The sequence below is a fragment of the Pholis gunnellus genome, assembly GCF_910591455.1.
Source record: "Pholis gunnellus genome assembly, chromosome: 14".
Lineage (NCBI taxonomy): Eukaryota > Metazoa > Chordata > Actinopteri > Perciformes > Pholidae > Pholis > Pholis gunnellus.
Genome location: NC_136541.1, coordinates 3460952 through 3605130, shown reverse-complemented (window position 1 = coordinate 3605130; position 144179 = coordinate 3460952). Strand labels below are relative to the sequence as shown.

General features: G+C 40.8%; 8 protein-coding genes across 11 annotated transcripts; 4 read left to right on the top strand and 4 right to left on the bottom strand.

The window, feature by feature from the left end:
* The first annotated feature begins 25487 nt into the window (after positions 1-25487).
* On the top strand, positions 25488-27937 carry LOC306706216 (tripartite motif-containing protein 16-like). The gene has a single exon (XM_079173195.1). It carries the CDS (start codon positions 25577-25579, stop codon positions 27257-27259), a length of 1683 nt encoding a protein of 560 aa, XP_079029321.1. The 5' UTR covers positions 25488-25576; the 3' UTR covers positions 27260-27937.
* Positions 27938-34713: 6776 nt separating this feature from the next.
* On the top strand, positions 34714-45776 carry LOC306706014 (uncharacterized protein). Its single transcript, XM_079172926.1, has 3 exons — positions 34714-36401; positions 43292-43310; positions 43463-45776. The coding sequence occupies exons 1-3, from the start codon at positions 34720-34722 to the stop codon at positions 45149-45151; spliced, it is 3390 nt and encodes a 1129-aa protein (XP_079029052.1). The 5' UTR covers positions 34714-34719; the 3' UTR covers positions 45152-45776.
* A 6401-nt stretch (positions 45777-52177) lies between these two features.
* On the top strand, positions 52178-54581 carry LOC306706215 (tripartite motif-containing protein 16-like). The gene has a single exon (XM_079173194.1). The coding sequence runs from the start codon at positions 52274-52276 to the stop codon at positions 53954-53956; it is 1683 nt and encodes a 560-aa protein (XP_079029320.1). The 5' UTR covers positions 52178-52273; the 3' UTR covers positions 53957-54581.
* A 1044-nt stretch (positions 54582-55625) lies between these two features.
* On the bottom strand, positions 55626-69354 carry LOC306706013 (uncharacterized protein; the record flags this gene model as incomplete). Its single annotated transcript, XM_079172925.1, has 15 exons — positions 55626-57121; positions 57459-57521; positions 57790-57851; positions 58168-58526; positions 58983-59145; positions 59399-60016; positions 60446-60512; positions 60649-60698; positions 63656-63701; positions 64026-64109; positions 64676-64879; positions 66200-66363; positions 66458-66627; positions 67784-67839; positions 69250-69354. 14 exons carry the CDS (start codon positions 69352-69354, stop codon positions 57465-57467), a joined length of 2205 nt encoding a protein of 734 aa, XP_079029051.1. The 3' UTR covers positions 55626-57121; positions 57459-57464.
* Positions 69355-71491: 2137 nt separating this feature from the next.
* Positions 71492-81183, top strand: LOC306706214 (arylsulfatase I-like). Of its 2 annotated transcripts, XM_079173193.1 has the most exons (11): positions 71492-71554; positions 73381-73644; positions 74219-74358; positions 74535-74684; positions 74970-75044; positions 75370-75544; positions 76227-76463; positions 77185-77331; positions 78020-78167; positions 78317-78879; positions 78961-81183. In XM_079173193.1, the coding sequence occupies exons 2-11, from the start codon at positions 73402-73404 to the stop codon at positions 79384-79386; spliced, it is 2304 nt and encodes a 767-aa protein (XP_079029319.1). In that variant the 5' UTR covers positions 71492-71554; positions 73381-73401; the 3' UTR covers positions 79387-81183. The 2 variants fall into 2 exon arrangements, with proteins under 2 accessions (XP_079029319.1, XP_079029318.1); XM_079173192.1 differs by lacking the exon at positions 71492-71554 and having other exon boundaries at positions 72586-73644.
* Positions 81184-83870: 2687 nt separating this feature from the next.
* Positions 83871-88240, bottom strand: LOC306706012 (uncharacterized protein; the record flags this gene model as incomplete). Its single annotated transcript, XM_079172924.1, has 9 exons — positions 88166-88240; positions 87230-87271; positions 86753-86842; positions 86547-86582; positions 86289-86470; positions 86104-86168; positions 85849-85949; positions 85655-85739; positions 83871-83916 (listed from the first exon to the last, which is right to left on the bottom strand). Exons 4-9 carry the CDS (start codon positions 86557-86559, stop codon positions 83871-83873), a joined length of 492 nt encoding a protein of 163 aa, XP_079029050.1. The 5' UTR covers positions 86560-86582; positions 86753-86842; positions 87230-87271; positions 88166-88240.
* A 2383-nt stretch (positions 88241-90623) lies between these two features.
* On the bottom strand, positions 90624-115112 carry LOC306706211 (enhancer of polycomb homolog 1-like). 3 transcript variants are annotated; one of them, XM_079173188.1, is made up of 15 exons: positions 114879-115112; positions 112286-112366; positions 102562-102721; positions 100198-100343; positions 99846-100052; positions 98226-98374; positions 97992-98139; positions 97524-97688; positions 97285-97374; positions 96825-96973; positions 96292-96719; positions 94143-94279; positions 93929-94067; positions 92689-93040; positions 90624-92202 (listed from the first exon to the last, which is right to left on the bottom strand). In XM_079173188.1, exons 3-15 carry the CDS (start codon positions 102659-102661, stop codon positions 92130-92132), a joined length of 2283 nt encoding a protein of 760 aa, XP_079029314.1. In that variant the 5' UTR covers positions 102662-102721; positions 112286-112366; positions 114879-115112; the 3' UTR covers positions 90624-92129. The 3 variants fall into 3 exon arrangements, with proteins under 3 accessions (XP_079029314.1, XP_079029312.1, XP_079029313.1); XM_079173186.1 differs by lacking the exons at positions 112286-112366; positions 114879-115112 and adding an exon at positions 110347-110758; XM_079173187.1 differs by lacking the exons at positions 112286-112366; positions 114879-115112 and adding an exon at positions 110347-110758 and having other exon boundaries at positions 94158-94279.
* Positions 115113-117293: 2181 nt separating this feature from the next.
* Positions 117294-137156, bottom strand: LOC306706212 (integrin beta-1-like). The gene is made up of 16 exons (XM_079173189.1): positions 136845-137156; positions 127254-127320; positions 126726-126811; positions 124635-124857; positions 124137-124307; positions 123810-124048; positions 123544-123699; positions 123249-123344; positions 123042-123131; positions 122588-122728; positions 122002-122204; positions 121476-121714; positions 121166-121388; positions 120526-120758; positions 119685-119851; positions 117294-117412 (listed from the first exon to the last, which is right to left on the bottom strand). The coding sequence occupies exons 2-16, from the start codon at positions 127318-127320 to the stop codon at positions 117347-117349; spliced, it is 2400 nt and encodes a 799-aa protein (XP_079029315.1). The 5' UTR covers positions 136845-137156; the 3' UTR covers positions 117294-117346.
* Between the last annotated feature and the right edge of the window lie 7023 nt (positions 137157-144179).

Sequence of the window (144179 nt, the reverse complement as noted above, 5' to 3'; positions counted from 1 at the left end):
ACTTCAAAAGGACTTACTACTTTACAGTCTTAATTGTTTTTTGGCAAATGTCCACATTAACACCTCCAATTGACTATTTTATGTAAAGATGTTTGCTCATTATATCAAATTTGATACAATCAACAAATCCTGAAATTAAATTTAAAAAATACGTTTTTGTCCCCCCTTTATCTGCTGGTTTTATGACTGTGTTTGTTGTTACTTAGTGTTTTAAAGATGCGTTTGTGTTCCTGGCTAATGTTGCGTGTGTGTGTAAGCGCCATTGTGTGTGTTTGTATGAATTAATTGTGTGATTACTGGTGAGATGGTGTCTGTGTGGTTCCCAGTAGGACGGTCCAGTGAAGGGCACAGGCTCTCGCCTCTGTGCTCCCCAGAAGTGGTCGATCAGTTTAAGCCTCCTGTGGAAGGTGTGGATCCCCCCCTGAGCTCAGGTCCGGTGGGGGGTTTTGGTGTTTATGACCGGGATGTAGATGGTGGCGTTAGGAAACGTGATTTGGCTGGTGCGCCACAGTTGTTGACGTTGTTTCTGGATAGTGGTGAGATGGTGTTCTGACAGACAGTTATTCAGACCTATTGGAAGGATAATGTGTAGCGGTTCTAATTTTTTCTTAAATATTGCCGTGATACGGTAAAAGGTGGCTCCGGGGTAGCCGTCTATCTGTATGTGTGGATGTCTGAATGTTGGGATGCGTGAGAGGTTCGAGTCCCCAACGATCAGGGTCGTTTTCCACACGTGCAACGAAAAGGAGCTAATAAAGGAAGCATTGACGCACCTTTCCTTAGCATTTTGAGAGTTCGAACAGCTCTTATCGTGGCGGCAATTAGATACTTCCGGGTCATTTCACTCAGTTAGGAACCTTCCTAAGCAGAAAGCACTATTCAACCGCAGCCTCAGTCGTTGTACAAAGACTACTTGTCGTCCAGCGAATTTAAGACTATGAACGAGGATTTTCTCCATCACCTGGAATGTATAAATACATTTTCAGTTAATCCTATGTACTTCAGCTATTCTTCTCAACCTGGAGGATCTGTGCCAACCTGATTTTGTGAGGTAATGAAATGATTTATGGAATATATAAACAACTTCTTACATCCACATATAAATTATACTTATCTTGCTGTGAAATTCATTTTGTATGTAGAAGTGATAAGGAGTCAGAAGCTGCCTGCCTCTGAGCCCTCATGCTTATGAGGCATACAAGGATAATATATTGTTGTTGTTTTTTGCTATCCCTGCACTATTGGTTGCTCGCTGCCATGGCACTTTTTTTAGGATCACTGTTGTACTGTTCCACTTGAGCAAGTTGTTTTGCATAAGAGCATCGATTTTAGACACCTAGAGTTAAATGTGGAGAATGTGTCTGCAGCAGAGAGAGATTTATAACAACATAGACAAAGGCAGGCGGAGGGCGAGCCGGGGGAAAGTTGAACTCAGTCACGGAGAGGCTCCTGACAGACTGTTTCTCTCTGCTTGGCTGCTTTAATGACGGGCAGCAAACTCATTCAGCAGGACAAACAAATCACGGGGACTAACCTCAGTAGGCATCTGCAATCCCGTGCACACACACACGCGTTAACAATGCTGTAAGATCTAGAACTGCTGGGGTCTTTAAATAGGATTAGAACTGCGCACATATAAAAACTGAAAGGTCCATCTATGCAGAGACTAACAAAAATGCTTCTCTGAGGAGTGAATGATAAAAACATATAAAGAAAAGGTATCGGACACACAGTGGAATGTATAAGATAATGTTTTTTCCCCTCTAATGTCCATCTAGTCAATACACCTTTCAGGTCTCAGTCAGGAATGAAATTCCGTTTCTTCTTTTTTTGTAAATAATAAAACAATTGTCCCTGCGTAAAACACCCATTTGAAAATCAACCATCTGCAATTCAGAGACGTGACACTGTATGTGAGAAGTGGATGTAATCACTGTGACATCACCCATTGGTTGGTGGACGACCTCATTGAAGCCTTATGTTTGGCATTTTGGCGATTGACATCTTGCATTTTTGCAACCAGAAGTGACACGAGAGGGTGGAGCAAAGTGAAGTAAATGAACATCATGCTGTATTGAAAGACTTGAAACTAGCGATTAAGACCATAAACTCATGTTTACAATGTTTACTCAAGTAATAAGTCAAGTGAGAAGTAGAGTCATTTTCTCATAGATCTATTTGCAACCACAGGAGTCGCCCCCTGATGGCCATTAGAAGGAATGCAAGTTTAAGGTACTTTCCCATTGGCTTCACTTTTCATACCCGGAGGTTGCCGCCTGTGTAGATGTCAGAAGTGCCAGAGCTCTACCTATTTACTGCGTTTGGTATGTAGGCAGTGTATTTAAGCATGTGAACCAAGGATGTAGTGGAGGTTAGAGCTCCCCAGCTCAGTATTTCTGCATTTCCAGTCCACAGGCCATCCTCGCTGAGCGTCTGCGTTACTCCATCCACAACTGCCCCTCCATCGACAACTACATGCTGACCCACAACACCGACGCAGCAGACAGCTCCGACACAGAGGAGTGAAGCGGCCAGCTGTGGTCAACCTGGTGATGAATGTATCTTCTCCCATGCCATGCACATTATGCACTGAACACAGACTTCTATTCGCCAAACCTGTAAGGTAGTGTACTGTACTGTTTATATGTTGGTTGAAATTAAAGATATATGTAGTTTTGGTTTTCCAAATGTGCAAGGTGTTGTAATTAATGCAGTGCTTACTCTGAATCAACACTGCAGGGATACGGAATAAGAGTTTTTCAAATAAAAATAAAGTAACTAAAAAAGTAACTTTAAAAGTAAAGTAACTTTAAAAGTAAAGTAACTAAAAAAGTAACTTTAAAAGTAAAGTAACTAAAAAAGTAACTAAAAAAGTAAAGTAACTAAAAAAGTAACTTTAAAAGTAAAGTAACTAAAAAAGTAACTTTAAAAGTAAAGTAACTTTAAAAGTAACTAAAAAAGTAAAGTAACTAAAAAAGTAACTTTAAAAGTAAAGTAACTAAAAAAGTAACTTTAAAAGTAAAGTAACTTTAAAAGTAAAGTAACTAAAAAAGTAACTTTAAAAGTAAAGTAACTAAAAAAGTAACTTTAAAAGTAAAGTAACTAAAAAAGTAAAGTAACTAAAAAAGTAACTTTAAAAGTAAAGTAACTAAAAAAGTAACTTTAAAAGTAAAGTAACTAAAAAAGTAACTAAAAAAGTAAAGTAACTAAAAAAGTAATTTTAAAAGTAAAGTAACTAAAAAAGTAACTTTAAAAGTAAAGTAACTTTAAAAGTAACTAAAAAATTAAAGTAACTAAAAAAGTAACTTTAAAAGTAAAGTAACTAAAAAAGTAACTTTAAAAGTAAAGTAACTAAAAAAGTAACTTTAAAAGTTAAGTAACTTTAAAAGTAACTAAAAAAGTAAAGTAGCTAAAAAAGTAACTTTAAAAGTAAAGTAACTAAAAAAGCAACTTTAAAAATAAAGTAACTTAAGTAAAGTTATGACTTTTCGACATGGTACACTGACTTTTTCATGACTTTTTTCGACATCCTATACTATGCTGTTTATAACTCCGCAGCAACTCCCTTCATCAACATCGATTGTCTTCCTTCAGGATGGAGTCCAATCGCCAAAGACATTGCACTATTCACATTTGTACAATGTGTAATAAATTATTGTGAAATTCTAATGAAGTCTCTCCTGATTGAATGACTTTTTTGACTGTTTTTCGACTTTAACCCCAGTAGAACAAACTGAAAAAACACAATTGGGTTTCATCATTAAATTCTTTTCTTTACTGCATTTGCACATAATTCACTGAACACACAGAAGTCCAGAAGCATCCAATACATAAACTGACCGATGAAAACAAGGTAAAAACAATACGTCTGTAATAAAATACACTTTCATGTTCTTATATGCATAATATAAAAACAATAAAGGAAAGTATTTAAATTGCAGTAATTACTATTTACAAAATGCATTTTCTTTTAAAAGGAACTTTTACAACTTCAGTACCTAAAATAAATCAAACTATATGCAGGTCAGGTGCAGTAGTACAAAAAGGCTTTGATATCAGGAGAGTAAGGTGACAGTTTTACAGCAGGACAGAAAGGCGGGATAAGGCCTGATGAACATTAGGTAGCCTGGAGGAGTTCACCAATGAGGAGCGAGTGCTTTTCCTCCGTTTCGTCTCTGGCCGGTCCAGGTTGCCTTCCAACCCAGCTGATATCACGCAGAAGTTCCAAATCATCAAGGTTGATAGGGTGAGGTCATCGCTAACGGAAATAACGAGCCTGTTGACGAGGGCAAACATATCAATAGTACAAACTACTAAACTTTTTCCCCCTATCATGTCCTACAGCCCGTCAACGGCCTCCCTACTGCACAGACCTGCTTCTTCCTGTTTCGCCTGCCCCCTTACACGAGCCAGGTCATCCTCGCTGAGCGTCTGCGTTACTCCATCCACAACTGCCCCTCCATCGACAACTACATGCTGACCCACAACACCGACGCAGCAGACAGCTCCGACACAGAGGAGTGAAGCGGCCAGCTGTGGTCAACCTGGTGATGAATGTATCTTCTCCCATGCCATGCACATTATGCACTGAACACAGACTTCTATTCGCCAAACCTGTAAGGTAGTGTACTGTACTGTTTATATGTTGGTTGAAATTAAAGATATATGTAGTTTTGGTTTTCCAAATGTGCAAGGTGTTGTAATTAATGCAGTGCTTACTCTGAATCAACACTGCAGGGATTCGGAATAAGAGTTTTTCAAATAAAAATAAAGTAACTAAAAAAGTAACTTTAAAAGTAAAGTAACTTTAAAAGTAAAGTAACTAAAAAAGTAACTTTAAAAGTAAAGTAACTAAAAAAGTAACTTTAAAAGTAAAGTAACTAAAAAAGTAACTTTAAAAGTAAAGTAACTAAAAAAGTAACTTTAAAAGTAAAGTAACTTTAAAAGTAACTAAAAAAGTAAAGTAACTAAAAAAGTAACTTTAAAAGTAAAGTAACTAAAAAAGTAACTTTAAAAGTAAAGTAACTAAAAAAGTAAAGTAACTAAAAAAGTAACTTTAAAAGTAAAGTAACTAAAAAAGTAACTTTAAAAGTAAAGTAACTAAAAAAGTAACTTTAAAAGTAAAGTAACTAAAAAAGTAACTAAAAAAGTAAAGTAACTAAAAAAGTAATTTTAAAAGTAAAGTAACTAAAAAAGTAACTTTAAAAGTAAAGTAACTTTAAAAGTAACTAAAAAATTAAAGTAACTAAAAAAGTAACTTTAAAAGTAAAGTAACTAAAAAAGTAACTTTAAAAGTTAAGTAACTTTAAAAGTAACTAAAAAAGTAAAGTAGCTAAAAAAGTAACTTTAAAAGTAAAGTAACTAAAAAAGCAACTTTAAAAATAAAGTAACTTAAGTAAAGTTATGACTTTTCGACATGGTACACTGACTTTTTCATGACTTTTTTCGACATCCTATACTATGCTGTTTATAACTCCGCAGCAACTCCCTTCATCAACATCGATTGTCTTCCTTCAGGATGGAGTCCAATCGCCAAAGACATTGCACTATTCACATTTGTACAATGTGTAATAAATTATTGTGAAATTCTAATGAAGTCTCTCCTGATTGAATGACTTTTTTGACTGTTTTTCGACTTTAACCCCAGTAGAACAAACTGAAAAAACACAATTGGGTTTCATCATTAAATTCTTTTCTTCACTGCATTTGCACATAATTCACTGAACACACAGAAGTCCAGAAGCATCCAATACATAAACTGACCGATGAAAACAAGGTAAAAACAATACGTCTGTAATAAAATACACTTTCATGGTCTTATATGCATAATATAAAAACAATAAAGGAAAGTATTTAAATTGCAGTAATTACTATTTACAAAATGCATTTTCTTTTAAAAGGAACTTTTACAACTTCAGTACCTAAAATAAATCAAACTATATGCAGGTCAGGTGCAGTAGTACAAAAAGGCTTTGATATCAGGAAAGTAAGGTGACAGTTTTACAGCAGGACAGAAAGGCGGGATAAGGCCTGATGAACATTAGGTAGCCTGGAGGAGTTCACCAATGAGGAGCGAGTGCTTTTCCTCCGTTTCGTCTCTGGCCGGTCCAGGTTGCCTTCCAACCCAGCTGATATCACGCAGAAGTTCCAAATCATCAAGGTTGATAGGGTGAGGTCATCGCTAACGGAAATAACGAGCCTGTTGACGAGGGCAAACATATCAATAGTACAAACTACTAAACTTTTTCCCCCTATCATGTCCTACAGCCCGTCAACGGCCTCCCTACTGCACAGACCTGCTTCTTCCTGTTTCGCCTGCCCCCTTACACGAGCCAGGTCATCCTCGCTGAGCGTCTGCGTTACTCCATCCACAACTGCCCCTCCATCGACAACTACATGCTGACCCACAACACCGACGCAGCAGACAGCTCCGACACAGAGGAGTGAAGCGGCCAGCTGTGGTCAACCTGGTGATGAATGTATCTTCTCCCATGCCATGCACATTATGCACTGAACACAGACTTCTATTCGCCAAACCTGTAAGGTAGTGTACTGTACTGTTTATATGTTGGTTGAAATTAAAGATATATGTAGTTTTGGTTTTCCAAATGTGCAAGGTGTTGTAATTAATGCAGTGCTTACTCTGAATCAACACTACAGGGATACGGAATAAGAGTTTTTCAAATAAAAATAAAGTAACTAAAAAAGTAACTTTAAAAGTAAAGTAACTAAAAAAGTAACTTTAAAAGTAAAGTAACTAAAAAAGTAACTTTAAAAGTAAAGTAACTTTAAAAGTAACTAAAAAAGTAAAGTAACTAAAAAAGTAACTTTAAATGTAAAGTAACTAAAAAAGTAACTTTAAAAGTAAAGTAACTAAAAAAGTAAAGTAACTAAAAAAGTAACTTTAAAAGTAAAGTAACTAAAAAAGTAACTTTAAAAGTAAAGTAACTTTAAAAGTAACTAAAAAAGTAAAGTAACTAAAAAAGTAACTTTAAAAGTAAAGTAACTAAAAAAGCAACTTTAAAAATAAAGTAACTTAAGTAAAGTTATGACTTTTCGACATGGTACACTGACTTTTTCATGACTTTTTTCAACATCCTATACTATGCTGTTTATAACTCCGCAGCAACTCCCTTCATCAACATCGATTGTCTTCCTTCAGGATGGAGTCCAATCGCCAAAGACGTTGCACTATTCACATTTGTACAATGCGTAATAAATTATTGTGAAATTCTAATGAAGTCTCTCCTGATTGAATGACTTTTTTGACTGTTTTTCGACTTTAACCCCAGTAGAACAAACTGAAAAAACACAATTGGGTTTCATCATTAAATTCTTTTCTTTACTGCATTTGCACATAATTCACTGAACACACGGAAGTCCAGAAGCATCCAATACATAAACTGACCGATGAAAACAAGGTAAAAACAATACGTCTGTAATAAAATACACTTTCATGTTCTTATATGCATAATATAAAAACAATAAAGGAAAATATTTAAATTGCAGTAATTACTATTTACAAAAGGCATTTTCTTTTAAAAGGAACTTTTACAACTTCAGTACCTAAAATAAATCAAACTATATGCAGGTCAGGTGCAGTAGTACAAAAAGGCTTTGATATCAGGAGAGTAAGGTGACAGTTTTACAGCAGGACAGAAAGGCCTGATGAACATTAGGTAGCCTGGAGGAGTTCACCAATGAGGAGCGAGTGCTTTTCCTCCGTTTCGTCTCTGGCCGGTCCAGGTTGCCTTCCAACCCAGCTGATATCACGCAGAAGTTCCAAATCATCAAGGTTGATAGGGTGAGGTCATCGCTAACGGAAATAACGAGCCTGTTGACGAGGGCAAACATATCAATAGTACAAACTACTAAACTTTTTCCCCCTATCATGTCCTACAGCCCGTCAACGGCCTCCCTACTGCACAGACCTGCTTCTTCCTGTTTCGCCTGCCCCCTTACACGAGCCAGGTCATCCTCGCTGAGCGTCTGCGTTACTCCATCCACAACTGCCCCTCCATCGACAACTACATGCTGACCCACAACACCGACGCAGCAGACAGCTCCGACACAGAGGAGTGAAGCGGCCAGCTGTGGTCAACCTGGTGATGAATGTATCTTCTCCCATGCCATGCACATTATGCACTGAACACAGACTTCTATTCGCCAAACCTGTAAGGTAGTGTACTGTACTGTTTATATGTTGGTTGAAATTAAAGATATATGTAGTTTTGGTTTTCCAAATGTGCAAGGTGTTGTAATTAATGCAGTGCTTACTCTGAATCAACACTACAGGGATACGGAATAAGAGTTTTTCAAATAAAAATAAAGTAACTAAAAAAGTAACTTTAAAAGTAAAGTAACTAAAAAAGTAACTTTAAAAGTAAAGTAACTAAAAAAGTAAAGTAACTAAAAAAGTAACTTTAAAAGTAAAGTAACTAAAAAAGTAACTTTAAAAGTAAAGTAACTTTAAAAGTAACTAAAAAAGTAAAGTAACTAAAAAAGTAACTTTAAATGTAAAGTAACTAAAAAAGTAACTTTAAAAGTAAAGTAAATAAAAAAGTAAAGTAACTAAAAAAGTAACTTTAAAAGTAAAGTAACTAAAAAAGTAACTTTAAAAGTAAAGTAACTTTAAAAGTAACTAAAAAAGTAAAGTAACTAAAAAAGTAACTTTAAAAGTAAAGTAACTAAAAAAGCAACTTTAAAAATAAAGTAACTTAAGTAAAGTTATGACTTTTCGACATGGTACACTGACTTTTTCATGACTTTTTTCAACATCCTATACTATGCTGTTTATAACTCCGCAGCAACTCCCTTCATCAACATCGATTGTCTTCCTTCAGGATGGAGTCCAATCGCCAAAGACGTTGCACTATTCACATTTGTACAATGCGTAATAAATTATTGTGAAATTCTAATGAAGTCTCTCCTGATTGAATTACTTTTTTGACTGTTTTTCGACTTTAACCCCAGTAGAACAAACTGAAAAAACACAATTGGGTTTCATCATTAAATTCTTTTCTTTACTGCATTTGCACATAATTCACTGAACACACGGAAGTCCAGAAGCATCCAATACATAAACTGACCGATGAAAACAAGGTAAAAACAATACGTCTGTAATAAAATACACTTTCATGTTCTTATATGCATAATATAAAAACAATAAAGGAAAATATTTAAATTGCAGTAATTACTATTTACAAAAGGCATTTTCTTTTAAAAGGAACTTTTACAACTTCAGTACCTAAAATAAATCAAACTATATGCAGGTCAGGTGCAGTAGTACAAAAAGGCTTTGATATCAGGAGAGTAAGGTGACAGTTTTACAGCAGGACAGAAAGGCCTGATGAACATTAGGTAGCCTGGAGGAGTTCACCAATGAGGAGCGAGTGCTTTTCCTCCGTTTCGTCTCTGGCCGGTCCAGGTTGCCTTCCAACCCAGCTGATATCACGCAGAAGTTCCAAATCATCAAGGTTGATAGGGTGAGGTCATCGCTAACGGAAATAACGAGCCTGTTGACGAGGGCAAACATATCAATAGTACAAACTACTAAACTTTTTCCCCCTATCATGTCCTACAGCCCGTCAACGGCCTCCCTACTGCACAGACCTGCTTCTTCCTGTTTCGCCTGCCCCCTTACACGAGCCAGGTCATCCTCGCTGAGCGTCTGCGTTACTCCATCCACAACTGCCCCTCCATCGACAACTACATGCTGACCCACAACACCGACGCAGCAGACAGCTCCGACACAGAGGAGTGAAGCGGCCAGCTGTGGTCAACCTGGTGATGAATGTATCTTCTCCCATGCCATGCACATTATGCACTGAACACAGACTTCTATTCGCCAAACCTGTAAGGTAGTGTACTGTACTGTTTATATGTTGGTTGAAATTAAAGATATATGTAGTTTTGGTTTTCCAAATGTGCAAGGTGTTGTAATTAATGCAGTGCTTACTCTGAATCAACACTACAGGGATACGGAATAAGAGTTTTTCAAATAAAAATAAAGTAACTAAAAAAGTAACTTTAAAAGTAAAGTAACTAAAAAAGTAACTTTAAAAGTAAAGTAACTAAAAAAGTAACTTTAAAAGTAAAGTAACTTTAAAAGTAACTAAAAAAGTAAAGTAACTAAAAAAGTAACTTTAAATGTAAAGTAACTAAAAAAGTAACTTTAAAAGTAAAGTAACTAAAAAAGTAAAGTAACTAAAAAAGTAACTTTAAAAGTAAAGTAACTAAAAAAGTAACTTTAAAAGTAAAGTAACTTTAAAAGTAACTAAAAAAGTAAAGTAACTAAAAAAGTAACTTTAAAAGTAAAGTAACTAAAAAAGCAACTTTAAAAATAAAGTAACTTAAGTAAAGTTATGACTTTTCGACATGGTACACTGACTTTTTCATGACTTTTTTCAACATCCTATACTATGCTGTTTATAACTCCGCAGCAACTCCCTTCATCAACATCGATTGTCTTCCTTCAGGATGGAGTCCAATCGCCAAAGACGTTGCACTATTCACATTTGTACAATGCGTAATAAATTATTGTGAAATTCTAATGAAGTCTCTCCTGATTGAATGACTTTTTTGACTGTTTTTCGACTTTAACCCCAGTAGAACAAACTGAAAAAACACAATTGGGTTTCATCATTAAATTCTTTTCTTTACTGCATTTGCACATAATTCACTGAACACACGGAAGTCCAGAAGCATCCAATACATAAACTGACCGATGAAAACAAGGTAAAAACAATACGTCTGTAATAAAATACACTTTCATGTTCTTATATGCATAATATAAAAACAATAAAGGAAAATATTTAAATTGCAGTAATTACTATTTACAAAAGGCATTTTCTTTTAAAAGGAACTTTTACAACTTCAGTACCTAAAATAAATCAAACTATATGCAGGTCAGGTGCAGTAGTACAAAAAGGCTTTGATATCAGGAGAGTAAGGTGACAGTTTTACAGCAGGACAGAAAGGCCTGATGAACATTAGGTAGCCTGGAGGAGTTCACCAATGAGGAGCGAGTGCTTTTCCTCCGTTTCGTCTCTGGCCGGTCCAGGTTGCCTTCCAACCCAGCTGATATCACGCAGAAGTTCCAAATCATCAAGGTTGATAGGGTGAGGTCATCGCTAACGGAAATAACGAGCCTGTTGACGAGGGCAAACATATCAATAGTACAAACTACTAAACTTTTTCCCCCTATCATGTCCTACAGCCCGTCAACGGCCTCCCTACTGCACAGACCTGCTTCTTCCTGTTTCGCCTGCCCCCTTACACGAGCCAGGTCATCCTCGCTGAGCGTCTGCGTTACTCCATCCACAACTGCCCCTCCATCGACAACTACATGCTGACCCACAACACCGACGCAGCAGACAGCTCCGACACAGAGGAGTGAAGCGGCCAGCTGTGGTCAACCTGGTGATGAATGTATCTTCTCCCATGCCATGCACATTATGCACTGAACACAGACTTCTATTCGCCAAACCTGTAAGGTAGTGTACTGTACTGTTTATATGTTGGTTGAAATTAAAGATATATGTAGTTTTGGTTTTCCAAATGTGCAAGGTGTTGTAATTAATGCAGTGCTTACTCTGAATCAACACTACAGGGATACGGAATAAGAGTTTTTCAAATAAAAATAAAGTAACTAAAAAAGTAACTTTAAAAGTAAAGTAACTAAAAAAGTAACTTTAAAAGTAAAGTAACTAAAAAAGTAAAGTAACTAAAAAAGTAACTTTAAAAGTAAAGTAACTAAAAAAGTAACTTTAAAAGTAAAGTAACTTTAAAAGTAACTAAAAAAGTAAAGTAACTAAAAAAGTAACTTTAAATGTAAAGTAACTAAAAAAGTAACTTTAAAAGTAAAGTAACTAAAAAAGTAAAGTAACTAAAAAAGTAACTTTAAAAGTAAAGTAACTAAAAAAGTAACTTTAAAAGTAAAGTAACTTTAAAAGTAACTAAAAAAGTAAAGTAACTAAAAAAGTAACTTTAAAAGTAAAGTAACTAAAAAAGCAACTTTAAAAATAAAGTAACTTAAGTAAAGTTATGACTTTTCGACATGGTACACTGACTTTTTCATGACTTTTTTCAACATCCTATACTATGCTGTTTATAACTCCGCAGCAACTCCCTTCATCAACATCGATTGTCTTCCTTCAGGATGGAGTCCAATCGCCAAAGACGTTGCACTATTCACATTTGTACAATGCGTAATAAATTATTGTGAAATTCTAATGAAGTCTCTCCTGATTGAATTACTTTTTTGACTGTTTTTCGACTTTAACCCCAGTAGAACAAACTGAAAAAACACAATTGGGTTTCATCATTAAATTCTTTTCTTTACTGCATTTGCACATAATTCACTGAACACACGGAAGTCCAGAAGCATCCAATACATAAACTGACCGATGAAAACAAGGTAAAAACAATACGTCTGTAATAAAATACACTTTCATGTTCTTATATGCATAATATAAAAACAATAAAGGAAAATATTTAAATTGCAGTAATTACTATTTACAAAAGGCATTTTCTTTTAAAAGGAACTTTTACAACTTCAGTACCTAAAATAAATCAAACTATATGCAGGTCAGGTGCAGTAGTACAAAAAGGCTTTGATATCAGGAGAGTAAGGTGACAGTTTTACAGCAGGACAGAAAGGCCTGATGAACATTAGGTAGCCTGGAGGAGTTCACCAATGAGGAGCGAGTGCTTTTCCTCCGTTTCGTCTCTGGCCGGTCCAGGTTGCCTTCCAACCCAGCTGATATCACGCAGAAGTTCCAAATCATCAAGGTTGATAGGGTGAGGTCATCGCTAACGGAAATAACGAGCCTGTTGACGAGGGCAAACATCAATAGTACAAACTACTAAACTTTTTCCCCCTATCATGTCCTACAGCCCGTCAACGGCCTCCCTACTGCACAGACCTGCTTCTTCCTGTTTCGCCTGCCCCCTTACACGAGCCAGGTCATCCTCGCTGAGCGTCTGCGTTACTCCATCCACAACTGCCCCTCCATCGACAACTACATGCTGACCCACAACACCGACGCAGCAGACAGCTCCGACACAGAGGAGTGAAGCGGCCAGCTGTGGTCAACCTGGTGATGAATGTATCTTCTCCCATGCCATGCACATTATGCACTGAACACAGACTTCTATTCGCCAAACCTGTAAGGTAGTGTACTGTACTGTTTATATGTTGGTTGAAATTAAAGATATATGTAGTTTTGGTTTTCCAAATGTGCAAGGTGTTGTAATTAATGCAGTGCTTACTCTGAATCAACACTACAGGGATACGGAATAAGAGTTTTTCAAATAAAAATAAAGTAACTAAAAAAGTAACTTTAAAAGTAAAGTCACTAAAAAAGTAACTTTAAAAGTAAAGTAACTAAAAAAGAAACTAAAAAAGTAAAGTAACTAAAAAAGTAACTTTAAAAGTAAAGTAACTAAAAAAGTAACTTTAAAAGTAAAGTAACTTTAAAAGTAACTAAAAAAGTAAATTAACTAAAAAAGTAACTTTAAATGTAAAGTAACTAAAAAAGTAACTTTAAAAGTAAAGTAACTAAAAAAGTAAAGTAACTAAAAAAGTAACTTTAAAAGTAAAGTAACTAAAAAAGTAACTTTAAAAGTAAAGTAACTAAAAAAGTAACTAAAAAAGTAAAGTAACTAAAAAAGTAACTTTAAAAGTAAAGTAACTTTAAAAGTAACTAAAAAAGTAAAGGAACTAAAAAAGTAACTTTAAATGTAAAGTAACTAAAAAAGTAACTTTAAAAGTAAAGTAACTAAAAAAGTAAAGTAACTAAAAAAGTAACTTTAAAAGTAAAGTAACTAAAAAAGTAACTTTAAAAGTAAAGTAACTTTAAAAGTAAAGTAACTTTAAAAGTAACCAAAAAAGTAAAGTAACTAAAAAAGTAACTTTAAAAGTAAAGTAACTAAAAAAGCAACTTTAAAAATAAAGTAACTTAAGTAAAGTTATGACTTTTCGACATGGTACACTGACTTTTTCATGACTTTTTTCAACATCCTATACTATGCTGTTTATAACTCCGCAGCAACTCCCTTCATCAACATCGATTGTCTTCCTTCAGGATGGAGTCCAATCGCCAAAGACGTTGCACTATTCACATTTGTACAATGCGTAATAAATTATTGTGAAATTCTAATGAAGTCTCTCCTGATTGAATGACTGTTTTGACTGTTTTTCGACTTTAACCCCAGTAGAACAAACTGAAAAAACACAATTGGGTTTCATCATTAAATTCTTTTCTTTACTGCATTTGCACATAATTCACTGAACACACGGAAGTCCAGAAGCATCCAATACATAAACTGACCGATGAAAACAAGGTAAAAACAATACATCTGTAATAAAATACACTTTCATGTTCTTATATGCATAATATAAAAACAATAAAGGAAAATATTTAAATTGCAGTAATTACTATTTACAAAAGGCATTTTCTTTTAAAAGGAACTTTTACAACTTCAGTACCTAAAATAAATCAAACTATATGCAGGTCAGGTGCAGTAGTACAAAAAGGCTTTGATATCAGGAGAGTAAGGTGACAGTTTTACAGCAGGATCGAAAGGCGGGATAAGGCCTGATGAACATTAGGTAGCCTGGAGGAGTTCACCAATGAGGAGCGAGTGCTTTTCCTCCGTTTCGTCTCTGGCCGGTCCAGGTTGCCTTCCAACCCAGCTGATATCACGCAGAAGTTCCAAATCATCAAGGTTGATAGGGTGAGGTCATCTCTAACGGAAATAACGAGCCTGTTGACGAGGGCAAACATATCAATAGTACAAACTACTAAACTTTTTCCCCCTATCATGTCCTACAGCCCGTCAACGGCCTCCCTACTGCACAGACCTGCTTCTTCCTGTTTCGCCTGCCCCTTACACGAGCCAGGTCATCTTCGCTGAGCGTCTGCGTTACTCCACCCACAACTGCCCCTCCATCGACAACTACATGCTGACCCACAACACCGACGCAGGAGACAGCTCCGACACAGGAGTGAAGCGGCCAGCTGTGGTCAACCTGGTGATGAATGTATCTTCTCCCATGCCATGCACATTATGCACTGAACACAGACTTCTATTCGCCAAACCTGTAAGGTAGTGTACTGTACTGTTTATATGTTGGTTGAAATTAAAGATATGTGTAGTTTTGGTTTTCCAAATGTGCAAGGTGTTGTAATTAATGCAGTGCTTACTCTGAATCAACACTACAGGGATACGGAATAAGAGTTTTTCAAATAAAAATAAAGTAACTAAAAAAGTAACTTTAAAAGTAAAGTAACTAAAAAAGTAACTTTAAAAGTAAAGTAACTAAAAAAGTAACTAAAAAAGTAAAGTAACTTTAAAAGTAAAGTAACTAAAAAAGTAACTTTAAAAGTAAAGTAACTTTAAAAGTAACTAAAAAAGTAAAGTAACTAAAAAAGTAACTTTAAATGTAAAGTAACTAAAAAAGTAACTTTAAAAGTAAAGTAACTAAAAAAGTAAAGTAACTAAAAAAGTAACTTTAAAAGTAAAGTAACTAAAAAAGTAACTTTAAAAGTAAAGTAACTTTAAAAGTAACTAAAAAAGTAAAGTAACTAAAAAAGTAACTTTAAAAGTAAAGTAACTAAAAAAGCAACTTTAAAAATAAAGTAACTTAAGTAAAGTTATGACTTTTCGACATGGTACACTGACTTTTTCATGACTTTTTTCAACATCCTATACTATGCTGTTTATAACTCCGCAGCAACTCCCTTCATCAACATCGATTGTCTTCCTTCAGGATGGAGTCCAATCGCCAAAGACGTTGCACTATTCACATTTGTACAATGCGTAATAAATTATTGTGAAATTCTAATGAAGTCTCTCCTGATTGAATTACTTTTTTGACTGTTTTTCGACTTTAACCCCAGTAGAACAAACTGAAAAAACACAATTGGGTTTCATCATTAAATTCTTTTCTTTACTGCATTTGCACATAATTCACTGAACACACGGAAGTCCAGAAGCATCCAATACATAAACTGACCGATGAAAACAAGGTAAAAACAATACGTCTGTAATAAAATACACTTTCATGTTCTTATATGCATAATATAAAAACAATAAAGGAAAATATTTAAATTGCAGTAATTACTATTTACAAAAGGCATTTTCTTTTAAAAGGAACTTTTACAACTTCAGTACCTATAAATAAATCAAACTATATGCAGGTCAGGTGCAGTAGTACAAAAAGGCTTTGATATCAGGAGAGTAAGGTGACAGTTTTACAGCAGGACAGAAAGGCGGGATAAGGCCTGATGAACATTAGGTAGCCTGGAGGAGTTCACCAATGAGGAGCGAGTGCTTTTCCTCCGTTTCGTCTCTGGCCGGTCCAGGTTGCCTTCCAACCCAGCTGATATCACGCAGAAGTTCCAAATTATCAAGGTTGATAGGGTGAGGTCATCGCTAACAGAAATAACGAGCCTGTTGACGAGGGCATCTCCCATGCCATGCACATTATGCACTGAACACAGACTTCTATTCGCCAAACCTGTAAGGCAGTGTAGTGTACTGTTTATATGTTGGTTGAAATTAAAGATATGTGTAGTTTTGGTTTTCCAAATGTGCAAGGTGTTGTAATTAATGCAGTGCTTACTCTGAATCAACACTAGAGGGATACGGAATAAAAGTTTTTCAAATAAAAATAAAGTAACTAAAAAAGTAACTTTAAAAGTAAAGTAACTTTAAAAGTAAAGTAACTAAAAAAGTAACTTTAAAAGTAAAGTAACTAAAGAAGTAACTCTAAAAGTAAAGTAACTAAAAAAGTAACTTTAAAAGTAAAGTAACTAAAAAAGTAACTAAAAAAGTAAAGTAACTAAAAAAGTAACTTTAAAAGTAAAGTAACTAAAAAAGTAAAGTAACTAAAAAAGTAACTTTAAAAGTAAAGTAACTAAAAAAGTAACTCTAAAAGTAAAGTAACTAAAAAAGTAACTTTAAAAGTAAAGTAACTTTAAAAGTAAAGTAACTAAAAAAGTAACTAAAAAAGTAACTCTAAAAAAGTAACTTTAAAAGTAAAGTAACTTTAAAAGTAACTAAAAAAGTAAAGTAACTAAAAAAGTAACTTTAAAAGTAAAGTAACTAAAAAAGTAACTTTAAAAGTAAAGTAACTTTAAAAGTAACAAAAAAAGTAAAGTAACTACAAAAGTAACTTTAAAAGTAAAGTAACTAAAAAAGTAACTTTAAAAGTAAAGTAACTTTAAAAGTAACTAAAAAAGTAAAGTAACTAAAAAAGTAACTTTAAAAGTAAAGTAACTAAAAAAGCAACTTTAAAAATAAAGTAACTTAAGTAAAGTTATGACTTTTCGACATGGTACACTGACTTTTTCATGACTTTTTTCGACATCCTATACTATGCTGTTTATAACTCCGCAGCAACTCCCTTCATCAACATCGATTGTGTTCCTTCAGGATGGAGTCCAATCGCCAAAGACGTTGCACTATTCACATTTGTACAATGTGTAATAAATTATTGTGAAATTCTAATGAAGTCTCTCCTGATTGAATGACTTTTTTGACTGTTTTTCGACTTTAACCCCAGTAGAACAAACTGAAAAAACACAATTGGGTTTCATCATTAAATTCTTTTCTTTACTGCATTTGCACATAATTCACTGAACACACGGAAGTCCAGAAGCATCCAATACATAAACTGACCGATGAAAACAAGGTAAAAACAATACGTCTGTAATAAAATACACTTTCATGTTCTTATATGCATAATATAAAAACAATAAAGGAAAATATTTAAATTGCAGTAATTACTATTTACAAAAGGCATTTTCTTTTAAAAGGAACTTTTACAACTTCAGTACCTATAAATAAATCAAACTATATGCAGGTCAGGTGCAGTAGTACAAAAAGGCTTTGATATCAGGAGAGTAAGGTGACAGTTTTACAGCAGGACAGAAAGGCGGGATAAGGCCTGATGAACATTAGGTAGCCTGGAGGAGTTCACCAATGAGGAGCGAGTGCTTTTCCTCCGTTTCGTCTCTGGCCGGTCCAGGTTGCCTTCCAACCCAGCTGATATCACGCAGAAGTTCCAAATTATCAAGGTTGATCGGGTGAGGTCATCGCTAACGGAAATAACGAGCCTGTTGACGAGGGCATCTCCCATGCCATGCACATTATGCACTGAACACAGACTTCTATTCGCCAAACCTGTAAGGCAGTGTAGTGTACTGTTTATATGTTGGTTGAAATTAAAGATATGTGTAGTTTTGGTTTTCCAAATGTGCAAGGTGTTGTAATTAATGCAGTGCTTACTCTGAATCAACACTAGAGGGATACGGAATAAAAGTTTTTCAAATAAAAATAAAGTAACTAAAAAAGTAACTTTAAAAGTAAAGTAACTTTAAAAGTAAAGTAACTAAAAAAGTAACTTTAAAAGTAAAGTAACTAAAGAAGTAACTCTAAAAGTAAAGTAACTAAAAAAGTAACTTTAAAAGTAAAGTAACTAAAAAAGTAACTAAAAAAGTAAAGTAACTTTAAAAGTAACTAAAAAAGTAAAGTAACTAAAAAAGTAACTTTAAAAGTAAAGTAACTAAAAAAGTAAAGTAACTAAAAAAGTAACTTTAAAAGTAAAGTAACTAAAAAAGTAACTCTAAAAGTAAAGTAACTAAAAAAGTAACTTTAAAAGTAAAGTAACTTTAAAAGTAAAGTAACTAAAAAAGTAACTAAAAAAGTAACTCTAAAAAAGTAACTTTAAAAGTAAAGTAACTTTAAAAGTAACTAAAAAAGTAAAGTAACTAAAAAAGTAACTTTAAAAGTAAAGTAAATAAAAAAGTAACTTTAAAAGTAAAGTAACTTTAAAAGTAACTAAAAAAGTAAAGTAACTACAAAAGTAACTTTAAAAGTAAAGTAACTAAAAAAGTAACTTTAAAAGTAAAGTAACTTTAAAAGTAACTAAAAAAGTAAAGTAACTAAAAAAGTAACTTTAAAAGTAAAGTAACTAAAAAAGCAACTTTAAAAATAAAGTAACTTAAGTAAAGTTATGACTTTTCGACATGGTACACTGACTTTTTCATGACTTTTTTCGACATCCTATACTATGCTGTTTATAACTCCGCAGCAACTCCCTTCATCAACATCGATTGTGTTCCTTCAGGATGGAGTCCAATCGCCAAAGACGTTGCACTATTCACATTTGTACAATGTGTAATAAATTATTGTGAAATTCTAATGAAGTCTCTCCTGATTGAATGACTTTTTTGACTGTTTTTCGACTTTAACCCCAGTAGAACAAACTGAAAAAACACAATTGGGTTTCATCATTAAATTCTTTTCTTTACTGCATTTGCACATAATTCACTGAACACACGGAAGTCCAGAAGCATCCAATACATAAACTGACCGATGAAAACAAGGTAAAAACAATACGTCTGTAATAAAATACACTTTCATGTTCTTATATGCATAATATAAAAACAATAAAGGAAAATATTTAAATTGCAGTAATTACTATTTACAAAAGGCATTTTCTTTTAAAAGGAACTTTTACAACTTCAGTACCTAAAATAAATCAAACTATATGCAGGTCAGGTGCAGTAGTACAAAAAAGCTTTGATATCAGGAGAGTAAGGTGACAGTTTTACAGCAGGACAGAAAGGCGGGATAAGGCCTGATGAACATTAGGTAGCCTGGAGGAGTTCACCAATGAGGAGCGAGTGCTTTTCCTCCGTTACGTCTCTGGCCGGTCCAAAGTAACTTTAAACGTAAAGTAACTAAAAAAGTAACTTTAAAAGTAAAGTAACTAAAGAAGTAACTCTAAAAGTAAAGTAACTAAAAAAGTTACTTTAAAAGTAAAGTAACTTTAAAAGTAACTAAAAAAGTAAAGTAACTAAAAAAGTAACTTTAAAAGTAAAGTAACTTTAAAAGTAACTAAAAAAGTAAAGTAACTAAAAAAGTAACTTTAAAAGTAAAGTAACTAAAAAAGTAACTTTAAAATTTTAGAGCATGGTCTCAAGACATACCTTACCATATTTGAGAGTGATCTGGGCAACTTCCTAGTCGAAGTACATCAAAGTATAAAACTTGTCATTTCCTTGTGCCAGTAGGTGGCGCTATGACTTTGTGAAAATGTTGGCATGGAGATGTGTTCAGGCCTGGACCAGCATCATGCAAAACAAGTTTAGGGCATATTGAATAAAGTACCTTGTAGTTACAACAACTTCCTCTTTCATGGCGAACGGCACGAAATGTGCCTGACATGGGCGCCACATAAAACGAAGGTCGTTCAATGTCAGTACACCATTTCAGTAACTTTTCATCATTAATGTCTTTAGATCATCTAGACCAAATTTGAAGTTGATTGTATAAATTCCGTGGGAGGAGTTCGTTAAAGTACAATGCCTGAAAACTATGAAAAATGCAAAGAAATGAGAGTATTACTGCATTGGCCCCTAGTGGTTGTATGGAATAAAAATTTGAGGGTATGTTACAGGACACAATGTGAACATATGCTACAGATTTCGTGATGATAAGCCACATGGTTTTGAAGTTATATATATTGCTGTAGAAGGCCAACTCCTCATGAAATTCATTGGTTTATATATTCTTAATGCAATAAGATATCAAGAAACTTTTCATAACTTTTGATGATATATATCCAATAATGATTCACAGCAAATTTGGTACCAATCAGACCCAGGGTCTAGGAGAAGTGATTTTTTTTTTTTTTTTACAAAATTCTAAATGGTGGAAAATTTTGGTAGGCGGAGCTTAGGGTCCCAAGAGGATTTTTTGTAGAATTCATTCAGTTGCTCATGTCTGTAAAATCTTAAGTAATTTGGACATACGGGCTGTTGGGGCTTGCCTTTCCATTATCTAGGTGGCGCTAGCGAGTAATTTTGTATGCTCGAGCATTGGACCCATAAAATATCAAAATTTCCCGCAGTCCCGATATGCTCGCCAAATATGGGGAGGTTGGGGACATGTCAGATACCCTTAAACGGTTTTTCATCATAGGGTATAATAATAATTCCTACAGATACAATAGGGACCTCGCGGACCCGACGTTGTCGGTGCCCGGGCCCTAAATATCATCAAACAAGTTATTACATTAACTTTGTTCAAAGCTATTGTTGTCACCTCTCTGCATCACGAGTGTTCCTCCCCGTCGTCGTCCCGCACGTGAGCTCCATCCACGAGCTCCTCACTGACGGTCCAGTCCGCCTTCAGCCTCTCATGAACACTGAGAGATGATGAACGATGTGTCCGTGTTGTCTGTGCTTTCATCACCAGCTAATGAAGAAGACGAGTAACCGCTCGTCTCTTCAGCTCGCTGTGTTGTTAGATCGTCTGCTAGTTCCTGAACTCGGTCTGCGATGGTGTTTCTTCACAAACTGACATTTTTAAAAGTCTGTACCTGGTCGGAGCTCACCTGCTCACACACCTTTAGCATGCACTGCTTCAATCAGCCTCTGAAAACACTTTGCTGCATCGCTTGTGGATGTAACTTTTGTAAATATATTCTGTGATTGCAGTCTGTCTTTTAATTCTTGGACAGTTTTATGTGTTTCTTGGAGGCTAAATTCAGCATACATGGCTCCGTGTTTGGTGTCCTTCATCAGCGACACTGCCTCATAACACAGAAGACAGACCGTTAAAGCACAAACATTTATTCACTTTCACATCTTTCATTACATTTTCTTCCCTCTGCATCAATTGTTCTCTTCTTGGACATTTTGGGATTATTTGTTGATCTTTTTCATCACTTGTTGGAAAACCTCTTTACGGGCTGTTGCCTCTCCTGTCCACCTGTTAGTTTTAATGTCGGCACACAGACAACATGTCACACGTGAGTGAATAATGTTGGTGTAACGGGTCGTTGTCCCCCCTCACGGTTCAACACACATGTGAACCACAGAATAATGACACACGGTTTACCTTCACCATCACAGTGTGAAATAAACTGACAAAGTTAAACGGTGAAGTGGGAAAACTGCTGTCTAGAGGCAGGATGCCATCATTTCACTGGTCACAATATCGCCATGCATTGTGGGAGATGTAGTTTACGGTCACTGTACACTGTAAAGCAGCATAGACTTTATTTAATCATATTACTTTTATCTGAATATCAATGCAGAGTGTCAGTGAACAGATATAAAGCAGTAGTGTGTTCACGTGAACGGAGCAGGTTAGAAGCATTTCACGGTGAAAGTCCTGGTGAGTGGAGGAACGGAGGAGCGTCAGAAGCCCCGGCGTCATTTAAGTCGCAAGTTTGGGAGCATTTTGTCTTCCCTGCAACTTATGACGGGATGAGGGTGGTGGACAAAACCGTTACGGTATGTAGTTGTTTAAAGAGAAAGACACACGACAACGGCAACATATCGGGCATGTCCACACATATGAAGCGCCATCATCCCGGTCTGTCAGCGACGGGGGACACTCCGGTGTGGAAAACAAAGGATTTCAAGATCTGGTTAAAGTGCTTGAGCCACGCTACGAAATCCACTCACGAGACCACTTCAGTGTGAAGACCGTTCCTCTATGAAGAGGAGAAGACTGACCGCTCACTTCATCACGGAGGAGCTGTAGACACGCCCCCTCTGGGAGAGTCACACAGGCAGGTGCTGTAGACACGCCCCCTCTGGGAGAGTCACACAGACAGGTGCTGTAGACACGCCCCCTCTGGGAGAGTCACACAGACAGGTGCTGTAGACACGCCCCCTCTGGGAGAGTCACACAGACAGGTGCTGTAGACACGCCCCCTCTGTGAGAGTCACACAGACACACACCTGGCGCAGGTGCTGACAGAAGCAGCAGAGTGGAAGCTAGACAGGCCCAATAGTAATATCCCAGTCACCACAGAAAGGTCTACCCTCACTCCAGACAATGTAGATGTTCTCATCTTTTTGAAAAACAAATGTAGAGTTGTAGACCATTTCACAGTAATGGTAAACATTATTGTGTATTTGAATGACTTAACCTGACAGGAAGTAAACAAAGACCCAAGTTGAAACAGATAAAGTAATGATTGTAGGTGACTTTAATATTCATGTGGATGTTGATAACGACAGCCTTAGTCCTGATTAACAGAAGCTAATCTAATCTAACAATGAGTGGACAGAAACCCACTCAGTGTTTTAACCCTCGACCTTGTTCTGGCTTATGACATTAAAATAGAACATTTAATAGTCTTTCCACAGAACCCTCTTTTATTGGACCATTACCTGATATTTTTGGGATTCTTGCTACCGGAGTGTACGCCATTAGGCAAAGGTTTACCCACTAGAGGTCTATCTGATAGTGCTGGAGCTAAATTTAAAGAAGTGATTCCATCTGTATTTAATTCAACACCAGGTCTCAATATAACAGAGGACTCCTGTGATAACTTTAGTCCGTCTCACATTGATCATCTTGTCGATAGTGCTGCTGGCTCACTGAGAATGAAACTAGACTCTATTGCTCCTCTAAAAATAATTATAATATAACAAAGGAAGTTCGCTCCATGGTATAACTCTCAAACATTGTGAAGACTTGAAAGGATCTGGGGTTCCACCAGTGAGGCGAGACAGTCTTAAAACATATAAGAAGGCCCTCCGTAGTGCCAGAGCAGCTTATTACTCATCATTCATAGAGAAACATGAGAACAACCCCAGGTTTCTCTCCAGCACTGTAGCCAGACTGACAGAGAGTCACAGCTCTGTTGAGCCGTGTGTTCCTATAGACCTCAGTAGTAGTGACTTCATCAACTTCTTTAATGATAAGATTATAACTATTAGAGAGAACATTATTGATCTCCTGCCCTCAACCAGTACCGATCTATCCTCAACTAGAGTAACCTCACAAACAGCTGTAGACTCTGATGTATATTTAGATGCTTTTCTCCCATCGACAAATTCACATCAACACTTTCTACGTCTAAACCTTCTCCCTGTCTCTGTGACCCCATCCCGACTAGGCTGCTTAAAGAAGTTTTACCTTTAGTTAGCACCTCTTTACTAGATGTGATCCATCTGTCTTTACTAACAGGTCATGTACCGCAGTGCTTCAAAGTAGCTGTAATCAAACCTCTTCTTAAGAAGCCCACTCTTGATCCAGAGGTGTTGGCTAACTACAGACCGATCTCTAACCTTCACTTCCTCTCTAAGATCCTCGAGAAAGCTGTCGCAAATCAGTTGTGTCACTTTATACAAAACAATAGTTTATTTGAGGATTTTCAGTCAGGATTTAGAGAGCATCAGAGCACAGAGACAGCTCTGGTGAATGACCTCATTACATCAGACAAAGGACTTGTCTCTGTACTTGTATTGTTCCACCTTAGTGCTGCTCCTCTTCCTGGAATGAACCACAGCTTGATAACCCCTCCTTCTTCCTCCTGCTCTCAAACACAGCCGGCTCCACTCTGTCCACATATCTCCTTGTTCCCTCCCCTTCAGATCTACAGTTTTAAAGATGGGTGTAACCAACATGGTGGTGAAGCGATCGAGCTGACAGGCTCCATTCACTGAACAACAGGAAGTACATGCTGATGATTCATTGTAAGCTGAGGCTGATTTGACTCTGTGTCGTATTTGAACATGAGGTCAAAACACACCGTTGAAAAGACTGACAAACCGAAATTCTGACGTCTAGTGAACGTTTGTTTCATTTCCTCATTCATTGATTCTGTATCAGTGTGTCTGACTCTGTGAGAGAGAGGAGACGGAGAGAAAGTCAGGGTTTGTTCAAGAAAACCTGCCAACGAGCAGCTTTACTGACTCAGAGTTTTCACTAAACCTGCTTTCTGAAACAGGGCCCTGGATGGTTCGCTGTAAGTCTCTGTGTTCACTTTGTAAATAGAATAATATGAACCATTACCTCTACTCCTGTTAGCAGACATCCCCCCACTGCTTCTTCTGATCAATTCATATAGAGCTACGTATGATTTCAGCAGGCTTGGGCCTCAGAGGCTGACGTAGAGCCAGTGTTGTCTTCATGGGAAGAGAGACTTGTTGAGGTAAACACAGGAATGGAGGCTGGAAAGAGGCTGCACATGCACCAACCAAAGCAGATGAAGCAGAAGGGCTGGAGGAAGCATCACATGTCTGTCCTTTTATAACAGCTAGTTGTTCATGTGTTTGTTTTGTTCTCCCCAGTTCTTCACCAGGAAGTCAGAAAACAAGATTACAACACTGAACATTGAAAGATAGTTTTTACTTTAACGTTTCTGAACAGTGTGAATAACATTGAAAGTCTAATTGTTATGAGCTGAGCACATGGACTGCATATAAGAAGGCTGAGTGTCATAACTGTTCTTACTGCACGTTGTATTGACAGATGACACACCCGGCCTCTCACATGAAGCTACACGTGTGGAATGCAGTAGAGCCTGAAAACTCCTCCCTGTGTCTCCTGCTCTCAAACACAGTGAGCTCCACCTTATCAAGGTGTTTGCTTGTTCCCTCCCCTTCACAGGTCTGAAGCTCTAAAGTAGAATTATAAACACGATGTTGTGATATGAGGGAGGTGATTCATCATTCACAGCAGCAAGAGAACACACAGATTGTTTCTGTTCAGAGAAAGTTCAACTATTTGACAGTCGTTGTTACTGAGAGGTGAAATGGCGCAGAAAGGAGTTCAGCTGGATCGGGAAATCATCTCTTGTTCCATCTGTCTGGATCTACTGAAGGATCCGGTGACTACTCCCTGTGGACACAGCTACTGCATGAACTGTATTAAAAGCTTCTGGGATGTAGAGGATGTGAAGAAACTCCACAGCTGCCCTCAGTGTAGGCAGACCTTCACACCGAGGCCTGTCCTGCTGAAAAACACCATGTTAGCAGATTTAGTGGAGGAGCTGAAGAAGACTGGACTCCAAGCTGCTCCTGCTGATCACTGCTATGCTGGACCTGAAGATGTGTCCTGTGATGTCTGCACTGGGAGGAAACGGAAAGCCATCAAGTCCTGTCTGCAATGTGTCTCTATCTCTTTCTGCGAGAAACACCTCCAGCCTCATTATGAATCCCCTGCCTTTGAGAAACACAAGCTGGTGGACCCCTCCAAGAAGCTCCAGGAGAACATCTGCTCTCGTCACGATGAGGTGATGAAGATGTTCTGCCGTACTGATCAGCAGTGTATCTGTTACCTCTGCTCTGTGGATGAACACAAAGGCCACGACACAGTCACAGCTGCAGCAGAAAGGACTGAGAGGCAGAGAGAGCTGGAGGTGAGTCGACTAAACATCCAGCAGAGAATCCAGGACAGAGAGAAAGACGTGAAGCTGCTTCAACAGGAGGTGGAGGCCGTCAATCGCTCTGCCGACGAAGCGGTGAAGGACAGCGAGAAGATCTTCACCGAGCTGATCCGTCTCATGGAGAAAAGAAGCTCCGATGTGAAGCAGCAGGTCAGATCCCAGCAGAAAAGTGAAGTGAGTCGAGTCAAAGAGCTTCAGGAGAAGCTGGAGCAGGAGATCTCTGAGCTGAAGAGGAAAGACGCTGAGCTGAAGCTGCTCTCACACACAGAGGATCACAACCAGTTTCTACACAACTACCCCTCACTGTCACCACTCAGAGAACCTACAGATTCGTCCGGCATCGATATCCGTCCTCTGAGCTACTTTGAGGACGTGACGGCGGCTGTGTCAGAAGTCAGAGATAAACTACAGGACGTTCTGAGAGAGAAGTGGACAAACATCTCACTGGCAGTGACTGAAGTGGACGTTTTACTGTCACCTTCACAAGCAGAGCCCAAGACCAGAGCTGAGTTCTTAAGATATTCAAGTGAAATCACACTGGATCCAAATACAGCACACACACTGCTGTTATTATCTGAGGGGAACAGAAAAGCAACATTATTGAGTGAACAACAGTCTTATTCTAGTCACCCAGACAGATTCACTTTATATTTTCAGGTCCTGAGTAGAGAGAGTCTGACTGGACGTTGTTACTGGGAGGTGGAGAGGAGAGGAGAAGTTTATGTAGCAGTCGTATACAAGAATATCAGCAGAACAGGGAGCTCTAAAGAATGTGGATTTGGATACAATGACAAATCTTGGGCGTTACGTTGTGACAAAAACAGTTTCACATTTCGGTACAACAAGATCAAAACTCCCGTCTCTGGTCCTCAGTCCTCCAGAGTAGGAGTGTACCTGGATCACAGAGCAGGTATTCTGTCTTTCTACAGCGTCTCTGAAACCATGACTCTCCTCCACAGAGTCCAGACCACATTCACTCAGCCTCTCTATGCTGGACTTAGGATTAATGGTGTTTATGGAAACACTGCTGAGTTCTGTAAACTAAAATAGTCAGAAGTGATTTAAGGAACAGCAAATTAATGTTTGTGTTTTAATCCTGAAACTCATTTTGTCTCCATCATTGTCGCTTAATTGCTGATTGTTCTTCAGCTGTCAATCAAACATTGTGGGCGGTACTTTGACATCTTCTCATTCTTGTTGTGTAAATGTTTGAGTTTCTTTAGGTGGAGCTCCTTTCTGTGTCTGTTTAGCCATGGAGGCTATCACTGCTCATGATGATCTTTGTTGACCTGAACTGATATTTCTCTTCATGAAAATGTAAACTGCTCTGAGGTTTAAATGTTTGATAAATATTAGTATTGATGTATTTGTTAGTTGTAGTTTCTCTTCCACTGCATGGCTCTTAAAGAGAGAAATCACCAGAGCTTCTTTTATCAAAGATATTTAGTTCTCAGCACTCTTTGTGAAGATTTCTTTAAGTGAAATTATGTTTATTTTCTATAACAGATTAAATGTTGTTCTTGTTGTTTTGCTAAATCTACTTTGCTGAAAGTCTTTAGTGAGTCAGTGAATCACCCACAGGTCTCATCCACAGGTTTCCTTTGAGTCCTGACTGATGAAACTCTAAGCTTGAAGAGTCATATTCTGTTTGTTTTCAATAAAACATCTAAATCAACATCGTTGGCGAGTTTCAAAGTTTGCTTCACCAAAAGTGTTCAACAACTTTCTCTAAAGCTTCATTTGTCCTGACCTCATCTCCTGCTCTATATTTTGGGGAGCCACTTATCCCGCTCAACTTTATAAGCTTCATGTTGTTACAAAGAAGCACTTTGTATCAAAGTGAAGTGTGAAAAATAAATCAGTTTGACTCATTTAAGAAAACTCATGTCTGACTTTAAGAGAAATACTATTTATTTAAAGAAACAGACGATTACATGACTAAATGAGGAAACCTAGAATACTAACAACTTAACATGTGCAACAGTTCAAATGGTCTTTGCAACTGAAACCAGTGAGCAGCAACATGAACACATCACTCTACTCTGTTGTCAGCAGCTTTAATGTGACGTTCTTTAAAAACACAAATACATTTCACTACTTGTTTAGTTTTGGTAGACTAAATGAATTATCAGTGAATTACTGTGTATTCATGTAAATGTTTAACTGATTACAAGAATCCAAATGACTTGTTTTAGGACACAAATCTTTATGTAACATATTTCACACATAAACATGAATCTGATGGAAACTTCAAACTTTTAAAAAGTGTTAAATGTAAAGTTTTAATCCCTGAGCCTCAACTTTTGATGCATATATGGAAGATGAACAGATGTTTGATCACATGCAGAGTTTTCTGTTTCGTGTGACGTCAGATTTAGAGTTCAAGAGTTTGTGTTGAGCAGAAGAATGTGGAATGTGCTCATCATCAGATGATGTGGATCTCCATGTTTACTGGTGAACATTCACGTCATCAGACGACTCAAGATGACTGAATGATTGTTGAGTTGGTCTTATAGGAGTTAAACACATTATGCATTTATAACAACTTTAAATTCAGGGTATAGCGTTCGCTAATGGCGGGTTTCAGGGCCGTGTCGCTGCACTGTTGACCAGAATTGGAGATCATTTTAGGGAAAGAGCGGATAACTGCTCCCAAAATCCAGACGAACCAATCGTCGACTTTTTCTCTAGACTGAAAACAGTGTTTGATGCACACAGCGGCACACAGACTGATAATGAGGAAGAAGAGACAGAAATTCTAGAATTAGAGCAAATAGAGCTGTGCCTCATGCAGGAAGAAAAGCCATTTGTAACTCTAAAGGTAGAAGGATGTGAAGTGTCTTTTTTGTGTGATTCCGGAGCATGCAAATCTGTTATCCTAATATCCGAAGATAAAAATAATGAAACAGTCATCAAAAACCATCATGGTGAGATCAGCAAATGGGCACGACTGAATACCTTTCCTGACCATTTATGATCACAGATCCAAAAACAGGTTTAAGAACAAAACAGCAGTTTGTGCTGTCCAAGAACTGTCCAGTGAACCTGTTAGGTAGAGACTGCATGTCTGTGTTAGGACTAGGCGTCGTCCCCACACCAAAGGGTATGAAAGCAATCAGAGTGTCAACAAATGACTGTTACGTACAGGAGGGTGTAGCTTTACCAAACTATTTCTATAGTTTAGACCTAACCACTGCGGGGCCACAGTCAATTACACAAGAACAAGAAAAACAGAAGATGTGGCTCCACCAATTGCTCAACAACAACCTAGAGATATACATTGAACAATGTACGACAGGTACGCAGGACCAGATAGAAGATATGACCAGATAGAAGATATGAAGACAAGTTCTTTAAAGCACCAACAGCAACATTAAGAACGACAAATCGCATGTCTCGCAAGCCAAACCACCTGCTGCTGTGTGGAGAGATGTGGGAGGGTTTGTGACAGACGCAGAAGAGTCAGGAGGAGTATGGGAACCTGTGAAAGAGAATCTCAAGGTTTACTATTCACCCTCGCTAAAAACCTACACAACCAAACTCAACTGGGTTACTGTAAAGAAAGCATGCATATGACAGAAAGACCTAAAAACAGATGAGACATGTTCACCCTCTCCTCAGAAGAGGAGGAGGCTTTAAAAACAATTGATGAAGCTCGATGTGGTCTCGAGGACCTGCAGATGTGGGGAAAGTAACAGGGACAGAGCCTGTAACCATAACTCCAAAAAAGCAGTTTTAGGCCTTTTCAGAGACAATATCCAATAAAACCAGAGGCTGCTCAGGGAAAAGAAACTATATCTGAAGCACTATTAAAATCAGGTGAGAAGGTCCAGATTCACCATGCAACACATGTTTCCAGCTAAAAGCAGCACCGTCCACCGGCTGGAGGATGGTTCAAGATTTACAAGCAGTGAGCAAAGCAGTAGTGCCTCGAGCAGGGGTCTCCAACGCTTTCCAGGCCAAGGACCCCAAACTGATAGAGAGATGGAGCAGGGACCTCCTACTATATACTGTATACAATTGTGTTTTATATTAAACTGGGCCTAGTGCGATGTATAAACTGTTGTTATGCATTCAATACTAAGCTATTCAAATAATACACAGGTTGATATATTCATGTTTTTATTTTAAACATGTGACGGTACAGTGAGCAGGGTGGCCGTGCCACTGCCATTCATAAACACACCTTGTGAGCTGATACCAATGCCAATATCAACATTGTCTGTCAATTGCATGACAATCATGCAGACGAGCAATTCAAATGTTTGTTTTTATTATAAACATAGATGTGGAAACGAAAATGAGTGATGGCCTATTAGTGCCACTATCATGCATACACATACCTGTTATCTTGCATACAATACTGAACTATTACAATAATGGACAGATTCATTACAAATGTTTACAACATTTTAAATATATGAAACATTTCACGACACCACTGCAGTACCTCCACGGAGCCCCTAGGGGTCGCGGACCGCCTGTTGAAGACCTCTGGCCTAGAGCACCATTAGTGCCAGATCCACATACTCTTTTAAATGAAATGAATCCTGAGTGTCAATACTTTTCTGTGATAGATCAAGCAAACGCCTTTTTTTCTACACCAGTACATGAAGACTGTCAGTTCTGGTTTGCTTTTCAGTTCAATGGGAAGAAATATACTGACAGTAGGATTCAGGGGTATTGTGACAGTCCAACTCTCTCAAGGAATGGCAGCTACTTTATGTAGATGATATTTTGATACGTTCAAAAACTCAAGAGAAACGCAAAGAAGATACTCTCGCATTATTAAAATTCCTTTGTGAACAGGGACATAAAGTCAGCAAAAATAAACTACAACTGTGGAAAGAAAAAGTGAAATAGCCGGGCTACGATCTATCCCAAAATGTTCGCTCACTGGATGAAAAGAGAAAAGAAGCCATTTTAAAAGCACCAACACCTCAAAGAAAGAGACCAATGATGTCATTTTTAGGAATGACTAATTTCTGCAGAAGCTGGGTTCCAAATGATGCTGAGATGGTAAATCCCTTATCAAAGTTGATTTATGATAAGCCTTTGGCAGCACATGACAAGCTAAGCTGGACTCCTGAAGCAGAGGAAGCTTTTGTACTGGTAAAAAACACAGACCTATAGCTTTCTATTCCTCTCAACTAGATTCTGTTGCTACAGCTATGCCGGTTTGTCTACAAGCTGTAATCGCAGCATCAATGGCTGTGCAAACATCTGCACCGACAGTGTTATTTAAACCTTTAATGCTGAAAGTACCGCACGCAGTTTCAGTTCTACTTCTGCAAAATAAGATAACTTACATGTCACCTGCCAGACATCTCTCATGCATGGCAGTGTTGCTCTCACAACCTCACTTGACTATTGAAAGATGTGCAACACTGAATCCATCCACACTGTTACCAACAGCTGAGGAAGGGACACCACATGACTGTACAGCTGCAGCTGAAAGTCGTGTATTACCAAGAACAGACATGACAGATATTCCATTTAAAGATGCAGATGTGACTATGTTTGTTGATGGCTCATGTAAAAATAATTTAGATGATACAAATGCAACAGGATATGGAGCAGTAACACGTGACAACGTTTTGGAAGCTGAACCTTTACCATCACACTTATCTGCACAAGCAGCAGAACTCATTGCTCTGACAGAAGCATGTAAATGAGGTAAAAATAAGGTTGTGAATATCTACACAGACAGTAACTATGCATATTCATGCGTACATGTGTTTGCTCAACAGTGGAAAAACAGAGGCATGGTAACATCAACTAACAAACCTATCACACACAGAGACTTGATCTTATACTTGCTAGATGCAGTACAGTTTCCTATAAGTCGCAGTCTGTAAATGCACAGCACACACAACAGGAAGTGACACCATTTCAGCAGGAAACCGCAGAGCAGATGAGGAAGCTAAGAAAGCTGCACAGAAAGCACATGACCAACTTCCTTTTGAAGTCCAGCACTAGATCATGAAATCTGAAAAGACAAGCAAACAGATGCTCCACAACAAGAGCGAGCCTATTGGATAAAACAAAACTGCAAAATAAACAGCGATGGGTTCTGGGAATGAGCTGAGGGCAAACTAGTATGACCTAAAACTTTATGTAGATACGCGGCTTACGTGGTTTGACATGCGAATCATAGTTGCTTTACAGTCCAGCGTCAGCATTTTGTTCAAACAACGCCACGATTGCATCATAGTAGTCAGGTGGGGGACCTGGAGGGTCCACTGGAGGGTCCCCTGGAGGGCCGTATTCTTCGTCGGTTTGGGGAATCTGTTGGTTCACTAGAGACTGTTTAGTTAGTGCAGTGTCTATCAATCGCTGTAGGAGTTCTCTCATACAAGGGATGAGAGAACACCCACAAACAGCGAGGACAGCAACTGCCACAAAGATCGATAAAAACAATGATAAGGCCAAATTCTTCCACTTGCCGAACCATGATTCCAGCATTCCACCGAAAGGGTCATCAATTCCAGCGTTCTGATTCTAATTCTTCGGACAGTGAAGTCAGGCCTTGCAGTGCTCTCGTCTCTAAGCCATCAGGTGCTGTGTTGTTGGGTATTAAAGTGCAACATGATGAACCAAACATTTTTCAAACCCCTCAATTCTCCGCCAGCAACATGTCTGATAAACCTCTGTTGTTTTATAATAAATATAGTTAATCCAATCAACATTTTCATTTTTTGTTGCCCACCAAAATAGTACTGATTCAAACCCTGCAGCAATTTGATTTCTGGCCTTGTGTTCATTGAAGTTTTTATTATTTGGAGTTACATTTAAAACACATACCCAATGCTTACTTTTTGCCTTTTTAAACTCATTATGTATTTTCATTATTATTGTGTGTTGTACTCAAGTATAAACAGGAGGGAAATGTTGGAAAAATACAGAATGACATGTGCATAATGATTGTACTTTTTCATGATGCTTGGTAACTGAGAAACAAAAACTGTCTCCATAGCCGAGACCTTGCAGTCCACAGGATGTCTTTGAAGACAGAAAACATTGAAGTTTGTTTCGAAGTAAGATAAATGAGGAATGGTTCAACCTGGTACCAACCCTCACCATACTTTGTTATGAAGCTTGTTTATCACTGTGTATAAAAGACTTAGAGACACATCTCTGAGCAGCCACGAGACACATAACTGTATGTGCTGTATCCTGCTCCTTATGCAAGAATAAATCTCCTGATTAATGATTTCACACTTGGTGTCGAGTAGAATTTTTCCAACAGTTTCTTCCTGAAACGGTGTTTCTTTTTGTCCGAGGAGAGCTGAGAGGAGTCTCCGTCTAAAAAGAGTTAAGAAAGGGAAAATGTGACAATCAATGAACTTAAACTATTACACCATAACCAGTAGTGGAAGAAGTTATTCTGATGTTTGTCGGTTTGTGAAACACATGATGAACAGTTGGCCCCTCCTCCCCGGCTCAACAGCAGGTGAAAGACAAACCCTGATTCACTCTCATGTTAGAACGAGCTTTGTCCGCTTGGCGTCTCGCCCCGCTGTGTGTCCGCCATTTTCATAGCTTCCTCTTGGATGCACCGTTTCTATCTGACACCTGGTGGCTCAGTTTATTTAGAGGTTGACGCTCTCTCTCTGCAGAGTGAACCACTTCCAGTGGGTCATAAGTGATCATTGAGAGACATTATTTTTATATGAGTCCATGCATTGTTTTTTAGGAAAATCCTCCTCATTCCTGTCCACCAGTTTATGGTTGGTGGAGATTCATGTTGTTCCTGAGGAGTTTTCTCAGTCGTCACTCAACCAGTGAGTGACTCAGCTTTTACAACAGGTGGAATATTTTAACATCAACAACAAATGGAAAATGTGCAGATTATATCAGGTCCAGTCATGACGTCATGAAATGAATAAATGTGAATCTTCAAACACTGCTTTGCATCAGAATCATATCTTGAAACTCAACTCTTGAGACAAATGTTTAAAAGTTGATCATTAAATATGAGAGAAAGGTATTATACGACAATTTAAATGTTTCATTTTAGTTTATTTGATAACTCTTTTGTCAGTCAGCTGTTTTTAAGCAGTAAAAGAAAACTGAACAGAATTAGTCTTTTGATGGCTTCATGTTTGTCTATAACTCTTCCTCTGAGGAGACAAGAAACATTTAACAACAAAAGAAATGAAATGTTTTCAAAAGTGGAGCAGGTTTTAACCGAGGCTCTGTTTGTAAATGAGGAAACAAAGTTCACATTCACAGCGCTGCTCCTCTTCCTGGAATGAACCACAGCTTGATAACCCCTCCTTCTTCCTGCTGCTCTCAAACACAGCCGGCTCCACTCTGTCCACACATCTCCTTGTTCCCTCCCATTCAGATCTACAGTTTTAAAGATGGGTGTAACCAACATGGTGGTGAAGCGATAGAGCTGACAGGCTCCATTCACTGAACAAACACATGTTGTTCAGATCAGAAGTCAAAGCAGAGTCGCTTCTAGTGAAGTGAAACTCAGACAGTCCTTGTTACTGAGAGGTGAAATGGCGCAGAAAGGAGTTCAGCTGGATCGGGAAACCTTCTCTTGTTCCATCTGTCTGGATCTACTGAAGGATCCGGTGACTACTCCCTGTGGACACAGCTACTGCATGAACTGTATTAAAAGCTTCTGGGATGAAGAGGATGTGAAGAAACTCCACAGCTGCCCTCAGTGTAGGCAGACCTTCACACCGAGGCCTGTCCTGCTGAAAAACACCATGTTAGCAGTTTTAGTGGAGGAGCTGAAGAAGACTGGACTCCAAGCTGCTCCTGCTGATCACTGCTATGCTGGACCTGAAGATGTGTCCTGTGATGTCTGCACTGGGAGGAAACGGAAAGCCATCAAGTCCTGTCTCGTCTGTCTGGTCTCTTATTGTGAGAAACACCTCCAGCGTCATTATGATGTAGCTCAATTAAAGAAACACAAGCTGGTGGACCCCTCCAAGAAGCTCCAGGAGAACATCTGCTCTCGTCACGATGAGGTGATGAAGATGTTCTGCCGTACTGATCAGCAGTGTATCTGTTACCTCTGCTCTGTGGATGAACACAAAGGCCACGACACAGTCACAGCTGCAGCAGAAAGGACTGAGAAGCAGAGAGAGCTGGAGGTGAGTCGACTAAACATCCAGCAGAGAATCCAGGACAGAGAGAAAGACGTGAAGCTGCTTCAACAGGAGGTGGAGGCCGTCAATCGCTCTGCCGACGAAGCGGTGAAGGACAGCGAGAAGATCTTCACCGAGCTGATCCGTCTCATGGAGAAAAGAAGCTCCGATGTGAAGCAGCAGGTCAGATCCCAGCAGAAAAGTGAAGTGAGTCGAGTCAAAGAGCTTCAGGAGAAGCTGGAGCAGGAGATCTCTGAGCTGAAGAGGAAAGACGCTGAGCTGAAGCTGCTCTCACACACAGAGGATCACAACCAGTTTCTACACAACTACCCCTCACTGTCACCACTCAGAGAACCTACAGACTCGTCCGGCATCGATATCCGTCCTCTGAGCTACTTTGAGGACGTGACGGCGGCTGTGTCAGAAGTCAGAGATAAACTACAGGACGTTCTGAGAGAGAAGTGGACAAACGTCTCACTGGCAGTGACTGAAGTGGACGTTTTACTGTCACCTTCACAAGCAGAGCCCAAGACCAGAGCTGAGTTCTTAAGATATTCAAGTGAAATCACACTGGATCCAAACACAGCAAACACACATCTGTTATTATCTGAGGGGAACAGAAAAGCAACAGCTATGAGTCAACAACAGTCTTATTCTAGTCACCCAGACAGATTCACTGAATGTTCTCAGGTCCTGAGTAGAGAGAGTCTGACTGGACGTTGTTACTGGGAGGTGGAGTGGAGAGGAGGAGGAGTTTATGTAGCAGTCGCATACAAGAATATCAGCAGAACAGGGAGCTATGAAGAATGTGGATTTGGAATCAATGACAAATCATGGGCGTTAGATTGTCACAAAAACAGTTTTACATTTTGGTACAACTATATCCAAACTCCCGTCTCTGGTCCTCAGTCCTCCAGAGTAGGAGTGTACCTGGATCACAGAGCAGGTATTCTGTCTTTCTACAGCGTCTCTGAAACCATGACTCTCCTCCACAGAGTCCAGACCACATTCACTCAGCCTCTCTATGCTGGACTTTGGTTTTATTATGGTCATGGAAACACTGCTGAGTTCTGTAAACTAAAATAGTCAGAAGTGATTTAAGGAACAGCAAATTAATTTCTGTGTTTTAATCCTTAAACTCATTTTGTCTCCATCATTGTCGCTTAATTGCTGATTGTTCTTCAGCTGTCAATCAAACATTGTGGGCGGTACTTTGACATCTTCTCATTCTTGTTGTGTAAATGTTTGAGTTTCTTTAGGTGGAGCTCCTTTCTGTGTCTGTTTAGCCATGGAGGCTATCACTGCTCATGATGATCTTTGTTGACCTGAACTGATATTTCTCTTCATGAAAATGTAAACTGCTCTGAGGTTTAAATGTTTGATAAATATTAGTATTGATGTATTTGTTAGTTGTTGTTTCTCTTCCACTGCATGGCTCTTAAAGAGAGAAATCACCAGAGCTTCTTTTATCAAAGATATTTAGTTCTCAGCACTCTTTGTAAAGATTTATTTAAGTGAAATTATGTTTATTTTCTAGAACAGATTAAATGTTGTTCTTGTTGTTTTGCTAAATCTACTTTGCTGAAAGTCTTTAGTGAGTCAGTGAATCACCCACAGGTCTCATCCACAGGTTTCCTTTGAGTCCTGACTGATGAAACTCTAAGCTTGAAGAGTCATATTCTGTTTGTTTTCAATAAAACATCTAAATCAACATCGTTGGCGAGTTTCAAAGTTTGCTTCACCAAAAGTGTTCAACAACTTTCTCTAAAGCTTCATTTGTCCTGACCTCATCTCCTGCTCTATATTTTGGGGAGCCACTTATCCCGCTCAACTTTATAAGCTTCATGTTGTTACAAAGAAGCACTTTGTATCAAAGTGAAGTGTGAAAAATAAATCAGTTTGACTCATTTAAGAAAACTCATGTCTGACTTTAAGAGAAATACTATTTATTTAAAGAAACAGACGATTACATGACTGAATGAGGAAACCTAGAATACTAACAACTTAACATGTGCAACAGTTCAAATGGTCTTTGCAACTGAAACCAGTGAGCAGCAACATGAACACATCACTCTACTCTGTTGTCAGCAGCTTTAATGTGACGTTCTTTAAAAACACAAATACATTTCACTACTTGTTTAGTTTCGGTAGACTAAATGAATTATCAGTGAATTACTGTGTATTCATGTAAATGTTTAACTGATTACAAGAATCCAAATGACTTGTTTTAGGACACAAATCTTTATGTAACATATTTCAAACATAAACATGAATCTGATGGAAACTTCAAACTTTTAAAAAGTGTTAAATGTAAAGTTTTAATCCCTGAGCCTCAACTTTTGATGCATATATGGAAGATGAACAGATGTTTGATCACATGCAGAGTTTTCTGTTTCGTGTGACGTCAGATTTAGAGTTCAAGAGTTTGTGTTGAGCAGAAGAATGTGGAATGTGCTCATCATCAGATGATATGGATCTCCATGTTTACTGGTGAACATTCACGTCATCAGACGACTCAAGATGACTGAATGATTGTTGAGTTGGTCTTATAGGAGTTAAACACATTATGCATTTATAACAACTTTAAATTCAGCGTTAATCACCTTAAACAGTGAACTTCTCCATATTTGTCAGCTTTCTCAGGAGCTATTTGAGCTTTTCATTTGGATCTTGACTTGAACAGTATTCTCAAGTCACAAACTTTTATCTCCTTCATAACAAGAACGCAGCATGAGCACAAGCATGAAGGGAAAGAAGCAGAACTCACCGATACTGCAGAAATTAAAGCCGTTAGGAGTTTTATTTTCTCTCACACGCATGTTGGTCCTCAGAACAGCAAAACATATCTCAGCATTTCCTCCCAGAGATTTAATCAGATGCATAGTTAAGAGTTTATGGGATTAATAAGAAAAACAGTGTGTAAACGACAGAAATGTGTCAACAAAACCATTTCCAAACACAAACAGAACTTCACAGCTTGTGACTGACAGAAAACTAAAAACAATTCTTATGTAACGTGAGTTTCTACCTCAAGACAAAACTGAGAAACTACTTCTTTACTACAAAGCTCAAACAACGGAGAATAAATGTTTAACTATCAACATCAGTTCATTCACTGACAGAAAAATATTCAAAAAGCTCAGAAATGTTTCTGTTTCACAGCTTGTTGCCTTAAAGCTCATCTATCGTACCCATCAGAACATGAACCAACAGAGGACGCCTTCAATGACACGCTCAGTGTTGTTGAATCACATTTACAAGAACACAAATGGTCCGATTGTGAACGTTGCCCTTTATAATCTTCATCATCAGTTAGTTTTGATGGGATGCAGATTGCCTCTGAGGAGTGTTTGTATTATTAAAGCTGCAGAGTAGCAGTAATACCGAGGGCAGCACATCAAACCTGCTGATTTGACACATTAAAACGTCTTTGCAGCTCCAAGTGTCACAAACTGTCGAGCCCCTAAAGTCGTTCTTAAATGTCAGATTCATATTCAGAGCTGAAGAGAAAGATGAATTGAAGTGACATGAATTGCTTAAAGCAGTGGTTCTCAAACCTTTTCTGTCACGCCCCACTTTGGAGGAAGAAAAATGTTCATGCCCCACCGCCCCAACAAAATCTAACAAAGTGGTCCATGTTGAACTATTATTGAAATAACAACATGTTGTGACTCCTCCATCTGTGCTTCTTCAAATGAAAGAATAAAAAAAGTTACAATCACTTTCAAGTAAACCAGATTGCTCCATCAGACAAAAACAAAAAAAAATGTGCAATCACTTTGTTAGAACAATGCAAATTAAGTTCTATCTGTGCAAAAAAGAACTAATATTTGGCAAAAAATAGGTTATTGTGGCTGCAATTAACCTGTTTTGCACTGAATATCTTTTCAAGATAATAACAATAACGTGCAACCTGTGCAAAACTAAACAACATGAGTGCAGATATGAGTGAGCCATATGCTCACACATATCAGGAGCATTTTATTTTAAATATGAGCTTTAAAATGGAGCATTCTGGTGTAAAATTAAGTGATAAAACATTTACTTTAAGCAAAAAACTAATTTATTACTCAGTTATTAATCAGTATTTCAGCTCTATTATTATTAACCTTTAAAAGTTTTAGTCATATTAAAACAAAGATAGCAAGAGTAGCGAGAACCATCGCCTGCACAAATAAAGTGATTAGTTTTCATTACTGTACGGCTTCATATTAACTTCTGCTGTTACTGTACAGCTGGTAGGATTGTGGCCAATCTTCTATTTGCAATTAATATGCATTCAATCCAGTTCAATTATTTAAATGAAAATGATAATCTACTCTGGCTGAGGTAGCTTATCAAGAGTAAAATAATAGCTGTGATTTAACTGCACGTGGGACTGTTGGTACTCTGGCTGTGGTCACAGTGAACAGTGTGATGAGAGGGCAGTGAGCCCTTGTTGCTGTACTTTATCTCCTTGGAGCAGAGGCTGCATTTAGCATACCCTGTCTTATCAATGTATTAAAAACACTGTGACGTACTCACGTCTGTTTAGACCTCCACCTTTATCCAGACCAAGCTCCACCTTTATCCAGACCCAGCTCCACCTTTATCCAGGCCCAGCTCCACCTTTATCCAGACCCAGCTCCACCTTAATCCAGGCCCAGCTCCACCTTTATCCAGGCCCAGCTCCGCCTTTTTATCCAGGCCCAGCTCCACCTTTATCCAGACCCAGCTCCACCTTTATCCAGACCCAGCTCCACCTTTATCCAGGCCCAGCTCCACCTTTATCCAGGCCCAGCTCCACCTTTATCCAGACCCAGCTCCACCTTTATCCAGGCCCAGCTCCACCTTTATCCAGGCCCAGCTCCAAAATCACGTTTTTCCTCCTGAATCGCGATGATGACGAACGTTAACAGTTCACAGAGTTCCGCATGCAGTGAACTTCAACTTAACCCAGCAAGTCTGAACTGTAACGGAACATAACGGAACTTAAACTTTAACGGAGGGAAAGACGCACGCTGTAGACATCTTAACGCTGATTGGCCAAGACTCGACACGTCACATCAAAGATGTTTTATTGTGAAGATCACTACGTCACCTTTTCTCCTCGTCTCAATCCAATCTGAGAAACGCTGGCTGGATCTACACGATTCACGTGGATGACATATTTTGATTCAAAACGGCAAATTTCCATGAAAAGCGACAAGTTTACAGGTATGAATAAAATTCTTGAAATAAAAAGATTCTGCATTTCCCTCTGCGCCCCACTAGAGGGGCGCGCCCCACAGTTTGAGAACCACTGCACTAACACAACACTGCAACAAAATATTATACATAATTAAATGTGGACTCTTAAATATCAGATCTCTGTCATCTAAAGCTGTGTTAGTAATAGTTTAATATCAGATAATCAAATGTATTTATTTTATCTGTGTGATGAAGAATGTGTCTTCTGAAATGAATCAACTCCTCCAAGTCATATTCATTCTCACATTTTTCGAGGCACCGGCCGAGGAGGTGGAGTAGCAGCCATCTTTGACTCAAGCCTATTAATAAAACCTAAGCCTAAATTAAATAATTAATTTTAAAGCCTCGTTCTTAATGTTTCACACCCAACCTGGAAAACACGACAGCCAACTATATTTGTTTTAGCGTACCGCGCCCCAGGTCTGTATTCTGAATTCCTCTCTGAATTTTCAGAGTTCTGATCAAGTTTAGTCCTTAAAACAGATAAAGTAATGATTGTAGGTGACTTTAATATTCATGTGGATGTTGATAACGACAGCCTTAGTCCTGATTAACAGAAGCTAATCTAATCTAACAATGAGTGGACAGAAACCCACTCACTGTTTTAACCCTCGACCTTGTTCTGGCTTATGACATTAAAATAGAACATTTAATAGTCTTTCCACAGAACCCTCTTTTATCGGACCATTACCTGATATTTTTGGGATTCTTGCTACCGGAGTGTACGCCATTAGGCAAAGGTTTACCCACTAGAGGTCTATCTGATAGTGCTGGAGCTAAATGTAAAGAAGTGATTCCATCTGTATTTAACTCAACACCAGGTCTCAATATAACAGAGGACTCCTGTGATAACTTTAGTCCGTCTCACATTGATCATCTGGTCGATAGTGCTGCTGGCTCACTGAGAATGAAACTAGACTCTATTGCTCCTCTAAAAATAATGATAATATAACAAAGGAAGTTCGCTCCATGGTATAACTCTCAAACATTGTGAAAACTTGAAAGGATCTGGGGTTCCACCAGTGTGGCGAGACAGTCTTAAAACATATAAGAAGGCCCTCCGTAGTGCCAGAGCAGCTTATTACTCATCATTCATAGAGAAACATGAGAACAACCCCAGGTTTCTCTCCAGCACTGTAGCCAGACTGACAGAGAGTCACAGCTCTGTTGAGCCGTGTGTTCCTATAGACCTCAGTAGTAGTGACTTCATCAACTTCTTTAATGATAAGATTATAACTATTAGAGAGAACATTATTGATCTCCTGCCCTCAACCAGTACCGATCGATCCTCTACTAGAGGAACCTCACAAACAGCTGTAGACTCTGATGTATATTTAGATGCTTTTCTCCCATCGACCAATTGACATCAACACTTTCTACGTCTAAACCTTCTCCCTGTCTCTGTGACCCCATCCCGACTAGGCTGCTTATAGAAGTTTTACCTTTAGTTAGCACCTCTTTACTAGATGTGATCCATCTGTCTTTACTAACAGGTCATGTACCGCAGTGCTTCAAAGTAGCTGTAATCAAACCTCTTCTTAAGAAGCCCACTCTTGATCCAGAGGTGTTGGCTAACTACAGACCGATCTCTAACCTTCACTTCCTCTCTAAGATCCTCGAGAAAGCTGTCGCAAATCAGTTGTGTCACTTTCTACAAAACAATAGTTTATTTGAGGATTTTCAGTCAGGATTTAGAGAGCATCAGAGCACAGAGACAGCTCTGGTGAATGACCTCATTACATCAGACAAAGGACTTGTCTCTGTACTTGTATTGTTCCACCTTAGTGCTGCTCCTCTTCCTGGAATGAAGCACAGCTTGATAACCCCTCCTTCTTCCTCCTGCTCTCAAACACAGCCGGCTCCACTCTGTCCACATATCTCCTTGTTCCCTCCCCTTCACATCTACAGTTTTAAAGATGGGTGTAACCAACATGGTGGTGAAGCGACTGACAAACCAGAATTCTGACGTCTAGTGAACGTTTGTTTCATTTCCTCATTCATTGATTCTGTATCAGTGTGTCTGACTGTGAGAGAGAGGAGACGGAGAGAAAGTCAGGGTTTGTTCAAGAAAACCTGCCAACGAGCAGCTTAACTGACTCAGAGTTTTCACTAAACCTGCTTTCTGAAACAGGGCCCTGGATGGTTCGCTGTAAGTCTCTGTGTTCACTTTGTAAATAGAATAATATGAACCATTACCTCTACTCCTGTTAGCAGACATCCCCCCACTGCTTCTTCTGATCAATTCATATAGAGCTACGTATGATTTCAGCAGACTTGGGCCTCAGAGGCTGACGTAGAGCCAGTGTTGTCTTCATGGGAAGAGAGACTTGTTGAGGTAAACACAGGAATGGAGGCTGGAAAGAGGCTGCACATGCACCAACCAAAGCAGATGAAGCAGAAGGGCTGGAGGAAGCATCACATGTCTGTCCTTTTATAACAGCTAGTTGTTCATGTGTTTGTTTTGTTCTCCCCAGTTCTTCACCAGGAAGTCAGAAAACAAGATTACAACACTGAACAATGAAGCAGAGTTTTTACTTTAACGTTTCTGAAAAGTCTGAATAACATTGAAATTCTAATTGTTATGAGCTGAGCACATGGACTTTATATAAGAAGGCTGAGTGTCATAACTGTTCTTACTGCATGTTGTATTGACAGTTGACACACCCGGCCTCTCACATGAAGCTACACGTGTGGAATGCAGTAGAGCCTGAAAACTCCTCCCTATGTCTCCTGCTCTCAAACACAGTGAGCTCCACCTTATCAAGGTATTTGCTTGTTCCCTCCCCTTCACAGGTCTGAAGCTCTAAAGTAGAGTTATAAACAAGATGTTGTGATATGAGGGAAGTGATTCATCATTCACAGTAGCAAGAGAACACACAGATTGTTTCTGTTCAGAGAAAGTTAAACTATTTGACAGTCGTTGTTACTGAGAGGTGAAATGGCGCAGAAAGGAGTTCAGCTGGATCGGGAAATCATCTCTTGTTCCATCTGTCTGGATCTACTGAAGGATCCGGTGACTACTCCCTGTGGACACAGCTACTGCATGAACTGTATTAAAAGCTTCTGGGATGAAGAGGATGTGAAGAAACTCCACAGCTGCCCTCAGTGTAGGCAGACCTTCACACCGAGGCCTGTCCTGCTGAAAAACACCATGTTAGCAGTTTTAGTGGAGGAGCTGAAGAAGACTGGACTCCAAGCTGCTCCTGCTGATCACTGCTATGCTGGACCTGAAGATGTGTCCTGTGATGTCTGCACTGGGAGGAAACGGAAAGCCATCAAGTCCTGTCTCGTCTGTCTGGCCTCTTATTGTGAGAAACACCTCCAGCGTCATTACGAAGCGGCTCCATTAAAGAAACACAAGCTGGTGGACCCCTCCAAGAAGCTCCAGGAGAACATCTGCTCTCGTCACGATGAGGTGATGAAGATGTTCTGCCGTACTGATCAGCAGTGTATCTGTTACCTCTGCTCTGTGGATGAACACAAAGGCCACGACACAGTCTCAGCTGCAGCAGAAAGGACTGAGAGGCAGAGAGAGCTGGAGGTGAGTCGACTAAACATCCAGCAGAGAATCCAGGACAGAGAGAAAGACGTGAAGCTGCTTCAACAGGAGGTGGAGGCCGTCAATCGCTCTGCCGACGAAGCGGTGAAGGACAGCGAGAAGATCTTCACCGAGCTGATCCGTCTCATGGAGAAAAGAAGCTCCGATGTGAAGCAGCAGGTCAGATCCCAGCAGAAAAGTGAAGTGAGTCGAGTCAAAGAGCTTCAGGAGAAGCTGGAGCAGGAGATCTCTGAGCTGAAGAGGAAAGACGCTGAGCTGAAGCTGCTCTCACACACAGAGGATCACAACCAGTTTCTACACAACTACCCCTCACTGTCACCACTCAGAGAACCTACAGACTCGTCCGGCATCGATATCCGTCCTCTGAGCTACTTTGAGGACGTGACGGCGGCTGTGTCAGAAGTCAGAGATAAACTACAGGACGTTCTGAGAGAGAAGTGGACAAACGTCTCACTGGCAGTGACTGAAGTGGACGTTTTACTGTCACCTTCACAAGCAGAGCCCAAGACCAGAGCTAAGTTCTTAAGATATTCAAGTGAAATCACACTGGATCCAAACACAGCATACACACATCTGTTATTATCTAAGGGGAACAGAAAAGCAACAGTTATGAGTCAACAACAGTCTTATTCTAGTCACCCAGACAGATTCACTTCATGTTATCAGGTCCTGAGTAGAGAGAGTCTGACTGGACGTTGTTACTGGGAGGTGGAGAGGAGAGGAGGAGGAGCTTATGTAGCAGTCGCATACAAGAATATCATCAGAGCAGATGTGTTTGGATCTAATGACAAATCTTGGGCGTTAGATTGTAACAAAAACAGTTTTACATTTTGGTACAACAATATCAAAACTCCCGTCTCTGGTCCTCAGTCCTCCAGAGTAGGAGTGTACCTGGATCACAGAGCAGGTATTCTGTCTTTCTACAGCGTCTCTGAAACCATGACTCTCCTCCACAGAGTCCAGACCACATTCACTCAGCCTCTCTATGCTGGACTTTGGTTTTATTATGGTCATGGAAACACTGCTGAGTTCTGTAAACTAAAATAGTCAGAAGTGATTTAAGGAACAGCAAATTAATGTTTGTGTTTTAATCCTGAAACTCATTTTGTCTCCATCATTGTTGCTTAATTGCTGATTGTTCTTCAGCTGTCAATCAAACATTGTGGGCGGTACTTTGACATCTTCTCATTCTTGTTGTGTAAATGTTTGAGTTTCTTTAGGTGGAGCTCCTTTCTGTGTCTGTTTAGCCATGGAGGCTATCACTGCTCATGATGATCTTTGTTGACCTGAACTGATATTTCTCTTCATGAAAATGTAAACTGCTCTGAGGTTTAAATGTTTGATAAATATTAGTATTGATGTATTTGTTAGTTGTTGTTTCTCTTCCACTGCATGGCTCTTAAAGAGAGAAATCACCAGAGCTTCTTTTATCAAAGATATTTAGTTCTCAGCACTCTTTGTAAAGATTTATTTAAGTGAAATTATGTTTATTTTCTATAACAGATTAAATGTTGTTCTTGTTGTTTTGCTAAATCTACTTTGCTGAAAGTCTTTAGTGAATCAGTGAATCACCCACAGGTCTCATCCACAGGTTTCCTTTGAGTCCTGACTGATGAAACTCTAAGCTTGAAGAGTCATATTCTGTTTGTTTTCAATAAAACATCTAAATCAACATCGTTGGCGAGTTTCAAAGTTTGCTTCACCAAAAGTGTTCAACAACTTTCTCTAAAGCTTCATTTGTCCTGACCTCATCTCCTGCTCTATATTTTGGGGAGCCACTTATCCCGCTCAACTTTATAAGCTTCATGTTTTTACAAAGAAGCACTTTGTATCAAAGTGAAGTGTGAAAAATAAATCAGTTTGACTCATTTAAGAAAACTCATGTCTGACTTTAAGAGAAATACTATTTATTTAAAGAAACAGACGATTACATGACTAAATGAGGAAACCTAGAATACTAACAACTTAACATGTGCAACAGTTCAAATGGTCTTTGCAACTGAAACCAGTGAGCAGCAACATGAACACATCACTCTACTCTGTTGTCAGCAGCTTTAATGTGACGTTCTTTAAAAACACAAATACATTTCACTACTTGTTTAGTTTCGGTAGACTAAATGAATTATCAGTGAATTACTGTGTATTCATGTAAATGTTTAACTGATTACAAGAATCCAAATGACTTGTTTTAGGACACAAATCTTTATGTAACATATTTCACACATAAACATAAATCTGATGGAAACGTCAAACTTTTAAAAAGTGTTAAATGTAAAGTTTTAATCCCTGAGCCTCAACTCTTGATGCATATATGGAAGATGAACAGATGTTTGATCACATGCAGTTTTCTGTTTCGTGTGACGTCAGATTTAGAGTTCAAGAGTTTGTGTTGAGCAGAAGAATGTGGAATGTGCTCATCATCAGATGATGTGGATCTCCATGTTTACTGGTGAACATTCACGTCATCAGACGACTCAAGATGACTGAATGATTGTTGAGTTGGTCATATAGGAGTTAAACACATTATGCATTTATAACAACTTTAAATTCAGCGTTAATCACCTTAAACAGTGAACTTCTTCATATTTGTCAGCTTTCTCAGGAGCTATTTGAGCTTTTCATTTGGATCTTGACTTGAACAGTATTCTCAAGTCACAAACTTTTATCTCCTTCATAACAAGAACGCAGCATGAGCACAAGCATGAAGGGAAAGAAGCAGAACTCACCGATACTGCAGAAATTAAAGCCGTTAGGAGTTTTATTTTCTCTCACACGCATGTTGGTCCTCAGAACAGCAAAACATATCTCAGCATTTCCTCCCAGAGATTTAATCAGGTGCATAGTTAAGAGTTAATGGGATTAATAAGAAAAACAGTGTGTAAACGACAGAAATGTGTCAACAAAACCATTTCCAAACACAAACAGAACTTCACAGCTTGTGACTGACAGAAAACTAAAAACAATTCTTATGTAACGTGAGTTTCTACCTCAAGACAAAACTGAGAAACTACTTCTTTACTACAAAGCTCAAACAACGGAGAATAAATGTTTCACTATCAACATCAGTTCATTCACTGACAGAAAAATATTCAAAAAGCTCAGAAATGTTTCTGTTTCACAGCTTGTTCCCTTAAAGCTCATCTATCGTACCCATCAGAACATGAACCAACAGAGGACGCCTTCAATGACACGCTCAGTGTTGTTGAATCACATTTACAAGAACACAAATGGTCCGATTGTGAACGTTGCCCTTTATAATCTTCATCATCAGTTAGTTTTGATGGGATGCAGATTGCCTCTGAGGAGTGTTTGTATTATTAAAGCTGCAGAGTAGCAGTAATACCGAGGGCAGAACATCAAACCTGCTGATTTGACACATTAAAACGTCTTTGCAGCTCCAAGTGTCACAAACTGTCGAGCCCCTAAAGTCGTTCTTAAATGTCAGATTCATATTCAGAGCTGAAGAGAAAGATGAATTGAAGTGACATGAATTGCTTAAAGCAGTGGTTCTCAAACCTTTTCTGTCACGCCCCACTTTGGAGGAAGAAAAATGTTCATGCCCCACCGCCCCAACAAAATCTAACAAAGTGGTCCATGTTCAACTATTATTGAAATAACAACATGTTGTGACTCCTCCATCTGTGCTTCTTCAAATGAAAGAATAAAGAAAATTACAATCACTTTCAAGTAAACCAGATTGCTCCATCAGACAAAAACAAAAAAAAATGTGCAATCACTTTGTTAGAACAATGCAAATTAAGTTCTATCTGTGCAAAAAAGAACTAATATTTGGCAAAAAATAGGTTATCGTGGCTGCAATTAACCTGTTTTGCACTGAATAACTAATTTATTATTCAGTTATTAATCAGTATTTCAGCTCTATTATTATTAACCTTTAAAAGTTTTAGTCATATTAAAACAAAGATAGCAAGAGTAGCGAGAACCATCGCCTGCACAAATAAAGTGATTAGTTTTCATTACTGTACGGCTTCATATTAACTTCTGCTGTTACTGTACAGCTGGTAGGATTGTGGCCAATCTTCTATTTGCAATTAATATGCATTCAATCCAGTTCAATTATTTAAATGAAAATGATAATCTACTCTGGCTGAGGTAGCTTATCAAGAGTAAAATAATAGCTGTGATTTAACTGCACGTGGGACTGTTGGTACTCTGGCTGTGGTCACAGTGAACAGTGTGATGAGAGGGCAGTGAGCCCTTGTTGCTGTACTTCATCTCCTTGGAGCAGAGGCTGCATTTAGCATACCCTGTCTTATCAATGTATTAAAACACTGTGACGTACTCACGTCTGTTTAGACCTCCACCTTTATCCAGACCAAGCTCCACCTTTATCCAGACACAGCTCCACCTTTATCCAGGCCCAGCTCCACCTTTATCCAGACACAGCTCCACCTTTATCCAGGCCCAGCTCCACCTTTATCCAGACACAGCTCCACCTTTATCCAGGCCCAGCTCCACCTTTATCCAGACCCAGCTCCACCTTTATCCAGGCCCAGCTCCACCTTTATCCAGACCCAGCTCCACCTTTATCCAGACCCAGCTCCACCTTTATCCAGGCCCAGCTCCACCTTTATCCAGACCCAGCTCCACCTTTATCCAGACCCAGCTCCACCTTTATCCAGACCCAGCTCCACCTTTATCCAGGCCCAGCTCCACCTTTATCCAGACCCAGCTCCACCTTTATCCAGGCCCTGCTCCACCTTTATCCAGGCCCAGCTCCACCTTTATCCAGACCCAGCTCCACCTTTATCCAGGCCCAGCTCCACCTTTATCCAGGCCCAGCTCCACCTTTATCCAGACCCAGCTCCACCTTTATCCAGGCCCAGCTCCAAAATCACGTTTTTCCTCCTGAATCGCGATGATGACGAACGTTAACAGTTCACAGAGTTCCGCATGCAGTGAACTTCAACTTAACCCAGCAAGTCTGAACTGTAACGGAACATAACGGAACTTAAACTTTAACGGAGGGAAAGACGCACGCTGTAGACATCTTAACGCTGATTGGCCAAGACTCGACACGTCACATCAAAGATGTTTTATTGTGAAGATCACTACGTCACCTTTTCTCCTCGTCTCAATCCAATCTGAGAAACGCTGGCTGGATCTACACGATTCACGTGGATGACATATTTTGATTCAAAACGGCAAATTTCCATGAAAAGCGACAAGTTTACAGGTATGAATAAAATTCTTGAAATAAAAAGATTCTGCATTTCCCTCTGCGCCCCACTAGAGGGGTGCGCCCCACAGTTTGAGAACCACTGCACTAACACAACACTGCAACAAAATATTATACATAATTAAATGTGGACTCTTAAATATCAGATCTCTGTCATCTAAAGCTGTGTTAGTAATAGTTTAATATCAGATAATCAAATGTATTTATTTTATCTGTGTGATGAAGAATGTGTCTTCTGAAATGAATCAACTCCTCCAAGTCATATTCATTCTCACATTTTTCGAGGCACCGGCCGAGGAGGTGGAGTAGCAGCCATCTTTGACTCAAGCCTATTAATAAACCTAAGCCTAAATTAAATAACTCATTTTAAAGCCTCGTTCTTAATGTTTCACACCCAACCTGGAAAACACGACAGCCAACTATATTTGTTTTAGCGTACCGCGCCCCAGGTCTGTATTCTGAATTCCGATCTGAATTTTCAGAGTTCTGATCAAGTTTAGTCCTTAAAACAGATAAAGTAATAATTGTAGGTGACTTTAATATTCATGTGGATGTTGATAACGACAGCCTTAGTCCTGATTAACAGAAGCTAATCTAATCTAACAATGAGTGGACAGAAACACACTCGCTGTTTTAACCCTCGACCTTGTTCTGGCTTATGACATTAAAATAGAACATTTAATAGTCTTTCCACAGAACCCTCTTTTATCGGACCATTACCTGATATTTTGGGGATTCTTGCTACCGGAGTGTACGCCATTAGGCAAAGGTTTACCCACTAGAGGTCTATCTGATAGTGCTGGAGCTAAATTTAAAGAAGTGATTCCATCTGTATTTAACTCAACACCAGGTCTCAATATAACAGAGGACTCCTGTGATAACTTTAGTCCGTCTCACATTGATCATCTTGTCGATAGTGCTGCTGGCTCACTGAGAATGAAACTAGACTCTATTGCTCCTCTAAAAATAATGATAATAGAACAAAGGAAGTTCGCTCCATGGTATAACTCTCAAACATTGTGAAAACTTGAAAGGATCTGGGGTTCCACCAGTGTGGCGAGACAGTCTTAAAACATATAAGAAGGCCCTCCGTAGTGCCAGAGCAGCTTATTACTCATCATTCATAGAGAAACATGAGAACAACCCCAGGTTTCTCTCCAGCACTGTAGCCAGACTGACAGAGAGTCACAGCTCTGTTGAGCCGTGTGTTCCTATAGACCTCAGTAGTAGTGACTTCATCAACTTCTTTAATGATAAGATTATAACTATTAGAGAGAACATTATTGATCTCCTGCCCTCAACCAGCACCGATCTATCCTCAACTAGAGTAACCTCACAAACAGCTGTAGACTCTGATGTATATTTAGATGCTTTTCTCCCATCGACCAATTGACATCAACACTTTCTACGTCTAAACCTTCTCCCTGTCTCTGTGACCCCATCCCGACTAGGCTGCTTAAAGAAGTTTTACCTTTAGTTAGCACCTCTTTACTAGATATGATCCATCTGTCTTTACTAACAGGTCATGTACCGCAGTGCTTCAAAGTAGCTGTAATCAAACCTCTTCTTAAGAAGCCCACTCTTGATCCAGAGGTGTTGGCTAACTACAGACCGATCTCTAACCTTCACTTCCTCTCTAAGATCCTCGAGAAAGCTGTCGCAAATCAGTTGTGTCACTTTCTACAAAACAATAGTTTATTTGAGGATTTTCAGTCAGGATTTAGAGAGCATCAGAGCACAGAGACAGCTCTGGTGAATGACCTCATTACATCAGACAAAGGACTTGTCTCTGTACTTGTATTGTTCCACCTTAGTGCTGCTCCTCTTCCTGGAATGAAGCACAGCTTGATAACCCCTCCTTCTTCCTCCTGCTCTCAAACACAGCCGGCTCCACTCTGTCCACATATCTCCTTGTTCCCTCCCCTTCACATCTACAGTTTTAAAGATGGGTGTAACCAACATGGTGGTGAAGCGACTGACAAACCAGAATTCTGACGTCTAGTGAACGTTTGTTTCATTTCCTCATTCATTGATTCTGTATCAGTGTGTCTGACTCTGTGAGAGAGAGGAGACGGAGAGAAAGTCAGGGTTTGTTCAAGAAAACCTGCCAACGAGCAGCTTAACTGACTCAGAGTTTTCACTAAACCTGCTTTCTGAAACAGGGCCCAGGATGGTTCGCTGTAAGTCTCTGTGTTCACTTTGTAAATAGAATAATATGAACCATTACCTCTACTCCTGTTAGCAGACATCCCCCCACTGCTTCTTCTGATCAATTCATATAGAGCTACGTATGATTTCAGCAGACTTGGGCCTCAGAGGCTGACGTAGAGCCAGTGTTGTCTTCATGGGAAGAGAGACTTGTTGAGGTAAACACAGGAATGGAGGCTGGAAAGAGGCTGCACATGCACCAACCAAAGCAGATGAAGCAGAAGGGCTGGAGGAAGCATCACATGTCTGTCCTTTTATAACAGCTAGTTGTTCATGTGTTTGTTTTGTTCTCCCCAGTTCTTCACCAGGAAGTCAGAAAACAAGATTACAACACTGAACAATGAAGCAGAGTTTTTACTTTAACGTTTCTGAAAAGTCTGAATAACATTGAAATTCTAATTGTTATGAGCTGAGCACATGGACTTTATATAAGAAGGCTGAGTGTCATAACTGTTCTTACTGCATGTTGTATTGACAGTTGACACACCCGGCCTCTCACATGAAGCTACACGTGTGGAATGCAGTAGAGCCTGAAAACTCCTCCCTATGTCTCCTGCTCTCAAACACAGTGAGCTCCACCTTATCAAGGTATTTGCTTGTTCCCTCCCCTTCACAGGTCTGAAGCTCTAAAGTAGAGTTATAAACAAGATGTTGTGATATGAGGGAAGTGATTCATCATTCACAGTAGCAAGAGAACACACAGATTGTTTCTGTTCAGAGAAAGTTAAACTATTTGACAGTCGTTGTTACTGAGAGGTGAAATGGCGCAGAAAGGAGTTCAGCTGGATCGGGAAATCATCTCTTGTTCCATCTGTCTGGATCTACTGAAGGATCCGGTGACTACTCCCTGTGGACACAGCTACTGCATGAACTGTATTAAAAGCTTCTGGGATGAAGAGGATGTGAAGAAACTCCACAGCTGCCCTCAGTGTAGGCAGACCTTCACACCGAGGCCTGTCCTGCTGAAAAGCACCATGTTAGCAGATTTAGTGGAGGAGCTGAAGAAGACTGGACTCCAAGCTGCTCCTGCTGATCACTGCTATGCTGGACCTGAAGATGTGTCCTGTGATGTCTGCACTGGGAGGAAACGGAAAGCCATCAAGTCCTGTCTGCAGTGTGTGATCTCTTTCTGCGAGAAACACCTCCAGCGTCACTATGAATGCCCTGCCTATGAGAAACACAAGCTGGTGGACCCCTCCAAGAAGCTCCAGGAGAACATCTGCTCTCGTCACGATGAGGTGATGAAGATGTTCTGCCGTACTGATCAGCAGTGTATCTGTTACCTCTGCTCTGTGGATGAACACAAAGGCCACGACACAGTCACAGCTGCAGCAGAAAGGACTGAGAGGCAGAGAGAGCTGGAGGTGAATCAACTAAACATCCAGCAGAGAATCCAGGACAGAGAGAAAGACGTGAAGCTGCTTCAACAGGAGGTGGAGGCCGTCAATCGCTCTGCCGACAAAGCGGTCAAGGACAGCGAGAAGATCTTCACTGAGCTGATCCGTCTCATGAAGAAAAGAAGCTCCGATGTGAAGCAGCAGGTCAGATCCCAGCAGAAAAGTGAAGTGAGTCGAGTCAAAGAGCTTCAGGAGAAGCTGGAGCAGGAGATCTCTGAGCTGAAGAGGAAAGACGCTGAGCTGAAGCTGCTCTCACACACAGAGGATCACAACCAGTTTCTACACAACTACCCCTCACTGTCACCACTCAGAGAACCTACAGACTCGTCCGGCATCGATATCCGTCCTCTGAGCTACTTTGAGGACGTGACGGCGGCTGTGTCAGAAGTCAGAGATAAACTACAGGACGTTCTGAGAGAGAAGTGGACAAACGTCTCACTGGCAGTAACTGAAGTGGACGTTTTACTGTCACCTTCACAAGCAGAGCCCAAGACCAGAGCTGAGTTCTTAAGATATTCAAGTGAAATCACACTGGATCCAAACACAGTACACACACATCTGTTATTATCTGAGGGGAACAGAAAAGCAACAGTTATGAGTAAACATCAGTCTTATTCTAGTCACCCAGACAGATTCACTTCATATTGTTGTCAGGTCCTGAGTAGAGAGAGTCTGACTGGACGTTGTTACTGGGAGGTGGAGAGGAGAGGAGATGGAGTTTTTGTAGCAGTCTCATACAAGAATATCAGCAGAACAGGGAGCTGGAATGAAAGTGGATTTGGAAACAATGACAAATCTTGGGCGTTAAATTGTAACAAAAACAGTTTTACATTTTTGTACAACAAGATCCAAACTCCCGTCTCTGGTCCTCAGTCCTCCAGAGTAGGAGTGTACCTGGATCACAGAGCAGGTATTCTGTCTTTCTACAGCGTCTCTGAAACCATGACTCTCCTCCACAGAGTCCAGACCACATTCACTCAGCCTCTCTATGCTGGACTTAGGATTTATTATCTTGGAGCCACTGCTGAGTTCTGTAAACTAAAATAGTCAGAAGTGATTTAAGGAACAGCAAATTAATGTTTGTGTTTTAATCCTGAAACTCATTTTGTCTCCATCATTGTTGCTTAATTGCTGATTGTTCTTCAGCTGTCAATCAAACATTGTGGGCGGTACTTTGACATCTTCTCATTCTTGTTGTGTAAATGTTTGAGTTTCTTTAGGTGGAGCTCCTTTCTGTGTCTGTTTAGCCATGGAGGCTATCACTGCTCATGATGATCTTTGTTGACCTGAACTGATATTTCTCTTCATGAAAATGTAAACTGCTCTGAGGTTTAAATGTTTGATAAATATTAGTATTGATGTATTTGTTAGTTGTTGTTTCTCTTCCACTGCATGGCTCTTAAAGAGAGAAATCACCAGAGCTTCTTTTATCAAAGATATTTAGTTCTCAGCACTCTTTGTAAAGATTTCTTTAAGTGAAATTATGTTTATTTTCTAGAACAGATTAAATGTTGTTCTTGTTGTTTTGCTAAATCTACTTTGCTGAAAGTCTTTAGTGAGTCAGTGAATCACCCACAGGTCTCATCCACAGGTTTCCTTTGAGTCCTGACTGATGAAACTCTAAGCTTGAAGAGTCATATTCTGTTTGTTTTCAATAAAACATCTAAATCAACATCGTTGGCGACTTTCAAAGTTTGCTTCACCAAAAGTGTTCAACAACTTTCTCTAAAGCTTCATTTGTCCTGACCTCATCTCCTGCTCTATATTTTGGGGAGCCACTTATCCCGCTCAACTTTATAAGCTTCATGTTGTTACAAAGAAGCACTTTGTATCAAAGTGAAGTGTGAAAAATAAATCAGTTTGACTCATTTAAGAAAACTCATGTCTGACTTTAAGAGAAATACTATTTATTTAAAGAAACAGACGATTACATGACTAAATGAGGAAACCTAGAATACTAACAACTTAACATGTGCAACAGTTCAAATGGTCTTTGCAACTGAAACCAGTGAGCAGCAACATGAACACATCACTCTACTCTGTTGTCAGCAGCTTTAATGTGACGTTCTTTAAAAACACAAATACATTTCACTACTTGTTTAGTTTCGGTAGACTAAATGAATTATCAGTGAATTACTGTGTATTCATGTAAATGTTTAACTGATTACAAGAATCCAAATGACTTGTTTTAGGACACAAATCTTTATGTAACATATTTCACACATAAACATGAATCTGATGGAAACTTCAAACTTTTAAATGTGTTAAATGTAAAGTTTTAATCCCTGAGCCTCAACTCTTGATGCATCTATGGAAGATGAACAGATGTTTGATCACATGCAGAGTTTTCTGTTTCGTGTGACGTCAGATTTAGAGTTCAAGAGTTTGTGTTGAGCAGAAGAATGTGGAATGTGCTCATCATCAGATGATGTGGATCTCCATGTTTACTGGTGAACATTCACGTCATCAGACGACTCAAGATGACTGAATGATTGTTGAGTTGGTCTTATAGGAGTTAAACACATTATGCATTTATAACAACTTTAAATTCAGCGTTAATCACCTTAAACAGTGAACTTCTCCATATTTGTCAGCTTTCTCAGGAGCTATTTGAGCTTTTCATTTGGATCTTGACTTGAACAGTATTCTCAAGTCACAAACTTTTATCTCCTTCATAACAAGAACGCAGCATGAGCACAAGCATGAAGGGAAAGAAGCAGAACTCACCGATACTGCAGAAATTAAAGCCGTTAGGAGTTTTATTTTCTCTCACACGCATGTTGGTCCTCAGAACAGCAACACATATCTCAGCATTTCATCCCAGAGATTTAATCAGATGCATAGTTTAGAGTTTATGGGATTAATAAGAAAAACAGTGTGTAAACAACAGAAATGTGTCAACAAAACCATTTCCAAACACAAACAGAACTTCACAGCTTGTGACTGACAGAAAACTAAAAACAATTCTTATGTAACGTGAGTTTCTACCTCAAGACAAAACTGAGAAACTACTTCTTTACTACAAAGCTCAAACAACGGAGAATAAATGTTTAACTATCAACATCAGTTCATTCACTGACAGAAAAACATTCAAAAAGCTCAGAAATGTTTCTGTTTCACAGCTTGTTCCCTTAAAGCTCATCTATCGTACCCATCAGAACATGAACCAACAGAGGACGCCTTCAATGACACGCTCAGTGTTGTTGAATCACATTTACAAGAACACAAATGGTCCGATTGTGAACGTTGCCCTTTATAATCTTCACCATCAGTTAGTTTTGATGGGATGCAGATTGCCTCTGAGGAGTGTTTGTATTATTAAAGCTGCAGAGTAGCAGTAATACCGAGGGCAGCACATCAAACCTGCTGATTTGACACATTAAAACGTCTTTGCAGCTCCAAGTGTCACAAACTGTCGAGCCCCTAAAGTCGTTCTTAAATGTCAGATTCATATTCAGAGCTGAAGAGAAAGATGAATTGAAGTGAAATGAATTGCTTAAAGTAACAGTGTGGAGCATTTAGTGGGATCTATTAGCAGAAAGTGAATTCTATATATCGTGGTTCTCATTCACGCTTGGCATACAGGAGAAGTTTCAGCTGCTTGAAATCTGCAACGTCACCACTAGATGCCGCCAGATCCTACACACTGCACCTTTAAGTATTTAATGAAGAGCAAGTCCACCAGTGAACTGACAAGATGACTTAAACACCAACATGTCCTGTTCAGTATGCGTCTTGGTCAGAAGTCTTTAAAGAAAAGTGTTGTGTCGGATTTAAAATGTGTAATTGTCCTTTATATCATATTTAACTTCATCAGTACTGACCTCAAACATTCAGTATCAGTTGGGCAATACTAGGAAGCTCATATTATGAAACATATCTTTGAATTATAACAATTATCTTTTATTTAAAGATGAAACATCAATCAGCTGAAGGTTTGTTAGTTGATCTGTTTTCACAGTTTTAGAGCACAAGACTAAAAACACTGATGTTCTCTCAGAAATATCTCTTTTTCTGAGAGCAGATGTTCTTTCATCTCAGACAGACAGAAACAGGAGTGAAGGCACAAACATGAAGCAGATTGTCTCGTTGTTTTGGGGGCTTTCAGGTCCAAGATACAGTCGTTCTCCTGACTGATCAGAGAAATCACTGGGGGGGGATAGAACATCCTGATGAGTCATCACTACAGCACAATAGATCTCTGTGCTTCAACTGAAAGGAGACGAACAACATTATTATTATTTCACTTCTGTGCTTTCAATTATGTTTTTCCATTTCATTTTAAAGTGATTTGGGGCATTTTATTATTTATTTTTGTTGCCATTATTTCTTTTAACAATAACTCCTTGAAGGTAAAAAAAACAATAAAAACATCTCAGGAAATGTTTTTTAATCATAAGTGAGATGATTCATGGATAGCAGCTACAGACAGAGAAAAGTTGCACAGCTCATTTTAAAGGATCTAAAATGTAAAAACATAAAAACCTTAAAAACAAGCATCTTTCTAACTTCCTGCCTCATAAACAAGAAGTGAAAACATTCAACTTACCAACATTTATTCAGAGATGATCGTCTGTTGGGAGATTTTCTTCTTTTTGAGGGATTTCTTTTTCTGGAAATATCAGAAAGAAGAAAAACAAACAAACATCAACTCAAATAAACAAAAGTACGATATATGAAATACAACGAGCAGGAAATAAAAAAGTGTCTCAAAGTCGCTTCTAAAACTAAAATCCTGCTCTTCGACCTTTGTGAAATATATTTTGTTCATGTTTTGTTCAACGCAGTCAAACACACACACGTGTGAATTAAACCTCTAATGCGAGTATTGTCACTGAAAGTCAGATTTGTTTGCGTTTTGTTTCAGACGTGTTTCTCACCGTAGAAGAAGCCGGAGGAGTTTGTTCGTCTGCAGCCGGTTTCTCCTTTAACCGGTTCCTCTCTGCAAATCAGTCACATGAACCATGAATATCAGTTATTACGTGTGATCCACAAGAACAGCAAGACAATTTAATTCATGGATCAAAAACCACTCGTTTGTGTCCACTAAGTGCTTCAGTTTTGTACTTCTTCATGTTAGATGTTGTTGACATTTCACAACTTTCTTAATTCTTAAAAAACTAAAATGTGAAGATCACGTTTAAACACAAAATGCTGATGAGCACTTTCATTTATTGACTCTTCAATAAGTCAATAAAAGTTTTAACAATGAAGATATAATTCATTCTAAAACGATGAACAATGAGAAAGTCTCTCACTCGTTTTCTCTGGTCCGTCGTGGCTCACAGCGATGGGAGTTGAGCTCTCCGTTGTCTCCTCAACTTCAGCCTTCATCTTCTTTATCTTCTTCTTTTCCTTTGAAAGTGGAGTCGAGTCCATTTCAGGAGGCTCGGAGCTCACCGCACCGCTTTCATCCTCCGTCACTAATCTCTTCTTCTTCTTCGTCTTTGGCGGTTGGTTTTCCTTTGAGGAGTTCTCTTCTTGTTCCGTGTTCACTTTAACTTTTTTCTTCTTCTTCGTTGGTGTGTCGTCGTTCTCCTGAGGAGGATCATGTTGAGGTCTTTTGGCTGGTTTTGGTCGAGGCGTCTCCTCCGCTGCCTCTTGGGTCCGTTTTTGTCTGGAAGAATGAATCGTGTTAATTTCAATAAAAATATTTGGTAACTGTGCATATTTTATTGTCTTTTCTAAACGTTAACGTTAACCTGTTCTGCATTATTATATATGCTAATGTTATGCTAATTAATGTATATTTCCCCTTTAACACTGTAAACTTCCACTAAATACACATTATGTATTTCATATTGCAAATATGTTTAATGGTTTCTCCTACTTTTTCTACGTATGACAAAAAAAAAGATTAATTTTTTCGTTTGTTTTACATTTCCATTGTTTTTTCATGTTGTTTGTTTAACTATTTAGGTATTGAAGTAAATCTCTAATCCCATATTTCAATACATATTGTTGTTACTTCATTAAATTTAAATCTATGTACATTTACAACCGCTGACAAAGTAGTATTAACAGCGTTCATGATGTGAAGAACAGACAGAAGCCAAAGAAAACCTCTACTGACTTCTTTTTGCCGTTGAGCTTCGGGCTTTCTGCAGTCGGTGCGGAAGTGACGCTGCTCTTCTTCTTCCCCTCATCCTCTTGTTTCAGGATCCTCGATCTCTTCCTCCGGCTCAGTTTTGTCCTGAAACCGCGTCTCTTTTTGGTCGAGGAGAGCAGAGACGAGTCTAAAAAGGAGTTAAGAAAGGGGAAATGTGCAAATCACATCATTTTCATAGCTTCCTCTTTGATGCACCATTTCTATCTGACACCTGGTGAATAAGTAACTAGAAGTAGAAATATATATAGTAGCTTGAAAAGGAAAGTTCATCAAATTGTACTTAAGTATAGAACATAAATCCACTAACACTGATGATTAAAGGGTCGTCAGCGTTGAGACTTCATGTATTCAGGAGAAGGAGAGAGACATTTTTTGACTACCTGTGGCTTCCTGCTTCTTTTCTGTGGCTTTGTCTCCCTCTGCTGGTCCTTCACCAGACTGCATCTCCGGTGTCTTTTTCTTCTTCTTCTTCTTTTTCTCCGTTGTCTGGGCTGGACTTGCAAGATTCTCCACCTTCTCCTCCTCCACTTCTACTACTTCGCTCTTCTCCTCTTCCACCTTACTCTTTTTAATTTGATTTTCTGAAGGAGTGACGGGAGTTCCCTCTTCATCTTGCTCACTTTTCCTTTTCTTGGTCTTCTTCTTCTCTGATGAAGTGGCCGGAGACACGACCTCCTCTTTCTTCACCGCCTCCTCGGCTCTCCTTTTGTCTCTCTTCTTCTTTTTGGCACTCTTGGTGGAAAGAGGAGCATCACAGGATGCCTCTACGTTGGATGAGTCGGTGCTCGGTGCATCTGCAGTCGGCGCCTCGACGCCCTCTTTGCTCTTCTTCTTTTTCTTCTTCTTCTTGGGAGTTTTGGCATCTGTGCAGGACTCTGCAGCCTCCTCGGGGAGCGGTTGGCTGGTTTCCTGCACGGTTGCGTCGCTGTCTTCGACTTCGACGTTGAGGATGATGGAGATATCCGGGACTCCTTGCTTGTCTGCTGCCATTGCCTTTTCTACAACAGAACAGAGAGACATGCTAAGAAAGAGACTTGTGACAAAAGCAACACTAGAAGTCCAACGATGCAGGAATAGAAAATAAGAAAGAAATAAAACGGCATAATCCTTTGAGCTCTTTATTCCCCAAACGTTTCCAGATATCTAGACTTCATCAGTCATGTGACTTAGAGATCACCATTGAAGTTTTGTATATTTTTACTCATAAAAAATGTAATATTTACACCTGGTGGTTACTGACATTTAAAAAGAAATCCACATGATTTATTTGGTAATAAATAATGTGTTAAAAAGTTAGTTGTAATATTTTGTTTAGAGCACAATCAAAGTGTTTGTTAGTATAGACTTATATTAATTAGATCAATATGTTGAAGTTCACTGCTAGAACTCAATGTAAACTATATTTAACATATACTACTGTCTGTTACCAGTGATGGGTTCCTCCGGGGTTGTTGCTGTCTGTGTCTCGTCTTCAGGCTTCAGCGCGGTGAGGTTCTGAGTGAACACACAGACAACAACTCAGTATTATTACCATTACAAGTAATAATTACCACTAACTGTTTGTTTAGCTTCTCTCCTAACAAGACTGTACTGTTCTCGTTAAGGCCTTAAAGGTAATCGTTCATTGTACCTCAGACGTCTTTTCCTCCTTTTTCAGATTTGGATTTTCAGAATCAGGTTCTGAAGAAAAGATGAAAAACGTTTCGTCATTATATCGTCTATTCTGCTCTTGCTTTGTGCAGGAAAGCTTAGCAGACAGCTAACAGTAGATCCGTGAAATAAAGACCCAGGAATCCGAAGAAGGGTTTCAGGACTTATGGCCATCAGGTAACGTGTCCGACTAGCTAGCTTCTAAGCTAATTTTAACATCACCGCCAATGGAGAAATGCTAATCACGATTAGCATTTAATACGACACAAATGCTATACTAAACGAGCAAATAGAATAGAATATTACATTCGTACATATTGTCATGCTGCATAAAGAATTACTTACAGACAAAGGTCTCTCAAGGCTACCAAATAGAAAAAGTGGAACGTTAGTGCAGCACGTGCAGCGTGTCCTCTCATTAGAATCAAAAAAACAACGAGGCACTAACTACGGCGAGAGAGGAGGGATAAATATGAGCATGAAAATGCAATGACATTCTACAACACAGAAATGTGGGGGCAGAACATCGTGTTTATCTGATGTATTTGTTTGGTACTTCAGGAGTATAAGAGGTTTTAACCCAAAATGACACTTGGAGACATCTGAAGAAGAAGATGTTTAATCCTTAATCCGAACCACTAAAGAGCAGAAACAATAACAGTGAAACTAACAAAGAAATGAGACCAAGTCAAATGTAAGGTGAGATTATAAAACAGACTGAGCCAATTAAAAACTAATGCTACCATCTCACCAAATTCCATTTTCAAATTTAAAACTTTTCTTCGCATTGGCTTGAATCCGCACAGTACTTTTCTAACAAGAAGAAAATGTCACTTTTAAAGCTGGTCCTCCTGTTATTTCCTGTTATTTCCTTCTTTCATAACAGTGCTGACGAACACCAAATGTTGAGTTTCCATTAAAACTGAAATGTGACCGGTGTGTTAATCACAAGCCAAAATCATCACAGCACACAAGGCCAACCTGCCTCCGAAGTCGCCACATGACCGGTGGCAGACCAGCTTATCGTTAACAAGAGTTTGGTGCAGTTATATTTCACCATTAGATTCTGTGTAAATAAACAAGAGGCTCTACAGCTCTGATGTGTCCCTCGGGACATCATCAGTTTTGCAGGTATTTGGTGATAAAACAAAGTATATGAAAGATGGAAATGTTTGGTCTGATGGTGACACTAAACTGAATGGCAATGAAATTCAACCATTGTTGATGCATCTCACTAAAAAGAAGACGTGTCATGACGGTGGAGCACGGCTAATAAAAAGCCATTTCAACGTCATTTAAACTGTTTAAAGAGTTATTTTCTGAGTAAATGTTGCTTCCTTCAGTTCTGATAACAGAGCGCTCTCATTTCTTTATCGCTCTCGAACTCAGCAGACGTTTTCATTGTTGGGGCAACAAAACCACAGGTGGAACCAATTAACTGTGGCTCGATTCCAGCAATTATTCCAATGCAACGCAGCGATTAGTGACGTTCTTACCGGTAGTTTGACAAGTCAAAACGTCTGCTGAGACAAAAAAAAGGGCTTCTGCCCTAAAGTCAGGAATTCATTTCAAACACTTTGTTAAATGAGGCGACTTGAGTTCCAGGTGTAATTCTCTGACTAGTCGTCACTCCGGTTTGCTTAACGAGCTCCGACAAGCTTAACACACACCTGAGAGAAGTTAAACAAGTGACTGACGATGTGGAAAACTCCTCTGAGCAGAGCTGAGCAGAGCGGTTTCTCTCGGCTTTGGCAGCGATCCTTCAAACGCTTAACAAGTGTTGGCGATGAGTCCAAGTGCATCATGGTAAAATATTCTGCGCTGTGTTTTACTTTCTTTTCCCTCGTTTCCCCTCAAATAAAATCAAATGATCCAAAAGTTCTGCATTTAAACAGCAAGAGACAAAATGCCGCTAATAGAAAGGAAATAAAATACAAAGATCTGTGAATTAAATGACACTTTTAAAACTGCATTTCAAGATTAGTGGATATCTTTTAAAGGTCTGTTCCAAATAAATCTAAAAACACTTGCAGAATGCAGACCATAATGATCCACCATCGATTAATTTAAGCCACAGTTTGAGTAAATAAATAAAAAACATTTATTCTAAAACATTTCTTTTTCTTAAATCCAAAACCTTATTGTCGCAGCCGCAAACTAGCCAAACCATCAACCAGGTTCTGTTTCACTGTTCTTTAAATTATGATGCGAGACATGAACACACTTGTTCTGACTGACTTTATATTTCTAGATCGAGTGCACGCGATCAGATAATGTTAGGTTACGGTTGATCAAAGAGTTAACTTTCCTTCTGGCAAAACACTGAGCAGCTGCATCACACCTCTAAGTAGATCAGTGTGGACAATTGGACTGTACCATTCAACAACAGTAAGAGGGGTGTTATCAGGAGCCTTTACATCTGCACCACAGCGGCGGAACGTCGTCACACCCCTGCAATTAACTATGGACTGGCCAGCGTAGTGTATATATATCATGCAGTTAGGAGATGGGGAGGAGTGTCCCTTGTTCACAAGAGCACCCACTAAGTTCATTATGTTGTACTTAGACTTTAGTGCAATTATAAGTTTATATAGTTATTCTGATTTGTCACTTTAGCTTGATTTTGTTACCTTAATTGTACATACTTTGGGTGAATAAAAACCCTATTTTTCCCACTTTACCTGCTCTGCCAGCTTCATGCGTACCCTGCTCTCTCACGCTTACAATGACTTTAATAAAGCATCACCAGGTGACACCTGATACCGTCTTATGAAGCATCCTTCCTGTCTAGATTTTCATAATAAATGTAACGACCGTCGTGTGGTCTTTCCTCAGCAGCTTTGACATCTGCTGTAAAAAAAAAGGAAAAGACCTCTGAGCCGTTTCTTCACAACAGCTTGTGATTCCTGTCAGAGCGGCGAGAAAAGATGCCACGCATAACGTAAAGAACAAGCCGGTTATCAAGCGTCTCATTGGTGGTTCGTTACCTGCAGGGGGCGGGGCCTCGCTCTCTGCCGGCTGGTCATTGGTCACCTGCCAAGAGGAATCAACAGGTCAACAAACACCAAACAGAGAGTTTCTTTCTACTTTCTGTTTGCTATTCATGACACAGATTGGATTCTGTTCAGTCACTGTGAGCAACATAGAGCTGCTGAGCAGCAGTTCATTCACTCCTGATTTAAACAACGTGTGACCAACATGCTGCTCGTACGTGAACACTTTCATAATCCGGATTCTTTGGCAATAATTACATCTTGTATAATTAGGTTTTTGGGAAAGTAAACATCAAACAATGAATAAACGGGTTCTGTCCACGATAAATATGAACAAACATGTAAATATGAACTAATTCTGCACCTGAGCAGCGCTGCCTTCCTCCTCCTCTGAGACCTCTGCTGGATTGACGGCTGTCTGTTCACATGCAGACGTTTCTTCTGTCTCCTGAGGAAAGAAAACAAAGCAGAGAAACTAAAGATTAAATATGAAACGATGCAGCTTCTGATTTAAAAAAAAATCTTTTTCTTTTGACTGTAGGGTTTACAGGTATGGTGACATTTAATCCCAAACCTCCACATGCCTGAATACTCTTAAAGACCTGATGACTCAGCAAAGAATAACTGCTCTCAGTGTTTCCTCCTGGAGGCTAAACAGCACAAACAATGCCCCTCAGAGCGAGTCACAATCCTCCGCTAAATAGGTTTCAGATGTGCAGAGAGTGAGCCGAGGGGGGAAAGAGGCTCGGCCGCGCCAGGAGTCAACAAACACTCACAGTTTCTACGAGTTGTGGCGGAAACTGATTAACATTTCTGCTCATTTCTGTAGCAGGACGGAGAATATACAGAGCAGAGAGCTGTTTGGTGGCTCCAATGCAGGACAAATCTAAATAGATTTCAATAGATGTGAATATTTTGGCAGCACTTTAAAGTACAGGAGTCAAAAGTGAACGCAGGTTTGTTGGACGGGTCTTTCACAATCACATACTTTGGCTTCAGCCTCGAGTCACTAACCTGCGTCAGCTCATCGTCGTCCTCTTTAGGCTCCTGGCTGCTGTCGCTGGAGGCATCAGGGGCCACGAGTTGATCCTCAGCCTCATCAGAGGCAGCTGGTCCGGGCTCGGCCGGGCCGGACTCCACCTCCTCCTCCTCCTCAGAGTCGGCGCTGGAACTCTCTGCCTTGTTAGAGGCCTCAGCAGACACTTCGACGGGAGCTGACTGCAAAATATCAACAGGTGGGCGGTTAGAAGACCATGAAGAGACCTTCATACGTTCTGTCTTCCCCACAATGCCTCGGGGTCATGGGCAGATTATGAGACAATGAGGCCCCAAGGCCCAGACCTGCAAGAGGCCCCACCACCTCTCCACAGGACAGAGACTCTCAGACTTTAGAATGGTTTGGCCTTTCTCCGCACTCGTTTTGAGTCTCTTTGAGGTTGTTTTGAAGAATCAAAGAAACTAAAAACCGGTCTGCTTTTAATTGAATTCTTTAATTTTGTTCCGTTGAAAGTAAAAGTGAAGTGTCACGTCGCTGTACTCGTCTGAGCGGAGAGAAAAATCTATTAAAAACTACAAATCTTCTGCTGTCAGACACAAACCAAAGTGACTGTGAGCTTGTAGACAGAACCACAGAGACATTAACACACAAGAGTATCATTCTGTCCAAACAGCATCATCTGCTGCATCACTGGTCCGACAGAAAAGAACACACACACACACACACACACACACACACACACACACACACACACACACACACACACACACACACACACACACACACACACACACTCTTGTAATAACAAACGAACACAAACTTACAGACGAGACGAGTAGACATGAAATGAGTCTGTGTGTATTTCAGAGGCATATAACAACACTGGAGCTACTGTCCATTTATCAACACATTATTACAGTGACTGCACAACAGCTATGTGTGTGTGTGTGTGTGTGTGTGTGTGTGTGTGTGCGTGTGTGTGTGTGTGTTATTGTGAGACAGACCAGTGAAAGACAAGTTACTATTTGAAACTTCCTTTTTTAGTTTCTCCAACACTTGATTGTAGTTGATTAGATGATTGTTTCAGCAGATCGATGCTTTATTGCCCTCAGAACACAGTCTGTCCTCTCACAGGAAGCTAATTCATGTATACACGTCATAAAAAACATGATTTCTGATATATTGTATTATAAGCAAGAAAAAGAGAAGAAATCAATGATTGCTGTCACATATTTTTAGGGTCTGGATGAAGCGTGCTCGCTATCTTTCTACTGCAGACACAAACACCCGTTTCTTTGTTCTCCACTTAAATACAAACTAAAGTGTGATGGCAGACCAGATCAAAATACCACCAAAGAAGAAAAAGGGAAATCTCTCTCTTTCTCATCTGGTGGCTGCAGCTGAAGGTTTGATGCCTGAGTCTTCAAGGATTAAATCTGGTGACCGTCCAATCATCAGCCTGCTTCTGAATCTGTTGATTCTCGGTTATGATTCGATTGTTTTTTTTTAGGATGTGTTCATATCTGCCTCTCTATGCTCACCTCTTGCTCTGTTGCTTCCTCGTCCTCTTTCTCTTCTTCTTCACTGTCTGAGTTCGTTGTCCTGGTTTCCTCTGCAGGTTGCGGCGGCTCAGAGGCCGTGTCAGCGTCTCCCTCCTCACAGGGCAGCTCTGCAGCGGATGACTCGACACCATCTGTCCCAGGCTCTGAAGCGCGGGCACAAAATACACAACAGTTGTTCAGGAGTTATTGCTTAAAACGTATGAATTATACAACTGATAACAACAACAACTAACGTACCAGGTAGAGGTTTGGCATCCACATTATTTTCCTCTGTGACGTTGGAGAGTTTAGTGTCTGCGCCTCCTTCTTCTTCTTCGCTGGTGGCAGGTTCTGGTTTGATGTTGTTCTTCTTCACAGTAGTGATGTCTTCCGTCTCCTGCTTGGCCTGCTGAGCCAGAGAGCAGAGCCTGCAACACAACACACACATTTTAAATACCTACGGTCGCATAAACATATATACTAATTATAAGCATGTTTACAGTGGAAAAGTGGCAACATAAATTCTACTTAAAGCAGACAGCGTGCAACCGTATACACTTTGTTTTTGAGTGTGCCGTTATTTGATACTTTTTTCCCACAATGCAATGCACAAAGGAAACGGAGGATCTGCTCACAGCTGGAAAGAATTAAGATAAATAGTGGAAGGTGGCTAAACAGCTCCAGAAAGATCTCAGAAAACAAATACAAGTTATCAATCTTAAGACTTTTTGCTTTCTTCGTTTATTAAGTTTAACAACCAAAGAGTTGTTTTTGTTATTAGCATATTAGCATGTCGTACATGCTGTACAGAATCAGAGCGCAGTATGGATCTGGGACACAGTTCAAGCATTCATCCGTCATAAATGTGTTTAGAAGTTCCTGACAGCTCGTGTAACGTGTTTGGGAGGAAATAAATTCCTGACGAGTGAAAACCCGTCGAAAGCTTTAATCTGCAGAAAGCTGACTGGGGACCCGTCCGTCGTGTGTCGAGCGGCCAAGAACGACAGATGTTTTGTGAGAGTCGTGATGAAGAGTCTGAGCGATGTGAACAACCAGAGTAAATCAGTGTGACAGGAGCAGATGTGTTTGTACATGACTTGATGAGCAGAAGGAAGAAGAAGCTCCCGAGAGTGAACTACACAAAATGTGTGATTTGCATACTTCTGCTTTGATTGAAGTATTGTCGTGTTTGACTTTTACTACAGAGATGAGCACCGTCTCATCTTTGGGATCTCAGGGAAACAACATTTATTGAACAGCTGTTGAGTTATAAACACGAGTTTGAGAGCTTTTCATCGACTGGATTCGCGTGACTTTAGTGTGGGATTCACGGCAGGAAATCGTGAGCTGATGTCATCCGCTGCCTGTTTAATCCCTTCCAGGGCAGCGAGGATTTAAATCCCAGAATGCACTGGGCCGAACGCCAGGCAGTCACTCACAGGGAGACACGCTAACGAACAGTGACATCCTGTTCAGAGACAGCTGAGCTCTTTGGACGTCGCGACCTGCGACAATATACATACTGACAAAAACATAGGTAATTAACGTGATTTAAAAAAGGTCCACACTTCCTGTTTGACTCACTTAATCCAGCTCGTGTAGATATCATGGAGGCTGGAGCTCTCCTCCGGTGTCTCCACCTACACACACACACACACACACACACACACACACACACACACACACACACACACACACACACACACACACACACACACACACACACACACACACACACACAGACAATATTCCTGTAACTCAACTGTGATGATGTAGATTAAACAAAAAGAAGAGTTCAAAGGGAAACGTCAAATTTCCGGTGGCTCGGGAATGCTTCCACTTTGATGCCACAAGCTCCCGGAAATGAAGTCATGCAGCAACGTAGGAGACAATACGAGAGAGTGAGAGGATGAAAAGATCAGACGGGGGAACGATGCTCAAACATAACATGGCCTCTGTGGGAGCGTCGGAGCGACGGCAGGTTTTGAATTTAGAGAATGCCTGAAAGAATAATGTTTTTCTCAATTCTAGTCTTCCTAAAAGTCCGACAGCAACTTTTAACGATGTTTATGGCCGACCAGCCGGAAACCTGAAACGTGTGACTGACAAAAGCTCAGTGTTCCTAATGTTAGACATCAGTAATAAGACGTGTGTAATCTTTTTCTGTGTACGTTTAACAGCAATCAAATAAAAGCAGCATTACTGAAAACACACAAAGGTTTGATCGTTTAACAAACCTCAACAGGTCGGGTTTTAAACTAGGTTTATATTGAAATTTATTGAGTTTATAGAATATACTGAAAAAAACCTTAATTATGCAATGTTTAACTTTCGTTACAGACTTAATGTCTGTGGTTGCATCGTGACAATGTATATGCACTATGGTCATTGTTGGGCTGCAACTATTAGTGTTATAATTGGTTATAGCTGATTTATTAACATAATGTAGTCGTTATTAGGTTGTTGTGGGCTCTATAACAGAACAGATCTTTCCTAGGGTCTGTTGTAACACCAACATCTAACAAAATGTGTTCGCACTGCTTCAGATATCCACATTGTGGAAACTTGATTCAAGCAAATTTTGTGAATTTTCTGTGAGAATTGAATAGTGAATAGTTGCCCATTCAATTACTGTAGATCAACTAATAGATTAATTGACTAACCGTCGCAGGTCTGGAACATTTAACTGAAAACTAACAACTTTTATGGTTAAAGGCGACATGAATGTGAGGAGGCTCTGAATGGGGGCCAGTGTCCAGAAGCGTGCAGCTGCTGAAACATAATGTTCTTTTCCTCCAGGAGGCCAGAAGGAGGGGCAGACACGTGCGTTTACACACGAAGCTGGGCAGCAATGTACAGACTGCACATGAAAAACACATTCATATTTAATTCTGGTGTCTTACAAAACATGCAAGAGGCGCAAGAAATATCAGATAAAACCATCAATATGACCAGAAAAACTAAAGTTAGCGAGGAAGAATGAAGTCCGGTCGGTTTTAAACTACATCAGGCTGCAAATGTGTGAATAATTAGACCCAGACGAGATATACCTGCGCGACGTCTTTCTGCAGCACCTTCGCAGCTTTCCGGTATCCGTTCACCTTCAGGTGCTGGAAGATCAGGAGCAGCAGAGCGGTGTCCTCCTCCGAAGCCATGCTGACCGTCTGGACCGACACACGAGTCTGGGAACCGGGACCGAAACCTGGAATATTATTGAGTTATTAACAGCTCAGCTCATGCCCGCTATGCAGCGTGCAGCAATGAAAGACTGTGACGACGCCCCCCCCTCCAAATGCAACATGGGAAATAGAGTTTTTCTTTTGTTTGTGTGTGTTTTTTTTTTAAAGGGGCTGCAGAAGCATCTTTTGAGATTAGACGCATTATTCACAAGAAGTTAAATTAATAAATGACTCGGAATAGAATTAGGCCTGAAATAATAAATATTACAGTTACAACATGAGCATAATACATTTTTACTGTATCATTTTATATAAGGCTGGTATTAAAAATGATTAAAACTATTGAAAAACACGTTGAAATCAATTTCTCCTTAATTAAAGCTAAACCCTCTTTAAATGACTTTAGTGTGTTACGTATCCTCTCATCCATACATATTATTTCTCCATTTTATGGTTTAATAAAACTAAGGCTCTTGGCCTTTGCTTATGAAGCAAAACGCCATTTTTAAATTGGATTTAAATGTATAAAGCAAAGTAATCATCAGTCAGCGGTCAACTAATGGACTTTGGAAACATTTAATATGATTTTTGTGATTAATAACCCAGTTACAGTGCTAACCCTATCACAGCAGTTTACACACTGGTTAGACAGTCTGGTTTCTGCTGTTATTATTTATTACATGAATGTATTTGCATAATAAGCACATGTGGACAAAGCATGCTAATCTGCAAACAAATGTATATTTGCATACTGTCAACATTTACATTGTTAATGAAATTACAAATATATTATTAATACAATTAATTAAAGTTCATTAAATGGCTAAAAGTGTTTTCTAGTTAGTTCTTGGTCCAAACTGGTAAACAGGTTTTAAGAGCTGCGAACAGACTTTATAGGAGAGGGAATGAGACTGTACCATGTTGAGTGAGTGTGTAGGGGTGGAGGTTTTCATTGTTTCAGGGAATAGTCCACTATTTATTACCTGTTCAGTCACATTTTTAACATACTGGCTATACTTTGACTCAGCAGCTCATAATTCAGACCCAGTGTTTTATGATGTTTTCTCAGTTTTTTTAATCTGTCTCCGTGAATAAATGTATTTAATTCTCATGATGATAACCATGAACTATTAAGCTTTGGCATTTAATATAGATTTAATAGAGAAATTAAGGATATTTAAACTCTCATAAAGGGGGTGACTTGAGCTTTTATTTCTTGATTAGTCTGACGTATTTCCGGTCGCCCGCTGGTTGATCTCCGGTGACTTGACGCAGTTTTGCGTCTGTACAGTTTGTTGCGTAAAGAGAGAAATTCCTGGTTTTCTCCGGAGTGCCAGCTGGCTTTAAACAGACCGCAGTCAGTCACCGTCCGACTGATGTTCTGTCCGGGATCACACTGCCTCATGGAGGGAGTCTGTTACGATGACGTTCATCAATAAATACAATAAGAATCAAAGTAGCGTACCGCCGTTTAAAGGAATGGTGTTGAAGGATTATTACAGCTAGTCTCTGTCAAGTTACACAAACAAAACGAAGACTAGCGGATGTGAAGCAATTTAGCTTAAAAAATAAAATGAAGTCAAGTTTTAAACACGGATAATTTACCATTTTATATCAATGGATGAGGCCGATTTTTACATTACTGTCATTATAAAGGATAACTAATAATTAGCTGAATTAGCTAGATTACATTTTTCTTATAATCTAGCAAAGCCTCAAATAATTAAAACATATAAGAGAGAAGTAGCTAACCTAGAAACAACTAAAGCTGTCCAGATAACTAATGTAACGCTGGCTTAGTTTCACACCAGCATTATTGTGTCGTCATAATAAAAACTACCCCTCTCCTGGTCATTGCACATTTTCTCGCTGCTCTGTGTTTTATTTTGGCAGGTCAGACCGGAAGTGTTGGCACTGCAGCTGCGCTGTCTTGACTTTGATCGTATTTCATTGGGAGTGTGTGGACGCTCCGACTGGAAGGAAGAAAGGTTTCGTGGAAACTTGAGGATATGCGGCGTCTTCTGCAAACTTTAAACTCCAAAACCAAACTTTGTGCGAGCTGAAGAAGGACCCGGAGTGTGAAGAATGGACTGAAGAGCATAGCGGAGAGGAGGAGGAGGAGAGGAGGAGGAGGAGAAGAAGAAGAGCCATTCACTTCCATTGATCCAATATCGAGGTATTGATTTTATTTGAAGGCCTGGCTTTCTGACCTGTGATGTCAGACATAAAATCTAAATGAAAAAACTGATATTGACAATTATTATAATTCTAAATAAGGTTAATATGAAACTATACAGGCTGCAGATTTCAGCAAAAACTAATTTAATGCATGACCAGACTTGCACAGTCTGAACTTGTCACAGGAAAGAAGTTCATGTGTGTGTGTGTGTGTACCATGGGAAACCAGTTCAGGCCCCAGTAAAGCACTAATGGTTGGACTGAGACAGCATGCTTTTTAGTGCACGTCTTGCAGATGACATCAACATTTCATGCGTTGGTAGTTTGTAAACATGTCATAGATGATACAGATGTGTATACAGATGTGTATACGATCTGTTTCCCCCCCCCCCTCTTCCTTCCTCCCTGCATGTCACACTGAGAAAATGAAGGTTTAAGGGCCGTAAAAACAACCTGTAAAATCAACCCACCAAACCTCCGCTGAGAGGACTAAAGCTGTGTTTTTAAAGTGTGGATGAACAACTGTTTCTTCTCCAAAGAAGCTTCATCGACGTCTGGCAGCATTCCTCCATGTAGGGCTCACCGACGGTGATTCAGCCTCCTTAATAAATCACACACCACCTCTGTCACGACTTATGTTTCTTGGGAACGTGGATTCATCGTCTGAGCCGCTATGACCGAGACGCTCCAACGGTCCCGTGTTGAACTCTGAATTACATCTTAATTGAGGTTTATGACGTCAAATTCACATAATCCACTCGTACTGAAACAATGTTGATCGGTTTTCTGATATTTGATACTTTTTTGCTTTCATCTCATTGTAAACTGAACATCTTTGGGTTTTTGGACTGTTGTTCAGACAAAACAAGAACTTTATGAGCTCTCACAACTTGTGAAGGTTATTTATCACAAACTAATCAATTGATTAATTGAATAAATAAGTGTAAAAAAAACACAAAAAACAAAGTGTACTAAGAGATTTAATTTGTAGTAACTAAGTAACATTTTTTATACATAGTTTATACACTATATAAGTGTGGTAACACATCACGGAAAGGTTAGTCAAAAAAAGATATAGAAAAGTATTTGGGAGAATATTTTCTTTGAGGAGCGTCGTGATATACAGATATTGGTGATAACCGTGACATTTAGAAATAACATTTATATCATGTTAATAACACACGTGATAGTATCGTGTGAATGATCCAGCGCCTCTTAAATCATTTTAAATATAAAGTTATGGTTACAGATTCTCTCTCCATCTCCCTTCAAATGACAAACTCCCACATATTTTGATATTTTTCTCTTCCTTTAATATTGCAAATCAACGAGCAGGACTTCTTTATTCCTATACTGGATTTTTAAATGAATTAAGTTCCTGAATGTGTCACTTCATTTGCAGCATTACGCAATAACAAACATCCCCATCTGGTTAATTTCTACAGCTGTTGCTCTTTTTTTCAGGACAAAAATATGTTATCATGACATATTTGATATCATATATCATCATATATGTAAGAGGAGCGATACAATATATCAGGAAATGGCTAAAGGATAGTGAGAGTCACATTCAAACGGCTCTGTTTCTGCTCTTGTTGGTATTATTCGGTTCCAGAGACGGAATGGTTAAAAACAAAACGACCTCCTCAGAGATCTGGAGCTCTCTCTCCTCCAGACGTATGGTTCAGATCAACGTTACAGCCGATGTTGGCGAGTCCATCTCATGATCTACAAGTTAGTCCACAAAGTGATGTCATGTGCGTGTGAATTTGTGCCGACTGAAACATTTTTAAAGCTCTTCTTCGCTGGTGTTTTTGTCGGTAGAGGTTCTCTCCTGCAGTAAAGATGCAGACTGTGGCTCTCACCATGCTGAGTGTTCTCCTCAGCCTGGACTGTCTGACTGCTCACCGGGCCGAACAGACCCAGAACCAGACCCAGAACCAGACCCAGAACCAGAACCAGACCCAGTACCAGAACCAGAACCAGACCCAGAACCAGAGCGACAGAAACACTCACAGTGATGAGACGGAGCCGAAGAAGAAGAAGAAGAACCAGCCGCACATCATCTTCATCCTCACGGACGACCAGGTGTGTGCGCGTGTGTGTGTGCGTGTGTGTGTGCGTGTGTGCGTGCGTGCGTGTGTGCGTGCGTGTGAATTTGTGTGTATGTGTGAGTGTGTGAGGCTGTGTGTATATGTGTGAATATATGTGTGTGAATGTATGTTGTGTGTGTGAGTGTATGTGTGTGTGTGTGTGTGTGTATGTGTGTGTGTGAGTGTGTGAGTGTGTGAGTGTGTGTGTGAATGGCTCTTCTTTAATCACATGCTTTGATCATCACGCTTCTAGCAGCCAGATGTTAATCTGACTATGTCACCTGATACGTATTCAAAATACAGTTTATTATTAAAAACCCAAAGACTTCACAGCTGAAGCATCGGACACTGAGAACAATAAGAGAACAATAAGACCAGTATCATATATATATGTTTATATTTTTATCATATTGTTTTTTTATACTCTCAACCATGGCATAACATAATTGAAGTAGGCCAAGTCAAAAGTAATGGAAAAATGTGGTTTATCTCTCCGATGGCTGAGCCGTGTGTTCTGTAAACCCTCCGTGAGCTGAAACATTGAACCGTGACTCTGTCGCTACTCTCAGGGCTTCAACGACATCGGCTACCACAACCCGACCATCAAGACTCCCACTCTGGACAAGCTGGCGGCGGAGGGCGTGACGCTGGAGAACTACTACGTTCAGCCCATCTGCACGCCGTCACGCAGCCAGCTCATCACCGGCAGGTACGCACGCGCTGCACAGGATACGGTAGCACAGGCTAAAGAAGAATTCAAGATTGATCGATTAAACTGACTGGAGTGAGAATGAACTAGTCTCTGGTTCTACAGCAGACCGTGTGTGAGCAGTTCCTCTGGTAGAAAGCCAACAGCACGTGTGTGTTTGTTTCTTTTTCTTGCAGATATCAGATCCACACAGGACTTCAACACTCCATCATCAGACCCAGCCAGCCGAGCTGCCTGCCGTCACACATGGACACGCTGCCCGAGAGGCTCCGCGAGGCCGGCTACGCCACTCACATGGTCGGCAAGTGGCACCTGGGCTTCTACAGGTGAGGTGGAGACTTTCACAGGTGGATGGATGTGACTGTTAGTGGAAGTGTTTTGATGAGTTTTCTGTTGTGTTTATACTGCGGTCACATTCCTGCCATTGAGTTCACTCCATTCCTCCGATCTCTGATCGCAAAGAAACGTAGGAAAAAGAGACGACCAGCAGGCTAACAAACGTGGATGTAAACACTTTTAAAATTATCTGCTTTGCAAACGTTTTAAGTTGTGTTTAAGCTGCTTTTGTAGACCAGAAATCTGATGCTCGGTTTACTTTGTGTTTCCTCCAGGAAGGCGTGTCTGCCCACCAGAAAGGGGTTTGACAGTTTCTTTGGTTCTTTAACAGGCAGTGTGGATTACTACAGGTAAAAGTGCATCATTATTTACTTTTTTGTAATTTAAATTTAAATGTATTTTTAAATGTATTATTTTAAAATGTATATATATATTTTTTATTTTTTAAATTTAAATTTATTTTCATTTATTTTTAATATTTTTTCATTTATTTTCATTTATTTTTAATATTTTTAATACTTTCAATAATTTTTATATTTTTTCATTTATTTTATATTTTGTAAATATGTCTTTTAATTAATTTTTAAATTACTGAATCAACCAGCTCTGATATTTGTTGTCTGTGTTTTTTCCACTCTCCGTGTCTGTAACTCACGTGTCTCCGTCCGTCCACAGTTACGGGTCCTGTGACGGTCCGGGGTTGTGTGGGTACGACCTCCACGAGGACGAGGACGTGGCCTGGGGCCAGGAGGGGAAGTACTCCACCACGCTCTTCACCCAGAGAGCTCGGAAGATCCTCGAGAGTCACGACCCCACGGACCAGCCGCTCTTCCTGCTGCTCTCCCTCCAGGTATCACGTCAGAAAGAAATGTCAATAAAAGAGAAACATCTCTGGAAGTTTAAGCCTCTCAAAATTAAAAAAGGAGGGAGAGAGAGAGAGAGAGAGAGAGATAGAGAGATAGAGAGATAGAGAGAGAGAGAGAGAACATGTGTTTTGATGCTGTGTTAGTTTATGTCTGGTTTTGTGGAGTCAGCGATGTTGGAATAACAGCGAGGCCACATTAAAGTCTGCGAGCATCAGAAACCTGTTTACAGACTGTTTGGTCAACATGGAGCTGAAACCACTTATTACTCAGAGGTGTAGAAGTGTTTAAACTCATAAGAGCGATATTTGTTTTCTGTTGATATTTGTGGGCGGGCATGTTGTTTTGATACGGTTTGAGAAAATAAAGGACAAGGAACGGAAAAACAACGAGCTGTTTTATTCAAAATGTTCCCGAGTAGGGAGCACTGAGTTCCTACTTAAGCACCATGAGAGTAAGTGCTGAGGGGCATTCTGGGAAATGGAGGAAAAGACTCACTAAAGTAGAAGACGACAGGTTGAAGAAAGCAGGTTAGCTGAACACAATTACAGAGTTTTATCCCAACAAAAAGTATTTTACAGTTAATATTAAATATCTACAGTAAAAATAAACAGAAATAGATAGAATGTAAACACATGTAAACACACAGTGTTCATTTTGTACCTCCAGGCGGTTCACACTCCTCTGCAGACTCCCAAGTCCTACATCTACCCGTACCGGGACATGGCTAACGTCGCCAGGAGGAAGTTTGCCGCCATGGTGTCCACGGTGGACGAGGCGGTCCGAAACGTCACCTACGCTCTGAGGAAGCACGGATTCTACCGGAACAGCGTCATCATCTACTCCACCGACAACGGAGCCCAGCCGTTCACGGGAGGGAGCAACTGGCCGCTGCGAGGCCGAAAGGTACAAATAACGTCTCGTATCTTGTGACGTGGAGGTTTATCAACGTGCGTACATTACCACATGTACAGTTCATGCTAACCTGAAAGAGACAGTCTAAGTGACCATTATACAGAAGATAAACCCTTATTTTAGTGACATCGTGGCCTTTTCTTTTTTTTGCCAACAAGTGACAAAGATCTAAGAATATCAGAGTTTTATTTTTTTAATAAATCAGCAATTGTTGCATGTGGTTATAGACTTCCATACCTAGAAGTATGAGACGTTTAAAGTAACATTCGTGGAATTTGTTTTCCCCCAAAAAGCAAATGAATAACATCCTCAATACTCGATAAATGTTACAAATCGTTTATCGAGTATTTGTAACTTTATTTGATTTGCCTTTCAATGACGGCTTCTTATCTTGGCTCAGTATTCATTATTAAGTGTTGAAACAAGGTAATGAATAAAATAGAAACTGTCCGAGGGTTTCTTCTTCGTCCTGGTGTTTGTTGTAGCTACAACAGTTACAGTTACAATAAGTTGTATTTGTATTTGTAACATTTCAAAAACGTGTCGGTAGAGATTCAGCGAACCAGTTGAATGGTTGAATCTCAACTAACATGCTGTTGAAATGTTACAAATGAACTATTTGTAGTATTTCTGCTGTCCAGATAAAGTGTTGCTGAGATCTCTGCTGACTAAGAGGGCAGAGGGAGCTGTAACTAAACGTGGGTTTGTTTAGGGCACGTACTGGGAAGGTGGCGTCCGTGGAGTGGCGTTCGTTCACAGCCCCCTGTTGAGACGCCGGAGACGAGTCTCCAAAGCCCTGCTGCACATCACCGACTGGTTCCCCACACTGGTGGGTCTGGCCGGGGGAAACACCAGCAAGGTCAGTGGAACTCTTTTGGCTTCGTGCTTTGTAACCTGTTCGTCATCGAGGTCTTCTTTAATCGGGGTATGAACGGGTAAACGCCGTGGAGAACGCACTCTCACCCGGTGCACTGATGACCATTTTATTGTGCCGTAAAACGGAGCAGATTTACGGACGTTTCTCACCGCGGCCACCCAGGCCCCTGATGCGAGGGGGCCTTTCAGAGTATTTGGGATCAGCGTGTTTTTCCCCGATTGTCTCCCACTGATTTCACGTTCATGCATGAGTTTATTTGTCGTCACGGTTAGAGCTCCGTCTGCATTACGTCGTCGTTTTGGCCTCAGGCTGAACTCAAGTCTCAGGTTGCAGCGCTTCTGTAAAACTCTCTTTATTTATTATCTGGTAGATAAGAGTGCCCTTGACCTCTTATGATAAGTGGACTGTTTCTAATAGTTTTACGTTTAGAAATAAATCACTTTTATTGCTAAGTCTGTGCAGTCTGTGTTGAGCTCCCAGAGAGGTTTGTTGGCAAAGTGTGCAAGATGGTTTCCATCGCCAAAGCAGATAAACAAGGAGATTCTGGCTACTATTTTGGCCTGTTTTGGAGATTTACTGTTATTCATTGCCGTGTGCTCATGAAGAGATGTGTCATGACTCGACATATGAATTCTTCTCTGTGACGCGAGTGTATTTGTTTCCCTCTCAGAGCCACGGTCTGGATGGTTTTGACGTCTGGCCGGCCATCAGTGAGGGGAGGGAGTCACCTCGTCAGGAGATCCTTCACAACATCGACCCTCTGCACAAACCTGCTGCTCAAACCAGCGACTGGGACGCCAGCACACGCACAGCCTCAGGTAACGACCGCAGTGAAACGTCAACAGCTACTTCAGTCTGAGTCAAAGTGGAAGGTTAACAATAGGGCTGCAACAAACGGTTATTTTCGAGATACAAAAGTTTAAAGAAGTGTTAACTTTGTATCCACTAACTTGTGTTTTCTTGAAAGGCCCAAAGAAGCCAAAGAAGAAGAAGATCCAGAAGAAGAAGATCCATAAGCAGAAACCAAAGCAGAAGTCAGCGTTCAGGTTGAAGACTACGAAGAAACCTCGGACGTTTTCTCATCATGCAGCTAAGCCTAAAACCAAACCTAAACCCAAGATCAAGCCCCTTCCGAAATCAAAACTCAAACCCAAACCCAGGACCAAAGCCCAGCCTCAGAACCGGAGCCTGTCGCACCACAGTCCACGTCCTAAGACCTACTCCAGCGGCTCTACGCCAGTGTCGGGAACGTCTCGCCCGAGATCTCAGATCCAGTCACGTCTAAAGTCAAAATCCAGGCGGAACATATCCCAGAACCAGACCCTGTCACGGTCAAGGCCGCATCAACCCAAATCCCAAACGCAGCTCAAATTACATCGAAGGTACCAGAACATGTCCCGGCCGACGTCCCGCCCGGCTGTCCGGCCGTCCGAGCCCCCGTGGGACGCTTCGGTCCAGGCTGCCATCAGAGTGGGAGACTGGAAGCTGCTTACAGGAGACCCGGGTCACGGAGACTGGGTCCCCCCGCAGGTACTGCAGCACATTTAGACCCCCACTTTAAGCTCTCCTGTTTCCAACCGATCGTGACTAATTGCACATTTCGACCCTCAGGTGCTGCCCACTCTCCCCGGTCGCTGGTGGAACCTCGAACGGACCGTCTCGCTGTTCCCCAAATCCTCCGCCGTCAAGAACGTCTGGTTGTTCAACATCACGGCCGACCCATGCGAGCGTCGGGACCTGGCGGACCGGAGACCGGACGTGGTCCAGCGGCTGATGGCCCGACTCGCCTACTACAACCAGACGGCCGTGCCGGTGTATTTCCCGCCCGACGACCCTCTGGCCGACCCCAGCCGGCACGGCGGGGCCTGGGTGCCCTGGGTGGACGAAGAGGAGGACGAGGAGGGTAAATATCACGGAGTGTACAAGAAAGGCAGGAACAACAACAAGAAGAAGAGGAAGAAGCCGCGATGCCCGCTTTGCAAGCTGAAGTCCTTCTTCCTGAAGCTGAACACCGGGATGATGTCCAATCGGATCTGAGGGGTCGACTCTAAACGAACACGTCAAAGACTTTAACACTTTGACGTGTTTGTACGTCGTTACATCTTCGCTTTACTAGAAAAAAAAAGTTAATTGTCAAGTTTTTTTGCACAATACGGAGTTGGAGTTTTCGCCCAGATCCTCTAATGCCAATAAAATCATAGACATGATCACTTCAGCTCGCCGCCTTTTTCTCACGATATCTACTCTGAATGTGAAAAACAACATAAGCTGATCAAAGTGCTGCACAGTGGTAAAAAATAAACAATACAGTACATAAGAAGTCTCACTCATCAGCTACCTCCATCATCGGCTCTGGGAAAAATGTGTTTAATTCTACTTTTGCCCGAGTACCTTTTTTTGGAGAGTGGTTTTGATGTTGAGATGGCTGCAGAGGTGACCAGGTGACCAGTCATACGTAGCAAGATACTACTAAGTGCAGCAAAATGTTTGTTTTCTTGTATTTGTGTGAACTGGCCCTTTACATTCCAACCTATTCGGATTACAAGGTGGTTTTCTTTACTGTGGCTTTTCGCCCGATTTATTATGTGAATCTATAGATGTCCACTGTTTCCTCATTTTTTTTTGTCTTGTTATTTCTTTCTTTTTTTGAAATCGTCGTCAATCAAACCGACAAGAGTTCTTGACTCGAGAGCCGCCGCCGTGTGGCAGCAAGATGTATTTTTACACTGTAACTGATTTATGTTTCTTCAACTTTGAGCAGAAAGAAACGAGACTCTGAATCCGGGACGCAGGTTTTAACAGATCGAACTTAAACTTCCCAGATTTAGGTTTCGAAGCAAACTATTTACTTTTCACAGTGAAACTGCACGAGTGTGATGATTGTTTCTATAATCATGTAACTGTCTTTGTTTGTGGTCTCTGTCATACTTCAACATAATACAACAAAGGTGTTTATATTTTCACATTTTTAGTCACGTCGCAGCGAATACAGATGTTTTTTAATATTTGTTGTTTTCTTTGTGTTGTGTCTGAAACAGGCCTCTGGACTGTGAGGCTGTTTGAATGTATAGCCGACTGCAAGACTATGAATTTACAGAATGTGTTTTTAATTCACTACGTTCTACTGTGAGCAGCAGAAAACGTCTCTTCAGCATGTTATTTCACAACTTATTCAGCCCCATAAAGGCCAAACTAAATATTAATTTTAAGCCTTTTCAAGACATTAAGTCCTAAAAATCTTACAAGAGAGACACATTTTTGAAAAGCAGTGTTTTATTTTGTATTTTTTATCAGATTAAACCAAATGTTTGGTCATTTAAAGCATGTTTTTATTTGTTTTAAGGATTAATCAATTGAAATGGATCAATACCAGAAAGAGCTGAAAAAACTATTTATATCGCTCTGGTTTTATTGTTGTCATGATCTCTTCTTCTAATGAAAACAAGATGAACTGGTTGAACATAAAGTCGCTCAGATGTAGAAGTCCTAATCGTTCGTGCATTCAGAAAACAGACGGGAGGAAGTCAAACGTGTTTGGTTTTTTTACCAGCATTAGAAACCTCTTTGAAGTAAGATGTTGGTTTCCTTCCCTCGAGCAAGACACCTAACCTCCAAATATTTCGGTGTATTTGCACAATATCTAACAAACCGTGACTGTGGAGCAGCAGACAGCTCCTAAGAAACGCTTTAAGTGGACGCTTGATGTCTCCACCTTGAGTAAATAAAGGTTAACTAAAATGTGACTCTGTGCTTTCATGTTTTCCAGAGACAGAAAACCATTCATCACAAACATACGTGATTTAGTTTAATATCTTTTGGGTCAAGTCTTCTGTCATGTCTCTTTATCTTCAAACCTTTAACTAAGTCTTCTCAGTGCACAGACATAATAAATGAATATGAACATGTGTTTGTACAATGTCTGTCTGTTACTATGTAATTCATATTTTTTATTGCTTTGGGATTTTAACAGAGATAACGCAAAAACAAGTTAAATCTTAAGTCTCCATTTTGTGACTCAGCTCTGGTCCAAATTACGAGGATTGTTATTATAAAAAGATATTTTAATCTTAATTGTCCATGATAAATGTTTAATAGAAGATATGGTGGAAGATAATTGTTTTGTTAGAAAGTCAATGCAAGCACCACGTTTAACCACTAGGTGGTGCCAGATATCAACACGCTCTGCTGATTGGCAGTCCGTAGTCCCCACACACGCACACGCACACACACACACATACACACACGAGCTAAAAAAGGATTTTCCTCGCTTCCTCCTTCACACTGTTTTCAGGGGGAATAATTGAATCGGGAGCTTCTTTTATCCCCGAACACAAATGGGATTATGTAATCCTCTGGGATTAAAGTATCCTGATTCTGGAGACAGTTTCGCTGCTGAGAAGCTGCTGGTGTGACGCCCGCACTAGCAAAAGCAAAAACCAGTGGTGGAGTGTAACTAAGTACATTTACTCTGGTACCGTACTAAAGTACAATCATGAGGTACTCTACGTGTGTGTTTCCTTTTGATTTCGCTGTGTACTTCTACTCCACAACATTTATTTTAAATCTTTAGTTACTTTGCATATTCAGATTATTAATACAAAATATAACTGTGTGTATAAATGTACTTCTATTTAAGTAAGATTTTGAAGACAGGACTTTTATTTCTACATTGTAGTTTTGCTGCTTTTTCTTCAGCTCCCCACATGAGCAAAACATAATGAAATGCAGTTAGAAGAAGTTGACTCCAGGAACAGATATGAGCCAAATCTTGTAAAATGTTGTAGCTATAAAATAAAGTTCACATCATGAACTCCACTTAAAGAAAACATCTACATCTGTTTTTATCTCATTTAAACTACCAAGAGAAAACTACCTTTACTACTACTTATTTCAGGGTTTTCTACCAAAAACTGTAAACAAAAAAACAAACAATAAAAGTTTGATGGTGTGCCTGTGCCCATAAACAGAGTTTGACACAAACAACCTGACCTGTAAAGACATCCCATAATCCCGTTGTACCAAAGAAGAAGTAACGCAACAACACAAACATCTCTCATACGTCAATAACACTCTAATATCACTCAGTCACGCTTTCTCTCCTCTCTCACACCTTGAATTAACAACTTTACATAGAAATATCTCCCTCCGTCTCACACACACACACACACACACACACACACACACACACACACACACACACACACACACACACACACACACACACACACACACACACACACACACACACACACACACACACACACACACACGTTCTACAGAACTGGAGCATTTGGGCGGCTGTGACATTAGGATTCCCTCACCACGGACGGTTTCTGCTGAAACAATCATAAACTCATAATTGAGTTCTGTTCTGTGGTCGCGTTGACACGAGTCTCGGTTTGTACTCTCCAATAAAAAAAATAATGTTGCCTTTGAATTATAACGCTTCAAAACAGCAGAGAGTGACTTTAATTTAGGGACTAAAGAAACATTTACAGTCAGACCAGTCTGACATAAAGATACTATCCCCGCCCCCCCCCGCCCCCCCCAGAGTTAACTTAAATGTATTTCTACAAAACCTCTATTTCATCTTTCGCCCCTCGTCCTCCCTCTCTTTGCTCGTTAGAAGACTTACAGCCGTTTTCATCACTCGCTGAGGAGCCGAGCATCTTTTTTTGGGGTTGCAGCTCTTGATGCTCCTCACATTCTATTTTTAGGTTTTTGAAATGGTGTGATGTTTACACCGAGTATTTTCATTTGGCCCAGTTGTCCCTTGAGAAGTTTGTTTCTTTCGTCACCTGAAGGTTTTCAGTGTCTCTAATGCAGAATGTTGCCTCCCTAAATACTGCAACATGTGTTGCAAAAGTCACTCTGCGCCTTTTTTGAACCATCATAACTCAGCGAGGAACAATATGTTTCACGAGATTTACTGTAATATTCACAATTAATTAGATATTTCACAATATTGTGCTCAGATTCATATTGTAATATCAGTGCAGGGGGAATATTACTCAGGAAACTTGAGCTGGAATTCACGAAGCATTGTGGATTTATTTTACTGTAATTTAACAGTATACTGCTGTAATAATTGGATACTGTAAAATCACAGTTTAATGCAGTAATACTACGGCAACGTACTGCTAGAAGACTAAATAAACAAACACACAAGTGAAATACAACTCCTGTACAATATGTTTGTTTTTCTTAGATTGATATTTTTCATCGCTTCTTATATTTATATTATTATATTTATATTATTTCTATGTAATATTATTTTTATGGAGCCTTTCCAGAGAAAGCCTTTCACACGATCGTACTTAAAAAAAAAAATGAACATCTTTAAAATATTACGGTAATTTGATGCCATAACTGACAGTAAAGGTCACAGTGAACAGCTGTCATTTTACTATCATTTACTGTAAAACAATGTCACAGTAACTTGCTGTGGAAGTAGCCAGTAGGTCATGTTTTGTACAACCCAAAATATAATTGACTTGAATTGGAAAGTGCTTTGGTGACGGTCAAACAGCGTCACAAACACCTTCCCGACGGTGGAGGTTTGGGGGTCTGAATATGCAGATTTAAGAAACATTCACATCTCACTTCACTTCACTTTTGGCTTTTGTAAAACCAGTGAATTGTATCTTTTTTCCAGACCTGAAGATAAAGACACTCAGGTATTATCTCTTTCTAAATGCCTGAACCTCACTGCTTCCTTTTTTTATGTCCTCGTTTAGTTGTTGAACATCTGGGATGCATCTCCTTCCTCAAACTTTTATTACATATTCAAGGAGCCTTCTGTGCAAACATATTGATATTAATCACGCGTAGTTTTTCACTTTGTCTTTGATTGCACTCTTTAGAGAATAACATTCGCTGAAAAGCACCAAACAAGCGTCCAAAAAACCTCATTTACAGAAAGAAGTTTAGACAGAAAGAAACGTCAGAACATAAAAAAAAGAGCGTTTTCAGAATTATTTGTGAGGATTTCTAATAAGTTTACAATTAGAAATGTTTACCAGTGTTGTAATATACATATATAATCTAATTATATAATAAAAGTGATTCTGAAATTGATCATTTTGCATAAATGAGTACTTGTACTTAGTACTTTAAGTATATTTTGATGCTTGATTTACTTTGGTATAAGGGTTCTATGTTTTCGTTTCTGTTTATTTATTCTCTTCAGTTTGTAAAAGAAAACTCCATAAATAAAGTATTACAATTAGAGTATTTGTACTTTGTGGTATTGCTGTTCTACTGAAGTAAACAATCTGAATACTTCTTCCACTACTAACATGTTCACCTTCTCATTAGCTTCACAGAGAGCTAACATTTGCTAATTAGCCATTAATTGGTGAGACTGAAGCGTTGGACTGAATTAAATATTGACGAGGGCTTCGACTAATGATTATTTATATTGTCGATTAATCTGCTGAGTATTCTCTAGATTTATCGATTAATCCCAGTGAGCATTTTTCCGTTGAAAAGACGTTCAAAAGACGTCTACGCCCACCGTTGAAAAGACGTTCAGAATTGGTTCAAAAGTGAAAGTTTTTTCGCCGACTATTCATAGACGGTGATTGAACGTTCACGCGTAGACCAGATTTCAACGGGATTTGCAATACTACAATTTTTCGTCCTCTACATTGTGCTAATAATAGTATATCCTCATTTTAGATGCTCACTAAGAAACCACATCCACATTTATCAGTTGAAAACCAGTATCGCAAATCCCGTTGAAATCTGGTCTAAACCTAAACGTTTAAACAACGACTATATATAGTCGTCTAAAAAACGTTCACTTTTAACCGTGTTTTAAATGCCAAAATGCATACAGTACTTCTGGGTATAGGATGACAACTAGACAACCCACAGCACATTAAAAGTTACATACTTAGTCATAATACATTAACATGTTTCACTTAAAAGGACAACACAATGCTTTTGATGCATTTAGATTTATTAACAAACAATGCATGAACAATATAACACAAAGTATTTTTATTAAGCAAAATGAAATGGAACAATATAACAATAACATGAATTACATTTATTAAATAAAAGCACAATAAAATGGAACAAAAATATAACAAAAATAAAGCTAAATAATCATAATATATTAACATTTGGATCTATTAATGAACAATATAAAAATAACAAGAATTATATTTATTAAATAAAAGCACAATAACATATTAAAGCTGAACAACTATGGAAATAAAACTATTTTCTGCTGAAATCAGCTAGCTCCCAGTGTGGGGTAAACAACGTTTTTTTTTCTTCAAAACCACCCCCACCGGACCTCCCAGGTGCCTGTTTGAGATGGTCTGCCATGGCTCTGTCAACTGCTGACTCTGTGGCACTTTGGTCGGACCGTATGACAGCCTCTATAAAATTAGGAGAATAGCATTATTGAATATAGTAGATCATGAAATGAGAGACTTTGACTGTACAACCATTCATTAAATGTATTTTGCATATTAGAACATATATTACCTTTAACAACGGCGTAGACTTCAGTTTCCCTGAAGGCCCTCTTTTTCTTATGACCACCTCCTTTCATATTGAAAGTGGCCATTAATCTGTTTGTGAAGAGTCTGTGAATAAGAAAACGCATAGTGTCACTTAAGCTGTTTCAACTGTTCAGTAATGCTCACCTGTTTAGAATGGCTCCATGATGTCCATGCCATATACATTTTATTTCCACTTCTTTAGTTGTCAGATATTACCGTGTTGGTATGACGTTCATACCTGTCCATGATTTTATTTGTGGCATCTTTGATATTCTTCCCCCCCACTTTGGCCAGCAGATGAACCTGTTTAAAAATAAAGGCGTACAATCTATTGCTCTGTGCTCTTAGAAACCGACTTCAGTTTTTTCATAAATGTTTAAAGCTTAAAAAGAAATTATCTTTAAAAATCTTTTCTTTTTTTACCAACAATGCCCGCTGCTCAGCATTTTGCAGCTTGCCCTCCAGCTCATCCAGCTCATCCAGCTCCTTGTTGTTTCTTAATGTTGGCACCTGTCTCTCAAGTCCTTCGTTCTCTACCCCTCTCCCAATTCTTTTCACTTCCTCAATGAGGTCCACCAATTTTCCCAGCACCACCCTCTGGAATTCTTTAAAAAAAAACATTAAATGGTCATTGATGTAGGTATTATAGACAAATCCCTCAGTCTAAAAGCTATTACTTACTTGCTGTGGACATCGGAAACAGACTTTTCTTGTTGCCTGGCGAAATTGATGGACAGATGGAAAAGGAATGTTATGATACTGTGTTGAACATGTCAGTCAAGTATTTTGTTGAGTCATACGAAGTTGAAAGTCAAAGAAATTAGGAGATACTTTCAGGTCTTTATTACAGGGCAGAATGTAGTACTTTGTTAGTGGTTAAGCCTCACCTCTTTGTGTTTGTGTCTGCGGACTTCTGTGCCCATGGTCTGACAGTTCTGGGCTGATGGTGCTGGCCTCTAGGTGAGTGCGCACAGAACCTAACAAGAGTAAAATCATGATACATTAGCATGAACAGTGTGGAATGTCAATGAAAAATGTTATTAACTTCAGAAAAAGACAGAGTGTGTAGAACACCCCTCGAGTGCAGACATGGACAAGTCCTCTCGTAGAGACGTGTTAGAACCCTCATTAACAGATGTGTCGGATTCCACGTGTGCAAAAGATCCCTCCTGTCCACCATCAATTGTGTTGGAAGTAGCTAAAGCATAAATTTTGGCTTTTCGTACCCTCCATTCTTTCAAATAATTGTAATCCATTATTGTTTGAGCAGACGTTTAATTACTGTAATGTAAAATGTAGTTGTGTTAGATTCAGCTTGTGCGGAGAATTGACAAATTCAAGTACATTTCATGTAGACAACTTACGTTGTCCATGTTGTCCATGTGGGTGTTTGACAGGGAAGATGCCTGTAAATAAAAATATTGTTACAATTAGTACATTGTTAGGTAGAATTACATTATTATATTACCAAATAAATATAATTGGAATCAGTTACAGTTACCGAGAAAAATACATGCAATTAACTAACAGTTTCTTATCAAAATGTTGGTGATTACAAAGGGGTTACACCCAAATTGACTTTTGCTAAAAGGCTTAGGCTAGAATATATGTAGAAAAGATCAATCATTATAGTAGCCCTTTATAATTTTAAATCAAGTTATATTGAAGAACTTTAATACAAGTTGGATAGTATTAAATGTTGATCAGTGTTGTGAGGTTTACACTGCCTATTTATGGTGAATAAAACTTTTCAGCATTATTGTCCAGTTAAAAAAAGTTGTACAAAAAATAATGAAAATGTACTCACATGTAATAAGTAACGTGTCATTAATAAAGTAAATACAGCTTACTTATTACACTATTAACAAGATAAATATTACTAGCTATTACATTTATAGAGTAACATTCTCAACATGTTTTGGCCGTATTGGTTGCAAAACAGGCCTTGTTTACTTCCTCCCCCATCCAATCTGTAATTAGCCCCTCTCGCGTTCTGCAGTGTATTTCCGATGCGAAATGGGCTTTAAAAGTACTTTATAGGTAACGACAGTCCACGAAGCCAAATGCATTAGTAACACCAAACATACACATACTGTACATTAAAGTCTGGGAGACTATTTAAGTTTACTTTTTACGTTTAATTTGTATCGTCGCAGCAGCACGTGCTAAGTTGGCATGCTAACGTTACAAGCTAGCACAAGCTAGCATGCCAGAACGAGCAGCCCATCCAGTATCGTGTGGGCAGCATAAAGTGAAAGAAATGGTTATAATTTAAGGTTTAAAATAGTCAATGTACTTACAAAGTATGTGGAGCGTTAAGCCTTGGGTTTAGTAGCCCGTTTCTCGATGCTCTGGAGCCGCAACGTGTCTGCTGCTGTTCGTCTCTGGCGGTGCAGTCGAAGCTCCAGACTGTGGCGTAGAGGACTTGCGCATGCGCGTTACAGCTGTAAGCAAACTGTCTGATTTAAAAGTAATGTATTTAACGGACCAGATGATGATGTCCTGGGAGCTTCTTGTTGACAGCACAGAGTCTATAGTTCCATATTTATGACGTTTTATATGAAACATTAAATGCGTTGAAATCGCGTCTTCGTATAGACCACATATCAACGACCAGCATAATATCATTTTGGAGAAATAAGTTTAAAGTAATCAAAATCGCGTCTCTTTCAACCTACAACTGAACACACCATCAATATTTTAAAAGAAATTGGTGTTTTGTGACACGTTGATATTGTAACCGTAATTTAGCCGGTTGAAATGAGGGTGAAAATAGGTCTAAGACGTTCAGACCCGATTTCACCGCGATTTAAACCAAATATCAACGTTGAAATCCGGGTTAGTGCTCACTGGGATCGTTTGGTTTCTCAAAGTCTGAGTCACATCTTAAAACGTCTCGTTTAGTCCGTCCAAAAGAAATGGGAGATGAAAAGTTATCAGGATTCATCTTCTGTGGACCAAGAACATCAGTATGGTAAACTATCAGGTCGACATCTTTCCATCTGGACCCAAGTAATCAAACCTATCGTGATGAGTTCAGTAAACTCAGTAAAAATCAGTACTAGGCTTTAAGCAGCCCGTCACTTTTATCTCTTGAACTGAAATAAACTTTTATTTTCGGTGTGAAAACTTTCACAGAAACCTCGCGACTACTTTCGTCTCCATTCAGTATTTTATCTTTTCTCTGCAATAATGTGCATTATTAACCTCTTACTGTGCATCACTGCATTAAAGCTGCAGCCAGATTTACTGCTTTCAGTCTATTAAACACAAACTTATCAGCTTCTCTTCTGTCCCGACAGCGACAAGATTTCCTTTTCCATCTTTTCAAAACAAGCAATTACAGCAACAGATCCAAATATGACGACGTCTGACGCACGGAGAACACAATCTCTCCTCCCTGGGAGTCGGCTGCACTCGCCTCATTTATTTTCCAGCTCTTATCGACTTTTCCTCTCTTTCTTCCACCAACCGAAAAGCAGAATTTGCATTTAAATGTCGTCTCTTATCCGTCCCCCGTTTAGTGTGTCCTCCTATGAATAAGAGCCACAGGTAAACAGCTACAGCGGTCGCGACCGGCCTTTTCTTTCAGAATGAATTCATGTTTTTTTTGTATTTTGCTTTAATAGCCGACTCTACTGCAATGCAGCAGCGTGCAATGAAAGCTGGAGTCGGTGCGCTCGTTAAAGTACTGAATCAGCTCGATGGCGAAACGAGCATTACAGAAAACAAGCCTGGTTCCATTGATCTCATTGACCTACATTCACTACGTCCTCTGATTAATTTATGCACATTAAGGACGACTACATGGGCTTAAAACAGAGCCCAGTTTGTTGCCAGGTTAAGGCAATGAAACGGCGTATTATAGCGTCATACCGACATAATCATTGAAAGGCGGCAACATCAAAGAGTGAGAGTGTTACATCTGGAGACATTCAAGTCAAACTGCAGTAAACAGGAAGGCTTCATGTGTTCCAACTTGTGGGAAAACAGCGTGCGGCAGGATTTAGTCCGAAAAAGAAGTGAGTCAGCACTTTCTGCTCTTCTAGTTTCCCCGTCTTGAAGTCAGGGAGTTATATATATTTAATGGGTTTTTGGTTAAATGCCTGGAAAAAGCTCTGGTTTACACAAGTTAATAAAATGGTTAATACACCTCATATGTTTAAGCGGGGTTGATTAGTGTTACAGCTCCCAATTTAGAGAAACAGAGTAAATCCACATCAGTTTAAGAGTACGTTACGATATTTAGAATACTTTCAGCACTTCACCTCGCTGTCGGAGCGTCTGACGGTGAAACGAAGAGGTTAACTCTGCTCTCTTCAAAGCCACAAGACTCCTTTGACAAGAACCGTTTACAGAAACATGTGATCTGCTGGTGTAACGCTGCCTACATCGGTTAGTTTGGCAAAATTCACACAATACCTCACAACATACAAAATCTGAACTATCCCGTTACACATCGTGACTCCCTGAGAGCTGAATTACCCAAAAAATAACGAGCCACCTCCGCCATTTATAAAAGGACCTTTTCTGCTCACTCTCTACCTTCGTTAGCCGAATACAGACGCACACGAGACGCATCGTTCACAGCCAGAGAGCTGAACCGGGTTTATTCCGGCGGTTCTTCCCTCAGAGACCCAGCAAGCCGAGCCGGTTCACTTCAGGACATTGAAACAAACGAGACATGCTGCTCCAAACATAATGCCCTGGATTTTTATTTCATTTCATGACAATTCAAGAGGATTCTTAGTCTTTCCCGTGTGTGTGTGTGTGTGTGTGTGTGTGTGTGTGTGTGTGTGTGTGTGTGTGTGTGTGTGTGTGTGTGTGTGTGTGTGTGTGTGTGTGTGTGTGTGTGTGTGTGTGTGTGTGTGTGTGAAGGGTCTACAAAAACAAAAACTCATGAATCAACGGGGCCATTGGAGCGGGCATTGGGACTGTGGTACAGACAAAGAAAAACTACAAGTAGCCTTGTTCAGTACCAAACTCTTCACAGAAGAGACTGTTTTTAAAGGTTTTTTTTTTTCTTGTATTTTTCCCCCAAATGAAGGCACCCGATCACTCAGAGGCCGTTCAGCCTTCTGGAGAGTTCTTAAAAAGTAGAGAAAACAGTTTCTTCTTTTTTCTCACTTCATGTTTTCTTCCTTTGATGTAGAAGCTGGAATGATGATGTCAGTTACTGCATGTTTTTTTTTTTTTTGTACTCCCTTAGTTTTTTTTTTAAAGATCAACAAGTAAGAAAAGAATGAAGTCTTCTTGTGAGGAATATGTACAGATACAAAAATATATTTTTAAAAATGATAGGGGGGGGGGGGGGTATCTTTGAGAAAATCAAACAAAAGCAGCATCAATCAATAAAGTAAATCATATAGTGCTTAGATGAGTCAGAAGCAGCAAAGTCTTCTGGGTAAGAGTCGTCATCGTCCCCATGGTTTTGTTACTTGTCTCAGGAATATTAAACGTATGGAAGAGCTTCGTGGAAACTGATTAACCGACAAACTGATGCCGACGACAAACAAATCCACACCCGACGTCGTCATCTTCTTCTTCTGCCTCAATCTGTGTGAACGCACGTCTCCACGGACTCAACACGACGAACGCCCGACGAGCTCACGGCCATGTTCACAACATCCAAAAGAAATACAAAGTGTTTCTTTATCTTTTTTTTTCTTTTTGTAAAAATCTATCTAAACACTGACTACAGCACGGGGCACCGGTGAGGGGTACAGTGTATAAAAAAAAATATAAAGAAAACGGATTTAAAAAGAAACGAAACATGAACGTAGAAATAAAGAAAGCTTTTGTAAACACGGCACAATAAATAGATGAGACAGCAGCTCTGATGACATCACCGTGGTTCAACGCTCACACTCCAGTTCGTCTCGTTCTCTCTTTTTAATTTTGATTTTTTTTTTGTGTCGTTTTTGTTTTTCAATATCTCGAGTGCAAAACATCACAAATGAACAATTCTGTATTCAAGTAATGTTATATACAAGAACAAAGGGGGGGGGGTATTACAAATATGCAGTACTGTACATATAATTGCCATATTAAGAATTTACATACGATCTCTTATTAACAGTAACAAATAGGGAAATGGGTTGAGAGGGGGGGGGGGGGGGGGAAAAAAAATAATTGTACGAGACGAGCATTGCAATTAAGTCCCAGAAGCCTTTGCTGTGCTCGTTCCGCCACCACTTTGCTTTCACCACTAACGAACGATGCATAGCACCTTAAAACAAAAACAACGACGGAGGCGCCCCCCCCCTACGTGACCTCCATGGCCACTGTGTTCTCTGATAGACTGTTCAGTGCTGGCTTGTCTTGTTCGTGGTTCTCCCTGAGGGACAAAGAGACAAAAAGACAGACGGTCAGCTGCATAGTAGTGAAAGAGGTTTCAGTCACCCACTGCAGGAACTTGATCTGGAGCGTCTCGTAACCTGAACTGAGCCAGCAGCTCCTTTAAAAAGTACCTGGAACTTCTCTCATTGAGCGGCGCCTGAAACTCAGTTCTCAATCTGGCACAAGCAGAACTCGTGACTAGCGTTACATTTCCTCAAGTTCCTGCAGTGGAATAGAACTTCAGACACATTTTACACTTTCTTCTACAGTTATAAGGCCCTTTCTCCAATGCTAATAAAAATAAAGAATACACATTCTTTCATAATCTAATCAAAGGCTTTAAACAGCCTCTCTTGTTTTTGGAATATCTCCACACATACGTTAAGCTGAGTCTCTCCAGCAGCTAGCTATAGAGCTCAAGACATTCATCCAGACACGTCACCCTTTGAAAGCGTCCAACACTCCGGTCGCCCGTTTCTCTCACCTGGGCACTTTGTCCAGCGGCGAGGCCGAGGCCGTGGCGTTCTTGGGTTTCTGACAGTTGGCGGTTGCGGTGGCCGCGTGGGCGAGCTTTAAGGCGGATGTCGACATGGCGGCGCTCAGCGTCCGGGGGGCGTGGACGCGCTTGCCCGTGGGAACACCCAGACGGAGGCTGTTGTTGTTGTTGTTGTTTCCCAGCAGGACCTGAGTGGCGGCGGCGTTAGTGGCGGCGGTGTGGGCGGTGCCGTTGTTGTTACTGGTGGTGCAGGGGTGGAGCAAGGCGGGTGTCGGGGTGGAGGTGGGTGGAGCCGGGGAAGGGGACGCTGTGCTCGAGAGGTGCAAGCCCTTGTAGACACCTGGGGGGTCAAAAGAGGCCGGGGGGTGGTGGGGTGGGGGCGGGGGGGTTTAGAGATGGAAGATTTCAATTATCAACTGTTCTTTGAGGAGAAACCCTGAATGTATTTGGTGAACCTGAAGTACTGAACATGTACTTTAAAGTGTGAATCCTTTATAATCAATCACAGTTCGCTGTTGAACCAGCTCTATTCATGCATCAACTTTATAAATATCTGCTGCGAGGCAGAAGGTCGTTTTAAGAGCTGGATTTATTCCTTTTCACCAGAATCACAAAAGAAAAGTAGCTATTAGAACAAATAATGATTATCTAAGTTTTTATCTTTTTAAAAAGATCCACGGTCTGCAGAATAATCTCAAATGGAAATTAAATTGTCACTTTTCGCCGTTATCTCCTGAATCGGTCCGTCGCTGGTTGTTTGTGGAGTTTCGTGCTTCGTGCCGTTATCAGCACTCTCTGCATTCTGAGGTTTTTAGGACCGCAATTACTTCACCCCCATAGTTTGCTTTGTTCAGTGTAACTGTAACGCAACACTTTGGTGAAGTGCACTTTACATTTTAATTGCTTTTAGTTTTTCTATTACTTTGCGGTTGCATTATTATTATTTTTTAAACGAACTATATTTTTGTGGTTATAAATAATCTCAAACTGGGATAAGTTGTGGAAACACATTTCCAGTGTTGCTCGTGAGAAATAAAGATTATTAAACATAGTGAGGATAATTACTTCAGCCGTTACTGTGACGGCATATTCTGTTCTCAAAACAATTATTATTTTTGTGTTGACTGATGGTGTCAGAGGAGGGTCACACTCAACGACATGCAGTCACTTTATTCACAGAAGACAAATGTTGTGTGAGATCCTCCCGTTTCGAAACGCGTCGTCGTACCTGAGGGGGAGAGGACGCCATTGACTCCGCCTCCCAGGGCTAGCTCCTCCTTGGTTTTGAGAGCCAGCAGCTTGTCGGCGGTGACGAGGGCCGAGGCGGCGAACTGAGCGCCGGCCTGGTCCAACGTATTCGCCAGGCCCTGTGGTGGAGAAGGGGACGGTTAAAGCCACTGATGAGAGGAGACAGAACTGAGGGCAAAACGACCACAACCGACCTGTGGGCCACCGACCTTTGTGCTGTTTGTAGTGGCGGTGCTGTTGGCTCGCTGTTGCAGCTGGATCTGCTCCAGCTGCTGTTTCTGCATCAGGGCCAGCTGCTCCTGATGCTGCTGGTACTGTTCGGCTGTGAAAGCTGAGGGACACACAAAGAGTCTGTTACGCATCTGGAAATCAGAGTCACACGTTTAAAACATGTCGTTTCACAGGAGACTCGGAGACAAATCTATGAAACGTTGCAAAGACGTGTGTGTGTGTTTGTGTGCGATTTAGAGACGCAGCTGACTCTTATGTGCTGCGTTTGAATAAACTGAATTCTTCAGAAGTACCCGACTACTTTTGGAAACAAGTCTTCGGCTCAGAAACATGGCGGTCGAGTGGTGAAGGATCAGATCAATAACACAATCTGTGGCTCTGAAACAGTCCTCGGCCAAACCTTCTGTAGCTTCTTCTAATTCAGCACCAGCTCTGTGAGAAGCTCAGCACTGATGCACGAGGTTGTTTGTGTATAGTGAAATACAGCACGCCTCGGGTTCATAATGAAGCTGCTCTGGAGACTCTACTCGTGGTCTTATTAGCGTTCCAGTCACTTCTCCTGTAAATAACATGCCTCAAGTCTCTTTACTGGCGGTCTGTTGATTATGGCCTTGTGCTTCAGTAAAATATAGATCGTTTTTTCAGTTCTCCACTTCACAGCATCCAGGACTCATCTGAAAGTCACAGCTCGTCCTCTGGCTCCGCCTCCATCTGGAACACCCTTCACGCTCCTTTCATTTAATCTGCCTCCGTCTCGTTTTAATCAAAACACTCAACTTATTAATTCAGAAGCGCTTACGACGCAGACTTAACCGCCGCTGTAGTTCCTCTCAAAAAAGCTTTTCATTACAACGGCGTCCTTCAATTTATTCCATCAAAACGCGGTTGTTTTCATCCACATCAAAACATAAACATCTCCTGTGAAGTGCTTGTAGCGACATCGATGCCCTCAGTGAAGCCACCGGGGAGCTGTGGCATTTAGTTTATATTCAGCTCGCACACACACGCACACACACACACACACGCGCACACACGCACGCGCACACACGCGCACCTCATGAATTTATCAAAACTCAGTTCTAACTGACACCTTGTGGACTGGGTGGGGAGGGGGCGCGCTGTGAATGCAAAGCGACGGCTGCACACGATGAACTACGCAGTAAATAAAAAGGTTCACAGCACAGCTGGAGGGTTAGGACCGACACTCGTGCTGCAATTAAAGACACTTCCAGCAGACGAGGAGAACGTGATCGCCTCAATCCAGGTAAAAGGGAGAGCATCCCGGATAGATTCGTGGACAGTTGCTGAGGATTATAGACTACTGCAATTCTTAAATCGCAGAGTGCAACATCTGGTTATGGTGAAATGTGTCAAAATAGCATTTTTAACCAAATAATATAAATAGTCGCGCTGCAGAGATGTCACATTTTAAAGACTTAACAAAACATCCATTTGATTCAGTTCCCTTAAAAACACCACACCAATATCAGGAGATGTTTTTAAATGAAAATGAATAATATTGCAAATTCAATCAGTCAAAATCATCACAATTAAGATTTTGCTAAATTGTTCCACTTTACTGAAGACCTCTGAACCAGCAGAGCTGTTCAGGGTCAACCTGGTTTCATGTGCTCCTCTCACACACCATCAAGAGGAAATGGGATTTAATTTAATCTTATTCTAACATAAAAAAAGAGGCTCAAACGCAACCAGTCTTTTCATAATCCACTGATCTTGTTAACTGTTTTCATTGGGACGACTTTCTACAAGAGAAATGATCCGTGTGAAAACTTATTAACGGGACTAATTTGGAATATTTTAAAGTTTTTCTCTGCACAAACAAAGTATGTATCCACCTCTACTGTAGAGGAGTGACGGCAGAAATCTCAGTAGCAAATATCTCAACGCCTGGTTAAATATAACAAACTACTGGCATGGCTCAACATCTCCAGGCTGAGGGAACTGGGCCACTAAAAACGAGCTCATTGGTAGAGAAGTTGTGTGTAGTGGTGCGTTTGTGTCCCGTTTTTGCAAGAATACATTCATAATTAACCAAAGCAGAGATGGCGGTCTGACAACATGTGTGTGTTGGGGGGCAGCCGGTCCACCTACCAGCGACGGGCGGGGGTGCAGCGACGACCCTCACCGGCCGTTGAGAGCCGTACGGCTGACCTCCAGCTGTGGAGGAAGAGGTCGGTCGCTTCAGGCCTCGACTCAGCTTCCTGAATAGCGGGTGGGCGTTGTCCAGCTCGTGTAGTGGTAGTGTCCGTGGTCTAAAGTGCCTCCATCGGCACGACTTTATATTCAACAGTATCTGACTGAGGTCCGTGGGAGAGGAAAGAGAGGAGTTGCGAGAGGAACTTCTGTCCGAGGTATTTGTTTCTGAGGTACTGGCAAACTTGTCGGTGGCCGGCGAGCGTGAAGTAGTTGTAGGAGGAGGAGGAGGAGGCGGCGAGGGGGGAGGAGGCAGGTCGAGCATTTCTGGGTCCAGTCCGTGGAAAACGTTGTCGTGGTCCGTGAACGCCCTGTCCAGCAACACCCTGAGGGAGGAGGAGAGCGTCAGGTAACTCGCCTCATTCGTCTGGCATTTCAAAAAGCCATCAACACGCCACATATTATTAAAAAAAACAGAGGATTGAACCGACCTGCCGCCTCGTCCCACGCGTCGCCGAGCCATGCCGAGGCAGCGCCGCGGCACGGTGAGCGTGGTGAGACTGTAGCGAAAACGAGCTTCTGCCAAACCGTCGTCCCAGGGTCCGCACCACGGCCAGCTGCCCACGCGGTCCTGACGAGTCTGGAGCAAAAGAGACTCGTTTCATTCTCACCGTCTGCGTACAGAAACCTCGGATCTCCGACGGGTCGATTTAGAGACCACGTCAAGAAATCTCAAGTCTAAAGTGTGAACTAAATGCATTTTATAAGACAACAACTCAACGTAGATAACCGTTCCCGTTATAACCAGAGCCTGTAAAGAGCATTTAAATGCATCTACAACCACTGCTGGGACACAATGACCCCTTAAACCCACCATCATGTCAAATTAAAGATCCGACGTGGTATTTTTTAACTGTTTAAATACTTTGCGTGGATGACCACGGTACTCACAGCGTAGTACTGGCAGCCTGCCTTCCTGCGAAAGGCATAGGCACCATCGGGGTCGTTCTCCTCCTCTGCTTCCGATGAGCCCGAGTGCAGCTGTGGACACACAAGAGGTTTCAAAGGTCAGTGGAAGAGCAGAATTCATAACACTGAAGCCCCGCCCACTTGTCTCGTGCCGTTTCGCAATTTGGAGTGGGGCAGAGTGCGGGTAAAGAGCTCCGGTAGGCACCGAGCGGTGCTCGTACCTGGGAGAAGGGCTCGTCGTCCGAGCTCGGGAAGTCGTACTGGTTGAGGTCCTTGGCGTTGAAGACGACGGGACCCGGATGGTGGGGGGCGCCCGACGACAGAGGCAACGCCTTCTGCTTCTTCTCGTACTTCCTCTTCTGTCGGGGAACTTCTGTCTTCTCGGGCTAAAAGGGGGGAAAGAAAGAGATAACTCGTGAGACTTTGGACCTCCTAAAAAGCACCCGTTAAAGAGACGACGGGCCATAATTAATGTGACAAACAGATCTCTCAAAATGCATTACAAGTTCACTGAAATCTGTTTATAGTGGCTGAACATTCACATGAACTTGCCTTACACCAGGAGAGGAATAGTACAAATACACAAATACAACAATGTCACTGACAGCCCTCTTATATAAATATAAATAACACTTTCTCTAATGTATACCGTCCAGAGTCAGAACCCTGAAGTTAAAGCTGAGCCTCACCTTGCACTTGTAGTCCTTGAGGTCCATGTGGTCCTGGTGTCGGTACTGGTTCGTGACTGGGACCAGGGGAATGATCTGCGGCCTCACCAGCGCCCGTTCAGCCAACACCTCGGCCATGACCTCCCCGCTGTAGTCCGACATGACGTTTCTGCAACAGGAAAGAAAGAAAAACCATTTAGTTCAGTCGTTTTTCCTCTCGGACTCATCAACCGTCTCCATGTTTCAAAGGCTCACCTCTTCTCAAAGATCTCCAGTGTGAGGTGCAGCAGCTCTCTCTTGCTCTTCTCCCTCCTCTTGATCATCTCCAGGATGGTGACGGCTCGGCTGAGATCCCTGCGCAGCTTCAGCATCTTCTCGTAGGACGCCTCGTCGTTCTTACGGTTCTTGAGGGGTGAAGGAGGAAAATGGAAATAAGCAATACTGAAGAAGAACAGGCCGCGTTTAAGCCACGAGGATTAGATGTAAAATGCTTTGAGCCTCAGAAAACCGGCAGCTATTATGAACTTTGAATTTCTTTTTCATTTAAATATATTACATGTTACTTTATGTGCTTCAAATGTGAATATAAACATCTGGTAGGTTTGTAACACATTTGTTTGAATGAAAGCAAACAGCTTATTAAGATCAGAAAGTTAACACCGAGGCTAAAGTTCTTCAAATGACCACTTGGTGGCATAAACATGCTTCAGAAGCGAGCAGTCAGTGTTCAGCAGTGTAGTAACACTTAAGAAAACTCCACTGGAGTCCATGTTAAAGTAATAGTTTGATATTTTAGGGGTGCAGCGGTTCTGGTTAATTAGTAAGGATGGTGATACGGACAAAACCTTCTATCACGGCAACTGTTTATATATCACAATACAGTGACTGACCTGTAAATTAGTGAAGTAATTGTTTTAAATTACCATACTTTCTCACAATTGATTGTTTTGTATTTGGAACAATCATACAAACAAGAACAGCTGCCTCACATAAGTCAAAAGTAAATGTCCCTGAAAGTGGAAGAACCGATCCCCGTTACAGGTCTGAGGATTAACAGGTGCAAATAAATAGCAGCCTGACTTCATACAGCACAATATGACCGACGTTCTTCCTCATATTGTACTGGTTTGCATTTACAGAGTGATTTCTGCCCAAAAATCACATTACCTTGCAAAGTAAATGGATTTGTGATATCACAACACCACGTGAGTGTTAACGCCGCGGTGGAAACTGTACAGTCACTGATTATACATCATGTCACCCAACCCTAGTTGGGAGTATTTGTTATCTGAAATCATGGTCTGTTAACTGACTGACGTCAGTGTCGTAAGATAATCAACGGTTACTCCTTCATCAATCACCATCTCACAGAGAAGCTCGTTGAGCAGACAAATAGGAAAACAGATCCGCTTTTAATTTATTGTCAAGACCGACAGCATTAATGAAAGCTGCGCTGACACAACGCGCTCTCAGTGACGCTGGGATTGAACGTGGTTGTGGCGTCCGACAGCATTCCTCTTTTGTCAGCCCGTCGGGTTCAGCGACTGAGAACACAATCAACATAGTCGCGTACGTCTCGGGTGAGGCCTGTGAGGCGTTTACAACGCGTCAAAACCGGATCCGGCTTCACAAAAGACGGTGACACAGCAGAATGTTATCACTGTGAGAGGAAGCCCGTCAAACATGGGGAAATACGTCCAGTAACAAAGGTGTTTAAAAACGCATTATTGCCTCCACAGATGTGGTCACGTGACGGCACTAACAACACGTCCTGCCGCACAATGCAACGGCTAACGAGAGACATCATTTCAGCCTGAAATCCACCACGACGATCACAGACTGCCCATAAAGACCCTGAGCGTAAACACGACCCACCTTCCTGGTCTGCATCTTCTCGGTGCGCCGTCGGAAGGCCACGTAGGGATCGCTGGTGCTGGAGCCGTCCCGCCTCTCCTGCTTGACGTTGGGGATGAGACAGTTGGCTCGGCTGTTTTTCCTCTTGCGGCTCCAGTAGTCGAAGACCTCCTTGATGAGCTCGTCGTCCTCCTTCAGCAGCAGTTTGGCCTCCGGAAGGCTCACCGCCTTAAAGAAGAAGACACGAGTTACATTTGTGATGAATAACTGACTGATCCGTTATTTCAACACTGTATCAGCATGTTGCCATAAATGTGTGTGTGTGTATATATATATATATATATATATATATATATTGCATTTGTCTGCCGACCTGCTGTCCACTGCCTTTCTCCAGCCGGTCAATCATCTCCTCAAACTGCAGGAAGCTGATCTCCATCTTCTTCTTCAGCTTGTTGACAAACGCATCGTCTTCCGAGTCGAGGTCGTAGTCGGGCTGCTCTGTGTCCAAGCTGAAAGCTGCAGGGAGGAAGGAAAGGAAACGAGGAAGGATGAGGATGAGTCTACAGGCGATGAAACACTGCAGATTTGTGACCAACGCAAAATGGTTATAATCTGATTATAAAAGAATTAAATAACTCGTCCACATGTCTGTTCTTAAAATTCAATGCAACACTCGCTCTTGCAGTTATTTTCCACTTTTGTAATCTCCATACTCAGAAAAGCATTTGGTGCAACCGCCCTTAAATCGACCTAATTGTTCTGGTAATGACTGAAGGCAGCGTTACAACGCAGAAACATATTTCTATGAACTCTATCGTCTGTGTGCAGCCGACAGTGAATCCCACAATTCACTGTCATGATTTAACAAGAGAGGAGAGATTAAAAGATGGTTCCTTCTCATACTGACAGTTACTCACCTCTTTCATGTCAGATACACATAGCATGTCTATAAGGCCAGTCTATACCACATCCTCTCTACTCAACCTTCCCACCTACACAGCAGTCCATCTCTACGATTCATCATCATTTAAGTCTTTTAATGACCGTTCTTAACACTGCTGTGTACCGAAGAGCAAAATCCATCACACCCTGTCCGACACAACTAAATGAAACAAATGTAAGAGTAAGATTTAAACATAAACCTACAGATATTGACCAGATTGTCCCACTACTACACACAATGAGACACATTATTAAATAGCTTAATTCGCAGCATGAACCCAGTGATTTAAACACTGCACCATATTACAAACCGCACACATGCTTTAAAAATAAAAACAAAAAACAGTTGCTGCAGCTGAGAGAAACTTGAGGATTAAGAAACAGTTTTCCTCTATTGCTGAACAAAGACATAAACTAATGCAATGAAACGCTGACGTAAGCAGAGGTTCATGTTCAGAGGAACACAACGAGTCGTATTTATAGGACTGTTGCACGTCAGACGCCACCGTTTAGTTTCTACACAAAGTATTTGTCTGAGTCACTCAGCGAACAGAGACCTGCAGCATCCCAGACAAAACCAGACACCTGATGCAGGTCCTTCCTGTGGAACGATGGAATATATTCATTATACTACACGGGACTAATGTTCTCACACTTCACTGGAATACATAATTGCTTTAAGAGTACAGCCCACCCAGCAACACACTAGATGATTATCAGGCATAATGACAGCAGATTTAACCCTCCAGGACTGACTAGAAGTAACAAACTGTGTATAGAATGTTTATTTTGTTGCGTGACGTTTGGTACATTCAGTCACATCCAACCCGGCGGCTCAGACCGACCAGACACATTATCGTGCAAGTCTTCTAGGTTTGTCTCGAGCCTCGGTGATCAATCGTGCCGAAATCAAATGAAACCAGCTTTTAAATCTCACACACACAGCTGCTGTGCTCACAATCAGAGAGCAAAAACAATGTGCAGACCCGAGGAGTCGCTGCTTCATCTTAAAGACGGCGAATTTTGGAAAAGTTTTCCCATTTTCAATCTGTATTTTTTTTCTGCAGAAACTTGATTCTGTGCTGCATTTATCAACTGTCACCTCATGAAATAATGTGCAGCTGCGTTAAGTGCACTCACACCTAGACGACAGACAGCCGTTTGAAGAAACGCTGTATTTTCTACACGTCTCAGGCCGTCTAGACCTCCGAGGAAACCTTGAAATTAGTCTGACAGCGATTTGACAGCACAAAACATTTGTCATTTCAGCCTCCGACTGATAACGGCGTCCGTCTGCACGTCGGGTACAGCAAATTGCTTTCCTTTGAGAGACAATCACGACAACCTCTTGTGACACAGACGTGGTTACTCAACTAAGCAATCTAGTCAACCAATGTTCTTAGATATCATTACTGAACCATCTCACAAACTCTGACCACTCAGTGAAAGCTCATAAACACATGAATAGCCGTCTGAAACATTTAGTACCGGTGGGTTCATGAGTTTAATAAAAACACAACACCAGGAAATATCCACCTTCTTGTGTTGAAAACTTTATAGTCCAAAAGTTAATCTACTGAAATTAAAAGGTTCTAATGAAGTTTACAAATAAAAAACACACTAATGTGGAATATTCTCCTCGTTGTGAATGATCATTTTGATCAACGTGTCCCTTAATGCATTCAAAATAATTGAAGGAACCACTAATATGACCGAGGTGCCTAATCTGTTGCACGGAGCTCATCCTCTCCTCTCTCAGCGTCACAGATTCGTTATAGAGAAGCCCACTCACGCTGTATGTGAATGAGCTGCTTTGGCATCTTGAACTCCCCGGGGTAGAGGGATTCGTAGTAGGTGATGTCGCTCTCCGCCTCGGGCACCGGGATGACCATGTTGTCTCGCTTCTCGCCGTACACCTGCTGCGCCGAGATGGCCCGCTGGAGATGGTGTTCCTGCAGAGACAAAAGACAGGGAGGGTGAGACACCTGAAGCACCGAGAGAGAGGGGGGGGGGTGAGACACCTGAAGCACTGAGAGGGGAGAGGGGGACACACACACACACACACACACACACCTGAAGCACTGAGCAGAGTGTCTACGTTTAGCCTGGGTGGTATTTACAGAACATTTAGAAATGGTGACTGTAGAAACTGCGAGTGGTGAATACAATGTTACAGGACGTGCTCTGGAGTATTTAAAGTTTAGTCTGCCACATCACCTTCAGCGCTCTCATGTGTCGGTCTTATAGGGGACCACATGTTACAGCTGTGGACGCAGCAGCGCAGTGAAAGCTAACGTCGGCTCAGGCTCACTTTGGGGTGGGCTGTCCCTTTAAAGGTGGACCGGCTGGTCTCATTCTAGTGACAAGCGTTACAATTACTTCAAAAAGGATGCTAGTTGGAGCCTCACAGCTACCAACTACAGAACTAAACCTGGAACCGATATGAAGGCAATATAAAGAGCTTAGAGCCGGTGTGACATGGTTTGGTGGTCTACAGTTTAATTCAGACACACTTGCACTGAAGGATTAAACCATTTATAAAAGAATCTCAAAGAATCAAAGCAGCAGAATGACACACAGATCGTCCAGGCTAGTAAATTGGTCACTGCTTACATGTCTGCCAAGTCTCCACAAACTACAGTCCATAAACTAGAGACTATCTCACAACATGCAAATCAAGCAACGGGTGAAGTGGGGCGGCCTTGTTGGTCCGAGTACCGTCCTCAAACATCCATGTCCAACTACAACAGGTGTCTCAATGCCCACATTATGCCTTATAAGACAGACCGTTACCGGTCACAGCTGGCTATCAGTGAGCTTGGAGGTAATTAACATCAACACACAGTTTGTCCATCAAAGAGCACTAACAAATGTATTTTTCTCCAACTGTAAACCGTCCTGCTTAGTGCATCTCTGGGTCACAATCTCAGAAAGAACAGAACTAATCTAAATGGGAACAATAAGGTGTTTGTTTATGTTATGAGTTTGTTAAAAACAACTCACGATTGGTCGATTTGTCATTGTTTGACTTTTAAACTCCAAAATATCGACAGCTTCAATAATCCGGTATTGATGAGGGTATGCTGTAGACCTGCATAGATATGACTGGATGTCACTCGTCAGCTAAAGGACACAGCTGTGAATGAGTAAATGATTGACGCATTAAACAGCTGATGTTTTTATCATAAATTCAACAGAAAGTGCTACAGAGGACATTTCTCTCCCTTTCTACCAGAAACACTGGCAACCGGCATCTTGGAACTCGTCCCGAGAGCTAAACAACCTGTTTTTATTTTGCCGTCTCAATATCCACAACAAGAGATTTAGAACATAATGGACCAAAGCTGCTGGTCCTTTAAAAAACAAAACGCAAAAGCCAAATCTTTACAAAAAGTGCTGCAAGAAACAAATCCATCCAATAACAATGCAACACAATATTAAGCCTGCTAAACGCTGTCATGTCGACCTCATTTACCCGCCGCAAGTGTGACGAGAGCCCGCCACTGCCAGGCCGGTTGACGGGTAATGTGCCGGAAGGCAGGCAGGCAGACAGGCTGACAGACAGGCAGGCAGGCAGACAGGCTGGATGTCTGGCTGACTAACTGGTTTGCTGGCGGGCAGCTCGTGTGATCGTAGTCGTAGTAGAGCCTTTGGCCCAGAGCTGGCCGCTGAGCCGCTGGCAGGCAGTCTGTCAACAAGGCAGCGTGCTGCAGCTCTCGGGTGGAGGGGGAGTGTTTATTGTTTCTCCTGAGGCCTCGAGACACAGGCGAGTAGTGAGGGGGGGGGGGGAATTAGACAGTGAGCGAGTCAAAAAGAAAGTATGTGAATGAGTGCGAGTCGGTCTTTTTCCACAGAAAACAACTGAAAAAACCAGCACTAAAAGTGAGTCTAACGCACGTTTATCTTGTAGGATGATTTGCTACATTAACTAGCATCGAAGAGCGTCGTTAGGGGATCGTTTGCATTTTCATATCGTGGCGACTCGACATCACCGACAGGCAACAAAGATCCCCCGAGGACAACGGCTCAACGTCTGATGGAGCTTTTGGCATATCTCTCTCAACTTTATAGACGCAATACACTATAAATGACTCGATGAAACTTTCATAAAAAGAGTGGTTTCATCTAGATACTATCCATTTAAAAAAAGCAATGGCTTCCTTTCAAAAGTCTGTTTAGTGCAACAATATCACAGCTGCATGGTCCGTTTAATACGAGGCTATTATCTTTAATATCACAATCCATAACTAGGCTGTACTGCATAGTATGAGGCATTCAAAGTGATAATAACTTAAAGAAACATTTCCAAAGTTCACAACATGGTCTTATCGAACAAACTTACAGCTTTAATGCATATTTGTTGGCGTTTCCAAAACAACATTTTTGCTGCGGTATAAAAACAACTCTGCCCAACTCACACCAGCAAGGAACACACCTGCGTTAACAGGCGGTCGAGCAGCAATCTAACAGCACCATGAATTACATTTATACAACCACAACAAAAGGTAAAAAAATCATATTTTCCTCATTTTTCAAAGATGATAGATTCATAAAATATGACGACTGTCGAAGCTTGATTTGAAAACCTTCTAATCAGAGCTTTGAATGTAATAATGACAAACTAACAGCTATATGTATAACGTTATTAATGGAGCGCAGAGCTTTGGTGAGCAGGACAATGGAGGACGAGATGAGGTGTCAGATTTAAACTGGTTTGTACTTTAGGATTTTAAATTCCCTTGTGCGGATTATCAGAGCTTCAGTGGGCGGACATGCCGCTCCACCAGATTCAAGATTACATCTTAGTTCCAGTAAGTTAGTTTAAAATCTCATTAATAGACAATATACAAATCCAACCACATCCAAAGCCCACCAGCTCTACTGCAAGACACTACAGCTAGTGTCTGAATCTCAAATATCAAGGTGCCTCGTCACACGGACGCCAAACATCCTGTTAATCCAACAATCGGAATTAAACAGATTAATAATTTATACAGAAGTATCTCAACTGTATGCAATAGGGTTAGCATACAAATCTGGACAGTACACAGTGTATAGAAGGCTTTGATGCGTTTCAGTCTGCACTGCAGTTTCTCATGTATCACCTAGATTCTTACACATTTATTCATCAAGCAATTCTAAAACCGTAATTCAGAACGTACTATAACAGACCAGAAGAAAACATCCCAGAGTTGCCGACTCTTTTCTGATGAGTGCAGCCATCAGCACGAGCTCCACAAGGCACCACCTGTCCCTTCAGGCCTCTCTTATTATGACAGCAAACCCAAAACACGGCCATTGTTAGAAGTTAACGGCTGTCAAGCTACCAGTATGTCGAAAAAATGTCTTGGAAGATTGCCAACTCTATAACTGCAACTTTTCTATAAAACAGTTGCAACGGGTCCGGTTGACTGAGCGGCCTCATATATCGGTAAACATTTATTTGACTGTGACATCACGGTCAGATGATTTTATAGGTCAGTTCTTGAAGTCGGCTGGATTTTAGTTTTAAGTTGAGTTTCTCTTGGTCCCACATGACGACCAGAAGACAGAAGTAGAACAACAAACAGTTCACTGAGTTTCATCAGTGTGCCGTTTCTCAGAAAGTAGCATTTATATTTAATTACTTGCTTTGGTTGAAAACTAATCGTGGCATCAGTAGTTTTTAATTATACGTTTTATTCGCTGCCTGGAGATGAACGTTCGTGTTCGGATGATCAACGGGTGAATTCCCTCTAATATCTATTCTATGCTGGTGTGAAAACATCTTTAAACTATTGTATTTATTCAAGTTAACATTAGAACACGTCATGTTTACGTTATAATACTAATTTTTACTGACAGAGCTTGAACGCGTCATAATGCAAATCAATGCAACGTCCATTAACATTAGTTGTTCAGCTCACTACCATTACTCTGAGTAACATGCATGGGAATGAATTATAATACAATACTTCAACCCCAAAACCTGTCGAGTTTGTAAAGAACGTTCTTTTTTTGTTATATAAATGAAAATTGTCAAAATGTCACCATTTATAAATAGCCAGACACTGTAAAAGCAAACATTATTGGCAGATTTTCAACTTTCCGACGGCCCTTAAACACATCGTGTGAGAAACGCTTCAGTCAGGAAAAGCAAACTCAGATGAAGCTTAAAATTGTGATATTTCATCAGAATCACTTTGCTACATCCAAAAACAACTGTTTGCACTAACCAGGTCCTGTATAATCATTAACATCTGCGCTTCTCATCAGGGGAAACCAGCACCGACCCGACTGAGAACAACACTGACAAACTCTGTGAACCTTTGACTGAACTGCAGGCGGCTGAACACAGAGCGGAGAGGGCTTAAAAACGCTATTAGTGCAAAGAAATAGTAATAACTTGCTAAAAACAGAAAAGTAAACTTTATAACGTGTGACCTTCAGCATACCATCAATCTGTAACACTTTCTGAATCCGTCTCTTTATATTGTGTCCCAGAGCCCCGCGTTCAGCAACACCATGTGGACCGTGAGTTTGGTGCTCGAGGTTAATATTCTACACAGCGTGTCACACCAGAGGCCAGCGATTCATACTTTACGTTCACAGCGTCGTGAGCTCCGGCAATCTGTTCTGAGGACGTAGCCGTTGTATTCTCAGTGCTTCCCTCAGGCTTCTCCATACGACACTTACACATTCAAGTGCAGCATTTACTGTGACCCCCCCCTCCCCTGTCTGTGCAAGTACGCTTGCATAACCTTTATGTTCCCATCCCCACCAAAATCACTCCCCACGGCAAACCCCCAAACTTCCGCATCAACGTCCTCGAACCGCTCCACAATTGAGGGAAAACAACAACTCATAAACGCAAACAGCCTCGAGCAAAAAACATGTCGGCTGCCAAATCTAATCAAGCAATGTGTTTGTTTACTTTTTGCTATTTGCCGGAGAATAAAAGACTGAAATTGAGGTGAACAGTCAGAATACAGAGAATTAGCCGGTGCGCACACACACACACACACACACACAGAGTCTAGAAATAGCCTTTTTAAATGACCACATCCATCACTGTCGAGTCTGCTGAGGCAGCCAGAGCCTCCTCCACCTTCTCCCAGACACCGTAAATGCCTCTTAACATGACGGACGGCCGCAGGGACCGGTCGGAAAAAGGCCGCCGAGGGACGCGTGGTTGTATTACAGAGCGGTTTGGATGCACCGCGTGGGAGCGGGTGGTTTTGAACGTGCGGTGTGTGTAACTGGGATATGAAAATCAAACATCACACACTAGAATGCGCTAAGCGCTACGGTTTGAGTTGCAGAGCTTGAATTGAGAAACTTTTCCATTACACAATACTGCTGGTAAACCAAGATAAGAAAATATGGTTTAGTATTTTTCCCCTCAAACCTTGAGCACGGGCCCACTGTTGCATAACAATGAAGGGAAACCGATTACTCACAAACAGGGACCATCCCAAGGCGTCTCATCCAGCCGAGGCTCGTCTATAAATGCTGGGTTAGAATCAAGAGCCTCTCTGGAGGCTGGTGTTTATTTCCCACAGCTGACAAAAAGGTTACTTTCAGTTTCACGGCACACATGGTGCAGAGACTTTGGACAGGTGACATGTGTCCCACATTCCCACCCAGCGAGGTCACACACTGCTGACACACTGGCGGGGCTGCCAGAAATGTGTGTGTGTGTGTCTGTGTGTCCCGGTTAGTGCCCGTGTCTGTCTGGCAGAGAGGCAACCCAAACACATCCCTGCGGGTTCCCACCAGGGCCGCAGACACTGACCTCACTTTCACCCAAATGTAAACACAAGACAAAAGTGTTCGGGCCCAAAACAAACAAGCCGCACGTGCTGAGGGGAGTTTCGGCGATGACAGCTCTCCGGTCAAGCCACCCCCCCACACACACACACACACACACACACACACACACACAATAAATTACAAAACCACATGCTGGACTCAGCGATGGTTTTGCAGTACAATAACGCAAAAACACACCGATTCAAAACCATACTCCCATCTAGCTTTACACTAGACGAGGGGGGGGATTCGGAGCAGACAGCTCCCCACGCTGAGCGGTTGGCACTCAGCAGGCCTTGGTTTACCCCTTATGATAATATGACGGTTACATAAGTGAGACCTCCAGCAGCACCTCCTTCCTCCTTCCTCCTCCTCCTCCTCCTGCCCTGATCTCATCCCGAGCGCCACACTGCCATCTGACACACTGAACCCCTGACACCGATCCGGAGCAGGAGAGCCAGGCTGACTGCAACACACTGAATGAAAACAGCATCATCCACCAGGGACGTCTGGAGTGATAGTCACCGTATACCTTTATATTTAAAACATCAGTCAAGACTGCACAATACTCTGATATCCTCCTTAGTGGATCAAGAATAAGAGGCAGCTGTCTAATACACGAAATGTAAAGAATTTCCCACGGTGTGTGTCTAGTTTATAAACAACTCCTTAAGTCTTAAAGATAACCACAACACTACTAAGAGCACACTTTATGTCTATTTACCTGCATCTAGTAGCTAATGCATCCCTAAAAACATCACTCTCTCCAGCTAAATAATCTGACATATTACAACAAGGCTTCCATTAAAAGACAACCAATTATCTGCTAAAAATAAAATGTTGTTAATTTGAAAACGTACACGCGCTGGAAGATTTTAGTTTGTGGGTGTGATTCAATGTTTAACACTAGGAAACCCAGAGAAACGGTTATTGCGGTCACAATAACACAAACCACCTTGTTCCCAGGAGAGACCACATCTAGAATGTCAACACAAGTCGATATATAGAGAGGAATATGTAAGACTGAGATTAAATAATAAGCAGGATATGGTTCACTGTTCAAACAACGGTTGCAATAACTGAATGACAACAGCTGCATTATACAAAAGACAGTTAATGATCACAGCCTCCATTAAAAAACCAAACAAACATGGAGGGCTGTAACACATTGGCTAACAAAGTGGTAATAGCTAACCAACTGTACCCAACTGTGAGAACCTGAACTTAAGTGATAAATGTCTAAATCATGTCACTATAAAGCAATAACGTGAGCAAATACACCCACAAAAACATGCAAGATGACAAGAGACCGGGGTGTTTTTTCCCCCTCAATGCATTGCGGCAGCAGTGTGTTGACATTTCTGCCACATATAATCAAAAAAGGAACCCGCTAGCGCCCCCTTGCCCTGGACCTTCGCAATTACGCCAACATAAAAAAAAAACCAGTCCTGACAAGACGGAGACAAAATGTCGGAATTGCCGAAGTCACGTGACTCCTTTGTACTCAGAAAAACCAGCTCACACATAAATAAACCGGAGGAATCGGGTAATTTGATCACATAAAGACACAACAGATCCCCGCGTGGCACAAACGTTAAACCACAGTCACACATAACAGCCGTTTACAACAGAATTCCGTCGTGTTTCTCCTGAGAAAAATCAGCGGCCATTTTGTGAAAGCTTGCGCAGGAGAAAAAAAAAAAAAAGAAAAGAGGGACGCCAAAATAAAAAAAATAAACCAAAAGCACATATTTTTCCACAATTCTGGACGGTTAGAAAAGCATACCGATTCCTCTTCTTTCTCCATCCCCGTAGGCATCTGTGGCACGGCCCGGTTAATGGACGCATATTCGTGTAGGTCGGGTAAATCCTCACAACGGAAGACGGGTAGCGGTTTGGAAGCGTCCAGCGCCCGTGCCCGAAACGACAGTTTACTCATTTTAATCCCTCACAATTCGAGATGCAATATAAATCTATCGGATCTCCCAATACTCAAAACGGTACCGAGTGGAGCTTTCATGGATGTTTCTGGTGCGGTTATATCTCTTGTTCTAACGGTTGGATTGTTGTAGCTTGGTATTTTAGGGCGTCGCCAAAACGGAGCCGAGAGGAAAAGGCCCGGATCTTGGTCGCTCTCTCTCGGACTGTTTTTTTCCGACGCTCCGCTCTCCCCTTATCGTTTGGTTCAGTGCGCCATGGACAACATGGCGGACATTTAAAACTCTTTTGCTCTGGTTTCGCTCGGAGCGGTCCAACCCCCAGTTCGCGGACCGACCATTCCCACACGATCCCGAGCGCTTGCGCGTTGCGGGGGTGTGGGTGTGGGGGGAAGGGGGTCATTTTATTATCGCAAACTTAACTCCTCTCTACACACATGCACGTACATTATTTATATTAACGTTAGGCATGGGAGAAATATATATGAATATATATTGCAAATAAAAAAACCACTAAATAATGGATTGTGAAAAATACAGAATATAACATTTATAAAAGTAAAAAACAAACAACTTATATTCAATTGCTAATTTAAAAAAAGTATATATATGTATAAAAGCATAAATATAAAATATAAAACACTAAATAATGGATAATGAAAAATACAAATAATAGAAAATTGTAAAAGTAAAAAAAAAAAAAAAAAAAAGTATAACTTATATTCAATTGCTAATAATAAAATCTATATTGCGCTGATAAAATAAAAAACACTGAATAATGGATTATGAAAAATAAAAATACAGAATAGAACATTTAAAAAGTAAGAACAAACTTATATTCAATCACTAATAATACAAATAAAATAAAAATATACAAGCCAAAACAGACGAGTCAATTTATTAGTTTATAACAAAAAATAAAGTTCTAATTCATGTCACGAGATTTTGTAAAATTTTCAGCGCTCAATGATTAGATCAATTAATTAGGCATTAATTATTAAAAAAATCTAGTGTTGCTAATTTATATTATACATTTATTGACTGTACAGTCCATATTAGATTATTGATTATCCGTTAAATCATGGTTTGTTTTTACCAGACCTCTCAAATCATGACAAATCAAAGCTTATCCATTTAGTCATGCATTGATATTATAGAGAATATTAAAAGTGTTTTAAACTTGTTTATTAATAAAACAGGCTCCCCTCAGGAGTATAAAACTACCCTCGTAAAAAAAAGTTCTGATTAAATCCCAGATTGTTATTTTATATTCTAAACAACGCCACGCTTTAGTACAGTACATTACTCTGAAGGTTTCTTTTACGGTGGTTGGTTTTATGCTTGAGCAACAAATCCCTTATCAGGAGAACAAGACACACATTCCACACTATCCACTCCGGGCAACGCCTGAACTACCTCAGAAGTAGCTGAACCTCATCCATCACTGGCGATCCTTTAAAACAGCCCCCTTTATAAAAACTTTATTCCAGGTGAAACGCTTTATGGCGACATGTTCCAACAGCTGAACAATGTCGCCCTCTCCTGGTCCGATAGTCAAAAGATCAGACTTTCAGGACACCGACATGTTTGAATGCAGAGCACAGACACACTGCAACAAACCACGAGCTCAATATTTGCATTCAAAACAGTGTGCGGTTCCACGAGCATGTGTATTATTCAGTTTGGGGGGCTCCAGCAGACCCTTCAGGATTGAGAACTGAATGTTCAGCTAAAGCATACATGTGGAGTGCTAATTAATAACATTTCACAATCATTAGAATACCTTACCTGTTGATGACATGAGGTTTAGCCGGGGTCCACCCAGGGGAACCGGGGTTCTCTTCTCATCATTAAATCCATCGTGAGGACCTGGGAGCCAATTGAGAAGCGCAACAAGAACATTTAGCCAAAAACTCTGCACTTTAAAAAAGAAACGCAAAGCTTTGAAAAAAAGACATTTTGAGAACTAAGTTACAGGAAAAGATAAACCAAGCGGCCCGCTAGTCAAACTCAACTTAGACTTTTCACTTGTTGACTAAAGAGGTTTAGGAGAGGGTCGTCTGGGTGGAGCAAAGTGGAAGCATCTAGTCCACCACCTGATTATGATTGTCCGCAGTGGTCAATTGGTCGAACCCTCCAACGACCACACCTGGCTGGATTCATGGGCATCGCTACAGGGACTGTTGTCTTCAGGCAATTCACATGAAGCTGATTTATTTTGTTTAGAAACCACCAGTGAGTGACTCCAGTGTCACTTAAACTTCCAGTCCATAATCTTCTTATCGATGTATTTCTGTAAACTAACCCAGAAGTTAGCATCGCACTGGTTCCCCCAAGAAAAAGCTAATGGGACGTTACCATTGGATTATTGGACAATGTGGCAAACAAGCATTTATGATACTTTTCAACAAGATAATCTTCACAAATGAACACCATTTTTAGTGATTTTTGATGCGTGAATGCAATCCCCAGAAGCAAAACGCTAACACTAGTACACCGCTGTAAAGGAAATACGCCACGCTTCCATGACTTCAGTCAACCTTTAGCTTCCTGGCAGTGACTTTCTAAAAGTCTAATTTAGCCACTTATTAACAAAAGACACTTTGAGATTTAAGAGTGGGGTATTTCCTGTCGTATTTTAAATCAGAGAGCAAAATCTCTGAGGCCTGTGTTAACCACAGACCTAATTTCAGGCATCCAACCAAAAACCCATTTTAAACAACCCATTGACTTTGAGACGAGGGAACCAGAAGTGCAACAATTCAAACTCATGTCCAGGTTTTAGGACTCACTCCTGCAGCACTCCATGAGTGAACGTTAGCGTGCTACCACACTGAGCTAGAACAGTGAACACAGCATGTTAGCATTGACATTGTGAGCATGTTAGCAGGCCAATGCTAACGTTTGGGTTAAGTCCCTGATGTGGCTGTTGACTCTTATGTCTCATGTTTCCACTGGGTCATAGTACGATGTGTTTAGAGTAAAAGGGGAACTCTAGAGACAAACCCAGTGCTGCACCTGAATGCTGCTCGAGGTCTCGGAGTCTTAAAAGTTAAATTCACCTGTCCCCAAAGTGACCCGTCCTGGTGTTCATTATTCATTATCAGGACGGATTTCCATTATGCAAAGCAACATTCTGATCATAAAGGCGGAAGCAAATGAAACCCCAGAAGAAGAATGTTATTAACGAGCCATTTATAGATACTTTTGTCCAAATCACTGATCCCTCAGAATGTCTCATCCTAACCGTACTTGTGATACATCATCAATACTGCCTCAGTGTTATTGTGACGCATTCCGTCTTTAAACCTTTTACCTGAGCCGACAGGTGAGCCCCTTGATGTTTGGATGATGTTACTGATAAGAATCAACATGTCAGCTAAATTCTGTGTCATTGGAGCATTGATATAAATGAAGTCACTTTAATATTGATGCATGCTTCTTTGAAAATGTAACTTGTCATGTAACTTACACTGATATTGAGCTGTACTGTATATAGACATGCTTTAAAATACTCTTTATATTGCAGATAATTACCAGCCTAACTACTAATATGTTTTAAAAAGTGATTATGCAAACATGACATGAGCCAGGATGAACTCGTGGATGCATGTCTTCCAACGTTTAGGACGAGTATTATCTCCTTTTTATGAGTCCATGTAGGGAGGGGATCTATTGTGGGTTACTGTAAATAATGCAGGGGGGGTATGAGGGATTCAGGACCAGGCAAGACCAGGGCCAGGCAAGACCGGGAGCAGGCAAGACCAGAGCCAGGCAAGACTAGGCAAAACCAGGGCCAGGCAAGACAAGGCCAGACCAGGGTCAAGCAAGACCAGGACCAAGCAAGAACAGGGCCAGACAATACCAGGGCCAGACAAGACCAGGACCAAGCAGTTCCCCGGCAGACCACAGGGACTGCCTGGCACTGTTGAGCCACACACCCTAAGCCTCTGATCCAACAATGTTATACACATTTCCAACCAAAGATGAGGAACCGTATTTGGGGGAAATTATGACACAAATAATCCCTGAAGCTGTCCTCGACTCTTCACCTTGTTTCCTCTCTCCTTGTTACCTAGATCACAGACATTCTAGCTCTGCCATTAACGTAACAACTAGTGAACTAGATTCGTGTTTTGATGCATTAAAAACACATTATTTAGCCTTAAATCGATCGATATCACGAGTGATGAGGAACTTTGGATGTTTTTAGTGTTGAATCGCATCCAGCTGACCAGCAGGAATCCGATCGCGTGCATGAAATCATCTGATGCCACTAAACACTATTCACGATGGGGCCTTTTCTTTTCTTTACATTTTTTTAAGCGACCATCGATTCAAGTTACACAAAAAAACATTACAAGAAAAAAAAAATACTCACCGAGTGGATCATTTAGACTCTACGTTTGGAGGATTTTAAAGACAAACGGGCAACATTTCTACAAGTTAAATAAAAGAAGAAGAAGAAACGCAACACGACGCAGCTAGAGAGACAACTAACGTGAACGGTAGCCACGGCCACTTCTTCTACTATGACACATTAATAAAAACAAACGGTTGTCCGGTGTCCCGCCGTCCGCTTCTTTTTTACATCCACCTCGTCAAAAAAGCGTTTATCGATGTTTTCCTGTCGATGCAAAGCAGGCTTGAAACTAGAGAGGTGGACACCAAAGTGCTACTGTTGGGGGTTAACAACTTTGCTGTAAATCGCGGCCTGTGATTGGACGGCCGAAGCCACCAATCACCTGTGTGCTCATGTCGTCACGTTTCACAGGGGATGGAACGCGACGTGATTGGCTGACAGCTACGATGAGGCTTTTAGCTCTTAGCTGTTTGTTTTTATTTTATTTTCACCCACTAAAGTCATACTATTACATCTTTATTTTACTTTCTTTTTTAGCCCAGTCTTTAATTTAGACTTGCTCCCCATTTGTATTTTACTAGTTTAGTTTAGTCTATTTTGCACAAAAAAATACAGAAACATATATGTATATACAGTAGATATATATATGTATATATAATATAAATATCACAATTCAGAAAAGAGGCAGAAAGGCTACTGGGCTTATTTGAAGCCTCCATCTATATAATACAAGAATTTCACAATATTATAGAGAACAAAATATGTGATATTGACAAAATATTTTTACAACATATGATATATAACATTATCAACAACAAAAAATAAAGAAAATGTGTGTGTGTGTTATGAAATGTGTGGGCTATGAATTGTTGTCCCTTTACTCCAAATGATATACTCCACACATTAAATATGTATTTCTTTGTACTAATATCGTTTACAACTTACAGAAACACTTGGATGTTTATGCACATCTTTTATGTTACTGTGTTGGTGCTTTTGTCTATACATCTATATAGACATTGTTTTTTTAACATGCATACAAGTCATGTCTATTCCCTTCATTGTCTTGTTCTTAAACTGCTGTATCTATTTCTGTGTCAGTACATTGAGAGCAAATACAACTTTATTTCTAACAATTTATCTGCTTGACTCATTTGCATCTTTTTGTCAGTGGGACTAACTTGCTTCCTCATCAAGTCCATGCACATTAATAACACGCCTCCTGTAAGAAGAGTAACACACCAGTGGGTACAATAACAAGTCCACAAAAATAGTAATTGTACAATAATATCTTAACAATATAGGGGTAAATTGTTTTCAATGTTTATTCAATAAATAATTTCAGAAATACAGAATTGCAAATGTGAATTGTTGAATTTTAAAAAAGGCACTTAAGAACAATGGGGTTACCTTTTTCTTCTTGTCAAACCTTCTAGAGATCTAGAAATCATTCCCTTCCCACTGATCTTTACAACTAAATGACATTAAAGTCACTCCTTTTAAAAAAACAAATGTTTGATCGAGGCACCACAAAGAGTTCGGTGGAATTACTGACAGAGAACAATTCATATCCTACAAATAAAACAAGGCATTTCAAGAAAAGCTAATTTAGTTAGCAAATAAGGCAGGTTTTGCGTCTATTTGGCTTTGCTGTGAAGAATTAAGGACCTGAGTTGGCTTTAAATTAAGTAAAACCTGGAGCCACACAGTAATACGACCGTACACTGACGTCCTTTAAAAAGGCAGCTCGGGAAAATATCTTTTTCTAGACAAAAGACATTTCAATTGATTGTTCAGATGGAGCTAAGTCACTCAGTCAAGACACACCAACGCCTTTCCATCCCGTTCTGTGAATACATATATGGCTTAACACAGAAACCAAATCACACTGTACACATTTCATTGCTACCACGCGCGGCCAACCGGCGCTACGTCTGAAGAGTTTCAATCCAAAGAGACATTTAAAAAAAAAAAAGGAGTCAAAATGATTACAGACAGACTTTTGCTGAACTGTGTTTTACAAACATTGACTTTTAGATTGCCACCCACTCAACGCTGTATTCATAACTATTTGGAGAGGAACCCTTCATTCGTTGCCCGTCATCAACCTTAAACAAAACACTGATGGCTTGGTGGTTCTATTAAAAAAAGAAAAAGGCACAGCGAGGCTCTCCGCTAACGTGTCAGAAAACTACAAATCAGTTCAACACATTCTCTCAAGTTCCGCAGAGGCAAAAAAAAAAACACACATTTATACAGACTGTACAAAATTCAGATGATGCATAGAAAATAAAAACAAGTTAGTAAAAACAAACCAGAATAGTGGCAAAATGCATTGCTATCGTTTGGTGACTACAACAAACAAAATAAAACAAACAAACAGTGAGAGCATTATAAAACCCGGCCCCCCCGCCCTCCACCCCTCCCCCCCCCCCCCGCCCATGTTCTGTTCCATACAGTGTTGTCACAAGGAAGGCAAAGCTGCATCATTTGCCCTCGTACTTTGGATTGACGACAGTTGTTACGGCACTTTTGTAGATCGGATTCTCCCCCTGAGAAACAGAGGAGGACAAGAACAGTGAGTACAGCATACATATATATACATATACTAAGTATTCTGGTTAACACATTTAACACAGCACACGTCAAACCTTTCATTTCTGTGGTGTCACAATAACACGATTCCAACAGCAGTGAGATCAACATGTTAAGATTAAGTCTCAATATCAGCAATCAATATCACCATCTGGTCAAATATGTTGTGTGAAATGTGGTTCAGCTGACTCTCCACTCTGTTATAATCCTTCACTACGACAATCTGCACACAGGATTCTGTGGCAGGAATGACGAGAAGAGACGTAGTAGTTGGACTAACACTAAGGTAACACTCAACGAATCCAAAGTATTAGTTCTTACAGCCTCCTCTTATAGTCTAAAGTCAGCCCCTTATGTCACTTTCCACCAATCAAATCAGTCGATTGAACCACAAACACAGCACATCTGGTCTCCTCATTACGTCACGCTCTCCTGTCCTCGTCTGGGTTAAGACGACATTCTGGCAGAACAAATGATACATGTACGCAAAATGTTTGGAATCAATTGGAATGATATATATTCCAGTTTGTCTGGCGTGACTTTATCTCTTTCTAGGAATGAAACCAAGTGTGCTAAGTTCAACATAACAAGTTCTATGAGGATTTACTTCAACACTGAAGTGGGATTTGTTGCTGCTGAACCAGACGGCAACCTCCTGTTCTGAAAAGCGAAGTCCATGCGGACGCGCTTTAAAGCTGCATTCTCTCTAATGTCCACCAGGGGGCGACTCCTCTGGTTGTATAGAAGTCTATGAGAAAATGACTACTTCTCTCTTGATTTATTACCTCAGTAAACATTGTAAACATGAGTTTATGGTCTCAATCTCTAGTTTCAAGTCTTCTTCAATACAGCATGATGTTCATTTAGTAAATGATGGTCCATTTAGAGTCAAACAGACCATAAAGCAGGGGATGCTTTAGGGCAGGTCACTACCATCGAGTTGTCCGGTTGGGGAGTTGTCCGTGTTTTCGTGTGTTATCAGTTATTGAAAGTTAATTGTAATATTTTGGTTGCCTAAAAATGTCTTATTAAGCGTTCGGTTTCACTGAGAACACATCACACCAACATCAGAAGCAAACAGTTGCCCCCTGTGGTTAAGCATGCTCGTCTCACAACATGCAGCTGCTCTCCACAAAGCCGACCGGCGATACAAACTTTGACCTAAAGAGAAGCTCCTTTATTCCCATAGCTGGGATTCTGGAACTGGTTAATAGGACTCTTGTAAATGGGGTTCCCTTGCTACACCATGGAGAAGGGGAAAAAGGGGGAAGATGAAAGGGGGAGAAAAACAGAGGGAAAAAAAGAAATGAAGAGACACAGGAAACAGAAAAAGGACAGACTCAAAAGTATGAAGGAAAATGTTCAGCACAGAGCAGAAAAGGCCAGAAAGTAACGGACAGTAACTCATTTGCTGTTTAATACACTAAAAATTATGTTTCTCCTGTAACTCAGATTCCTTTTGTAATTCCTCTTTCCTGTAAAATGTGAGTTGTAACATCAAAATGATATCTATATTTTACATTTCCTTTCATATTTCAGTTTTGTTCGCAAAAAAAAACAACAAGAACCCACAGCATCTCTGGGCTTAAAGTATACAGCTAGATACAAATAACACTTGATTCCCATTAAAAGTCAAACTAAAATCCCTGAGCACATCGCCGGCAGCACATCACTATCTTGCTCCAGCATGTTTTATTAGGGGAGAATACAGAAAGCCCATTCATCACACTGGCTGTGATGAATGTCCGTTGCCTCCCGTCGGGCCATAAACACTGCTGCTGTGACTACCACACGGTAGTGGAGCCCTCCATCAACGGTCACCCAGCAGTCCTCCTCTTGCTCTGCTTCATTGCCTTGTATGGTCATGCAGTTGTACCATGTGGACAGTGAGAGGCAGCACCGTCAGCAGAGAGGAAGGCCGCTCCCTCTCAGTTCAGACTAAACAAAGCTGCACAGAGCCGAGGTTGATCAAGGACAGAGCGAGGGCCACAGAGCTGGAGATCCTCTCTGAATCTACCTCACTCTCTCTGGTTTGAATCTTCCTGCAGATTTCGTCACGTGTTTGACTACAGAGCCATAAATGCTCAGGGAGAAACATGCGATGTTTGATGCTTTTAGATTAAATTCAAATATCAATTCTGCAAACAGCTGAAATAGCGCTCGCTGGACGGCTTCAGGTAACCGTCATCTGTGGGAACGGTTAAAGCTGCTCTGGTGCGACCGACTCACCGTGTCCCACTTGGCGTTCATCTTCTCCTTCTCAAACTTGGCGAACTCTCGGCGGTCGTGGATGATCATGAGCAGCTTCCAGATGAGCAGCAGGGCGAGGCCGATCAGCACAATGCCGGCGACCACACCGGCCACGATGGGGATGATGTCGGGTCCCGCCGGGCACTCTGAAGCAGAGAAAACACGCACAGAAAGCAAATTAAATGGATACACTTATACAGTTTATTGATGGTGAGAACACCTACTCTTTCCATGAAATATAATAAACAATAAACTCAATTTGTAATGAAGGGGAACAAAACAATGAATGTGTCACAGACTGTAATTTTGAAGCAACAAGTGATCGTACAACTAAATACCTGGACGTTTATAAAGAGTATCCTGAAGATTTTATTCCCTTTTCTTTCTCGAAAAATAGGTTTTCATAAGCAAAAACAAAAACACCTGGCAGTATGGCTGGCTTTAATAATAACCATCATCATTATGACCACCACCACCACCACCACTACTAATAATCTATTAAAGTATGGAATCTAAACCAAATCTCAAGTAAATTCTAAGAAGGAGAACACATTTCTGATCACATTTAGTTTTAGCTAAATGGATAGTGTGTATCCCTTGAGGGCTAAGAAACCGTCATGTTTTAATATTTGCCAGCAGTCCTCTTCTTTGCCTTTTAAAAACTCCACATTGTACCTTTTACTTCAGATCTTTCAGTCGTATTACAGTAAAGATGAAAGAAAACTGTGCAGTCAACCAAACGGCACCACATTCATCATATCACAGAATGATGTCGCTTGTTTTATATTAATACATGCATAATTTAGTGGTGGAAACATACCCAGCGTCTCCACCACGTACACCTCCTTGGTGTCGTTCCGGATGGCGTAGGTGTAGTAGAACCAGCAGTCGTTGGCGTCCCGCTCTTTGCAGTGGGTCAGCGGGAAGCTCTGGTCGGTCGGCTGGGGCAGCTTGTCGCGATCCTTCACCTTGACCAGCTGGAAGTAGCTGCAGTCGCGCTCACACGTGTCCTTCTTCTCTCCGGCCTCGAACGCTCGGCACTGCACGCAATCTCTGCGAAGACACAGACGGAGGGTTGATTCACTCGAGTTACTAATCTAAGCTGGGTACACGTCTCTGGATGTAGCCAAGATTTGACATAATCTCAGGTCATGATACCAAAAATAAAGTCTGTTGAAATACTCGAGAATCTATTCAATTATATTTTCAGTAAAAGTTATGTTCCAACATTCACACAAAGGAATATAAATACTGAATCCTTATTCTTCATTCATTTGTTGGTCTAAAAGTTTTGAAATTTAAATATATTGAGTAGGATTTGACTAATATAGAGTAGCTACAGATCACAATTCAATTGTCTCAACCTGGAATTTAACCTTTAAACCTCTGTGATATTTCATAATAGCTCTGACCAGCAGTAACTCTACATTTCTAGCCGAGCATGCGAGCTTCAGACTCACTTGTGCTCAGCGCAGACGCCGGGGCACGTGGGGCAGATCTCGCAGGTTGGGCCCTGGAATTTGGGGTTGGTGCATTTGCAGATGCCGCATTCACAAGTGCCGCGGCCGTTGCAGATCTGGCCGTTCTTGGCGAGGCAGGTGGCGGTCTCCAGGGAGCAGTCGCAGGCACTGCCCGTGTAGTTGGCATCGCAGATGCACTTCCTGCAGTCACAGCGGCCGTGTCCTGGGAAAGCACAGGAAACGGTTACCAGAGTTTAACAACACAACAGGTTGTCAGTCTTTCGAGTAGTTCTATTTCTACAATCCTCACCTCCGCAGAGCTTGTTGTTGGAGCGGTCACAGTTGAAGTTGTCGCACTCGCAGTACTTGCCGGTGTAGATCTCCGCAGGATTCACCCGCTTCCTGCACTCGCAGGTGCCGCACACACAGTCGCCGTTGTTGCTGCAGATATCCGTACCGTTGTCTTTTCGGCAGTTGGCGTCCAGGTCCTCCGTCCGCACCTCGTCTTTGCTGCACTCGCACTCACGCCCGATGCGTCCGTCGTTACACCTGAGACGGGAAACGGGAGGTTCAACTAAAGTCCAACACTGGGAGCAGAATTAAATTCAACAATACAAAAAAAAAAAAGTGTGTTAAATGTTTGGGAAACAAGTCCTTGAAGTAAAGAACACTTGTCTGAATCTACTTGATCATTAGGGTTGAGACAGTAAAAGACGCAGCTTTTCATACCAGGTATAATGGCACCAGGTATTTTCTAACAAGTAGTTCCCTTTTCTGGTTAGAGATACAGAGCTATGGTTACATCAGGAGTGGCTGTATCTTAGCTGAATACGTACTTGCAGGCTCCGCACTCAAAGATCCCGTTGCCCTCGTGGCATTTCTCGCTGTTGGGCTCTCCTTTAGCGGCGCACTCACAGTCGCAGATGAAGTTCAGGACTACCTCCACCTCCTCGGTGAAGCCCAGTGGTTTAATCTTGATGACCTCAGGCTTGCCGTGCGATGGACACTTCTGGGATTCAACGGAAATCTTGAAAGACACCTGGGGAAGCCAGAGGAGGGTTTATAGGGTCATTACAGCTATTAGGAGGATTAGGAGGAAGCCTTGAAGTTTATTGTTCAATTTCTCAGACGTGACTCAGATTATTTGAGGCGTTTCTCATTTACTGTTTGTCTTGTTGTTCTTTTACTAAATGCATTTGGTTTTCAGCCCTTTGTCTCTCAATTTGAAGCAGGAAAACACCAGCGTAGGGAGAAGGACACCCAGGCTGCTGCCAGGGATCGAGCACTTTCACCACTTGTGTTGTATCGCCAATGCTTTCTACACTGTGCAATGTAGGTTTACCCACGAGTTGGGATGCTTAAGAATCACAAATGTCATTTTCACACATGCAAACAGATTGCAGCAAAAAGAACGACATCTACCTCGTCTCCGATGGAGATGTTGGAGCACTTCCTGCCGTTCTCCCCCGTTCCCTCCACACCGTTCTTACAGATGGACTTGTAGGTGATGGAGACTCCCTCTGGCAGCCTGCCGTTTTCCAGAATGACCTCGGATGACAAAGACTGTCCAAAAAACAAAAAGGGATCAAACTATCACTAAAGGCTCTGGTGATATAGGTCGATCATAATCTAAGCTTACAAGCCTTTTCCATGCGGTAATGTAATGCAGTAACCCGAATGTGTGCATAGTTTTTAATACCAAGTAGTCACAAGAATATTTCTCATTCCTTTCATGAGCTCTTTCATGGGCGATTCATTGTAATCTGTATTTAACCCAGGAATCTTTAAAAAGGATGTTGAACATTTTCCCAGAAAAGATCAAGAGAAAAACATAAAATAGTGAGGCGTGATGTGAGGACGGTGCCGTTTGACTCACGTTGTAAGCGTCAATAATGAGTTTGATGACGTTGCTGGAGTTGGAGGAAAGCGTGCCAACGGCTGATTTAGGAATGAGATTTTTCAACTCCTGAAAGGGACACAAGAGTCGAGAGGTGAGAACAAATGTTAAATGTGCATCTTACTTTTGAGTTAAAACACGAAATGATAAAAACAACTCTGACAATACAGCAAACACAAAGTTCACCTTGTAAACAGGCTGGAACTCCTCCGTGACGGCAAAGATGGTCTGGATGTTGTGATCACTCAGTTTCTGAACCAAATGGGCGATGGAGGGATAGTCCTATCAAAGGATCCGTCGACACAGGAAGAAACAAAACACACATTATCAATACAAGCAGAATTCAGCTCCCGTTTAAAATCCCACACTGTGTGGACAGATGTGGGTCTGTAAAGAAACAACTCTTAGAAACTGAGACAATTAGTATGCAAAATGCTCAGTCAACTCTCCCCGGATACGTCATGAATGATAAACTACGTACATAGTAGTGGCTCATGGTGTACATGTTGTTCTCCAGGTGACACCTGCCGTCGTTGGGCAGGACGATGCCGCCCAGTTTGCCGTCTCCAGCGAAGTGGAAGCCGGCGTCGGTGGAAAACACCAGCAGACGAGTCACGTTCCTCCAGCCGATTTGGTTCTGGGAAGAGGAACACAAAGAGTCTTCTCATTAATATTTCACATGTCGACAAGACACACAACCACTTAAAAAGAAGAGAGGAAAACAAAAAGCTTGAAGCGCCTTCTTACCTCACAGACCGCCACCTGCATGATGGCGTCGAAGCCCCCCTCCGGAGAGTCCAGGTTCCCTGAGATCTGCTGCTGACTGACCAGGCGATTGAACTCGTCTCCCTCGTCCGTGAGCTTCAGGACGTTCTTGTAGCTGAAGGGGCTGGTGCAGTTCTGGTTCCCCGTGCAGGGGTTGATGAGCCTGGCTTTAGTGGTGCTGATGTAAGGCATGACCGTCTTCTCCACGAACGAGCCAAAGCCTAAAGAAAGGAGAAACGTGTTTTTTGTTTTTTACTCGTACTTTTAAAACTACAGCTTTTCCGTTGATTATTACGGAGTTGTTCTTACCGATCCTGAAGTCTGAGGTAATCCCCTGCATTTCCCTCATGAGGTCAGTGCCGAGGTTCTTGACGTTTTCCAAATCATCTTTCATGGAGAAGGAGAGGTCCATAAGGTAATAGAGGTCAATGGGGTAGTCCTCAGCACGCTTGAATTTCAGCTCAAAGGTCTGGGGTTCACCTAATGGACAAAAAAAAAACATCATAGTTTTACATTAGTTGTTTTTTATATTTTTCTTTAATTGATTTGAATCTTAGGGATGAAGGAGATTTTAAAAGGCAGCACAAGTCTTCAGCTATAACAAGAAATCTTACTTTTAGTCGATGTCAAACTTTTGGTCTTTTCTAAAACTTAATGACTTAAACTTTGCTCCAGAGCTGGTAGACAAACATTGGTTTACCGTGATACCAAAGACTGATACCATACCAAAATACATGCTCTAAATAGAACACTTTGTTCAAACCTGCCCTGGCAACACAGTCAAAGACCTGCCGACAGAATATTTACCGGATCTGAGCGTCAGGGTGAGTTTCTGGGGCTGGATCTGGGTGATCTGCTCGGGCTTCAGCTTCTCGGCCACGTCCTTCTTGCGGTTGGTGACGGGCTTGTTCTTGTTGATGTCGATGCTTCCACGCGGATTCTCAATTGTGGTCCCGTTACAACCTCTCTTCTTCAGGGACTCCAGATCGTCACAGCGAGCCGACTTGGACTCGCCCTCCGTGAGGAATTTCTGTGAAATAGCACAGGAGGGTTTTTTTAAAATTGTACTACATACATAACTCATGTCCTGAATATTGTTCCCTGGGCTTTAACGTCACACACTAATCTGGACTTTACATAAAATCCTAATATGTCACTTTATTATGTTCACAGACTTCTAGAGGGAAGATTTTGAAGGAAGAAATAAATTAATGTTTATACCAGAGGCAACAATTTGTTCTGCTTTTGTGTAATTATTTAGGGTACGAACGCTGCAGATGCAAGTATTTCAACCAACGAGGCCTCTGGAATCGATCCGTTTCACTTCAACTCTCGTTGGTTTTTTTGGGGGGCTATTGTTCTTGAGCAGCAGGAGACGAGGAGGAACGGATGACTGGGGGAGTCTGGCTGAGAATATAGATTGGATGCACATGATATCCAACAAATACCCCAGAAACACAAGACACCTATTGTTCTGAAGAACATTATTAGTTTGTGGGATGAATTCAGAAAATGAGAAAGAACAGTTTAGTCGATCTCAAATCACACAGGAAATAACATGCATAATATTCTCAGCAGTGAACCGCCTACACAGCGCTCATGGTTTTTAGATCAGGCAGTGAAATCAGATCGTAAAGGCACAAAATAAGTACTTTGTACTTCTGTACTTTAGTGATGGGATTCCTTTGTAATTTTAGGGTTGATTTTGTGCGTAATGCCCTCTTGACTTTGAGAAGATCAAAGCAAAAAGGTGCATCAGGGCTGCAGAGATATTTGATCTAAAGCAACCAAACACGACTGAGCTAAAAGTTGCGGTCGTGTTGTGATTTCATGCGCTCAGGAATGACAGTCTGCCGTCTGACGGAGAAATGCGGGCAAGATTTAACAGGAATGCAGCTCTCGACATGTTATTTTGTTATTCACCAAGAGACTCACCTTGGTGAGCAGTTTTCAGAGGAAGTTCTGACTCACGGGGCTCGGCTGGCCAATTGAATCTCACCATTTGGGATGAATACGTTAATTGGTTAATGATACGAGGGGACGACTGCTGACGCTTTCAGGTAATCACGATATTTTGGAGATCGTAGATCATTAGTGATGATGAGGATACCACAACAAAGTAGGTCGAGGCATTAAAAAAAAATGCTGTTTATGACTTTATTTTTGTGGGAATAAAGATTCTTCTCAAACATTTGTTGCACAGCACGACATGCAATTATAATATTTGTCATCCTGCACTTTGTAGTCGCCCCGCATACATTTCATATTAACCTCTCGGTGCAGTAAAACTGTATTTTCCTATACTGTGGTCTGTTCCCTCAGAAGAGGACAGAGAACGTCTAATTAAAGAGGATTATACAGACAGAGTTTCCCTGTGAGACAAGAAGCAGCAGCAGCTGTCATGTTTACATTTAATGGAGTTGTGGTTAACTTGTGTTTGTTCCAAAGGTCTCGAGAACGTCTTAAGTCTCTAGTACGACTCTAACTTTGTTTGTGAATGTGCTTATAGGGCAAGTACAGTTTATGTATCTATTTGCATGAATAATAAAGACAAACTGAAGTAGCAAAACAAAGAAAAATGTTCTTACTTTTTAAATCCTAATAAAAACCATCAAATACATTGTTGTGATATTTTGAGTCATTGAATCTTTGGATTGTATTTGTTTGTTAAATAGCTCGAACTGTTTTGAAATGAATTAGTCAAAAAGGTGACATTTAAAATGTGTCCTTCATATTTGTTAGATGATGACTTGTTGGCTGTTTTTGTGCAATTCAACCATCAAGCAACGCTGCCACACAAACCACAAAACGCTGAGCGTGCCACGCCCACAGTTTAAGAATCTTGTATATACACTATTTCATTCATATGATTAAAAACACTTCACTGATTCAACTCACTTCAGCTGCGCACCATCCACACGTCTCTGCGACCTGGATGCATTCCCCACACGACTGTGCGTTGGCCTTGATGCAAATGCTTCCCTCTGAAAAGAGACAACACACGGTCCCGTGAGCCAACATGACAAAACCCAATTTCCATTCGTTCACTAACTCAAAACAGCTTCGGGGTTTTTTTTTGTGGCTGCGAGACACAACTTCGTCCCAGTCTAGAACAGCGAGTCACGCCGAGAGAAGCTCGAGGCTGCTCCCCAAGTAGTGACTTCACCTCCAACCAGCAGGACCCGCATTTATAAAACCATGAAATACAAGATGTGAAGAGAAGGATGAAAGTATTGCAATGTGCTTCAGAAATCACAGAGAGAGACTGTCAAGAAGTGGAAGCATGATAATCTACATACACATGAAGTGGAACAATAAATACTGATAACACAGCTGAGAAACATGCTACGCTACGAGTTAGCCAATACAAATACAAGAAGAATGGAGCAAACGTTTAACAACTTTACAACATTTTCCTGTGCTTACCTTGCTGCGCCCGGCTGCCACAGAGGACCGCCGACAACGTCGCTATTAAAAGTAACCGCAGATCCATCTGTGACAAGAAAAATGAAATGTGTTAACACAACATGAAAGAAACAGATCTGAATCAGACAGCTCTGTTACTCGTGTCAGTGACAGCTAAGGTCGTGTGTGTGTGTGTGTGTGTGTGTGTGTGTGTGTGTGTGTGTGTGTGTGTGTGTGTGTGTGTGTGAGAGAGAGTGTGTGTGTGCGCTTTGTAGTGGTTGTGGAGGTTTAATGCGAGACGACGCTATCTTTATAAAAGATTGAAAGATGTCCACATGTGGGAGTTGTGACCTCACGGCTGCGTTGTGTGCGCGCACACGCGCACACACACACACACACACACACACACACACACACACACACACACACACACACACACACACACACACACACACACACACACACACACACACACACACACACACACACACACACACACAAAAGAACAATGTGTTTTTTTTGCCAACTGATCCCTTTGTGATAGAGTTCACCTACATGTAAGAAAGTCAACCCTTAAAGAAACTAGTTCACTACCAAGTGTCCCGTTAACACAGCAAGACACCCCTCTTTAAAAGGCTCTCATGGACATGTGACTCTTAAAAACAAGTTTGAATTTTAATGAGACCAACAGGATGAAAAACATTTAGGTTAACAACATCTTTCATGCTCTGTGCTGTGAGGACTTTATCCTGACGTGGAGGTGAAATACCTCCGTCACCGCTCGGCAGCAGAGGGGAGGAGCGCCTCTCATTTGGTCTCTTCCAAATATGGAGGAAACCATTTGCCCACAACTCATCAGCACTTCCATGAAACCACACTACATACTTGCTCTCTGACTGCTTTGTGACGTTAAAGGCCCGCAGAGGTAGTTGGGTATCTCGATGGGGAATTTCAGAGAAGACTCGCCAAGAGAGAGAGAGAGAGAGCGAGAGAGAGACAGAGAGAGAGAGAGAGAGAGAGAGAGAGAGAGACGCTTGAGGAGACATACTAACAATCTGGCGTAAAAAAGGACAGAATGGTCACATTTACATGTGAGGTGTTCGGTATCGACCACAGTGATTTATAAGGAGTCCAACTTGACTTGTAATGACTGAAACAGAGCAGCAGCTTTAAGACGGCCGACATTTAAAAGCTGCCACAGAATGTAACTGCAGAGGAATAACTGTGGTTGATGGAGAAGTCCCATGATGCCTCTCTGAGGCTGCGGAGCATTAATAACCAACAGCAGTGTGACAGCAGCAGTGAAATAGCTTTGTTGGCGGGTCAACATTTTTTACTAAAAACGTAAGCTACGGTCACACCACGCCAGAAAAACAGAGAAATACGGACGGTGTGTTCACTTGTGTGTGTGTGTGTGTGTGTTCCCATATTTGGTCACGTTAGCTCATGCCTCTTCCTGAGTCTCTGCCTTTCACGACAACTCCGGTGACACACTTCCTCAACTTTCTGCCCAATCCTCCAAACTCAGAGACTCAGACCAGCTTTCTGTGCAGGAAAACCAGGCTGTGTAGAGTCAACAGCTGAGCCCCAAAATAGTCCATCCCTGGTGGGATATGTTTAAGCGAATACGCACATTGTCAGTGTCAGCAGAGAAGAGTACATTTACATTTACACTACGTTTTACAGTTAACAATGAGTGATGTAGAGGTAAAACTGGTGGCTGTACACAGTAGATGCACAGCTGTGGGTCAGAGCGTGCAGGCATCTGCAACAACAACCACATCCTGTTAAATGCAGCCTAATGACCAACTTAGATGTGAGTTTGCTTTAAGTGCTTTAGTGATAGTTATCATACTGATGTGGGGGGGGGGGGGTGAAAGAAAAACAAGTTTTCGGACGTGATTGGACAAGATTTAAAGAACGGAAGCGAAATGTTTGCCCCGTTTTTCTAAATTAAGGAGATTATTATCTTGATAATTCTGAAGACACGTTTCTTGGGGTTTTCCTGAATGAACAAGAAGAGCTTGATTTCATGGACGCTTTGTTTTGGGGTTTTAAACATCGGGAGATAACGACGTCTTTAAGTGATATAGATGGTTTTGTTATTAATTTGTCGACTGTACGCGGGCACCTCACGCTGGACTAGCGAGTGACTGCTGTCATTTAGTTTGTTACGTGGTTAGCCGACATAATTTGGTACGTAACTACTACCGTAGACTCCTAACATGTATCGACGCCGTACTCCACGCAGGTGAGAGCTTTGCGTAGGATCTTCAGGTCTCTCGATAATTCAGAAAAACAGAGCAGATCGTTTAATTTGACTACAAATTTCTAAATACTAATCTTGTAACGGACGTAAATCATTTTTCTGCTGATCAATAGACACTTTCCCTTTTTAAATATACTTAAACTTTGACCCCAAAAAACATACCCAGCAACGTGCCTCATAAAATTCAAGCCACCACCAACTGGAAGGACTTTCTACACTATATTAAGGCTCCTCCCCAACATTCCTGAAGCACAGCTTTGTTTACCACTCCGGGGCTCGTCCTGCACAGGGCTGCAAATTACAGAGAGCTGACAGATATTTGGGAGGAACTCAGGGTCTCCACAGTAATGGCATTAGGGAGGCACCGGCACTTCATGGGGCATGACACAGACTTCTACCCCAAATGAAATATTAAAAAGGACAAATCTTCAATCTGTCGGCTTTTCTTACATCTGCTCTTTTTCATCAGAGGAACAAATGTAAAACGATAACTCAACTGATTATTAATATGACCAGCAGCAGTGTCACTTCCGTTTCAGAATCAAAAGCATTGAAGCGAGTGACAGCTGAATTATTGTACGACCTAAAAAAAAAATGGCGGCCGATCAAAGACAGCGCTGCTAAAAAGCCAACGTCAGCGCTGATAAGAGCTGATAGCGACGGCGGGCCGACAGAGACCGGTGACGCCCTCAGAGCTGTGAAACATGATAGGAGGCCAGATGGTAACTGGTGAATTCCTGAATTAACTCTTCTAGTAAAAGGTCTGAGTGTGTTGGTCACCGAACCACCTACTGCCTCCACAAATACACCTCATTCCCTCCAATGCAAGACAACGTCTTTAAAGCAGAAAGTGATCCTGAGCAGGAAAGTACAGCACCATCTACGAGTTGAGTCTTGTCTTTGTTACTCCAAACTATGAGGCACCTGGTTGCAGCTACTGTACTTTTATCTGTCCCACATATCTGTTGAGTAAATCATCCCCATCGCGGAGCAGAAACTGTGGTGTACGAGCTGTCGTGATGACGGACCTGAGAGCCTAATATTTAGAGTACCGGGAGCACACCGTGTTGAATCATGACTTTGTATGGTCAGGGCTGGAGAAGACGAGAGGCGACGCATGCTTTGTGTTCGCGATGTTCCAACGTTAGCGTTACACATTTTTTTTTATTTACAATTCCACCTCTGTTAATAGCAGCAAGAGCCGCTCAGCTCTTTCCACGACACGTTCAGTAGCCGAGGCTTTGGACTGGACTTTATCAAATATGGACGTGTGCGACTGTAACAACACAAAACAGGCTCTTGCTTTCTATTGTGTAGATAAAACATTAGAACAAGTAACAAAAAAAGCTATGCAAATATGAGGATCTGCTGCTTTTCTTGGTCATTTACGATAATTAACTGAATATCTTTGGGTTGTGGACTGATGTTTGGGAAATACTGGTATTATGAAGACGCCAACTGAAGCTCTAGGAAATATTTTTGATCATCAACCAGCTCAAGAAACTTTACAAAGTGTCCAGATATAGAACATATTGTAATGTCATGTAATAAAGAGGTTTGATCATCAATCAAGAGGCCTCTGGAATACATTTTTTCAGCATTTATTTTTTAGGTCTAGTGCTCATCGAGTCGGGAAACAACAACAACGCCAATCAGAGCTGGATTGAGAATGTGAGCGTCAGCCAGAAAGCGACGACAGTAAAAATCCACACAAAAATGACACCAAGTCTGGATGAAGTTGACATTGTACCAAGTAATCAAACTGGAGAAAATTGCCCCTTGCAAACAGACTTACTTCAGCTTCACTGAAAACCAGAAAATGACTTTGGCAGGACCGAACGTTTAGGGACAAAAATAACAACCGCTCTTTACCCATTTAAAAGCCTGGCGAGGTCCGGCTGTTCAAATCTGGCTTTATACGATGTAATCTGGTGATTCAAAACCTGTAGATTCACGTATTTTCCTAAAATACTTGCGTCTCATCATGTTCTCACAGAGCAGTACATGCAACGGTCAAAAAGCAGTGAAAAAGATCAGTCTTTCTGTAGAGAGTCCTAGATTAAATATGTAAACACTACCTGCTTGCTATAAAACCAACACAACAGCCCAGCTTTCAACACAACCAGTGGGGGTGAGTCACAGGCCCAGACAAATGTTTTATCAAGACATTTCTCCAACAGCTGCCGACTGAAACTCAACCCTCAGCAGCGCCTCCCTGTTACGGTTCACATCAAGACGGGTCAGAGGCGCTTTGATTCAATCTGCAGTCAGAAAGCACGCCTCAGGGACCGGAGCCATCACAAAGCAGAAAGCCAAACTCTGCTCACACGTGTTGAAAATAATCACACCCTGTGTGACATCTCGGCCTACCTGACAGTGGTGTTGTTTATACTGAGGTAGCTCTCCTTTAATATCTCTGGTTGTCTTACACACCTTGTAGATCATCGGTTATGAGGAAAAAACTGCGATATGCGTTTGATTTACAAGATTTTAGATTAATGTGACGAAGCATCAGGACTTCTGGATTTTTCAGGAGTCACTGAATTAGCCAGAAACAAAATCACCATCTTGTTTTTCTTCATTTACAAACTGTGAGTGGACCGTGAGCGTGGCGTCTTTTCCCGAAACCAGGCTGAGCTTCAGAGTTTAACAGGAGGGCTTTGAATCAGACGTGTGTCACCACTACCTCTTTGTTTACTCCTTCCTCTGCTCATTGACTGGTATGATTTAGGGAAGCGCCCTGTGCAAAGTCTGGAGCACGGACATCCTCTTGATAAGGACCACTATGGGTATTTATGTCCGTTTAAGTTAACACAGCCACCGAACTGAACAAAAAGTCTCATTAACGAGTGGTATGGGAGCTTCTGTGTGTGTGTGTGTGTGTGTGTCGTATCATCTGATCCAAAGACAACTGGTGTTTGTGAACGCTGCAGATTATCTGCCCTCCTGCAGCTCATGTGGCTTTGAGCAGACAGGCCCGGTGTAGTCTGAAGCACATCTGTGAAGATTTACTAATCCTGAACAAAGTCCACGTTTAGAACCAACGGGTCCAATACTGCTCCTCCACATGGTTGAGTTTACCGTGTTATGTGCCGTTGTCACACACACACTTTGACTTTGGTGCGACGACAAATATGACAGACGCGTAAAAACGTGAATAAGGAAACAGTAACATCTTTAAAATGGTGAATGTATGCCCCTCCCCCCCTCATAACCCCCTGACAGATGTTTACAGAAGGAGTTTCCTGCTCAATATGTTTCGTTGGTGATGCACAACTTCCCCCTCACTGAACACCAGCAGAGAGAAAAAGTGTGTTTTAAGTTGTCCGGCTCCTGATTCTGAGTTGTGTTGAAATGAAGTCTGTAAACAAACAAGTCTCACAATGCACCACGTGTCAAAACAACGACAAAATGAGCTAAATGAATGAGATAAATACATAAGCAGGCAGGTCAACAACACAGCTAATAACCACGGTTCCTCTTTGTGCATCGGACAAACTAAAGTGGAAGTAGTTGCACAAGCTACCACAGCTCTAGCTTGGTGTCTCTGTGGTTCCTCGCTTCATGCGAGGTTAACCGCAGTGTGCATCATTAACCCCGATGGTGTGCTCACTTTGTTTTCTCTCTCGTGAAAAAAACAAACAGAAGTGTACATTCAAGTGTACACTGTGAGCGCGCATGTTGTTGCTTAAAATACTCGAACATGTGTCCCAGCTTCAGGGCAGATTGTGTCGAATGTACTTGTGTTTTAACACCATCCCCACGTTTTTTTATACGCTCCTCCAAGAGCTTTTCATATCCCCTTTGTTACAGGACACAATCCAAACAATGTGAAGCATATCTCTGCCCCTCCTAGCATAAAGCGGACCACTTCCATCTCCAGTTATAGAGAACGGCTCTGCTGTATTTAATAATGAATGCTGCTGCTGAAGAACTCCTGAGCAACATGCAGAGTGATCGGTGGCGTTCAACACAAGTCGACATTGTTCACGCTGGGCGGGTCATCTGGTGGTCCGCAAACTGAGCCCCCACCCCCAGCCAGCTCTGTTTGCCACCCGGTCAGCCAGCCGGCCCCCCACCTGCTGCAGAAAGTCTCCGTCCACTTTCAGTCCATTAGGTCCCCCAAACAACTCAGCATGACTCTGCATCCATTTCCTCTAATGAAAGCCCGCCCCCCCCCCCCCCCCCCCCCCCCCCCCCCCCCTCACACACACAACAGGCTGCTGAGGGATCAGGAACAACAGCTCGCCTCTGACTGCAAACACGGCGTGTTTGACGGAAACCAAACCGACGAGCAGGAAGACCCGACGACGCACGATACTGAACTTTAAAGTGCCGTCAAAATTAGACGAGTGACTCAGTGAAGTCTGTTTCTTTAGGACACGTTTTGACGGGATTGTTGAATATCTTCACAGTCCTTTTCCTACAATAATGCACGCGTTTATCCGGTGTATTAACTATTGTTACTACCAGTAAGATCCCAACATACCACAGTAATAACAGACTACTACATCACCAACGTCCCAAAAAGACAATAAAGTGAAAAACTACTCGGCATAACCGTTATGTGGATATAAAAGTAGAATGATCAATAATAGCAAAGCCAGATGTGATAATTCTGACACACGTGAACATATTTACGTTTGTTTTAACAGCTCGACAGCGTAGAAATAGTTTAAGTCAGTCTGACGTATTTGTTTAAGTTGTAGAACGAATTGTGAGAGCGGTCTGGGGTTCGTCCGTCATGTGGATGAGACCCTAACCTCTCGCCCTCTGAGAGATGAGATAACACATTCCATCTTAACTGCCTCCATACTATGTCGAGGAGAAAGCACTACGTCACTGAAACACGGGGATCTTTTTCCACTCGTTTTCCAACCTGAACCCGAGTTCACTCAGCCAAGCGAGTATGACGACATGTTTAGGCTTAAGAAACCAGTTGAAACACTTACAAATCAAGTTTTAAAAATGTTTCCTCTCAAGCTTTCTTTCACATACTCACTGAGGCTGGATTCTATTTCCAACACTTTATAAAAGATATCTCGTTCCCCTTTGCTGCTTTAAAACTGTTTTTAACTTCGTCCTTTGTCAAGGTAACTGGTGAGAATGTCGAGAGTTTATCTGTGACATTTATTTCGATACATTAGTCTCTGGAAGTCCTTTGTAGAGCTGCCACTAACAATTATTTTCCTCATCAATTAATATAAAAACGTCGGTTATTGATCAGTTAAAGGTCATAAACAAATGAAAGATCAGCATCCCTACGCAAAAGGATAGGACCGGTGAAATGTTTGTCTGGGACGACTAAGGTTTGTATAAACTTGTATTTAACGTTTCGGATCGGCATCGAGAAGTAAAAGATGGCCTTTAATCATCTCTACAGATCACCTTAAATAAATCACAAACTATTTATTGATGAACAAAAACATTGACAATTCAATTTGTCCTTTTCTGACAGATTGTTTCAGCCTTAGTAACTCCTCTCTCTTTTTTCTGACTATTGTTGCACTCTGGTCTCAAGATTGAACCTTCTAAATATTCTGTACATAAGACATAAAAACACATCTGTCAATCGTCTTTGTGTTTCTTGCCACATCTTCTGAGGACTTCCTAAATGTAACCACAGAGTGATGGAGCCATGTAGGGATGTCTTCACGTCTGAAACCATGATCACATAGCTACCAACATACCCTTCCTGCAATGATTCGTCTGGCCTTCACTGGAAGACCAGATCACCCATGATGACTCATATCTGACAGGGGGGGGGGGGGTTGTTGAGTAACGCCGAGTGACCCTTCTAACTGCCCCAGACACTCCTCGTTTCAAACACCACAACAATGTAACTACGGGAAGTGAGTCAGTGATCTACGGGGAGCTCGTCTCCGCTCACGTCTACAATTACCAGGCCTGGTGCGCATTATCTGCAGCCGTGTTAATGTGTATGTACGCTGCATGTAATCAAAGACATACTTGTTTCTGGATTCTGTCTGTAGGCAAACACCGGCTACTAATCAACCCAAGGTTTTGTTCTGTTGGCCCTAAATTAGGCCCTGGTGGACACAGATTAGTAGTTCAACGCATCAAGCCTCTCCCTGAGATTAATAAGAGAGAAGAAGAAAAAACACTCCCTCAGGGTAGAAATCCTTTACAGGAAGTGAATGAGAGGCGAGACCGATCTTGTCCAACCTACATAGTGCACAGTCAACACTTCTAAGCCGCGAGCAGGACTGAACAAGAGGCTCTAGATTCTGGTTAACCAATCTGGCTTCAAGGTCTCACTAGATCCTGAACCGCAGTTTATACAGTCCACAATGTAGTCTGACCAGACCGGGGTCCAGCTGTGGTTTGTTTCTGGATATCCTTCACAGCTCTACCTTCATGTCAATGTTTGTGGCTTTGTCTTACAGAAGAAGGGGAGGCTGTTTAGTTATCTTCTTCTTCTGCGTGTATATTTTGGACTAGATGTGTGGCGTGACTTTAAATTAAACGCTCCTTTCTTACACGTACAAACACAAATGTTGAAGACATCTGCAGAAGGATTTTTTGTGGGACAAATGGACTCAAGTGCTTTAAGAGCATTCCTAAAGAAAACCAGCTGCTTTCTGAAATATGATCTTGATGAGAAGAATCTTGGTTGATGATTCTGATGACAGTAGTTTTTCTAAATCAGAAAAAAAGACCAAACCAAGCACTTATTCTCTCATAAAGAGTGGAACTTGACGAGCTTGCTTTTCAGTATAAACGCTCCTTAAATTAGGTATAAAAGCTGAACCACAAAACTGTTTCTAAATCTGTCCTTTAGGGACTTAAACAAAGAAACACAACAATGCCAAAGTAACTTCACAAAGAAAAACTTTTTCGTGTAGAAAACTAAATCACAACTGAGAGTAAGTTTGTTTTAGTCCGTTTTAAAACAGTAAAAACCTTTGTTGTGGTTCTGGCTTTAGGTTAAAAGCTACTATGGAGTATAATAATGTTTTTAATAGTTATCCAGGACTTAAACTCACACAACCTCCTCATACTTTAACCCACCCATACTGCGCTCTTTGGTCATGCAAAGCGGCTCAATGGCCTACTTTCTGCACAAAAACCCAAATTAAGATGTATTGAGGGACAGACTTGAGGTGTATGTTGGAATATGCCAACGTTTCAAGTCATGTTATTGAAACCATGTCACGAAAAGGAAATAAAACATGTTTTAAAAACTGTCTTTCGACCTAGATGTCGTTAATAATCCACACCCAAAGTTTGCCCCGAAGAACAGAAAAGACACATTCCTCGCTTCTCCCCTTTTTGTCGTCAAATGTGGGAAATAAAATGTCGGTTGAAATAACAACACTCACCTTAATGTTGATGCTAAACTGACGTTTTCCGTTGATTTAGAGAAACATCAGCCCGAAAAACAACGGTCCTCTTTAAAAGAAGTAAGAACGAGGACGCAACGTTAAGATACAAACTGCTACAAGGGTCCGCTTTGTTGTAGCGAACTGAGCGCACGTTACGTTTCCGCTCACCACGCGCTAACGGTCGACGTTACTTTACTAATAAAAAAACACCATTTATTAACATGGATAATATATATTTTTTCCCCGGATCGTCCGAACACGTTACAGCCGCTGCTGCTGGGTCGCTTTTTCTTTTTTTTTAATGCCCCAGTTCTTTCTTCTTCTCCTTCTTCTGAGTTAGACCCCGCCTACACAGGAAGAGCAGCGGCACGTAGAGGCCGAAGGAACGAACACACCGGAGACCAGTGAACCCGGCCTCACCTCGGATACGGTGAATGGTTCCAACTCACACACACACACACACACCTACACACACACCTACACACACACACCTACAAACACTTACACACTTACACGCCTACACGCACACTCACACATCTACACACCTACACGCCTACACACACACTTACACGCCTACACGCACATACGCCTACGCGCCTACACACTTACACACACAAGTGAATATAGGTCAAAATTATTTTAGATTTAAGCACATTTAAAAAAACTAAAAAAAAACTCATATATTCACATTTGAGCAGTAGTATAACTTTTTAAGTATCAATACCCTTTAGATGAGTAAAAGTACTTATAAAAGTACTTATACTACACTGTGAAAATACTCCACTGTAAGTAAAAGTCCTGCATTCAAAATCTTACTTTAGTAAAAGTATTAGCAGCAATTTACTTAAAGAGTTAAAGAGTTTTTGGATAATTATTACTGCTGCGTTCATGTGTGTGTGTTGCATCTTACTGCTGTGGGTGTTAAAAGTTGTGCTTGTGTCAACTGCATTGTATTCTGTTGGGTAGTATCAACAGCAATGCTTTGCATCATATTCTATGAGATCTTCATATGTTTGTAACTGTAAAATTGTAATTCAAAATCACAGTTAAAGTTGCATAAAACGTTATTGTGTGCATCAAAATGATACTTGTAGTACAGCAGCTGAGTAAACTGCTGTACACTAAAAAAATGTCAAGCAACATTTTGGAGATTTGTGAAATATGACGAATATATATATATATATATATATAAATATGACTTCAGTGTGAATATTTCACTTAATTTAAGTATCATATAAAGCTGGAACAATGTGACACAGGATATGCTACTCAAATGGAAATAAATTGTTGCTGTAATTAAATGTTAACTTCATGTATTTTGGTGGGAAACCAAAAGGAGAAGCATGAAGCCACATGGGGAAAAATGCTCAGTAATAATAATAATTAGAGCGAAGCAGTGAAGGAGCTGAGAGCCGATGAACGAACTTCCCACATTCAGCCTCTATATACTGTGTGATGAGCATGAAACAGCTGATGCTGCCAGCTGGACAAGATGACACATGAAGTCACCGTCTCCATTCCTTCAACATCACCGCAGAATCATCCAGCCACATACTTCTGATGATCCGCTCGGGGAGAGTTCATGGTGCTCTAATTTCAGTTTCACACACTTTCATAGCTGAGAAGACCAAACACATCCTCAGGCTCCTGAGCGTGAAGGGACGGTGTTTATTGTTGTGTTTCCCCCTGAAGATACTCTGAAGAGAGACAAAAGCAGCTGTCGGCTTCGATTGTCCACCTGCTGGTTATGAAACAAATGTTTTCAGGAATAAGTTCCTCGTACATTTTAGCATCTAGAAGACAAGTAGACCATGCATAAACCACTTTAAGGCCCTTATCATTTGAGTCAATGGGTGGAAATCCCTAAACTTAATTGCAATTAATGAAATTACCACAAACAAACTGACAGTTTTTAATCCAGCCTTGATGCCATTAATTAAAGTGTTGGTCAAAAGGAAGTGAAGCAGTGGAAGCAAACGTATTTATGGTATTATTCGTTATGTTTAATGTGCATTTACAACTTGTTTTTGCCCTCCTTTGTGTTCTAAATGATCAATCGCACAAGAAGTAAAAGCTTTTATAACCTCAACTGATTCATAAGCTACAACTGTGTGGAGTCAGCTTGTGTTGCAGAAGCCAATGAGTCCGGATAACGGCACCGAAACTCTCACAAATGAGCCGGCAGACCTGAGAAGTGCAACTGCAGACACTGAAACCGGCAGGGTGTGTGAAAGTGGTGCATTGGCACCAATTTGGGCAGGAAACCTCACCTAAACCGAAGCCACATGACTGAGGTTCACATGAGATCACACTGAGCTGAAGGCTGCAGTTTGATGTCGCTCATAAAACACATTCACTGATCTGAGGAAGACAGTTTTATGAGAAATGTAGAGTTTAGTTTGTGTGCTGGTGTGAGTGTTTAGAGAGACAATGCTGCCACTCGGTGGTCAAAGCATGATGTAACATGCAGACGGTGATGTTAGCACTTGAATTTGACTGTAATTACTGCGCACACAAGCCAATCCACCAATTAAGAGTCTGTTCCTGAGGTTTGGTTTTGTCATGTCAGTGGACTTCAACACTTCCTCTGTGTCCTTAAGGTCACACTGTGTCCTGAAGGTGTGAACACACCTTAGTCAGTGAAACACGAGCAAGTAGAGTATAGTTCACACTGGAAACGGGCAAAATTAAATATCGGCCCAAGAACAATTAGGTAACAGTTGTTAAAACAAAGATCCCCATGAGGTCTATGTGTCGCTGTGCTGGAGCTTTCGACTGAATCACACACTTCCTCAGCAGATGAAGTTACCCATGTGAGGAGGATCATGAGACAGACATGCAAAAGCTCCCACCATCTTTCCTACACAGGAGCAAGCTTTTGTGATGCTTTTTGCCTCTTTTGTTGTTGTTTTGAGTCTCTTTGTGGACATCTAGTGTCTCTTTGTGTTCTGTTTTTGTCTCTTTGTGGGCGTTTTGTGGTCATTTTGAGTCTCTTTGTAGTACTTTCATGTCTCTTTGTTGTCATTTTGAGTCTCTTTGTAGTACTTTCATGTTTCTATGTGGTCGTTTTGGGTCTCTTTGTAGTACTTTCATGTTTCTTTGTGGTCATTTTGAGTCTCTTTGTCGTACTTTCATGTTTCTTTGTTGTCATTTTGAGTCTCTTTGTAGTAGTTTCATGTCTCTTTGTGGTCATTTTGAGTCTCTTTGTAGTACTTTCATGTCTCTTTGTGGTCATTTTGAATCTCTTTGTAGTACTTTCATGTCTCTTTGTGGTCATTTTGAGTCTCTTTGTAGTACTTTCATGTTTCTTTGTTGTCATTTTGAGTCTCTTTGTAGTACTTTCATGTCTCTTTGTTGTCATTTTGAGTCTCTTTGTAGTACTTTCATGTCTCTTTGTGGTCATTTTGAGTCTCTTTGTAGTACTTTCATGTCTCTTTGTTGTCATTTTGAGTCTCTTTGTAGTACTTTCATGTCTCTTTGTGGTCATTTTGAGTCTCTTTGTAGTACTTTCATGTCTCTTTGTGGTCATTTTGAGTCTCTTTGTAGTACTTTCATGTCTCTTTGTGGTCATTTTGAGTCTCTTTGTAGTACTTTCATGTCTCTTTGTGGTCGTTTTGGGTCTCCTCCTGGTTGGTACGCGTCTCTTTGACTGACACTTTGTGCCTCTCGGCCTGTGCCCAATTGGCCCGTTCAGTAATCCTTCCATGAACTCACCTCTTAGTGGTATCCACCAATGCAGATCGTCTTTGTTAAATTAAATTTAACAGCAACATCTATTTATAGAAAAAAACATCCCCATTAGTCAGGGCAATTCAAAGAACAAGGGCACTATTTCTTCAATAAAATGCAGCTCCAGTGAAAGCAAACCAAACCCAAATATCTCCATCACTAGAAACCAGGAGAGGTTTGTAATCTGGGCCAATCTGACCCAGTAAAACAACCCGTAGGACAGAAACAGCAGAGCGGCTTTTACTTAAAACATTTATTTGATCCAATTCTTTGGAATGTAATAGTCAATGATCAGAGTCCGAGACAACAGAGACGGATGAGTCTGGGTGCTGACCAGAAAGTCAAAGTACAAACAATACTTTCAGTCACTTAAGGCCTCACTGCTTTTCCTTTTTTTTTTACTTCCTTATTTCCTTTCTTGTTTTTTTTTCTGGATCTGAGACAGCAAAAGAATTACAGATGCAGTTAGAAAAAAACATTTCTTCTTGTCATACAAAGAAAACGAATAAAACAATAGCACGTACATCAGTGACAGTACAAAAACAAGGTGATATTATACCAAGTAAATAAAATTGTTACGTTTCAAAGAGACGCATATAAGCTTTTTCGAGATTGAAAAACATCTCCGTAAATTGTACTTCTCAGAGTTATACCGTTGTCATCTGAAACCGTGTTAAAAAGAAGCAACAATAACACTGTCCTCTCCCTCTCCCTCTCTCTTCATAAATCAACATCATAAACACAGATTCTTTTTTTCTTTTTAAATATATCAGTGCAACATTTGTTTTCACATCTAGTGCTGCAGCATCCTTTCTTGTTTGGAGGGGAAGGAGCATTATTGAAACACATTCTTGTCAGACTGAAATGACAACACGATACCCATAATCTGGCCTTTTTTTGCTGTAAACATATTGATATATTTGAACCGGCGTGTCTCTCTTCGAGAGCTTACAATGAACATCTCAGCAGTCAGAGCACCTTCATTTGATTGCAAATGTCACCGCAACCAGACAATGATTGGATTTAAAACGGGTCTCTAAAGAATTGATGAACAGTCTTCACTTCGCATTTTGAGCTCACACGATGTCAAACAATGCTACATTAAGAGAAATGAGCAGATTGACCTTCAGACCAACACGCTGTGACCAACATTGTTCTGCCAGCGGCGGCACGTCAAGCTATCCCGCCTGCATAATGGCTTTTTAATCTCTGTAAGTAAAGTATCTGTCAGCATTAAGTCCCGTTCATTATCTCAGAGTGAACATTAAACATCTGTTGGAGGTCGACGAGGTTATTGACTTTTGACCTTTCTGGCTTTTTGCAGACTCGACCCCTACCGGCTGTACAGTGCTATGAACAAGTGACGAGTATCACGACACATTCAGCTACCAAAGCGAAAACACAACAAAGCAGTTTTATTAGTACAATATTCATGAGGCTCGTCGTTTTTTTTTTTTCCTTCAGATTTTAAGCAATTTTCCCAAAAATGAAAAAACGTTCAGATGCTTTTTAAAATGAATCAGTTTGATCAGATTTTCATCACACGTCCTCACATAGACTCCCTGCTGTCAGAGGGCGCTGATCGCTGCAGACTACAGTTCAGACGAGGCCCTTCTGCAACGATGACCAAGAAATATAAAATGGGGATAAAATGCAAAAATAAGCTGCAGCAGAATCCCTCAGAGCAAACTCAGGGATTTAACTGCTAATAACCAATTCTGTTTTTTAAAATAAAAAAACGAGGCATTCTGTTGGGTCTCTGCTCTGATCAGCTAATAAACTCATCTTTGTTATTACAACATGTTACTTCACCGTGTGCGCTTCTTAAACCCTGTCTCCTACACAATTACATGGCACTGCACTCTCAAGCACGTTTGGAGGAAAACGCATCTTCTCCCGTTATTAACTGTCGTCGTTTTAAACAGTTTTGAACAAAACAAAACAAAAAACGCTACGGTGTACTTTGATAAGTTGAGGCAAAAAAAAAAAAAACACCGAACCAAACAAAAAGTACTTGGTTCACGCGGGACACAGAGAGCAGTCTCCTGGGTGAACTTATGTCCCAACGTATTCCACAACAAAACACCCGTCCCTTGTAATTCACAGTGCAGTTTTGTTGTGTGGGAACGTACATTTTTAAGAGACAGGGATGCTTAACTCCTGGCCACTGTAGCTGGAGAGAAATGGACGTGTGAGGCAAGAATTGGACGGTGTGATCAGCCGTAGTTAGCCACCTGTTTGGGTTTGTTAAACATCACTTAGATCCTTCAAAAGATTCCTCCTCTGACAGTCGACACCGGAAAAAAAATAAAAGCAGACAAAGTAGAGTACAGCGCTGTCATGGCAGACATTAATTCTTAAGTTTTTCAGTCCCGACTGAAGCATCCATGAGCGTCCACATCCTGCAGGCTGACGGGACGTCTCTCTGATGGCCGGACACACTTCAGTTTTAAATGTCCAACAGTCCCTCTGTGTGCCAGCGAGAGATGTCAGCAGTGAAGAGTATTTCAATCCCGTTGATCCATCCTTGACGTCGTGTCGTCGTCTTAGTGGTACTGAGGTTGTCCGTTTTACCCTGTACAAAAAGAAAACAGCACTTCCCGTGAGGCATTTCTGAGGCGTCTCTCCGTAATCTCAAAGCCGTTTCCATCGTTGTAAAAACCTTCCTGTTCCCAGAGCACAAACAGAAACTAAACCACGACGAACAAAACAAACACAAAAATGGCAACCGGGTCAAAAGAAACACAAAGAACAGGTTCGCGTCTGTTAAAATGAAAACTTTCTGTACATTTTAGAGAGAGTTTGATTCCGACACAGAAAGGATACTGCGGCACTGGTGTCTTTTTTTTCTATATAGAAAAGGGCGCTCAAATATATTAAAACCTATGTACAATATGTCGGATGTGTCATGTGCCATGAACATGAGGCATTCAGGGCTCCCGCACATTTTTTCCCCATTCGGGAATTCCAAAAACCTAAACAGCTTAACTTGGATTTTAAACATTTCAACACGTGTCGTCAAGGCGAGAGGTGATCTTCAGATCTACACCGACACACGTGGCGCTTTACATCACGCTTCTAACCACACAGGAGTCGTATCATCACAGTCTGTTAAACGTTCGTGTGTGTGTAGGAACCCTGGACGGACGGACGGACGGACGGACGGAACGCCAGCCGATGAGAGAACGACCGGCAGAAAAACAAGGCAACAGAAAAAGCTGGAGGAAAAAAATAAAAAGGCACTGTTGGAACTAGACACAGGTCAACGGGTCACGATAGTGCCCGCCTCCACAGACACACACACACACACACACACACACACACACACACACACACACACACACACACACACACACACACACTTCATGTATACACATAAACATGAGTGTGATGCACCATTACGACGCCTACAGCTTGACTGAATGACACATCCGCACCTTAAATGCAGATGTATATGAAAGTGACACATGTACTCACACGCGGCCAGTTAAAGAGCCAGAAATCAGAATAAAAAAATAAACATAACAAAAAATAAACAAAAAAAAAAAAAGATAATCTTTCCATTAAAGTACACAAACTTTCATCTGAATTGGTCTCAACACC

What these genes read in the sequence shown, in the direction of transcription:
- LOC306706216 (XM_079173195.1), top strand. Translation starts at nt 25,577, where the DNA reads ATGGCGCAGAAAGGAGTTCAGCTGGATCGGGAAATCATCTCTTGTTCC.
- LOC306706014 (XM_079172926.1), top strand. Translation starts at nt 34,720, where the DNA reads ATGGCGCAGAAAGGAGTTCAGCTGGATCGGGAAACCTTCTCTTGTTCC.
- LOC306706215 (XM_079173194.1), top strand. Translation starts at nt 52,274, where the DNA reads ATGGCGCAGAAAGGAGTTCAGCTGGATCGGGAAATCATCTCTTGTTCC.
- LOC306706214 (XM_079173193.1), top strand. Translation starts at nt 73,402, where the DNA reads ATGCAGACTGTGGCTCTCACCATGCTGAGTGTTCTCCTCAGCCTGGAC. An exon ending in GGCCGCTGCGAGGCCGAAAG is followed by an intron (nt 76,464 to 77,184) that starts GTACAAATAACG and finishes GGGTTTGTTTAG; the next exon opens with GGCACGTACTGGGAAGGTGG. An exon ending in CAGCACACGCACAGCCTCAG is followed by an intron (nt 78,168 to 78,316) that starts GTAACGACCGCA and finishes TTTTCTTGAAAG; the next exon opens with GCCCAAAGAAGCCAAAGAAG.
- LOC306706211 (XM_079173186.1), bottom strand. Translation starts at nt 110,499, where the DNA reads ATGAGTAAACTGTCGTTTCGGGCACGGGCGCTGGACGCTTCCAAACCG. An exon ending in AGAAAGGCAGTGGACAGCAG is followed by an intron (nt 100,053 to 100,197) that starts GTCGGCAGACAA and finishes TTCTTCTTTAAG; the next exon opens with GCGGTGAGCCTTCCGGAGGC. An exon ending in TCAAGGACTACAAGTGCAAG is followed by an intron (nt 97,689 to 97,991) that starts GTGAGGCTCAGC and finishes CCCCCCTTTTAG; the next exon opens with CCCGAGAAGACAGAAGTTCC.
- LOC306706212 (XM_079173189.1), bottom strand. Translation starts at nt 127,320, where the DNA reads ATGGATCTGCGGTTACTTTTAATAGCGACGTTGTCGGCGGTCCTCTGT. An exon ending in TGCAGGTGGCGGTCTGTGAG is followed by an intron (nt 123,700 to 123,809) that starts GTAAGAAGGCGC and finishes TCCTCTTCCCAG; the next exon opens with AACCAAATCGGCTGGAGGAA. An exon ending in CAACAACAAGCTCTGCGGAG is followed by an intron (nt 121,389 to 121,475) that starts GTGAGGATTGTA and finishes GTGCTTTCCCAG; the next exon opens with GACACGGCCGCTGTGACTGC.